Source organism: Mobula hypostoma, chromosome 15 (genome assembly GCF_963921235.1).
Source record: "Mobula hypostoma chromosome 15, sMobHyp1.1, whole genome shotgun sequence".
In the NCBI taxonomy this organism is placed as follows: domain Eukaryota; kingdom Metazoa; phylum Chordata; class Chondrichthyes; order Myliobatiformes; family Myliobatidae; genus Mobula; species Mobula hypostoma.
The window spans coordinates 61,909,044-62,053,222 of NC_086111.1; the positions used below are offsets into that span (position 1 = coordinate 61,909,044).

A 144,179-nucleotide genomic window follows, 5' to 3' on the forward strand; every position below is an offset into this window, starting at 1 on the left:
GCGATTTGGTGGATCTACTCTCCCAGTCCAGGTGTCACAGCTCCAAGTGCTCCTATCACCACCAGGATTGCTCTGACTTTAACCCTCCATGTCCTTTCTATCTATTCTTTCAACCCCTGATATATTCCATTAATTATTCCAAACATAGAATTAACGGAAAAAATATATATATTTACTTACTGTAATTCACTGCTTTTTTCTCTCTATTATCTTGTCCTGCATTGTACAGCTGCCACAAAGTTAACAAATATCACAACATATGCCGATAATATTAAACCTGATTCTGATCAGAAACTGGGTTAACCAGGGGAATTTAACATTTAGTCTTGGACTGTTTCAGAACTTCGCTGGCTATTGTTTTCCCAGATATCCACATTTTTTAAGACCAGGATAAATTTTATTTGGATGCAAAAGATCATAAACTTACAAACTTACAATCCATCACAGGTAATGGCTTACTACACGTGTTTGCTTGACTTTGAGCTGTCTGGTCCTCACTATACTGGTAAAAGCAGCTTTATCAAAATCCCTGCTAACATTTTTTATTTTGGCTATGCGTTACAGTTTATACAATAAACTTTATGCAAGTTTCCTATGGAATTCTCTGCCACAGGAAACAGTTGAGGCCAGTTCATTGGCTATATTTAAGAGGGAGTTAGATATGGCCCTTGTGTCTAAAGGGATCGGGGGGTATGGAGGGAAGGCTGGTACAGGGTTCTGAGTTGGATAATCAGCCATGATCATACTGAATGGCGGTGCAGGCTCGAAGGGCTGAATGGCCTACTCCTACACCTATTTTCTATGTTTCTATGTTTCAATCCTTAGGGTATAATCTGAAGTGTTTATCACAAAGAAAGTAGTAGATTGGTTATTTTAAATAGAACTTCTCTTCTCCACTAACTCAAACTGTTCCTGATAGATGGCTAATCAATGGTGAACATCACACACAAAATGCTGGAGGAACTCAGCAAGTCAAGCAGCATCTATGGAGGAGAATAAATGGTCATTGTTTCAGGCTGAGGCACTTCATCATGACAAACATTCTGATAAAGGGTCTTGGCCTGAAATGTCGACTGCTTATTCCTTTCCATAGGTGTTGCCTGACCTGCTGAGTTCCTCCAGCATTTTGCTCTGGATGATAAACTCTTGTGTTTATCATCAGTGGTGATGCTGCCAATTCATTCAGTGGATTGAGTTGTTGGAACTGGGGAATGTGCTCTTCTGAAATATTTCTGGTATTTATCAATGCTTGTCCCCACCCATGAGGAATAAAACTGAGCATGACAAATATTATTTACACTCACAGCACGCTGGAGGAACTCAGCAGGTCCGGCAGCATCAGTCAGAAACGATGAGTCAACGTTTCGGGCCGGAACCCTTCGTCAGGACTGAAGAAAGAAGGAGGGGGAAGGATTTGAAGAATGCTTGTAGGTTCAGTTGAAAAACCAGTAATTTTAAAGACAAAGGTGTGGGGGAGGGGAAGCAGGGACGTCATAGGCAGGTAAACTATGGGTGGTAGAAGAAGGAGGTGGAACCATGAGGGAGGTGATAGGCAGCTGGAGGAGGGGGCAGAGTGAAATAGGGATAGAGGAAGGGAGGTAAAGGAAATTACCAGAAGTTGGAGAATTCTATGTACATACCAAGGGGCTGGAGACTACCTAGACGGTATATGAGGTGTTGCTCCTCCAACCTGAGTTTAGCCTCATCATGGCAGTAGAGGAGGCCATGTATGGACATATCTGAATGGGAATGGGAAGCAGAGATGAAGTGGGTGGCTACCGGGAGATCCTGTCTGTTGTGGCGGACGGAGTGGAGGTGCTTGACAAAGCGGTCCCCCAATCTGCGTCGGGTTTCACCGATGTAGAGGAGGCCGCACCGGGAGCACCGGATACAATAGATGGCCCCAACAGACACTATCTCTATTTCACTCTGCTCCCTCCCCCAGCTGCCTATCACCTCCCTCATGGTTCCACCTCCTTCTACTACCCATTGTTTTCCTGCCTATGACATCCCTGCTTCCCCTCCCCCACACCTTTGTCTTTCAAATTACTGGTTTTTCAACTGAACCTACAAGCATTCTTCAAATCCTTCCCCCTCCTTCTTTCTTCAGTCCTAACGAAGGGTTCCGGCCCGAAACATCGACTCATCATTTCCACTGATGCTGCCCAACCTGCTGAGTTCCTCCAGCGTGCTGTGAGTGTTGCTTTGATCCCAGCATCTGCAGATTATTTTGTGTTTTAAATATTATTCACATTTGGTAGGACATAGGGGATTAATTTAGGTCCATCCGCAGCATACAACAGTGGATTTTTCTCAATACTACTCCTAATGCTTACGGGTGGACAGCATAAACTTCCCTCTAGTGGGAGGTGTCATTGAAAGGTCGCTGGATGATTTGTGTGGAAAAGTAGCTGCGGCTGGAGTTAGATGCTGAAGTGTGTTCTTCCAGTCAGGTGATGGGAGCTTTGCATCTGAAAGATACTGATAGATACATTCAGACGAAAAGGTGGAAATTAAGACCTGTAAGGTATGGATATATTTCTTTTAAAGCATTGACTCCCCTTAGCACTTCTTATGGACTGAGAGCACATTGATCTGTTGTTTGTGCATCATTGATCTGTGCTCTCTCTCTCTCTCTCTCACACTGCAATGTGAATACACCAGTTAAAGCCATCTCCGTCTGCATGCTTTTATTTAATTGATATGTAGCTATGCAGACACAATAACTTGGCAATGAGTAAGAACCTAAGAGTCAGTGAATATCAGCAACGGCACCGACATTTACAGGATGACAGAATTCGGAGGAAAAGACAGAGAGAGGAAAGGGTTAATCAGTATGGAGTTGGCCATCACAGTTCTAACTAAGGGATGCGCAAGTAACTGCATAGTACACAGTAAAAGATGCACAACTAGCAAAGTTAAAGTGAAAGTAACATGATGATAGTCTTAATCGGAAAGACTGATGAATTTGATAGTGTTAATAGGGTCTGAGAATCTTATAACAAGACAGTTGAACTGTATTGTAATCTGAACAACATGGATAAGGAACAGAAAGCCTCCACACTAATTAGCTTAATGAAACATTCAGTCTCTAACACAATGTAGCAATTCCTAAAAAGCCAGTAAGCAATATATTCAACAAAATTGTTACAATTTTATAAAACCACTGCTAATAGCTGAAAGATTTGGATTTAACAAAAAGTCCCAGTCAAAGGATGAAAGCATTTCTGAATGTACTGCAGAACTGCTCAAACTTTCCCAATACTGTGTCTTTAGAGATGGACTTTCTGATGCAGTAAGGGATAGGCTTGTATGCGGCATGCATAGTCAAAGCACGCAAAAGAGGCTACTGTCAGAAAGACATCTAACCTTAGAACCTGTGTTGACCATTGCAATATCATTAAAGACACCAGAAAAGAATGCAGCAGAACTACAGAAAAAGAACTTAGAATATGAAAAGCACAAAATACCCCTGAATGATGCAAAAAGCCAAAAATCTTACCAATGTGGCAAATCCTCCCATGATGCAAATGACTGTTGGTTCAAAGTAAATGTTTGCAGAAGGTGCCACAGACAAGGTCACATAGAGAGAGTGCAAGTCCGGCATAAAGCACAACCAAAGAGAAAAACCACACAGAGTGAAAAGTTTCAAACACAAAACTAAGCAAATACATAAAGTGATCGAATGTGAAACTGAATCGGACCACACAGAGTCTGACAAAGGTGAGCTGTCATGCCCAGAAATGCATAGCATTGCTGAAGCAGATTGTAGAATCATATGGAGTACAATAGATGTGTCTGGTGTAAACCTGAAAATGGAGCTGGATACAGTGTCAGCTCAGAAGCTGACTACAACAGACTGTTTTCTAGGCTACCATTAGAAAAGACCTCAGTGATTCTAAAGACCTACACAGGTGAAAAAAATGTATCGCAAAGGCCAACTGAAAGTGAATGTGACTTACGGAGGCCAAACACAGCAGTTAGAGCTTTATGTTTTGAAAAGTGAAGGGTCAGCACATTGCAGATGTGAATGGTTGAGTAAAGTCCAACTAGACTGCCACACAATCAAAGCTCTCAATGTGGCACCAACAGGCTACTGCAGCCCCAACGGTAGCACTAACCAAAGACTGTCACAGTTGCTTAATGCTAATGAGAAGGTGTTTGAGAAGGGTTTGTAAACTCAAAGGGATAAAGGCCAGAATTGAACTGCATGAAGCAGTAACACCAAGATTCCATAAAGTGCATCCAGTGCCTTACGCACTACGTCCTAAAGTGGATGATGAACTGCAGAACTTAGAGGCATCTGGCATCCTCTCCAAGTTTGAGTGGAGTGATTGGTCCACACCCATTGTCCCGGTGATCAAGAAAGGGAAGGCTGGAGCCGTTTGCATGTGTGGGGATTTCAAAGTGAGCATCAACCCGGTGCTGAATACTGTGTAGCATCCCCTGCCATGAATGGAAGACATATTTGCATCTTTGGCAGGCGGGGAGAGGTTTTCAAAGATCGACTTGTCACAAGCCTATCTGCAAATGGAAATTGAGGAGTCAAGCAGGAAGTTCCTCACAATCAACACTCAAAAGGGACTGTTCCAATAAAATCATCTCATCTTTGGCGTCACATCAGCTCTTGCAAATTGACAAAGAGTAATGGACCAAGTGCTGCAAGATATCCCAGGAACACAATGGTACCTTGATGACATCATCGTGACTGGCAGGAATGATGAAGAGCACCTCCAGAACCTTGGTAAAGTTCTTACCAGGCTGAGTGAGTATGGTTTGCACACAAAGAGAGAGAAATGTGAGTTTTTCAAGAATGAGATCTCATCTTGTGGACACGTTATTGACAAGCAGGGCTTATATAAGTCACAAGACTGAAGCAGTGCTGCACGCACCCAAACGAGAAAATATCACAACTCAGGTTATACTTGGGCCCTGGTGAACTACTATCACTGGTTTCTCCCTCACATTGCCACAGTGCTACGCCCATTGGGCGCACTCTTACAGACAGGAGTGGAGTGGGAATGGTCAGAAAGATGTGAAAGAGCATTCAAGGAGACGAATAAACTCATAACCTCAGATGAACTGCTCACCCATTATGACCCATTATGAACGCATGTTTATTTGAATATGGTTTGTTAAAGGGAAATTGAATGTTTTGTTACATATATCATTTTATGTTACATTAATCTAAAAGGGGAGGAATTGTAATGTTTGGAACTATTTCTTTTGGAACAATCACTCCCCTGAGCACTAATCATGAACTGATAATTACCTTTGCACATTGATCTGTTCTCTCTCTTTCTCTCTCTCCCTCAATATTTATTAAAGCAATAAATGCAATAAATGATGAGAACATGAGATAATGAGATAAAGAGCCTTAAAGTGAGATCATTGCCTGTGGGAATAGCTCAATTGCTGGGCAGGTAAGTGTAGTTATTCCCTTTTGTTCAAGAGCCCATCCCTTATGTATTTATTTATTTATTATTATTATTTTTCCCTGTTTCTTCTCTCTCTCTTTTTTCTCTCTCTGTCCCTCTCACTGTAACTCCTTGCTTGCTCTCCATCTTCTGGGCTCCCCTCCCCCTTTCTTTCTCCCTTGGCCTCCCGTCCCATGATCGTCTCCCTTCCCAGCCTGGTATCCCTTTTGCCAATCACCTGTCCAGCTCTTAGCTTCATCCCTCCCCCTCCTGTCTTCTCCTATCATTTCGGATCTCACCCTCCCCATCCCACTTTCAAATCTCTTACTACCTCTTCCTTCAGTTAGTCCTGACGAAGGGTCTCAGCCCGAAACGTCAACTGTACCTCTTCCTACAGATGCTGCCTGGCCTGCTGCATCCACCAGTATTTTTTGTGTGTGTTGCTTGAATCTGCAGATATCCTTGTATTTGAGGGGTAGTAACTGTTCTTGAACCTAGCAGTGTGAGTCCTGAGTCCTGAGTCTCTTGTACCTTCTACCTGATAGCAGCAGTGAAAGAAGAGCATAGCCTGGGTGGTGGGGATCTCTGATGATGGATGCTGCTTTCCTATGACAGCGTTTCATGTCGATGTACTCAATAGCTGGGAATCTGTTTCCTAGGGTTGAAATGTCTAATACCAGATGGCATGCATTGAAGTTGAGAGAGAGTAGGTTCAAGGGAAGTATGAGGGATAAGTTCTTTACTCAGAGAGTGGTGGATGCCTGGGATGTGCTGCCTGGTATGGTGACAGAGGCAGATACATTAGAGGTTTTTAAGAGACGTTTGGATAGGCACATGGATGTAAGGAAGATGGAGGGATATGGACATGGTGTAGGTAGGAGGGATTAGTGTTTGGGTGTTTTTGATTTACTTTTTAGTTGGGTCAGCACAAGACTGTGGGCCGAATGGCCTGTACTTGCGTTGTACTCCTCTATGCTCTATGTTCTATGCTATATGTCAAGATCTTGGAACTACATGCTCAGCAATACTGCTGGAACCAAAGCTGTTAAGAAGGCAGTGCGCCATTACCATCTTAGTATTAATAATGAGTGACATTTACTGTTGGCCTTGCTGGTGATGCCACACCGTACCGACTGATATATATATTTTTTAAACGCATCTATCCATTAAAGGTCTGTGCCTCAGTTTAAAGTTCTGGCAAAGCATCCTGAGTTCTGGTAATTTGCTGCCTGTGGTGTGAGAGTAGTCCATACCCTGCTCCAATACCACAACAATCACCTGAGACATCTTCTATTTCATCAGAGGTCCACGATGGAATGCGTTTTCCCCCTCATGATGTACGAGTTTCCAGAGAACATGGGAAAGAAGCACAGCAGAAGTAATCGTCATGCTGGTGGTCACCTTTGTGTGTATCCACATCAGGCTGTGCACAAACATCAGACGCGGAAGTTCTAGCTGCTCTGTAGAGTGCTGCAGAGGATAGAAACACAGAAAACCTACAGCACAATACAGGCCCTTTGGCCCACGATGCTGTGCCGAACATGTACTTATTTCAGAAATTACCTAGGGTAACCCAGAGCCCTCCATTTTTCTAAGCTTCATGTACTTGTACTAAGCTTCATCCGCCACCTCCACTGTCGCCAGCAGCCTATTTCACACCCTCACCCACCACCCTCTGTGTAAAAAACTTACCCCTGATATCTCCTCTGCACCTACTTCCAATCACCTTAAAACTGTGCCCTCTCGTGTTAGCCATTTCAGCCCTGGGAAAAAGCCTCTGACTATCCACACGATCAATGCCTCTCATTATCTTATACACCTCTATCAGGTCACCTCTCATCCTCCGTCGCTCCAAGGAGAAAAGGCCAAGTTCACTCAACCTATTCTCATAGAACATGCTCCCTAATCCAGGCAACATCCTTGTAAAACTTCCCTGCACCCTTTCTATAGTTTCCACGTCCTTCCTGTAGTGAGGTAACCAGAGCTGAGCACAGTACTCCAAGTGGGGTCTGACCAGGGTCCTATAAAGCTGTAATATTACTTCTCTGCTCTTAAACTCAATCCCACTGTTGATGAAGGCCAATGCAGCATATTCCTTCTTAACCGTAGTCAACCTGTGCAGCAGCTTTGAGTATCTTATGGACTCAGACCCCAAGATCCCTCTGGTCCTCCACACTGCCAAGAGTCTTACCATTAATACTATATTCTGCCATCTTATTTGATCTACCAAAATGACCCACCTCACATTTATCTGGGTTGAACTCCATCTGCCACTTCTCAGCCAAGTTTTGCATCCTATCGATGTCCCCCTGTCACCCCTGACAACCCTCCACACTATCCACAACACCCCCAACCTTTGTGACATCTGTACCTGGCCTTCTCACTTCGCAGTGTTACATTCCGTTGCACCTTGCCAATTTCTACAGGGAATCCCCTATGACTGTTGACGCATCAGACGGCAATTAGCTCTAAACATCCTCCAGGCTCTGCAGGAGAAGGAGCTAATGAGATGCTTCCCCAAGAAAATTGTTGGGGTCACCAAGTACCTGAACTCACGAGCAAGCAACAAGACCCTGTGTGGTTGACGGCGAGAGGGGCCCTCCCCAGTAGATCTTCCATGTGCAGTTGGAGCCTCGGTCCTACCATGTGTCACCCTTGAGACGGCTCTGGTGAAAACTATTGCCCACCTCCTAAGAAACTGTACAATTCCCAAGTGATATAGTGGACCTTGCTAAGCTTTGACTCAGGCAGCTGTGAGGCACGGGACTCTCAGATCTCTCGGCTCTTCTCAGGGATCATCATCTTGGTGAAAGGACACATACTGAGACGACCATCATCTGCTGCTGGAAGATCATCATCTCAGTGAAAGAGGCATCTTGGTCTGCCTGAAGCCTAGTAGTCTTGCTGCGTAAAGTGATGTTGTCAACAGTTTTGCTGTCAACTGGCATGGCCCAAGGTACGGGAGAACCAGCTCATTACAATCACAACATATGTTCTGTGAGAAAGGATTATGATCTAAAACCCTTCCAGTGCTGAACGAGGAAGGACTGGGCCCAGTGTAACAGGCTCTCACATGCTTCATGAGTGAATGGCTTAATGAGGAAACATTAAATGGCAATAAGTTATAAGAGAATGTATGGAAATGGGGGTACAATAAATGCAAAGAAAGAGATGTCTCAAGTATATACATTATATATAAAGCATACATTTGGGAAAAATATTAAATACATTTTATGTAATTCTGTTCATTATCAATGGTTCAATGGTTTCCTTTAAATTCAGAGAATGTATACAGTATACAGACTGAAATTCTTATTCTTCGCAGACATCCACAAAATAGAAGAAAAACCTAGAAGACTGAATGAAAGAACACCCCGAAAGCAGCCCTCCCCCTCCCATGCACAAGCACCGCTCCCCCTCCCATGTGCAAGCACCCCTCCCCCTCCCACGCACAAGACCCCTCCCCCTCCCACGCACAAGCACCCCTCCCCCTCCCACGCACAAGCAGCAGAAAAGCATCAACCCTCCCCCAACTTGTTCCAGCAGAAAGCATCAGCCCCCCTGCTCCACCACCACCCACCACGCAAGCAGTAGAAAAGCCCCCAAAGAGTCGATGATCTGGAGTCCGTCAGAAACCACTGTCCATCCCAACAGTTCGACATCCCACAGGCTCTCTCTCGCTCGCTCTCTCTCTCTCACTAACGAGGGAGAGAGGGCTATCACTCCTTCCACAGCCAGAAAGGAGGCCAACCGCTCTCTGTTTCGAGCTCCCCCGGACTCGAGAATCGGCAGCAAACTCTCCCTCACCATCGAGAGAGAAGAAGAGAGAGATCACTTGAGTGCAGAGGCCTCCGACAGACTGTTTCGACGTTCCAATCTCCCGCGACACTTCGGTCAGCAATGCCGGTGAGGAAGCAGGTCGTCCACGGGGTATAACTAAGGATATCTGCTGCACATGAATAAAAAGTCAATTAACCATTAGGCACTTTAATTAAACATTAACCAAGTGTGTTTTCTTTAAATCTAGTCAAAGACTTTTATTCCTTTTGAACTAGTCTCTGTGTTGTCAAGCTACTGAGAGCTGGCCATTGAATAGAGGGTTTTAGAACTGTGTGCTGGATTATGAGAGTGGGATTGGTTATTGAGGAGTTTATGGCATTACAAAGTAGAAAATTAATCTTCCATCTGTGAATTTTAGGGAAAAAAGCAATACCTCATCATTGGACCCTTTTTAAAAAAGCTGTCACTAGTCTCTGAGACTTACTATTGCTAAGAGCTTTGTGCATTGCACCCGCCTTTAAGCACTGATTAGTTATGCTTTCACAGAAACATTAGCTTGTTTGAAGATCCCTTAAAAACCCAGCATAAAATTGTTTGGAAATTCAGTTGGCCCCGAACAGAAGCACCTCCCAAATATTAATGGTTAACCCATAGTTGGTATGTGCTGATAAGATACCTTTGACATCAAGTCAGCAAGTGGATCTGTTGTCCAAAGTCAGTGTGGTATCACAGGCTACAAAGCTACAGGAACAGGAGATGGGATGTTATGGTGAAATTGCATAAGACATTGGTGAGGCCTAATTTGCAGTATTGAGTACAGTTTTGGTCACCTACCTACTCAAACGATGTAAGTAAGGTTGAAAGCGAGCAGAGAAAATTTATAAGGATGGTGACTGGAAGACCTGAGTTATAAGGAAAGATGGAGTAGGTCAGGACTATTCCTTGAAACATTGGAGAATGAGGGGAGATTTGATAGAGGTATAAAAAATTATGAGGGGCATAGATAGGGTAAATGCAAGCATCCACTGCGGTTGGATTGGCCTACAACTAGAGGTCATGGGTTATAGGTAAAAGGTGAAAAGTTTAAGAGGATGTCATGGTCCCTTCTCGCAAACCCCACCTCGCTACTTACCACAGGAATTGGGCCTCAATCACCTCATTTAATTTCCAATCATTCCCAGGTTCCACTAACTATACACACCTGCTTCCCATCAGAAACTGCAGGTTAAAGACCCCTGTGATCACAACAAGGAGCTGCTGGGATTTAGAATGTATGTCTAGTGCACATTCTGGAGCAGAGGGTGGCGGTAATGCACCATTAAGCTGGATGCTAACTGCTGTAAAACAAGATACAGACAGACAGACAGCCAGCTGCCAGTTTGTTTGGTTGATTTGTGTATCAGTAACCTTGTTCCATGGTTCTTAGGATTATCAGTTCTAAGTCTAGCATTGTTCCTGAATTTGCTACTAAAGCCAAGACTCCTGGTAAAGACTCTTGGACACCAATTCTGCGCTTGCTATGACTGTAACGCCTCCTGACTCAGCCTCTGCGCCTGCGTTCAGCACTTGGATTTGTTTCACTGCCGTGTCCTTGCTACAGAGGAAGGTGAGGGGGAACCTCTTCACTCGATGGGCCATGGAAGTGTGGAGTGAGCTGCCAGCACAAGTGGTGCATGTGAGCTCGATTTCAACACTTATGAGAATTTTGGATAGGTACGTGGATGGTGAGGGTGTGGAGGACTATGGTGTTGGTACAGATCAATGGAAGCAGGCAGTTTAAGTGGTTTGGCATGGACTAGAAGGTTCAAAAGGCCTACTTCTGTGCTGTATGACTCTAGGTAGAAAGACCTGCAAAGCATTCAGGGATGAGTGATAAGTGACAGGCAAAATTTGTTTGTGTGCTGTATTGATCTACGTTCTAAACTACCAGGCACTGACTATCAGCAACAAGAGATGGCCTAAATCAGGCTTTATAAGGCATAGGTCAGACTACACTTGGGAGGACTATAAGCAGCTTTGGGCATCATATGTAAGAATCGGAGTAGATCCTGGAGAGGTTCATGAGAATGATTTGGGAATGAAAGGATTAATGATGAGGTGCACATGGTGGCTCTGGGCCTGTACTCGCTTTAGTTTGGAAGAATGGGGGAAGGTTGAATTTAAACCTACCAAATATTGGAAGGGCTAGATAAGAAAGATATGGAGATGATGTTTCCTATAGTGAGGGTGTCTAAGACCAGAGGGCACAAGCTCAGAATGGAAGGACATGAGCAGAGATGAGGAGGATTTTCTTCAGCCAGAGGATGGTAAAACTGTGGAATTCATTGCCACAGATGGCTGTGCAGATCAAGTCATTGGGAATATTTAGATCAGAAGTTGATAGGTTCCTGATTAGTAAGGTTAAGGGGAGAAGGCCAGAGAATGGATTGAGAGGGAAATTCACCAGCCAGCTTTGAATAGTGGAGCAGACTTGATGAGCCAAAAGGGCTAATTCTGCTCCCATGTCTTGCGGTCTGATGACTTGCCCTCCCTATGCCATTACTCAACTGAAATTCCTCACCACCAGGAACTCAGCTGGAGCTTTATTGGCCTCAAGAACTAGTCGGAGATGAGACATCCTGTGGTGATTGATGTGTCACTGACACCTGTCCACTATGCCCAGGGCATAAGTCCAAAACATGATTAAATACAGTATATCCCTCTGTCCTAGAGAAGTGCAACTTCAAAAGCTCTCAGGAAGTTTGAAACCATCTAGACCAGAAGTTCTCAACCAGTGGTCCATGGACTCCTTGTTCTGTGGTATTGGTCCATGGCATAAAAAAGGCTGTCAACTCCTGATCTAGACAGAGCAAGCTGACAGACTAACACGCCATCGAACATGCTCAACACTTCTAATGCACAATGCCCTACGGTTACTTCTACCTCCATCTCCCTGGATCATTCCAACATCTCCCAAACCCGTGAACTCTTCCACCCTGCAAATTCACCTCCTAATTGCCCAGGCGTTCCAATCTCCTCCTAAATATCCCTGCACACTCAAATTCACAGCATTGACACATGGAACCTCCTAGCCAAGGGGAGTACATTCACCACAGGACTATAGCTGCTTACATCAAGAGCAGTCAGGGATTGATGGTAAGGATGTCCTTCCCACTGGTGCTTAGATCCCTGAAAACGAAAGAAAAGCAACAGAGAGGAGGAGGGAGATTTCCTTCGTGGGGTGGGGTGGGGTGTGATGGGTTGGGAACAGGGTGTGGCAGATAAACTTCCAGGGCGATGGTGCCACAAAACACTGTGGGATATAAGATCATGTTTAGAACTGCACAGGTACATGTGCATCGCTAGCCAGAGAAGAACTGTGCTGAGGTATTGCGATTGCCCATCAGATGCAGCTGCAACGAGCAGGAGCTGCAGGTCGCCACACAGAGGAGATGCGGCCAAGGCAAAAAGCATCAGGCAGCTGACTGGACGTTGCATACAGGGTCACTCGAGTGGTTAGGTAATTAGTAATATGAATCAAAATGGAGAAGCTCGAAAAGATGGCACCAATGGCTTTTGTGCACCAAGGCGACCTCTTCCAGTTCATCTGTGAAACAGCTTATTCTTCTTTTCTCATGTCTTCCTTTTCTTTTCAGGGAGGTTGGGGTCCTGTCAGAGTCCATCCATAATCTACAACTGCAGCTCAAACTAGAGTTCTCCACGAGTGGTGGGTTCTCAGACTTGCCATGCTTCCCTTTTCCCCTCCCCCTCCCTCTCTTCCTCCCCCTCTTGATGAACTCGAGATCAAAGTCCCTTTGGAGGCTTGCGAGATGGGGGAGGGGGTCGGTGCTTCTGCTGGTGCAAGTGGGGGGAGTATCAATGTTTCTGTTGCTGGTTGAGCGTGGGACGGAGAAGAAGGGCTTTGGAATTCTGATGTTTCTGTCATTCATTCTTTGGTTTTTTTTTTCCTGTTTCACGGATGTCTGAGGAGTAAGAATTTCAGGTTGTATCCTGTATACATTCGCTGATGTAAAATTGAACTATTTGAAAATTCATTATTTCAATCAATCGCACAATCCGAAGTGCTTCTGGGGTGACCAGTCGGAGATGCATCATTGTCTCCTGCAACGCTGTCACCCACTGGACTTCACCTCTGTCTTTATCCTCCCCCTCCCCCTCCCCCAAACATTCCTGTATCTAGAATGTTCAGCCAGATTTGCACAATTGACCTTATCATTAGCAACAAATACCTCATAGAAACACCTACTAAATGTAACTCTCTTGGACCGTATCGATTACTGGGGATTCAGTATGAACTCAGAAATGGGGAATTATATTATGGACATTGAGAAATAAAACCACTAAAAATTTTGCTGGTGAATCCACAGCACAGATATTTATGCTAGTTTTACAAGCCTGGGAAATTGCCTTTGCTCCATAACGCAATTCCCCTGTTACATTAAATCCTCATATTCCAGTCACTTTTCACATACTAGGAGCTGAACAGTGAAGGCAGCTCAAATCTTAAGTAAAACAGTTCTCCGGAATGGGTTTCTTTTTTAATTTGTCTCTGCTTCGGGGCCTTCAGTCGGACAGCTATGGAATCTGTCAGTAACCCACTTTTGTGAGGGCATTTGCAAGAAGAGATAAAGTATGTTGGGTCATTATGGTACTCTCAGAGCTTCCATTACTGCCATTGCTGTTGGTTACAGTTCCAACTGTGAATTTGTGTCTCAGATATGCAAACGCTACTGTAGGTTGTAAAGTTACTTGACTAGCACAAACCTCTAGATTACTGGGTTAATTGACATCACTCTAGACCTGGTCCAATTGCCTGTACTGTTTTTGAGAAAGTGTCAACTGCGGCAATCGTACATCTGGTGCTTTCGCAGCAGCATGATTGGCAATTAGCTTCCGATTTTTATCAAATTCTTGATATTACAGGTGTTGGCATTTCAATCATTGTAGTGGTCTGACAAGATTCATAATGAATACACATGATTGCGGTGAATGAACCCGCTTTGTACGCTGGCTTTGTAACCACAGGTGTTCACACTCGAGCAGCGTCTGGTGCTCTTGCTTTTGGAAGGCTTTCGGCACAGACTAGTTCCTTAAGGAAAGGAATATTTCAGCTGTTAATGAAGTTCAACGTCCGTCCCTTTCCCTCATTGCCAATAACCAGGTGCTCTAAGTAAGTGTGCCCGATCAGATGTGTGTGAACTGGCTGAATCTTTCACTATTGAGAAACAGTGTTTGCTGGGGGTGGGGGGAGATGAGGCAAAGGCTGTCACCATGACAGTGGGCATTCTCGGCCATTGGATTTGAACAGCGGGCGTTGCATTGTGGGATTTGTCTGCCATTTCCACCCGCACAATCCAAAGCCTGGATGGGCGGGGTGCTGCAGTGGGCAACCCGGCAGGCTGGTCACCCACAGAGGGTTAACTTTTGCCCATTGCGCCCACTTACCCCGGCTAGAGGTCGTCAGATAAGGACAGAGCTCCCCCTGTTGGCCAGGGTGCAGAATGTGACTTTGTGCAGTGCCCACTGATCTAGGGCGGATGCTTAAATCCTGAAAACCCTGATTAGATTAGATTAGATTATGAAGACATGCAGTCTTTTATTGTCATTTAGTAATGCATGCATTAAGAAATGATACAATATTCCTCCGGTGTGATATCACAGAGACACAGGACAGACCAAGACTGAAAAACTAACAAAACCACATAATTATAACACATAGTTACAACAGTGCAACAATACCATAACTTGATGAAGAACATGGCACAGTAAAAAAAGTTCAAAGTTTCTCAAAAGTCCCACTTCTCACGCAGATGGGAGAAGGAAGAAAAAGTACTACACATGTCCCTACACCTCCTCTCTTGCCACCATTCAGGGCCCCAAACAGTCCTTCCAAGTGAGGCAACACTTCACTTGTGAGTCTGTTGGGGTCATCTGTTGCATCCGGTGCTCCCAGTGCGGCCTCCTCTACATCGGTGAAACCTGACGCAGATTGGGGGACCGCTTTGTCAAGCACCTCCACTCCATCCGCCAAAAGAGACAGGACCTCCCAGTAGCCACCCACTTCAACTCTGCTTTCCATTCCCATTCAGATATGCCCATACATGGCCTCCTCTACTGCCATGATGAGGCTAAACTCAGGTTGGAGGAGCAACACCTCATATACTGTCTAGGTAGTCTCCACCCCTTGGTATGAACATAGAATTCTCCAACTTCCGGTAATTCCCTCCCCCTCCTTTCCTCTATCCCAGTTTCACCCTGCCCCCTCCCCCAGCTGCCTATCACCCCCCTCATGGTTCTGCCTCCTTCTACAACCCATTGTGTTTTCCCCTATTCCTTCTTCACCTTTCCTGCCTATCCCCTCCCTGCTTCCCCTCCCCCACCCCTTTATCTTTCCCCTTACTGGTTTTTCACCTGGAACCAACCAGCCTTCTCCTTCCCAGCCTCCCCCCACCTTCTTTATAGGGCCTCTGCCCCTTTGCCCTACAGTCCTGACGAAGGGTTCCGGCCCGAAACGTTGACTGATCATCTCCATGGATGCTGCCCGACCTGCTGAGTTCCTCCAGCGTGTTGTGAGTGTTGCTTTGACCCCAGCATCTGCAGAGTATTTTGGGATTACGGACCCCTTGGTCGATGGTAGGAGTCCATAGAAACATAGAAAATAGGTGCAGGAGTAGGCCATTTGGCCCTTCGAGCCTGCACCGCCATTTATTATGATCATGGCTGATCATCCAACTCAGAACCCTGCCCCAGCCTTCCCTCCGTACCCCCTGATCCCCGTAGCCACAAGGGCCATATCTAACTCCCTCTTAAATATAGCCAATGAACTGGCCTCAACTGTTTCCTGTGGCAGAGAATTCCACAGATTCACCACTCTCTGTGTGAAGAAGTTTTTCCTAATCTCGGTCCTAAAAGGCCTCCCCCTTATCCTCAAACTGTGACCCCTCATTCTGGACTCCCCCAACATTGGGAACAATCTTCCTGCATCTAGCCTGTCCAATCCCCTTAGGATTTTATACGTTTCAATCAGATCCCCCCTCAATCTTCTAAATTCCAACGCGTACAAGCCCAGTTCATCCAGTCTTTCTTCATATGAAAGTCCTGCCATCCCAGGAATCAATCTGGTGAATCAACCTTCTTTGTACTCCCTCTATGGCAAGGATGTCTTTCCTCAGATTAGGGGAACCAAAACTGCACACAATACTCCAGGTGTGGTCTCACCAAGGCCTTGTACAACTGCAATAGTACGTCCCTGCTCCTGTACTCGAATCCTCTCGCTATAAATACCAGCATACCATTCGCCTTTTTCACCGCCTGCTGTACCTGCATGCCCACTTTCAATGACTGGTGTATAATGACACCCAGGTCTCGTTGCACCTCCCCTTTTCCTAATTGGCCACCATTCAGATAATAATCTGTTTTCCTATTTTTGCCACCAAAGTGGATAACTTCACATTTATCCACATTAAATTGCATCTGCCATGAATTTGCCCACTCACTCAACCTATCCAAGTCACTCTGCATCCTCTTAGCATCCTCCTCACAGCTAACACTGCCACCCAGCTTCGTGTCATCCGCAAACTTGGAGATGCTGCATTTAATTCCCTCATCCAAGTCATTAATATATATTGTAAACAACTGGGGTCCCAGCACTGAGCCTTGCGGTACCCCACTAGTCACCGCCTGCCATTCTGAAAAGGTCCTGTTTATTCCCACTTTTTGCTTCCTGTCTGCCAACCAATTCTCTATCCACATCAATACCTTACCCCCAATACTGTGTGCTTTAAGTTTGCACACTAATCTCCTGTGTGGGACCTTGTCAAAAGCCTTTTGAAAATTCAAATATACCACATCCACTGGTTCTCCCCTATCCACTCTACTAGTTAGATCCTCAAAAAATTCTATGAGATTTGTCAGACATGATTTTCCTTTCACAAATCCATGCTGACTTTGTCCGATGATTTCACCGCTTTCCAAATGTGCTGTTATCACATCTTTGATAACTGACTCCAGCAGTTTCCCCACCACCGACGTTAGGCTAACCAGTCTATAATTCCCCGGTTTCTCTCTCCCTCCTTTTTTAAAAAGTGGGGTTACATTAGCCACCCTCCAATCCTCAGGAACTAGTCCAGAATCTAAAGAGTTTTGAAAAATTATCACTAATGCATCCACTATTTCTTAGGCTACTTCCTTAAGCACTCTGGGATGCAGACCATCTGTCCCTGGGGATTTATCTGCCTTTAATCCTTTCAATTTACCTCACACCACTTCCCTACTAACATGTATTTCGCTCAGTTCCTCCATGTCACTGGACCCTCTGTCCCTTACTATTTCCATGCCATTGAAAAAGTAGGGAGCCCTGTCCCAGAGCATCACAATATCCACAACCATCAGCCTCCTGAGCTGGCCTGCATAACCTCACTCACAACTCTGGGAGCTGATTCCACAACCTGCCCGCTCATTTTCAAGGACTGTGCAACTCATCTTCTCAGGTTTTACTTGCGCGGTTTATTTACACACTGATCGCTCGTCAGTGTTCTTTCCTGAAGTTTTTCATAAATTCTATTATATTTCTTTATTTTCCTGTAAATTCCTGCAAGAAAATGAATCTCAAGGTGGTTTCTGATGGAATATATGTACTCTGATAATAAATGGACTTTGTCATTGACACTTTCTCAGACCCGTCGAAAACACACGACATTGGAAAATCTGCACAGACCCATGGACAAATGGAGCCTGTTTTTTATCCCTTTTGCCAATCACCTGACCAGCTTTTGGCTCCATCCCTCCCCCTCCCCCTCCCACTTTCAAATCTCTTACTAGCTCTTCCTTCAGTTAGTCCTGACGAAGGGTCTCGGCCCGAAACGTCGACTGTACCTCTTCCTAGAGATGCTGCCTGGCCTGCTGCGTTCACCAGCAACTTTTGTGTGTGTTGCGACAAATGGAGCCTGTTACGGGAACTGTAGATAACATCTCTCCTTGGTGAGCAGAGAGCATCGGGGACCTCTCTGGGGCAGGGGTACACAGTAAGGTGTGATCTGGATCAGTGACAGTCACCTCCATTGATCTGGAAGGCAGAGTCCTGTTGATGGAATGTTCAGGTGTAGCACAAAGTTGTGACTTTACCCACAGAGGGAAATATCGTCCCTATATCCGCAGAGAGGAATATTTAAAAAGGAAGACAGCTGGTTCAATGGTTAAATTTAATATCAGAGAATATATGCAGTATACAACCTGAAATTCTTACTCTTCTCAGACATCCATAAAACAGGAAAAAAACAAAGAATGGATGGCAGAAATGTCAGAACTCCAAAGCCATTAGTCACTGACTTCAGGAAGGGAAGCAGTGCAAGTTCTCCTGTCTACATCAATACTGTTGAGGTTGAAAGCTTCAGGTTCCTAGGACTGAACCTGTTCTGGTCTAACCACGTAGATGCCACAACCAAAAAAAAGCTCACCTGCACCTCTACTTCCTCAGGAGGCTGAGGAAACTTGGCACGTTTCCATCGACCTTCACTAATTTTTGTCAATGAACCATAGAAAACATCCTATCTGGATGCAGGACAGCTTGGTATGGCAAAGGCTCTGCCCATGAGTAGACATGGAGAGGATGTTCCCTATGGTGGAGGAATCTATAACCAGAGGTTACAGCCTCAGAATAGAGGGACGTCCCTTTAGAACGGAGACGAGGAGGAACCTCTTTAGCCAGTGAGTGCTGCATCTGTGGAATTCGCTGTACAGGCTGCCAAGGAGGCCAAGTCATTGGCTATGTTTAAATTGGAGGTTGATAGATTCTTGATTAGTCAGGGTACGAAGGGATTCGGGGAGAAAGCAAGAGATTGCGGCTGAGAGGGAAATAGCTCAGCCCTGGTGAAATGGCGGAGCAGACGTGGTGGGTCAAATAGCCTAATTCTGTTCCTGTATACCTTATTGTCTTGTGACTTTACGAAACTGCAGAGAGTTATGGATGCAGCTCATACATCACAGAAACCAGCCATGGACTCTGTCTACACTCCTCACTGTCGCAGTAAAGCAGCCAGCATAATCAAAGACCCCATCCACCCCGACATTCTCTCTTCCACTGGGCAAGTGACGTATGCACAAACACATATAATCAGACTTCTCTGGCCAAATTTGCAGTCTGGTGAGACTCTTAGTAAATAGTCACTTGAAGGTACACCCCCCAAAAATTGTTAAATTTCCAGGGGCAGATCTATACCAGAACAATTTCTAAGCAAATATCCCTTGATCAGAAATTATTTCCCTTTTCAACCATGGGCGAACAGCAGGGGTTCCCATCTTTATTTTATGCCAAGGACCCCTACCATTAACCGAGGGGATCCCCTGGTGTACAGTAACAGCTTCAGCGATATTGGTGTCAGGTTTTGGATAAAAGTGGGAATGAGGGGCTTTTTTGTTTACAAGCAGAGAGTGGTTATGATATGGCACTCACTACCTGTAAATGGGGTGGAAATGGAGATAATCTGGGATTTTGAAGTAAAATTGAATATGCACAAGGGTACATAATTTGTAAAGTAATGTGGAGATGAACGAGGCAGCTAATTGTTGACGTTCTGACAGAGGCTCTGTGCCAGGACCAGCCTCATTAACCCTGGCACCAGCCATCTCCATCCACGATGGGCTACACCACTCTCCCCGTGCTGTTTTGGGCTTCCCCTGGGGTGGGAGATCCTGTCACCAAACTGGAGTGGACCCCACCTCTGCCCCACAGAATCAGTCTTGGTACCTGATCCCTGGAGAATGGGGTTATTGAAAATATTTCAATGGAAGCAAAATGTTAATGTGAACTCACCAAAAAGTTTACACCGGAATGCTAACCCTTCCTAACCTGGTTGGCCAAGGGGGAGAAGATGGCGGCACGACGGCAGCACGCGCGGCCACTTCGGTGGTGATGTCTGTTATCTGTCAAGTAGGGGACCGTGCACAATTCTGATTTGATGGAGACAGACGTGAGAGTACAGAGGAACATCTGGAAAACTTCTGAAATGCCCGCTTCGCTGCCGCTGCTACTGTGTGGTAACCGGAATCTCCGGAGCTGAAGGCCCGAATCTTCGGCTTTGCTTGTTTCAGCAGCTGGGGTGAGGTCGAAGGCGCTCGGCAGAGGATGGCGCTCGGGAGGCTGTATCGGAGAGGCTGGTCAGAAGCTTGGAGTTTTCAGACGGATGGACTCAGTGTCGGCTGTGGTCGGCTGCTTCCAAGGTATCGGCAAGTTGACGGTGCCTGGAGGTTTATGGCAGGGAGTTTCTCCCTTTTGCCGTCTGTTATCGGGGACTTGGGAGTCGATCGACTCGGGACTTTGAGACTTTTTTTTTACTGTGTCTATGGTCTGTTCTTTATTAAATTATGGTACTGCTTTGCACTGCTGTAACTATATATTTAGTTATGTGGTTTTGTCAGTGTTAGTCTTTGGTCTGTCTTGTTTTCTGTGGTATCACTCTGGAGAAACATTGTATCATTTCTTAATGCATGTATGCGTATCTCAATGACAATAAAAGAGAACTGAGTGTTCTCACAATCTAAAAAAATTTGGGTTTCTGTCCCTATTAACACAACCTGCACTGTCTCCTTCCCTTCATTCCACTGTCCACTGTCCTCTTCCATCAGATTCCATCTTCTTCAGCTCTCTCGCCTCTGTTTCTCACGTTATTCTTACTTCCTCCCCTCCCTCTCCTACCTGCCTTCCCCCTCACCTGGATTCACCTGCCTTCTCGTTCTCCTCCCTTCCCTCTACACCACCCCCCCCCCCACCCACCCCCCATACACACACACTTTTATTCTGGCTTCTGCCCTTTTCCTTTCCAGCGCTGATGAAGGGTCTCAGCCCAAACTGTCGACTGTTTATTCTTCTGCTGTAGAAGCTGCCTGACCTGTTGAGTTCCTCCAGCATTTTGGATGTGTTGCTCCACCGCAGGGCTTCAGCAGATGATACAAAGTCTGCTTTCTTAAACAGAAGTTTGTACCAGGTTAACTGTGCTCGTTACCCCCCTTCATTAGGGTCGTCAGGGAGACTTGCATCTCCAGATTTCAGTCTGTTCTCTGTGCCCCGATAACTAAGATCTCGAGGTTTCTCTCTGCTGCGCTGAGGAACTTCACCACATTTCCTCAATCCTGGTTGCACTGAGGGTCCGCAATCTCATGGCAGAGATTGGTGGCGTGGTAATTACCTTTCCGGCAGCGTTGCGTTGAGTGAGTTGCACCGAGAACGGGAAAATAAATTAAACTGCAGTTTACAAATGGAATTAACTGAGGCAAAATTTGGGAATAAAAGAAATCAAAACATGTAAAATTTAGCACATGCGATGCGTAGCGCATTAGTGGATTTTGTCAACAACCGGATTGCTGGAAGGCATGAATTAAATATGGAGCGCGGCTGCCATCTGCTGACAGAGAAGTGAAATGACATGACAGGAAAATCAACTTCCAGATAAAATATCAAGGTTTTCCTCCAAATAATTACGTACTGGCATATTAAGATGATAATCTGATGAAAAATCATTGGCTTGAAGGTTCCCTCTGCTGACTGACCTGTAGCAATGAGAAATATTCTCTGCCCCCAGTGTACAGTTGTTCCGGGTTGGCTATCTCCGCTACCGCTGAGGATGCGGATCAGAGATATTTATAACCCACCTGATCAGTCAGACCCAGGGACTGTGGGGCTCAGGAACTTCAGTGGGTAAACGTGAACAAACATACACAGAATGCGGGGCGGGTGGCTGGGGGAATCTGATGGAGCAGTAGGTGTGTTACTGATGATTCGTGCTCCTCCCTCACCTGCACTCAGGACCCCCAAACGGTCCTTCCAGGTGAGGCAACGCTTCACCTGCGAGTCTGCTGGGGTCGCCTATTGTGTCCAGTGCTCCCGATGTGCCCTGCTCTACATTGGTGAGACCTGTCGGAAATGGGGGAACTGCTTCATCGAGCACTTTTGCACCATCCACCACAAGCGGGACTTATTGCTGGGCAAACATTTCAATCTCCATTCCCATTCCCAGTTCCATTCTAACGTGTCGATCCATGGCCTTCTTCTGTGCCAAGACGCGGCTAGCCTCAGGGTGGAGGAGCAACACCTTGTATTCCATCTGGATACCTTCCATGAATATTGACTTTTCCTTCCCCCCTCCCAACTCGGACCTTTCACTTTTTCTCACCCGCCTATTACTTCCCTCTGGGTCACCCCATCCATCCTGTTCTCCTCTTGTCCACTCTCTGCTTCTATCAGATTCCTTCTTCTCCAGCCCTTGACCTTTCCCACCCATCTGACCTCACCTGCCCCCTTCCAGCTAGCCTCCTTCCCTTCCCCTCACCTTTTAATTCAAGCATCTTCCACCTTCCTTCTCAGACCCAGTGAAGGGTCTTGACCTGAAACGTCGACTGTTTACTCTTTTCCATAGATGTTGCCTGACCTGCTGAGTTCCTCCAGCATTTTGTGTGTGTGTGTGTGTGTGTGTGTCGGTCGCTTTGGATTTCCAGCGCCTGCCGATTTTCATTGTCATACTTTATTGATCCCGAGGGAAATTGGTTTTCGTTACAGTTGCACCTTAAATAATTAAATAGTAATTTATCCTGTTTATTGCTACTGATCTAGTTTGCAGGGATGCATTTGGGATTTTGTGTGGAAAGACTTGGACTCTGGCAGTCAATCAAATCACAGTCACCAAGTGCAGAATTCTGCTGGGTTGACCCGAGGATGCCTGTCAAGTTACGGAATGAATCCCAGCCATGTCTTTTGACAGTGTCGTTTCCCAGCGAGTGCATGATGTCACTCAGTCAACTGTAGTCAGCTCTCACTAATTGCACAATGCAATTGTTTCTTCTTCAGCCTGAACAATAGCTTCTTGTATCTTACTACCATCAATGAGTCATTGCTACCAACAGGGAGGAGGTACAGGAGCCTGAAGACCCACACTCAATGTTTCAGGAGCAGTTTCCTCCCCTCTGCCATCAGATTTCTGAACGGTCCATGAACTGATAAACACTACCTCAGTGTTCCTCTTTTGCAAGACCTATTCATTGTAAATGTAACCGGGCGACCTTCAGATCTTATTCAGCATCGTTAAAAGTGTACTTAGGCAGCCATCCGGGTAATGCTAGAATAGTTATCTGTGCCTTTAAGGGAGATGGTGATGTCATTACACACGCGCAGGGTAGTGGGGAGACCATTTTGCTTTCTGCTGAAGACATGGTAAGGTGTTGGAATTGGGTTCTTCCCTCCCGAGGCTGGGCATGGTGAGGAAAGATTTCCACGAGTGAAGAAATCGACGCTGGATTGCGTGGCTTATACAAAGTTCCTCACCATCCAAGTAGGATTGCCACTACCGTATTTGTACCTTATTAGTTCTGGTATTTTTTATACTGCATACGCAATTCTGTCCATACACAAGGGTGTGAGTTGGAAGTTAAACTGAGATTGTAATGGCAAGAACTGGTTGTAAATTCGTTCATTTTGTTTCGTGACCCTCTTCTGGCACTTACGCATCGAAAACCGATAAAGGAATTAAAACCCAAAAAAGTCTTTGTTGTCCTGAGCGTGTACTTTTCCCCAGGCTACATAAATTCTAATTTTTTTTGTATTGTTCTATACTGTTGCCACAAACAACAAATTTCATGTTATATGTCAGTGATAACAAAACCTGTTTCTCATTCTTAGTTGCGGAAACGAACAGTCGACGTTTCGGGCCGAGACCCTTCGTCCGGACGGATCTGGCATTGGTTCGTTTCCACGGATGCTGCTGAGTTCCTCCAGCGTTTTGTGTGTGTCGCTTTGACCCCAGCGAATGCAGGATATTTTGTGTTTCTGATTCTTACCTAAGCTCTGAACAGCAAGTTATTTTGCGACAGCTGAGGGTGTGCAAAATACATGAAAGGTTTTGTTAGCGTTTAGCTGAAACATGAGATGCAGGTAGTTCATCACTGTAAATATTTCAGCACTTCATTTGCTTTTCTTAATGGTACTATGGAGACCCCGGTTAGCAGAACAGCAACAGATGGTCAACCCCTTCAACCTGGTCCGCTGTGGGGTGGCACAACGCTTTACGGTAACGGCGATCAGTATCAGATACATCTGCGCGTTAATGCAAATATCTAATCAGCCAATCATGTGGCAGCAACTCAATGCATAAAAGCATGCAGACACGGTCAAGAGGTTCAGATGCTGTTCAGACCAAACATCAGAATGGGGGGGGGAATGCAATCTAAGTGACTTTGACTGTGGAATGATTGTTGGTGCCAGACAGGGTGGTTTGAGTATCTCAGAAACTGCTGATCTCCTGGAATTTTCACACACTTCAGTCCCTCGAGTTTACAGAGAATGGCGTGAAATACAAAAAGAAAACATCCACTGAGTGGCAATTCTATGGGTGAAAATGCTTTTTTAATGAGAGAAGTCAGAGGAGAACGGCCCGGACTAATTCGAACTGACAGGAAAGTGACAGTAACCACACGTTACAACAGTGGTGTACAGAAGAGCATCTCTGACATCTAACTTTGAAGTAGATGGCCTACTGCAGTAGAAGATCACAAACCTATACTCAGTGGTCACTTTATTAGGTAGAGGAGGTACCTGATAAAGTGGTCATTGAGTACAAAACACAGAAAGATACAGTACAATACCTGAACACAATGCCAGATTAAAATAACACACTTCAGCCTGTACATGATCCATATCCCACAATTCCCTGCACATTCATGTGTCTATGTCATAACCTTTTAAACACCACTTTAATATCTCCATCCATCACCACTCCTGGAAGCCCATTCCAGGCAGCCACCCCTCTGTGTAAAACCTGCCCTGCACATCTCCCTCAACCTTTCCCCTTCTCACACTATCCTTCAGTACTTGACATTCCTACCCTCCGGTAAAGATTCTGACTCGCAACCCTGTCCATGTTTTTTATCGTTTCAGATTCAGGTTTATTTATCACAAATGCACGTTAACATGCAGTCAATATCACAAGTGACCTGACTTGGTCCAACCAAGCAGAGTTCACTGCCAGGAAGGCCCACCAGCGCCTTTACTTCCTGAGAAAACTAAAGAAATTTGGCCTGTCCCCTAAAACCCTCACTAATTTTTATAGATGCACCGTAGAAAGCATTCTTCTAGGGTGCATCACAACCTGGTATGGAAGTTGTCCTGTCCAAGACCGAAAGAAGCTGCAGAAGATCGTGAACATGGCACAGCACATCACACAAACCAATCTTCCGTCCGTGGACTCACTTTACACCGCACGCTGTCAGAGCAGTGCTGCCAGGATAATTAAGGACACGACCCACCCAGCCAACACACTTTTCGTCCCTCTTCCCTCTGGGAGAAGGCTCAGGAGCTTGAAGACTCGTACGGCCAGATTTGGGAACAGCTTCTTTCCAACTGTGATAAGACCGCTGAACGGATCCTGACTCGGATCTGGGCCGTACCCTCTAAATATCCGGATCTGCCTCTCAGTTTTTTTGCACTACCTTACTTTCCATTTTTCTATTTTCTATTTAGGATTTATAATTTAAATTTTTTATATTTACTCATTTTATACTATTTTTGATATGCTTAATATTTAATATTTGTAATCCAGGGAGTGGGAAGCGCAGAGTCAAATATCACTGTGATGATTGTACGTTCTAGTATCAATTGTTTGGCGACTATAAAGTATAAAATGAAACGCTGTATAAAGCTAATTTTATAAACTTCTACAAGGAATAGCCTCAGTCTCCAACGCTCCAGGGAAGGCCCAAGTTTATCCGAATACTCCTTATTGCTCACACCCTCTAATCCAGGCAGCATCACCTCTCCTGAGCCTCCACCTGCTTCTGGTAATGTGGTGACCAGAAGTGAACATAAAATTCCAAGCGTTGCTGAGCCAAAATTTGACACAGCTGAGGCTTTATAACTCTAACACTGAATGTCATGATGAATAAAGCAAAATATTGCCCTCCCCTCCCCTCTTCTATTCCCCATTCTGACCGCTCACCTCTTCTCACCTGCCTAACACTTCCCCCTAGGTCCCCTCCTCCTTCCCTTTCTCCTATGAACCGCTCTCCTCTCCTATCAGATTCCTTCCTCTCCAGCCCTTTACCTTTCCCACCCACCTGGCTTCACCCGCCACCTTCTAGCTATTCAACCTACCACCCCACCCCCCACCTTTTTATTCCGGTGTTTTACCCCTCCCTTTCCAGTCCTGAAGAAGGTTCTAAACCCGAAACACTGACTGTTTATTCATTTCTGTGGATGCTGTCCAGCCTGCTGAGTTCCTCCAGCGTTTTGTGTGTGTTGCTCTGGATTTCCAGCATCTGCAGAATCTCTCCTGTTTAAGCACACCATATGCCTTCTCGTCCACCCTAACAACTTGAGGGGCCGCTTTCAGAGAATTATGGACTTGGAACCCAAGGACTCTCTGTACATTAATGCTGTTAAGGGTCCTGCCATTAATACTATACATTTTTAGCATTTTTGGCACATTTTTAAATAGAGGTATTCCAGTTATTTGTCTGAAATTGTTTACAGGGAATCTATAATCCCCAATATTACCACGTCACATCCTCCTTGCTGGCCCTTCGAGCCGCTCTGCCCACCAATCCCGCAATTTCATCCTAGCCTAATCTCATGACAATTTACAATGACCAATTAATTTACCAACCGGTACACCTTTCAACTGTGGGAGGAAATTGGAGCACCCGGAGGAAACCTACGCGGTCACGGGGAGAAGGTACGAATCCTTCACAAGCAGTAGTGGGATTCCTCCAGCGTTTTGTGTGTGTTGCTTTCAACGTTTCTTAGCAGCAGGAGTAAATGATCATAGACATTTTTACAACAGAAGAGATCAATTAGTTCCTCATGTCCATGTCTTAAGGCAGTTTAAATGGGTCAGCACAGACTAGATGGGCTGAAGGGCCTGTTCCCATGCTGTACTTTTCTACTACTCTATAATTCTATAAAGGCTTTCATGCCCAGTGCAGAAGCATTGGTTCAGCCTAGATCTGACCAACAGCTATTTTTATTTAATTGGCTTGTTAACATGGAAAATATGACTGGAAAGTCTGTTTACTTTACTGTGCCTTTGTTTAATTGGAATCTAAAGGACATTTGCTTGATCTAACTGCAGTTATTGGGATATTTGTGTCTAAATGGATTCAAAACTAGGGTGTTTAATGTGTCCGTGACAGATTCCATGCCCTTGCCTGACACCTGTTGGAGCTACTGTGCTACTGCAGCTGCTCTGGTTTATGACACCTATGAGGTTTATGATCACCCGGTGTGAACTCGAGTCTGGACAAGAACTGTGAACTTCTGTATAATGCTAACCACTACCTAGCATTCCTGAATCAAACTTAAACCACCCCTGTGTTTAAATTGGGTGGCAGGGTGGAGGTACGTCTCTACCAAGGGAGGAGTAAGGTGTTCCTTCCCTACACTAGTCTGCAGGTCTGCCTTGGGCAAGGTGTAGTACCTGCTTAGCTCCCCGATCAGGATCACGTGAAGCCACGAAAGCAGGAGGTGGATGGTCGTATGAGCGGCTGGTACGTATCACAACTGCTGGTTATGTGACCACTGACACCAGGAAGACAATCTCTGAACATAGAACATAGAACAGTACAGCACAGTACAGGCCCTTCGGCCCACAATGTTGTGCCGAACCTTAAACCCTGCCTCCCATATAACCCCCCACCTTAAATTCCTCCATATACCTGTATAGTAGTCTCTTAAATTTCACTGAAGAGTATTGATAATGGCTGGGGTCACCCATCTTGTAAAGACACTGCCCAGAAGAAGGCAATGGCAAACCACTTCTGCAGAAAGATTTGCCAAGAACAGTTATGGTCATGGAGACCCCGATTGCCCACTTCGTATGACATGGCACATAATGATGATGTCATATGACACGGCACATAATGATGATGATGTGCTTAAATAAGGCAGAAAATGTTGGAAACACTCAGCAAGTCAGGGGTCAGGCAGTATCTAAGAAAAGAGAAACAGTTGACGTTTCATCAGGGCCCAATGAAGTGATCCTCCGCTTGAAGTCTGGGTCTTATTTCCACAGCTGCTGCCTGACCATAGAACGTGGAACAGTACAGCACAGGAACAGGTCATTTGGCCCACTATGTTGTGCTGAACCAGCTAAAAAGCAAATCAAAACACCCAAACACGAATCCCTCCTACCTACACATGTCCACATCCTTCAGTCTTCCTGACATCCATGTTCCTATCCAAACACCTCTTAAAAGCCTCCACTGTATTTACCTCTGTCACCATACCAGGCAGCGCATTCCAGGCATCCACAGCTCTCTGAGTAAAAAACTTACTCCTCACATCTCCCTTGAACCTACCCCCTCTCACCTTCAATGCATGCCCTCTGGTATTAGACATTTCAACCCTGGGAAACCGATACTCTCTGTCCACTCTATCTGTGCCTCTCATAATCTTGTAAATCTCTATTAGATCTCCCCTCAGCCTCTGACGCTCCAGAGAAAACAACCCAAGTTTATCCAACCTCTCATGATAGCACATGGTCTCTAAACCAGGCAGCTTCCTGGTAAACCTCTCCAAAGCCTCAACGTCCTTCCTGTAGTGAGGCCACCAGAACCGTACGCAATACTCCAAATGTGGCCTCCACCCCTGAATTTCCAAGTGACCAAAAAACTTCTGCCTTTACGCTGTAGTTCCAGTATCTAATTTTGATTTGTATTTAGTTCATGTACTGCATTGTTCTAGTCAGTGAGATTATGCTGATGATAAAAAAGCCTTCTCAAAAGACCTGGTATGAGGTGATGTTAGTGACCTTCGGTTTGATCAAGGTCTCTGCGCTGATCACAGATAAATCCTGAGGTGAGTCTGTAACGTACATAGTTTAGGAGCTGTACATCCTATCATAGCGTAGCAGCAAGCTTGACGCCATTGCTGGTCGGGGTGTTCTGGAGTTTGGAGCTCAATTCCGACGCCGTCCTGAAAGGATTCTCTGTGGAATGCATGTATTTTCCCCAGGGTGCTCTGGTTCCACTCACAGTCCAAAGACGTACTGGGTAGGTTAATTGGTGATTGTTATTTGTCCCATAATTAGGTTATAGTTAATCGGGTTTGGTGGGGGATGCTGGGGCAGCACGGCTCAAAAGGCCAGAAGGGCCTACTCCATGCTGTATCGCTAAATAAATAAAACATAAAATAAAAATAAATGGCAGCTCTGCATGTACAACAATAAAATGTCAATGGAAAAGATGGATTTTATAGAGCAAACCCAATGGGATTTGGGCAGTGGGGAGTTGATGTTCGGGATTTTGGGAGCCCAGGACAAGGAAACAATTTCCTGGGCTCCCAAAATGGAAGCTACTTTAATCTGGAAGACAGATTTTATGAAGGAATCCTAATAGAATTTGGGCAGTATGGAGGTTTGTGAAGCCTGTCCGAAAGCTGCCTAGGCTATCGAAGTATTGGAAATGAGAGCATAATCACGTTCCCGTTACATTCATTGACTTTCCTCTCACTATTCATATGCCTAGGATTAGGGAAGTCATCACTGGCCAAAGTGGGGACATCTCCCAATGCTCCCAAATGATAGGGCGTTACTGATCTCAGTACCTTGAGGCCCTCCGTTGGTCAGAGTTGACTATCGATGTCGCATCCCAGCTGTCTACATGATACACAAGCCAGGGCAGTGTGCTATGGAGAGCAGGCTCCCCCTCTCCACACATCTGATGAATCCAAGGCAGAGAACGATAAAGTTCAGCACCAGCGGCATCGCAGGAGTTGCCAGTCAACGTAGGGTTGCCTCAGGAACTCCAGCTTCAGATTTTACTTTGGGTTTACTCCCGAAGCCTTCCCCATGAGTGAGTATAGTGTCAAGGCAGCATAGGTTTAAGATCAAATGTTTCCTTCTAGATGAGCTGCCAACTACAGCTGACGAACCCCATCTGCCCAAAGCAACATGTCTTAAGGCATCAGTAACCTGCCTTTGCCCCTTCTCCTGTCAGTAGAAACGATTCTGCTGGGCTTAGTAGCTACTCTAAGCCACATCTGAAGGCCAGGAGATGGATTTGGTCATCAGAGGCTATTTGAGATACACGCCATTGGGAGCATTTAACAGGTAGCAGGAGCTTATCCCCACTACCTCCTCTGTCTATAACAACTTTAAGGAACCAACCTAGTATTATCCAGATTAAGAGGATAGAAAAGCGGATGGAGTTTGCTGGAAATCAACAAGAAATCTTCTTCTGAGGTTTTATGGTGGTTGGCAAACAGTTTTAAGGTGCGTTACTGCCACCTTCTGAACTGGAGTGTGGGTCAGGATATCTAAATCCTGTATATTAGTGGTCGCCAACCAGTTGATCATGATCAACCGGTCGATCTTTGAGACTTCCCCAGCAGATCCCAAAAAAAAATGAAAAGTAATTACACAAATACATTATGCCTGATAAACTTTTTGATGCAAAAGCAAATTTTAACCCTAGAGTGCATATCTGAGTCATTTTTAACCCACACTTAGCTGCTTTCCCTGGTTGTTATGTTTCTCTTTTTCCACTGCCCAGCGTTGTGCGTCACGTGTGACTATTGCCGCTGTCTGTCAAATTTCCATGGAGCGTGGGAGAGCTGAAAAAGTGTTTAAGATAAACGAACAAATGGGCAAAATGTCCAAAGGCAAAAGAAAACAACACGTGTGGGTAAAAATGACTCACTTAGGCATTCATGACTTAACTAGAAAATTTCTCAGTATAGCGCAGACCTCTGCCTAGGGGGCAGTTAACTGAGGAGTGATTGTTAAAATCTGTAATTCAGATAATGTAATTGCAAAATGCAGTCCTCATTGGCATAAAAATTTGATCAACTTTAATCGGTTTTGACTCTATTATGCTGCTATTTATATTACATCAGTTATGCAAAAGTTTGATCAGTTGTACTGCTCTTTCTTTCAAATTTTTTGCCTTTGATACCGTGAATTCATGCTTAGCATTTCGGATAGTGTGCTAGTAATTAGCATTAATTTTAGTTTTTACAGAAAAGTTAGTGCCTCTCTCTCTCTCTTGATTTAGCTATTGTATTTTTTTTCAGTATGGCTTGTGCTGCATCAAAGTGACCAATTAGATTAGATAAGAGTACAGACTGTCTCAAACATTAATATATGGCACTCGCTAGTGATATCCCGCAAGGTAGCTCGCTAACATGGCGGAGGCTCCACGAAAGAAGGCAAAAACGTACAAATTCCATCCAGGATGGGAACAGGAATTTCTACTTACCTTGGTGAAAGACAAGTGTGAGGAACGTTTGTCCGCTCTTGGACTGTATTCCTTGGAGTTTAGAAGAATGAGGGGAGATCTCATAGAAACATTTCAAATGTTGAAAGGCATGGACAGAGTGGATGTGGCAAAGTTGTTTCCCATGATGGGGGAGTCTAGTACGAGAGGGCATGACTTCAGGATTGAAGGGCGCCCTTTCAGAACAGAAATGCGAAAAAATTTTTTTAGTCAGAGGGTGGTGAATCTATGGAATTTGTTGCCACGGGCAGCAGTGGAGACCAAGTCATTGGGTGTATTTAAGGCAGAGATTGATAGGTATCTGAGTAGCCAGGGCATCAAAGGTTATGGTGAGAAGGCGGGGCAGTGGGACTAAATAGGATAAAATGGATCAGCTCATGATAAAATGGCGGAGCAGACTCGCTGGGCCAAATGGCCTACTTCTGCTCCTTTGTCTTATGGTCTTATGGTGTATGTATGATGTGCCACCAAACACAAGCACTGACTAAATGAGGGAATCTGGAGCGGCACCACAACACCCACCACCAGAAATTTAAAGACACCTACCCCCCAAAGAGCGCAATTTGTGCCAGGAAAGTTGAGGAGCTGAAATCAGGGTTGAAGGCCCAGCAATCGTTTTTCACAAAACATGCTGCTCAAAATAAGACTGCTATTGAAGCATCATTTCGTGCAAGTCACCTTTTGGCTAAACACAAGAAGCCTTTTACAGATGGTGATTTATTCAAGGAAGCAACGGCCATTACTGTGGAGACTGTTTTTAATGACTTTAAAAACAAAAATGACATCAAAACCGCAATACGTAATATACCTCTTGGCCCTGCAACCGAGACAAGGAGGGTGGAATCACTGTCGGAGGACGTGGGATTGACAAGTGTTAAAGGACTTGGCACTCTGTGAATACTTTTCACTACAGTTTGATGAATCCCTGGATGTAATGCAAACAGCTCAGCTTGTTGTATTTGTCAGAATGGCTTTCTAGGATTTACAACAAAGGAGGACTTCCTCACTCTTTCGCAATTAAAGGAGAGAACGAGAGGTGAGGATATTTACAATGAGTTTTAAAAATATGTCCATGAAAATGACATCCCCATTCATAAACTGGTGGCAATTACTACTGATGGGGCTCCAGCAATGCGCGGTGTGCGGGTTGGTTTTATAGCACTGTGCCGTAATGACCCTGATTTTCCCAGCTTCCTGGATTATCACTGTGTGATTCATCAGCAGGCCTTGGCTGGGAAGGTCGTGGACTTTTGTCATGTAATGACACTGGTGGTCAAACTGATAAACTTGATTCAAGCAAAAGCGCTTCAGCATCGCTTATTCAAGGAATTATTGGATGAGCTTGATGCCGCTGATGGAGACATAATTCTTCATGCTGATGTTCGGTGGTTGAGTCGCGGTAAAGTGCTACAAAGATTTCTTGACTTGCTACCTGAGATAAAGACTTTCCTGTCAACAAGAAACGAGGAGCACCAGGAGCTGTCAGATGATGCGTGGCTACTGGATTTAGCGTTTCTGACAGACCTAACGGCTAAATCAAATGCACTTAACAACGAGCTCATGGGAAAAGACTGACACCTGCCCCACATGATCAGCGCAGTAAATGCATTTAAGGCCAAGCTCAGTATTTGGACTTCAAATTTAAAGAAGGGGAGGCTGACACACTTTCCCAACTTGGAGAAAATATACAGGTCATCAAAGAAAAAAGTGCTTTTCACCCTGAGCAGTACTGTGCTTACCTAGACCAGTGGTTCCCAACCACTGGGCCGCAAAGCATGTGCTACCGGGCCGTGAGGAAACGATATGAGTCAGCTCTACCTTTCCTCATTCCCTGTCACGCACTGTTGAACTTGAACATATGGTTACCAACTGTCCTGTATTTATTGGGAAATCCCATATATTGGGCTAAATTGGTTTGTCCCATACGGGACCGCCCTTGTCCTGTATTTCCCCCGCTAAGGTTGAGCGTTCCTATGAAACATTTCATGCTGAAATAATGTGAATCAAAGAAGCAATTACCATTAATTTATTTGGGAAAGACTTTTGAGCATTTCCAGACCCAAAAAATAACCTACCAAATCATACCAAATAACACATAAAACCGAAAATAAATAACGCTAACATATAGTAAAAGCAGGAATAATATGATAAATACACAGCCTATATAAAGTAGAAATCATGTATGTACAGTATAGTCGGGAAGATGAAGGCAAAACTGATTTGTGGGGGAAAAATCGGCACGTACACGCATGCACACGTCACGTCACACAGGTGCCTGCGCAAGGCTTCATGGTCATAGTAGTTTTTCCTGGGGTAAGGTGTCCCGGGATTTGACTGCTACTTTTGTCCCTTACTTGGTAGTGAGAAAGTTGGCAGCCCTAACTGTAAAAGACATGTTGAGGTGCGATTAACCCTATTTGAACACCTCCCCCCTCCCTTCGGTTGGCTGGCCCCCAAGAATATTGTCAATACTAAACTGGTCCGTGGTGCAAAAAGGGTTGGGAACCCCTGACCAAGACAAACTGGCAACAGAGTTCAATCAGCGTTTTGGGGAGTTAAACGTCATGAAAAATATTGCTGCATTTATTTCAAACCCATTTCTGTTGATTGATATGGAACAGGTAGCAGCCAAATTCCAGCAAGTATTTGGTGTGCCAAGTGCTATTGAAATGGAAATAATTGATTTGCAAAATGACATTGAGCTTAAAGCAAGATCAAGGGACGGTGACTTTTGGGGGCTTGTCAGCAGGGAGAAGTTTCCTCATCTCACCACATGTGCACTAAAAGTTGGTGCCTACTTCGGGTCAACTTATCTGTGTGAAATTGCATTTTCACAGATGAAAACTATTAAATCTAAGTACAGGAGCTGTCTTACTGATAGACACCTCACAGACTATCTCAGACTGGCTGTCTTAGCTATGAGCCAAATTTCAGGGAACTAGCAGAAAGTATTCAGCCCCAGTCATCACAATGAGTGCAACAGTCAATTTTTATTCATTTATTTTTTGTGTTGAAATAAAATTAAATAATGAAACTTAGAATTAAAGGTATGAAGTATTGTAATATTCCTAAAGAAAGACAGCTATGGCCTGTTTGATATGCTAGTTACAGTGTTTTCTTGGTTGAATTAATTTGAAAGTTTGACAAAAGTATTTTGTGTAATTCAAATACAATTAGCCCAAATAAAAGGCCTCAAGTTGGAAGTACAATCTGAGCTGTTTTTTCTCTAAACAATTAGGTAGGTCGATTTTGTCTTTCTCTAAGGCCGAGGTAGGGGATCTTGGGCTTTAAAAGGTTGGCGACCGCTGCTATATATTTATATTTGTATCAAATTCTATTAAAACTAGACCCATATTCTTAAGGAACTGCACTAAATATTTAAAGCAATAATCCTGTGATCCTTTCAGCAAACAACACGACATCTGTTAGTTACAGTTATGAGAGGGAGCAGATCCTGATGATGGAAAATTGTTCCCCCTCCCCGGAGCTTCCTGTTTGAGTAGTGAATAATTGGAAGTCTCAAAGAGAGGATTCTCCCTTTTGTGCTTTTTGTAGCCAGGGTACCACCCAGTATTAAATCACCTGAGAAGTGGCTGGAGATTGGGCAGAGGTTCTAAATCCACATCTGAACTAGTACCTGAGAGTCAGGCAGACAACAGAAACTCATCCCTATAATGAAATACACACAGAGCCTGGCACGGTTACCTGAGAGAACAGTTCCTGTCTGCCACAACATAACAATAAATACAATACTGTATACTTCACACACTGGATACAAGCTGAGTCTCACTCAGCACTGGCAAAACCAAGAAACTAACTTGGGACTTCAGGAAGGGGAAGTTAGGAGAACACACCCTACTCCTCGTTGAAGGGTCAGCAGTGGAAAGTGTGAGTAGTTTCTTTGTTTTTGGCGTGTGCGTGCGTGTGTGTTTGTCTGTGCGTGCGTGTTCGTCTATGCGTGCATCCGTGTGCGATGTTGGCGGGACGATGTCTTTTTCATGCCTTTACAGGGCACGGAGCGAGAGAGAGAGAGACTGTGTGGGGTGCCTCTCCTCACACAGACATTTCTCAGTATTTTCCCTTTATTTTACGAGGTCGAGTTGCGATCTCGACACTCAACCCGGCACGGATGGAAAGTGTACTCGGGAGCGGCCTTGACTGGATTCGAACCCGGGAGCCTTCGTTCCAGAACCCGGGGCTGATATCATTGCGCCACCAGCCAGCCCAGGAAAGTGTGAGTAGTTTCAAGTTCTTGGAAGTCAGCGTCTCAGAGGATCTGTTCTGGGCCCAACACATTGACGTAACCATGAAGGGGGCAGGCCAGAGGCTCTTCTTCACTAGGAGTTTGAGGACATTTGGTACGTCACCAAAGACTCTTGCAAGTTTCTATAGATGTACTGTGGAGAGCATTCTTGACTGGTTACACCACTGACTGGTGTGGAGGCTCCAGCGCACAGGATCACAAGAGGATACGGAAGATCGTAGGCTCCTCCAGCTCCATCATGGGCACAACCCTCACCGACATTACGAACATCTCCAGGAGGTGGGGCATCAAGAAGGCAGCAGCCATCACTAAGGACCATCACTGTCCAGGATAGGCTTTTCTTCTCATTCATACCAGCAGGAAGGAGGTACATGATCCTGAAGACCCCACCAGGACTCAAGAACATTTCCCCCCCTCTGCCACCATATTTCTGAACAGTCTGTGCGTTCGTCTTCCTTCTTTTTCTGCATTATTTCTTTATTTTATAATTTGTAGCAATTTTACAACTTTGCAGTGTACAGCTGTCTCAAATTAACAAATTTTATGTCATGTAAAAAAATTTACCTGATTCTGATTCTGAATTAAACTGCATTAATAGACAATAGACAATAGGTGCAGGAGTAGGCCATTCAGCCCTTCGAGCCAGCACCGCCATTCACTGTGATCATGGCTGATCATCCACAATCAGTACCCTTTTCCTGCCTTGTCCCCATATCCCTTCGCTCCACTATCTTTAAGAGCTCTATCTAACTCTTTCTTGAAAGAATCCAGAGAACTGGCCTCCACTGCCTTCTGAGGCCGAGCATTCCACAGAACCACAACCCTCTGTGTGAAAAAGTTTTTCCTCAACTCCGTTCTAAATGGTCTACCCCTTATTCTTAAACTGTGGCCTCTGGTTCTGGACTCCCCCAACATCGGGAACGTTTCCTGCCTCTAGCATGTCCAATCCCTTAATAATCTTATACGTTTCAATCAGATCCCCTCTCATCCTTCTGAATTTCAGTGTATACAAGCCCAGTCACTCCAATCTTTCAACATATGACAGTCCCACCATCCTGGGAATTAACCTTGTGAACCTACGCTACACTCCCTCAATAGCTAGAATGTCTTTCCTCAAATTTGGAGACCAAAACTGCACACAGTACTCCAGGTGTGGTCTCACCAGCGCCCTGTACAACTGCAGAAGGACCTCTTTGCTCCTATACTCAACTCCCCTTGTTATGAAGGCCAACATGCCATTAGCTTTCTTCACTGCCTGCTGTACCTGCATGCTTACTTTCAGTGACTGATGATAAACTGCATTGCATCAGAGAGCTTCCCACCTTCCTGTCCTTTGAACACATCCACCTGCTGGCTGTTGCTCACTTGGAACAGAGCATGAGAACTTGAATTCCCCCAGCTCTGGCTCTGGCTCTCAAGCTTGTGAAAGATTATGAGCGGTGTAAGTAGGAAAAATGCCAGCATGGTTGCAGGAATAACAGAAAAATGTGCAGCACGGAGCACACCCTGGCTAATGTGTTTTGAATTTCATTGAGTCTGGGTAAGACTAGAGGTAGAGGTCATAGGTTAAGGGTGAAAGGTGAAATGTTTGGGAACATGAGGGGGAACTTCTTCACTCAGAGGGTGGTGGTGTTGTGGCTAATAACTGGAATCAGAACACAAGCACATTTACTGCTCAAACGTGCTTTATTTTACTTGCGCAGAAGGAGCACAGCATGGTCCCTTGTCACCCACACTGTTCTGAATTCTGAACAGAGAAGTTCCATTTTTATACAGAATTGGTTAGCAGTTACGGATATTACGAACAAGAGAAAATCTGCAGTTGCTGGAAATCCGAGCGACACACACAAAATGCTGGAGGAACTCAGCTGGCCAGGCAGCATCTATGGAAAAAAAACACAGTCAACGTTTCAGGCCGCAGTAGATTGAAGGTGGCAAAGGGCAGGTGTAATGGTACGTACATTGCAAGGCTTTCCTTAAGTTCAAAGTGAATTTTATTATCAAAGTACATATATGTCACCATATACAACCCTGAGGTTCATTTTCTTGTGGGCGGACTCAATAAATCTATAGAACAATAACCATAATAGAATCAATGAAAGACCACCAATTAGGGTGTTCCACCAGAGTGAAGAAGACAATAAACTGTGCAAATACAAAAGGAAGAAAAAATAATCATAAATAAATAAGCAATAAATATTGAGAACAAGAGGTGAAGAGCCCTTGAAAGTGATTCCATTGGTTGCAGGAACTTTTCAATGATGAGGCAAGTGGAGTTATCCCCTTTGGTTCAAGAGCCTGATGGCTGAGGGGTAGTAACTGTTCCCGAATCTGGTGGTCTGAGTCCTAAAGCTCCTGTACCTTCTTCCTGATGGCAGCAGCGAGAAGAGAGCATATCCTGGGTGGTGGCAGTCCCTGATGGTGGATGCTGCTTTCCGGCGACAGTGTTTTATGTAAATGCACTCAGTGGTTAGGAGGGCTTTACTCAAGATGGACTGAGCTGTGTCCACTAGTTTTTGTGGGATTTTGCATTCAAGGACATTGGTGTGATGCAGCCAGTCAAAATACTGTACACTACACACCTATAGAAGTTTGTCGAAGTTTTAGGTGTCATGCCGAATCTCTTCAGACTCCTAAGGAAGTAGAATGCTGCCGTGCTTTTTGTGTAATTGCACTTACGTGATGGGTCCAGGACTGGTCCTTCAAAGTAATAACACCCAGGAATTTAAAGTCCTCACCTCTGACTCTGATCCTCCAATGAAGATGGTTCATGGACCTCTGGCTTCCTTTTCCTGAAGTCTATAATTTGCTCCTTGGTCTTGATGACATTGAGTAAGAGGTTATGACACCACTCAGCTGATTTTTCAAGCTCTCTCCGATATGCTGATTCATCACCACCTTTGATTTGGCCTACGACAGTGATATCATTAGTACGATTGAATGCAGCTTGGAGCTGTGCATAGCCACACGGTCATACATGTAAAGCGAGTAGAGGAGGGAGCTGAGCACACGGCTTTGTGGTGCACCTGTGCTGATGGAGATCGTGGAGGAGGTGGTGTTGCCGATCTGAAATGACTAAGTTCTACAAGTGAGGAAATCCAGAATCCAATTGCATAAGGAGGTATTGAGGCCAAGGTCTTGCAGCTTCTTGATTAGTTTTAAAGGGATGATGGTATTGAATGCCGAGTTGTAGTCAATAAAGAGCATCCTGATGTATGCATCTTTCCTGTCCAGATGTTCCAGGGTTGAGTGAAGAGCCAATGAGGTGAGATCTGCTGTGATCCTGTTGCTCCGGTAGGCAAATTGGAGCAGATCTAAGTCGATACTCAGGCAGGAGTTGATATGTTTCATCACCAACCTCTCAAAACACTTCATCACTGTGGATTTAAGAGCTACTTGATTATAGTCATTGAGGCAAGTCCTTGGGCACCAGTATAGTTGAATACTGCTTCTGAGAGGTTAAAGATTTCAGTGAACATACCAGCCGGTTGATGAACACAGGTCTTTAGACTCAAGATCTTTCCAGGGATTCCAAACCAAGGAATAAATCCTTGTAATTAAAAATTAGCAACAGTTAAAGCATCATTTCTCTGAGTAGGTTAAGCATTTACCCATAGAGGTAATAAACACAATAACAAGTGCATAATCACAACCCATACCTTTAGTTAACTGCATAAAATCCACATTGAGATGCACAATAAACCTCCCATTAGACCTTAAGACCTTAAGATGTAGAAACAGAATTAGGTCATTTGGCCCATTGAGTCTGCTCCACCATTTCATTACAGCTGATCCAATTTTCCTCTCAGCCCCAATGCCCTGCTTTCTCCCCGTATCCCTTCCTGCCCTGACCAGTCGAGAATCTATCAATCTCCGCTTTACATATACTTAAAGACTTGGCCTCAACAGCTGCTTGTGGAAAGTGAATGCAGGGCCAAAGCCATCAAATGCTTTCCATATGACGAGCCGTTCAATCCTGGAATGATTTTTGTGAGCTTGCTTTGCACCCTCTCCTGTTTCAGCACATTCTTTCTCAGATAACGGGCCCAAAACTGCTCACAGTACTCCAAGTGAGGCCTCCCCCAGTGCTTTACAAAGCCTCAACCTTACACCTTTGCTTTTATATTCTAGTCCTCTTGAAATGAATGCTAACATTTCATTTGCCTTCCTCACCACAGATTCAACCTACAAATTAACCTTTGGGGAATAAGTCAATAAGACGTTAAAAGATAAGAGCAGAATTAGGCCATTTGGCCCATAAAGTCTACTCCGCCATTTCATCATGGCTGATCCTGGATCCCATTCAACCCCATACCCCTTCCCTCTCACCATATCCCTCGATACCTTAACCAATCGGGAATTTATCAACTTCTGCTTAGAATATACCCACGGACTTGGCCTCTAACGCAGTTTGTGGCTGAACATTCCACAGATTCACCACAGTTTGGCTAACAAAATTCCTTCTTTCTTCTATTCAGCCATGACTCAGTAATGCCTGCACTGTCATACACAATGGGAATCCTGCACAAGAACTCCAAGAGCCCTTCGCACCTCTATTTTTCGTATTTTCTCTCTATTTTGAAAGTAGTTAATCCTTTCATTTCTTCCTCCAAAGTGCATGACTCTGTATTCTATCTGCCATTTCTTTGCCCATTCTCCTAATCTGTGTAAGTCCTTCTGTAGCCTCTCTACTTCCTCAAAGCACCCTGCCACTGCACCTATCTTTGTGTCGTTTGCAACAAAGCCATCAATTTCATCATCCAAATCATTGACACATAACGTAAAAATAATCGGTCCCAACACAGACCCCTGCGGAGCACCACTAGTCACTGACAGCCAACCAGAAAAGTCTCTCTTTATTCCTACTCTTTGCCTCCTGCCAATCAGTCACAGCTTTATCCATACTAGAGTCTTTCCTGTAATACCATGAGACTGTGGCTTGTTAAGCAGCCTCTTGTCAAAGCCTTCTAAAAATCCAAGTACACAACATCCTACTTGTTAATTCTGCAAAGAATTCCAACAGATTTGTCAGGCAAGCCTCCAACCTGATGGCATGAACATTGATTTCTCAAACTTCTTCTAATGCCCCACCTCCCCTTCATACCCCATCCATTATTTATTTATTTATATACACACATTCTTTCCCCTTGCCCACCCTCTGGGCTTTTCCCCCCTCCCCCTTTTCGTTCTTCCTAGGTCTCCTGTCCCATGATCCTCTCATATCCCTTTTGCCAATCACCTGTCCAGCTCTTGGCTCCATCCCTCCCCCTCCTGCCTTCTCCTATCATTTCAGATCTCCCCCTCCCCCTCCCACTTTCAAATCTCTTACTAGTTCTTCCTTCAGTTAGTCCTGACGAAGGGTCTCAGCCCGAAACGTCGACTGTACCTCTTCCTGGAGATGCTGCCTGGCCTGCTGCGTTCACCAGCAACTTTGATGTCATCCTGCTGGGTTGAGCATCGAGCTAGAAACTCGGCCTCATAAAAAGCAGAAGAAAAATGCTAAAGTAATGGTAAGGTTGTCACCCGATGCACCACAAGGTGCGGAGAGGAATAACTAAAGAGCTGAGAACCCGACGTAGTTTCCATTGTTTTGTTCCGGCTATGGTTATAATATCCAACCATAGGTATATGCTCACGCCTGCAGTTACACTTTTCCATTGACAGAGAGCACTATGGTCTTTTACAGTGCTTCTAAGAAACTGTTTGGGCCAACTTCTGTCTGCCTTACCCTGGACCTGTGGAACTTCCGTTGTCTTAGTCCTGCTCGTAAACCCCTTCCCCCTTATCCATTATCCACACTAATGATGGCCGCATCCAGCTTGTCTTGAATTTAAAGAACTTTTCTGCCAATTTCCTTCCCTGCCCCAAATGTCCATTACAGACTTTTGGCATACATTAAACATTCAGTACAAAACCACAGATTCCCACAATTGCCTTGACAATGTCAGCTCATCTGAATTTCTCTAAGGGCTGCTCTTCTCTCAACCTTTAACCTTTTCCTTCATATTTATTCTGATGATGGCCGCTTCAATATCGGTTCTTCTGATATATGTAGAGGGGAATGGAGAATCAACATTTCGGCTTGAAATTCTGCTGTCTTGACCTGAAGCGTAAACAGTCTATTTCTCTCTAAAGATGCTGGCTGATCCTCTGAATTCCTGCAGCAGTTTGTTTTATTCTTTGCTCTGGGTTCCGACATCTGTAGTGTCTTGTGTCTTCTGATCTACAGTATTTGCCTAATTCCTTAAACGTGTCTACATCATAATTGACAAATCCCTTCGCTGTGTGCATTCCAATTCCTCCCATTTTCACCTGTTTTCCCATCCTGCCCAAGTTTTAGTTCGTGGTTACTATAGTGCATATGAGATAGCAAGCACATATAAATACAATCATGTAAAAAAATGTAGTCCAGGACCCTGAATGTTCTCACAGTCTGAAGTCAAACACAATATGGCTTGTCTTCTGCTGAGCCAACACTGGGGGGCAGCACTGACTCCAGCTGGGACACCACATGGACCACCCCCAGCGCTGCGACGCAGTGCACCTTCTCCAATACCACTGCAATTTGAGGCCTAATCTTCGCCACTGCAATTTGAGGCCTAGTTTTCATCATGATTGAGGCCAAGCAGGTCCCCCTGCCGTCCACCCCCGCTGAACGCCAATAAATCGGCGAATCGGACTTGCAGCATTCCACATTAACAATGTCCAACAGAACCCGGCGACCACAAGAACTGCCACTAAGGTGTCCGCTCACCGTTAAACTGTACACGGCCTTCACGTCTCTCTGACACAGACAACATCGCTATCCACAACAAGTCCAGCTCCTTCAGTTTCTTCGCCAATGATCAACTTGCAGACAGGGTTGACCTGCAGTACTTTAAGTTCTTAATGCCCCGACCCCTCGTAGACGCTGCTGCGAGTGAACGAGCCACCGTCCGCACTTTCTTACTAGCCTTCAAGCCTATGCACAAAACTGACATGAAAAATTCAGCAGACACTGGAAATCCAAGCAATACACTCAAAATGCTGGAGGAACTCAGCAGGGCAGGCAGCAACTATGGAAGAGAGTAAATAGTTCTTGTTTTGGGCTGAGACAGTCCTGATGAAAGGTCTCGGCCCAAAATGTCGACTGTTTACTCTTTTTCATAGATGCTGCCTGACCTGCTGAGTTCCTCTAACATTTTGCTTGCGTTGCTATGCACAGAACGTCCAGCATTGATACCAACCTCAAAATTTAGCCCATCCAGACGAAAGGTTTAAATACTACTTCTATAGTGTTTAATGGGTGTCCTGCTGGAGATACATCTCTACCAAAGGAGGTATAAGGGGCGCTCCTTCCCTCCACTAACCTGCCGAGTTCCAGCAGTATTTTGTGTGTGTTGCTTTGAATTTCCAACATCTGCAGACTTTCTCATGAGTACAAAGATGCTCCAGTTGATAGGTTAATTGGTTATTGTAAACCTAAAACTAGTGTTGGAGAATCAAAGGCATTTATAGGCAAATAAGGGGATATAGACTTCATCGAATCAGGTAGCGGAATGCGACAGCTGGGTTACTCTGAAAGCAGCACAGACAGTGAGAAAAATGGCCTCTTTCTATATTATAAGAAAGAAAACACGTAATAATAGATTGCACCCACCACTAAGACAATGGATACAAACGAGACATTGAAGCTTGGTTTGTTAACACTAGAATGGAACAACACACAAATCCATATGGCTTAATGAACCTGTGTAAGAGGGGTCAATTAGACCCAGTTTCCAGCTTTGTCCTCCTGCCCCGGCTTGTGATTTCTTCGAGTATTTATCCCACTCATTACTGGAAGTTACTAGCGAGACTGTAAGTGATGAATAGATACATCAGGATTCTTGGAAAAACTTTGGGTGTAATCACACAGGCCTGTGGTTTTCTAACTATTTCAAGTTGAAAGACCTATTTTGCAGTTATCACGCACCTCATCTCTCCTTCATTCTCACCATTTACATTTAACAACAAATTAATGTTTATGATTTTGAGATGCTGCACATAGTCATAGAATCATAGAGTAATAGAAACATAGAAAATAGGTGCAGGAGTAGGCCATTCGGCCCTTTGGGCCTGCACCGTCATTCAGTACGATCATGGCTGATCATCCAACTCAGAACCCTGCACCTGCCTTCTCTCCATACCCCCTGATCCCTTTAGCTACAAGGGCCATATCTAACTCCCTCTTAAATATAGCCAATGAACTGACCTCGACTGTTTCCTGTGGCAGAGAATTCCACAGATTCACCACTCTCTGTGTGAAGTTTTTCCTAATCTCGGTCCTAAAAGGCTTCCCCTTTATCCTCAAACTGTGACCCCTCGTTCTGGACTTCCCCAACATCGGGAACAATCTTCCTGCATCTAGCCTGTCCAATCCCTTTAGAATTTTATACGTTTCAATCAGATCACCCCTCAATCTTCTAAATTCCAGAGAGTATAAGCCTAGTCAATCCAGTCTTTCATCATATGAAAGTCTTGCCATCCCAGGAATCAATCTGGTGAACCTTCTTTGTACTCCCTCTATGGCAAGAATGTCTTTCCTCAGATTAGGGGACCAAAACTGCACACAATACTCCAGGTGTGGTCTCACCAAGGCCTTGTACAACTGCAGGAGTACCTCCCTGCTCCTGTACTCGAATCCTCTTGTTATGAATGCCAGTCACCATTCGCCTTTTTCACTGCCTGCTGTACCTGCATGCCCACTTTCAATGACTGGTGTACAATGACACCCAGGTCTCGTTGCACCTCCCCTTTTCCTAATCGGCCACCATTCAGATAATAATCTGTTTTCCTGTTCTTGCCACCAAAGTGGATAACCTCACATTTATCCACATTAAATTGCATCTGCCATGAATTTGCCCACTCACCTAACCTATCCAAGTCACCCTGCATCCTCTTAGCATCCTCCTCACAGCTAACAATGCCACCCAGCTTTGTGTCATCTGCAAACTTGGAGATGCTGCATTTAATTCCCTCATCTAAGTCATTAATATAAATTGTAAACAACTGGGGTCCCAGCACTGAGCCTTGCGGTACCCCACTCGTCACTGCCTGACTTTCTGAAAAGGTCCCATTTATTCCCACTCTTCGTTTCCTGTCTGCCAACCAGTTCTCTATCCACATCAATATCATACCCCCAATACCGTGTGCTTTAAGTTTAAGCAATATAGAATGGGAAAAGGCCCTTCCACCCATCCCATCCTGCCAACCAACATTCCCATGCAGTCTGGAAACTTCTCCTCCCACCTTTTTACTCTGACCTCTTCACTCTTCCATTCTAGGTCCTGAAGAAGGGTCTCGGCCCAAAATGTTGACTGCTTATTCATTTCCATAGATGCTGCCTGACCTGCTGAGTACCTCCAGCTTTTTGTGTGTGTTGCTGGGATCTATTTACACATGTTGGACCCATACCTCTCTAAACCTTTCCCCTCCTTGTACTGATCCAACTGCTTTTGAAATGATTGTACCTGAATCGTGGGTGGTGGGGTGGAGACACGTCTCTACCAAAGGAGGTGTAAGGCACTCCCTCCCTCTACCAGCTTGCAGGTCACCCTTGGGGCAAGGCGATGCACCTCTCTCTGGCTAGTTACTGAAAGATACTAGCAAGAATGTTAAAGTTATTTATAGATACGTCAGGAATCCAGAATTTCCTTAGGGTGTAATTCCACAGGCCTGTGATTTTTAAACTATTTCATGTCGAAGAACCTGCTTTGCAGTTGCCACGCACCTCATCTCTCCCTCTCCTTCGTTCTCCCCATTTACATTTAACAACAAGTTAATGATTCTCATATTAAACTGCTGCACGTAGTCACAGAAACATAGCGCAATATAGAATGGGAAAAGGCCCTTCAGCCCATCCCACCTGCTAACCAATATGCCCAGCTAGTCTAGAACCCCCTGCCCCCCACCTTTTTATTCTGGCATCTTCCCCCTTCCTTTCCAGTCAATAGACAATAGACAATAGGTGCAGGAGTAGGCCATTCAGCCCTTCGAGCCAGCACCACCATTCACTGTGATCATGGCTGATCATCCACAATCAGTATCCTTTTCCTGCCTTCTCCCCATATCCCTTGACTCTGCTATCTTTAAGAGCTCTAGCTAACTCTTTCTTGAAAGAACCAGAGAATTGGCCTCCACTGCCTTCTGAGGCAGAGCATTCCACAGAACCACAACCCTCTGTGTGAATAAGTTTTTCCTCAACTCTGTTCTAAATGGTCTACCCCTTATTCTTAAACTGTGGCTTCTGGTTCTGGACTCACCCAACATCGGGAACATGTTTCCTGCCTCTAGCGTGTCCAATCCCTTAAAAATCTTATTTGTTTCAATCAGATCCCCTCTCATCCTTCTAAATTCCAGTGTATACAACCCCAGTCGCTCCAATCTTTCAACATATGATAGTCCCACCATCCCGGGAATTAACCTCGTGAACCTACGCTGCATTCCCTCAATAGCTAGATTAAAATAGATTATGAAGACATGCAGTCCTCTTTTATTGTCATTTAGTAATGCATGCATTAAGAAACGATACAATATTCCTCCGGTGTGATATCACAGAAACATAGGACAGACCAAGACTGAAAAACTAACAAAAACCACATAATTATAACATATAGTTACAACAAAGCAACAATACCATAACTTGATGAAGAACAGGCCGTAAGCACGGTAAAAAAGTTCAAAGTCTCTCGAAAGTCCCACATCTCATGCAGACGGGAGAAGGAAGAAAACTCTCCCTGCCATGCCCAACCACAGTCCGACTCTGAGTCGTCCGAAAACTTCGAGCCTCCGATCAGCCCTCCGACACCGAGTACCGAGCATCACCTCTGCCGAACGCTTCGACCTCAGCCTCGGTCGCCAGCAGCAGGCAAAGCAGAGGATTTTGGGGTCTTCCCTCCGGAGATTCTCGATCGCACAGTAGCAGTGGCAGCGAACAGGGCATTTCAGAAATTTCTCCAGATGTTCCTCTGTGCCTTCTCACATCTGTCTCCATCAAATCAGAATTGTACACGGCATCCTACTTACAAATACGATATCATTTCACCGGAGAGCTGCACGCGCTGTGTCGCGTCGCCATCTTCTCCCGCTAGGATGTCCTTCCTCAAATTTGGAGACCAAAATTCTACACAATGCTTCAGGTGTGGTCTCAGCAGGGCCCTGTACAACTGCAGAAGGACCGCTTTGCTCCTCTTTTCCTCCTTCAGTCCTAAAGAAGGGTCTGTTTATTCATTTCCATAGATTCTGCCAGAGCTGCTGAGCTCCTCCAGCATTTTGTTTGCATTGCTACAACCTTTTTTTGCCTGTGTTGGACTCATACCCTTCTAAGACTTTCCTCTCCATGTTCCAATCCAACTGTCTTTTAAACTATTGTACCTGAATCATGGGTAGCGGGGTGGAGACATGTCTGTACCATACCACACACACATAATGATGATGATAGTATTTAAAATAACATTAATATAATACAAAAACAGAAAATGCTGGAAACATTCAGTGTTTCCAGCAGCATCTGTGGAAAAGAAGATCACAAACTAAATATGAAACCGTTCTCTTAGACTTTGAGCATCCAGATGAGTAAACACAGGACGAGGACTTTCAATTTGTCCCAACTGAACCACTTCTGTAGAAAAATTTGCCAAGAACAATCATGATCACGGAAAGCTCATGATCGCCCACATCATATGACGCAGCACAAAATGAACGAGCGAACATGTTAAGAATTAGTCACCAAGAGAAAAGCAAACAGTGGAAATAAATGGGTCATTTATGGCGTACTAGAGAGATCAAAGGTTCAAAGGTTCATTTATTCTCAAAGTATACAACTCTGAAATTCGTCTTCTCCAGATAGCCATGAAACCAAGAAAGAAAGGAAAGGCAGCACAATCATCAACCCCTAAATCCTCCTTTCCCACACTAAAAAAATGAACAAAAATGGAACAGGCACATCGACATCCCCCCCAAATCTCCCTCCCCCGCACACAATAAACAAATGAGAAAAGTGGGGTGAAAGACAAAGAATACAAAAAAAAGACTGACAAAAAGTCTACAGTCCAAGTACACATCCAAAATGCAGAAAACCTGAGCAACATTCTCCTTCTCTGTAGCAGAGCAATCTCACCAGTGATAAAAAAAAGGCATCTCTCCTCTCCATAGCAGAGCGATCCCCCAGTGATAAAAAAGGTAGTTTCCTCTTTCCATCGCAGAGCAATACCCCCAGTGATAAAAAGGCAGGCAGCCAGCATTTCCGTCTCCCTTTTTGCTTTAATCAGTGAACAATGGAAACTTTAATTGGCAAAATGGGGTCAAATATCAGCTCGCAGCATTCATACCACAAGGTTCCCACACGCTGCCTCGAACACCCGGAATCCCCTCGGAGGCTGCAGAGTGCTGAAACAGCAAACAATCTCCAAAACTGCAAATCATGGACTCCTACAGTTCCAGAATCACATTCACAACAACAAAAAAAGGCACAGAAGAGGGCAGAATTGAAATTCCGAACATTAAAACATTAGGGCGCCACAGTAGTGCAGCAGCTAGTGCGATGCTATTTCAGCTTGGGGGTTTCTAGAGTTGGGAGTTCAATTCAACTCTCTCTGTAATGAGAGTCTGTACATCCTTCCCGTGGTATGCGCAGATTTCCCCTGGGTGGTCCAATTTCTTCCCACAGTTGGTCATTGTAAATTGTCCCGTGGTTAGGTTAGGGTTAATTGGGCTTGTCTGGGGTTGCTGGGACAAAGGGACAAAAGGGCCTACGCTGCAATGTATCTCTAAAATAAAAAATAAAGTTTCCTAAGAACTGAATATCTCTGTAATAATGCATACTCCAACAAGTGCAAACAAGGCAAACATCAGTTAAAAATACATTTCAGGATAAGGCCAATCCCTTGGCTGCATAAAGTGACCAATAATATTGTAAAATGTAACCATTAAAAGCAGATGTGGACCATTTAAGTTCAAAGTTTGCTCAAAAGTTGTACCATTTTTCTCAGCTCAACTGGAAAAATCAATATTTGAAATGTGCTCATTCAATAGAACTCAGGTGCATTTCCATTGAATCACAGAAACCTACAGCAAAATACTGTTCTGGGGCTACCTTGTATGTGGAACTGACTTTAACAATCATGAAGTGCTTTAAGAGGCAGGTAATGGATTGTATTAAGTCCCACCTTCCAGTTACAGTGAACCTTTAAATAAATACTGGAGCTGCTGAATCTATCGATGGTTTTGTGAGAGTTCTGTACTTGTTGATAGTTCCACATTTCTCAGAATTAATGATCCCTGGACACAGTGTAACTGTTTGACAATGCCAATTAATCAGAAAGCGTTTCCTCTATTATGTTGTGTTACCACTGGAAATCTTTCAAGGTCCCAATGAATCTTGCCTAAGAATGAATTGGAACACCCTAATCCATCTCATGTTCTGCAGAAAGCTAGAATATGAATCAACCTGTCCAATATCCTGTTTAAAATAATCACAAGACCCAGGGATTTATAGCTACTGGAATCTATTAACAGGTCAACATGCCTTTACAGAATTTAACTTGCCTTATGAGTATCGAAACAATTAACAATTAAAATGCTAGATATGAGTTAGATATGTGCTAATTCTGGATCACACCTCACATTCCCGTCCCTTGGGATTCATGTGAATAAGCTAAACGCTTGCAGCTGTACTGCTTCCAATATCCTGAAGCTCTCCCTGGTGGGGCCTTTGAGACCGAGTGAGCGGTATGCAGGCAGTGACCAGCCAACAGCCTGTCGATCTCAGGGTGATGCCTTGGGACGGTCTCATGTCTTTCTGGGAGCTGATGCCACGGGAACAATTTCAGCTGCCCTCTAAATGAACTTCATGATTAAATATATTTGGAAACGTCTAAGATACAATTAAATGATTGAAAAAATTAAAAATGATTTTAGAAAAAAGCAAAAAGTAAAAAACATTTAACAACAGGTAAACCTTGCTAAATTAATTGAAAATTAAAATAAAAGTAACTCTTTAGCATACCTATTAAATGAAGATTGGTAACCCCATTCAAATGACAGAGTCAGGATTATGGATTCTATAAAGCAGAGTTACAGATAAGACGATAAGGCCATAACATACTGTAGGAGCAATATTAAGCCATTCAGTCCATCGAATCAGCTAAACATTCAGTCAGGCTGATTTATTTTTTCTCTTAACCCGTTCTTCTGCCTTCTCCCTGTACACATTGACACCCTGACTAATCACAAACTTATCAATCTCCGATTTAAATACACCCAATGACTTGGTCTCTACAGCTCTTTGTGGCAAAGAGTTCCACAGATTCAATGCACATTCAGATCCTCAGCCCAGTGCAGTCAGAGATTATCTCCTGATTTAGTGCTATTTCCAGCGGTAATGAGACAGCCTACAGGGAGAGGCTGACACCGTTGGCACAGTGGTGTCAGAATAACAACCGCTCCCTCAATGTCCAAAAAAACAAAAGAGCTGATTGTGAACTACAAGAGAAACGAAGATAGGCTCAGCCCGATTAACATCAATGCGTCTGGAGTTGAGTGGGAGAATACTTTCAAGGTCCTCAGTATACACGTCACTGATGATCTCAGCTGGACTGTACACACCGGCTTTATGGCAAAAAAAGCACAAAGTGTCTCTTCCTCCACAAGTGAATGAAGAAGTCCAGCATGAGCCCCCAAATCCTCAAGACCTTCTACAGGGGCACCATTGGGAGTATACCGACTGGCTGTATCACTACCTGGTACGGGAACTGCACCAACGTTGATCGCTGGGCACCGCAGAAAGTGGTACGGACAGCCCAGCTCATCTGTGGATGCGAACTTCCCTCCATTGTTATGCAGGGCAGTGTTATGATAATTGTGGGGGATTTTAACATGCGAGTAGATTGGAAAAATCAGGTCGGCACTGGATCTCAAGAGAGAGAATTTGTAGAATGTCTGCGAGATGGCTTTTTAGAACAGCTTGTTGTTGAGCCCACTAGGGGATCGGCTGTACTGGATTGGATATTGTGTAATGAACCGGAGGTGATTGGAGAGATTGAGGTGAAGGAACCCTTAGGAGGCAGTGATCATAACATGATTGAGTTCACTGTGAAATTAGAAAAAGAGAAGCCGAAATCTGATGTGTAGGTGTTTCAGTGGAGTAAAGGAAACTACAGTGGCATGAGAGAGGAACTGGCCAAAGTTGACTGGAAAGAGACACTGGCTGGAAAGACGGCAGAACAGCAGTGGCTGGAGTTTATGCGAAAAATGAGGAATGTGCAAGACAGGTATATTCCAAAACAGAAGAAATTTTCGAGTGGAAAAAGGATGCAACCGTGGTTGACAAGAGAAGTCAAAGCCAAAGTTAAAGCTAAGGAGAGGGCATACAAGGAAGCAAACATTAGTGGGAAGACAGAGGATTGGGAAGTCTTTAAAACCTTACAAAAGGAAACCAAGAAGGTCATTAAGAGAGAAAAGATTAACTATGAAAGGAAACTAGCAAATAATATCAAAGAGGATACTAAAAGCTTTTTCAAGTATATAAAGAGTAAAAGACAGGTGAGAGTAGATATAGGACCGATAGAAAATGATACTGGAGAAATTGTAATGGGAGATGAGGAGATGGCAGAGGAACTGAACAAGTATTTTGCATCAGTCTTCACTGAGGAAGACGGCAGGATACCGGACACTCAAGGGTGGCAGGGAAGAGAAGTGTGCGCAGTCACAATTACGACAGAGAAAGTACTCAGTAAGCTGAATAGGCTAAAGGTCGATAAATCTCCTGGACCAGATGGAATGCACCCTCATGTTCTGAAGGAAATAGCTGTGGAGATTGCGGAGGCATTAGCGATGATCTTTCAAAAGTCGATAGATTCTGGCATGGTTCCGGAAGACTGGAAGATTGCAAATGTGACTCCGCTATTTAAGAAGGGGGCAAGGAAGCAAAAAGGAAATTATAGACCTGTTAGCTTGACATCAGTGGTTGGGAAGTTGTTGGAGTCGATTGTCAAGGATGAGGTTACAGAGTACCTGGAGGCATATGACAAGATAGGCAGAACTCAGCATGGATTCCTTAAAGGAAAATCCTGCCTGACAAACCTATTACAATTTTTTGAGGAAATTACCAGTAGGCTAGACAAGGGAGATGCAGTGGATGTTGTATATTTGGATTTTCAGAAGGCCTTTGACAAGGTGCCACACATGAGGCTGCTTAACAAGATAAGAGCCCATGGAATTACAGGAAAGTTACATACGTGGATAGAGCGTTGGCTGATTGGCAGGAAACAGAGATTGGGAATAAAGGGATCCTATTCTGGTTGGCTGCCGGTTACCAGTGGTGTTCCACAGGGATCAGTGTTGGGGCCGCTTCTTTTTACATTGTACATCAATGATTTGGATTATGGAATAGATGGCTTTGTGGCTAAGTTTGCTGACGATATGAAGATAGGTGGAGGGGCTGGTAGTGCTGAGGAAACGGAGAGTCTGCAGAGAGACTTGGATAGATTGGAAGAATGGGCAGAGAAGTGGCAAATGAAGTACAATGTTGGAAAGTGTATGGTTATGCACTTTGGCAGAAAAAATAAATCGGCGGACTATTATTTAAATGGGGAAAGAATTCAAAGTTCTGAGATGCAACAGGACTTGGGAGTCCTCGTACAGGATTCCCTTAAAGTTAACCTCCAGGTTGAGTCAGTAGTGAAGAAGGCGAATGCAATGTTGGCATTCATTTCTAGAGGAATAGAGTATAGGAGCAGGAATGTGATGTTGAGGCTCTATAAGGCGCTGATGAGACCTCACTTGGAGTACTGTGGGCAGTTTTGGTCTCCTTATTTAAGAAAGGATGTGCTGACGTTGGAGAGGGTACAGAGAAGATTCACTAGAATGATTCCGGGAATGAGAGGGTTAACATATGAGGAACGTTTGTCTGCTCTTGGACTGTATTCCTTGGAGTTTAGAAGAATGAGGGGAGACCTCATAGAAACATTTCGAATGTTAAAAGGCATGGACAGAGTGGATGCGGCAAAGTTGTTTCCCATGATGGGGGAGTCTAGTACGAGAGGGCATGACTTCAGGATTGAAGGGCACCCTTTCAGAACAGAAATGCGAAAAAATTTTTTTAGTCAGAGGGTGGTGAATCTATGGATTTTGTTGCCTCGGGCAGCAGTGGAGGTTAAGTCATTGGGTGTATTTAAGGCAGAGATTGATCGGTATCTGAGTAGCCAGGGTATCAAAGGTTATGGTGAGAAGGCGGGGAAGTGGGACTAAATAGGATAAAATGGATCAGCTCATGATAAAATGGCGGAGCAGACTCCATGGGCTGAATGACCAGCTTCTGCTCCTTTGTCTTATGGTCTTATGGTCCATTAAGGACATTTATAGCAGCAGGTGTGCAAAGAAGGCCTGGAAGATCATCGGGGACACCAGTCACCCCAACTATAGTTCATTGGACCCTAATCATTAAAGGAGGACACTTAGAAGTAATGGCGAAATGCAGAGAACAGGTGTGATTGATGATTCCTAAAATAAAAGGTCGGAAATAAGAGGAAACACATAAGGAGCCAGGCCTTTCAGTGTGGAACAGAGGCACGGTAAGTTGGGTCATCACAGCAGAAAATACAAACCAGGCACTGTCAAGGTAAGATTGCCTTTAGCATGTTCTTCATACAGAGTGATCGACTGGTAGAATAAGCTTCAGGGTGCAGTAACCCTGGAAGCACTTAAAAAGGAATAGGACACCATCAAGGCGAATTAAAAAAGGCGGAATTAAAAAGGGCTAAATTCAATTAAATATTTGGCATGTAAAAAGATCATTCAAAGACTCCTTGCTAGTAGCAAGGGTATTACCTTGCAAAACTCTGAAGTGACTATCCAGTTTTTGCAAGTCATATGAGTGTCTGTACCTCCTCACACTGCCTATGATAACTGGAACTGCTTTCTTCACACATCCTGTTCGGTGAAATAACCAAGTGTTTTTCAACATCCTTACACTCTGCTTGAAGTAGCATGTGAAAATATGCCCTTACTTCATAGAAATCAATCCTCTAAAGCAGAATAACTGAATAACCTATATGGTATAAGATTCTTTTCTGTGTTATTCAGTAAACTGCGTAGAGGAAGCCACATTTACCACGTATCTGCTGATTCTAGAAATTACACCGGTCCCTCTTTGAAAAAGTCCCTCCTGTGTAAGTTCAGTCTTCAGCAGACCATTCATCTGCTCACTGTTGTAGCTTCATCCGGCTCTCGAAATTCAGTCAGAGTTGAAGGGTACCCAACACAGGTAACCCTCCTATATCTTGATATAACGTATACAGGGTCATCCATGTCTTTGACCATATTCAGCCATCAAAAAAATATTAAGACCATAAGATATAGGAGCAGAATTAGGCCATTCGGCCCATTGAGTCTGCTCCGCTATTTCATCATGTCTGATCCATCTGCCTTCTCAGCCCCAGCCTCCTGCCTTCTCCCCTATCCCTACTTGCCCCGACTAATCAAAAATCTAAACTTTTGCTTTAAATATACATACAGACTTGGCTCCAAAGCCGCCTGTGGCAACAAATTCCACAGATTCACCACTCCTAGCTGAAGAAATTCCTCCTCGTCTCCGCTCTGAAAGGACGCCTCTCCGTTCTAAGACCTGTGCCCCCTGGTCTTAGATTCCCCCGCCATAGGAAGCATCCTCTCCACATCCACTCTATTGAGACCTTTCAACACTCAATAGGTTTCAAGGAGGTTTGTAATGGTGTATATCCAGTCTAACTCGATTTGCTTGTTTTTGCCTCACGTCCCTTTCTTTAAGAGACATTTAACAACATCAGACTTAAAGTAAGCAATTAATCCAATATCAGTAAGACATTTAGCAGAACAGCATTCCGAACATCTGTCACACCCAGAGCATTAGATACAGTTTTGGTCTCTTTAGCTAAAAAATAATTCACCTGGCACACAGCAAAAGTATACTGCACTGGTTCCAGGAACAGCAGGCTTGCCCTGTAAGAAATGCTTGAGTTGACTTTGATTGCATTCTCCAGAGTATAAAATAGGGAAAGGGGATCTCATTGAACGATACAAAATTCTTATTGTACTTGAAAGGTTAAATATTCTGAATGCATGAAAGCTCTTTCTGCCCCCCCCCCCCCCCACCAGCTTGGGTGAGAACAGAATTAGAGGTCATAGGTTTAGAGAGAAAGCAGAAGATTTTAAGGGGAATCTGAGGGGAAATTACTCTCAACAATTCAGCCTCGGTTTTTGAAGCTCATCTTGCAACTGAAGTAACACCTTGAGCTGTATAGTTCTATGAGTCTAATACCTTTCATTCTAACATTGTGCTCCCTCAGCCTAGACTCCACAACCAGGGGAAACATCTTCCATGGACCTATTCATAGAACATGAAACAGTATAGCACAGCACAGGTGTTTTGGTCCTAAACCCTTCAACCTACTCCAAGGTAAGTCTGTTTCCACACAAGAAAAAGATGAAGAATTTTCTTTCATCCATGTGCCTTTCGAAGAGTAATAGAGTCCCACACACAGAAACAGGCCCTTCAGCCCATCTAGTCCATGGTAACCTGGCTGTCGCTCATCTGAGTGCCACTGGTACTATGTAACCCAGTACTACCTGTCACACGGTCGGGTGGTCAGTGACTAAACCGGCTCTCCCACCAGGCTTGCCTGGTGAGGAGGGTGGCTAGACAGCCTGCAGGACGAAAGACGAGACCTGTCAAAGGGCGGATGAACCCTCTTGTAGGGTCAATGGCCATCTAGCAAACACATGCCGTGAAGCACGGAAAGGGCATCCCTTGCATCGAAGCTTGGTCTGGCCGTTCACTGCAACAGAACTTCCCCCAGCCATCTTGGACCCCACCATGCTGTTGGATCCGGGTGGGGATGTCGAGAGGGTGGGTCTGGACCTGTGCAACCCCCTACTCACCTAAAATCTACTCACGCACACGCTGTTTCTTTCTGAGGAGTGGGGTACCACCCCACTAACTGACTGAAAGGAACCATCATCATCCTATGGGATGGATAGCCAGAGAGAGTCCCATGTACCTGCACTGGGCCTATAGCCCTCCATATCCCTTCAACCATGCATCTATGCAAACTTCTCTTAAAGATTACAAACAAACTCAAGCTACCACGTCCACTGGTTCAATCTATGAACCAGCCTCTGTGTGAAAAAGCTGTCCCTCATCTCCTTCTCACTTATGTGCTCTAGTTTTGACTCTCTTACCCTGGGGAAAAGAAGTGGCTGTTCATCTTATCTGAGCTCCTCATCACTTTACCTGAGGTAATGACAAATGTCTTCATTCAGACAGTGACAAATCTTTGGAAATCTCTATTCTGGGGTGCTGAGGAGCCTCAGCTGTTGAATTCATTCAAAATATCGAGATCAAATAGATTTCTGGATATTAAGGGAATTGAGGAGTGAGGTAAGTATTGCTGAGATATACATAAATTCATATTTTCTCACATTATATTTTATTCATTTTGGTAGAAAAAAAATAGAAAAGCAGATAATTTATGTGGTGAGAACCGAGGTTGTAAGATGAGCTTCAAAAATCAAGGCTGAATCATGAGAAAGATAGACAAAACCAATATTTAATATAAACACAAGAACATCTGCAGATGCTGGAAATCCAAAGCAACACACACAAAATGCTGGAGGAACTTAGCAGGTCAGGCAGCATCTATGGAATTGAATAAACAGTCGAACATAGAACATAGAATAGTACAGCACAGTACAGGCCCTTTGGCCCACAATGTTGTGCCGACCCTCAAACCCTGCCTCCCATATAAGCCCCCACCTTAAATTCCTCCATATACCTGTCTAGTAGTCTCTTAAACTTCACTAGTGTATCTGCCTTCACCACTGACTCAGGCAGTGCATTCCACGCACCAACCACTCTCTGAGTAAAAAACCTTCCTCTAATATCCCTCTTGAACTTCCCACCTCTTACCTTAAAGCCATGTCTTCTTTTATTGAGCAGTGGTGCCCTGGGGAAAAGGCACTGGTTATCCTCTCTATCTATTCCTCTTAATATCTTGTACACCTCTATCATGTCTCCTCTCATCCTCCTTCTCTCCAAAGAGTAAAGCCCTAGCACCCTTAATCTCTGATCATAATCCATACTCTCTAAACCAGGCAGCATCCTGGTAAATCTCCTCTGTACCCTTTCCAATGCTTCCACATCCTTCCTATAGTGAGGCGACCAGAAATAGACACAGTACTCCAAGTGTGGCCTAACCAGAGTTTTATAGAGCTACATCATTACCTCGCAACTCTTAAACTCTATCCCTCGATTTATGAAAGCTAATACCCCGTAAGCTTTCTTAACTACCCAATCTACCTGTGAGGCAACTTTCAGGGATATGTGGACATGTACCCCCAGATCCCTCTGCTCCTCCACACTACCAAGTATCCTGCCATTTATTTTGTATTCTGCCTTGGAGTTTGTCCTTCCAAAGTGTACCACCTCACACTTCTCCAAGTTGAACTCCATCTGCCACTTCTCAGCCCACTTCTCATCCTGTCAATGTCTCTCTGCAATCTTCGACAATCCTCTACACTATCTACAACACCACTAATCGTTGTGTCATCTGCAAACTTGCCAACCCACCCTTTTACCCCCACATCCAGGTCATTAATAAAAATCACAAAAAGTAGAGGTCCCAGAACCGATCCTTATGGGACACCACTAGTCACAATCCTCCAATCCGAATGTACTCCCTCCACCATGACCCTCTGCTTTCTGCAGGCAAGCCAATTCTGAATCCACCTGGCCAAACTTCCCTGCATCCCATGCCTTCTGACTTTCTGAATAAGCCTACCGTGTGGAACCTTGTCAAATGCCTTACTAAAATCCATGTAGATCACATCCACTGTACCACGCTCATCTATGTGCCTGGTCACCTCCTCAAAGAACTCTATCAGGCTTGTTAAACACGATCTGCCCTTCACAAAACCATGCTGACTGTCCCTGATCAGACCATGATTCACTAAATGCCCATGGATCCTATCTCTAAGAATCTTTTCCAAACAGCTTTCCCACCACAGACGTAAGGCTCGCTGGTCTATAATTACCCGGACTATCCCTACTACCTTTTTTGAACAAGGGGACAACATTCGCCTCCCTCCAATCCTCCGGTACCATTCCCATGGATAACGAGGACATAAAGATCCTAGCCAGAGGCTCAGCAATCTCCTCCCTCACCTCATGGAGCAGCCTGGGGAATATTCCGTCAGGCCCTGGGGACTCATCCGTCCTTATGTATTTTAACAACTCCAACACCTCCTCTCCCTTAATATCAACATGCTCCAGAACATCAACCTTACTCATATTGTCCTCACCGTCATCATGTTCCCTGTCATTGGTGAATACCAAAGTGAAGTATTCATTGAGGACCTCACTCACTTCCAAAGCCTCCAGGCATATCTTCCCACCCTTACCTCTAATCGGTCCTACCTTCACTCCTGTCATCCTTTTGTTCTTCACATAATTGAGGCCTTCTCATGCCCCCTTCTTGCTCTCCTCAGCCCTTTCTTAATCTCCTTTCTTGCTTCCCTATATTCCTCAATAGACCCAGTCAAAGTTTCGGACCGAGACCCTACTTCAGGACTGGAAAGGAAGGGGGAAGACATCAGAATAAAAACGTGAGGGGGGGAGGTGGAAGAGGGTAATATTTACTTTCAATTGTGATAATTTAAGGTCAGTGGGGATTTTTTAGTTTTGGTGCGAAAAACTGCTTAAATTACATAAGTACCATTTATAGATTAAAATATTTAAATCATGCCATTTTGTATGTCTGTGACATGTTTGACTGCAGTAAATGTTTTATTTTAACATACATTCTTTGGTATATTATAGTTCACTGTCCATTGAGAAGATTGGTTTGAAGTATAGGATTGTGTCGGCAGAGGGCAAACCACTGCAGTGAGTAAGAGAGATGTCAACGATTGCTGAAGCTGCTGAGAGGTGTCAATGGTGTCTGAGTGGGAGATTACAGACCCTACAGGAGACTGAGAGGGGAACAGAAATCTCAAGTGCAGCCAAAAGAGGCTAAGAGTTGGGGATATATTGAAGAATCCAGCCCATTGCAGTACAATATTGACGTGACACAGTCAGTAATTTCTCTAGTGATAAAATTTAGGTAGTGTCTTTAGGTGAATTTAAAAAATACCACTGCTCATGGGAGCAGCGTACCCCTGTGTATGAAACAGAAAGTTAATATTCAAAGTTGCATGCCATCTTGGACAATGTCTCCCATCCATTACATAACGTACTGGTTGGGCACAGGAGTACATTCAGCCAGAGACTCATTCCACCGAGATGCAACACTGAACGTCATAGGAAGTCATTCCTGCCTGTGGCCATCAAACTTTACAACTCCTCCCCTGGAGGGTCAGACATCCTGAGTCAATAGGCTGGTCCTGGACTTATTTCCATCTGGCATAATTTAGATACTATTATTTAATTATTTATGGTTTTATATTGCTATATTTATACTCTATTCTTGGTTGGTGCAAATGTAATGAAACCCAATTTCCCTCGGGATCAATAATGTATGTCTATCTATCTATAAAGAGCCAATATTATACTCCATTTGCCTTTGTTGCAAGAGAATTGACATCCCAAAGCAAGGAAATCTTACTGGAATTGTATGGAACTTTGGTGAACTCATGTAAAGGAGGGAATATTTGTTCTATGGGTGTTGCAACCCAATTTGTAACCTCAATTGGTTTCCTGAGCAAATTGCCAAGTGAAGGCAGTGCTGGTCTAGATTCAGAGAGGCTTCGAAGAATGAAATGTAAAAGGCCGAAGAAAGCTTGCAGGTTTGATCCTGAGTGGCTGTTTCGTCTAACCAGAGTGCTTAGACTAGGGTCTGCATCAGGATAAAGGATTGAACATTTAGGACTGAGACAAGAAGAAATCTTTTGACTAAGTGGGTTGAAGGACAACTTTTTACCAAATGACCAAGTCATTGAATTGTGTAGATATTTTGATATCTAAGCCATACGGGAGTTGGCCATTAAAACAGCAATGGTATTGGTGATCATCTATGAATATTGGATCGGGCTTGCTGAAGCGTGTGGCCTACGCCTGCTCCTGGTTCACCTGTTCGTATGGCTCTCAGCAATATGCCCTAAACCCAATTATCATCAACTGCCTCATGTAACAATCTCTTATTAAATGGCCTGAAGTAGTGATGTTTATGGAAAATTGCAGTTAGAGTTGCAACTCCTCTGCCAAGAGGAGATTTCACCCCTGCAATTTGCAAGGCATAACAGCCTCTTTGATTCTGCTAGGTGCTGCCTGAATCTTCCTGAGCATCCACTCTGGTGGGATCTCCTTGGGAGGCCATCTTGATCATTCAGGTCAAGAAACATCACTCTGGCGGAAATGAGTTGAGAAGGCAACCTCCATCTACCTGCAGAGGTAAAAGAGAAGCCAGATCTAAGTACCAGCTGACATTATCCACATGGTCTGTTGTAGTTGCCTGAAAGTATCAAGTATTACAGAGATCAGCAGCGGGTTCCATTATCATAAATAAACCAAGTGCACCGTATTTTGTCCTTCTTAGTCCTTCCAGTAAACAGCTGAGAGGAAACCACAATTAATCTTGCTTCAAGATTTAATAGTTTCACATCAGCCATTAAATGCTTGCAAAGAGTACGTTTTAGCCACTTACAAACTTTACCTGGCTTTGAACTGCTACAGATTTTTCTGCAGATAGTTAGTTTCATTCTCGGAAAGATGCCTTAATAGTTTCCATTCATGCCTACCCTTCATTCACTTACCCTCCTGGACTCAAGAGAGAAGGAAATGGTTTGTTCTAGATTCACCTAAAGTCTCTTACTAAATTGTATCATTGTGGAAATTGCTGATTGTGCGGTGCCAGTACTGTATAGCAATGGGTTGGATTCCCCGACTCTCAGTATCTCTGGCCTTCCTCTTGGCTGTCCTCGGGATCTCTGTCCCCCTTCACAGTCACCCCTAGGATCTCCGAGCCCTCAAGACCAACCTCATCCATGGGTAGTTTCTCAACCTCCTACACCAACACAAGCACATCAGAACTTCCCTTCCCAGAAATCATGCATTGAGGAATGACCCTACACATCTGAATTCGTATACAAAACATCCCTAGTATTACAAAGCAGCACACACAAAATGCTGGAAAAATTCAGCAGGTCATGCAGCATCTATGGAAAAGAGTAAAGAGTCAATGTTTTGGCCGAAACCCTTCATCGGGACTGGAAAGGAAGCGGAAAAGTCAGAGTAAGAAGGTGGGGGGGAGGGGAGGAAGAGGTACAAGGGGGCAGGTGATGGGTGAGACCGGGAGAGGGGGAAGGGATGAAGTGAAGAGCTGGGAAGTCGATTAGTGAAAGAGATGAAGGGCTGGAGGAGGGGAAATCTGAAAGGAGAGGATAGAAGACCATGAAGAAAGGGAAAGGGGAAGAGCACCAGAGGAAGGTGAGGGGCAGAGAAGAAGATAGGGTGATAGAGGGAAACAGGAATTTAGAAAGGTGAGGAAGAGGGCAATTACTGGAAGTTCGAGAAATTGATGTTCATGTCATCAAATTGGAGGATACCCAGACGGAATATAAAGTGTTACCCTTCCAACCTGAGTGTGGCATCATCGCAGCAGTAGAGAAGGCCGTGGACTGAGATGTTGGAATGGGGACGAGAAGTAGAATTGAAATGGGTGGCCACTATTACAGAATACCAAGTATTACAAAATCAATTTTTCTGGACTCTGGTCCAGGGGTTCGTTAGGAAATGAATACATGACATGTGATCTGAACAGTTCCACAAAAGTTAAAACACATCAGTCAATAAATGATTCTGGACTCAAAGCCTTTTGGCTTTGCCTGTGTTTCTATTTTCAATTCCAAATTATGTACTGGTTGCCCCATTATTCACTAAAAGGGGGAATTAAGAGGTAACTGAAACGGTCCATTTCCCAATATGATATTCAATTCTCTGATCATCAACAGAATTGTAGTGCTTCCATGAACAGGTCTGCTGGGTAGGTGGAGCTGGCTGGGGTTGGAGGGGTAATGGTCAGGTCTGTAAACAGTCAGGAAAGTTGGTGCGGGCGTACACATGGAGAGAACCTTCAAGAAGCTAGGAGTACTGGTGCATTGCTTTTCTCCCACTATGCTTTAACTATTATATGATCCAATACTTAAAAGAATTGGCTGAAGATCCATGGGCATTGTGAGGAAAAAGGTCATCAGCTGCAATGCACTGCCTTAAAGTCTGATGATGCAGGTTTAGAAGAGAACTTGATAAATATGTAAAGGTAAAATATCTGAGGGAGGAGCAGAAAACGTGAGGAAATAGGACCAACTGGATTACTGGACACACAGAACAGATTTGATGGACTGAATGCCCACCTTCCATGGGTGATCCTTCTGATTCCATAACTCTATAACTGTTGGTGAATTTTAACCAAGGAACAAACACATTGGGTCAGGTTGTCACTTGCTTTTGCAGATGCACCGACCTTTCCCCGAGCACAGCTCTTGATGATACCGAGTCTTCATCTCTGCAGCCATACTGTGAGGCCTCAGGCAGGCCTTGGATGTGGCCTGTGTCCCAGCTGATGACAACCTTATCGCGCTGTCAGGTTTCTAAATATTTCTTAAACTCAAGAGATTATTTAGATGCTGGAAATCTTGAGCAACACACACAAAATACTGGATGAACTTAGAAGGTCTATGGAGGGGAATAAGCAGGTCTCAATGAAGAGTCTTGGCCCAAAATGTCAACAATTTATTCCCCTCCAGTGACGCTGAGTTCATCTAGCACTTTGTGTGGGTTTCGAAGTATCTCTTTTGATCAGAAACACTTAGAAACAGTCAGAATGCATTTATGCACTGTATACAAAACAAATTACCACTGGGAAGGAAAAAGCATTCAAATAATTTATTTTGAAATACATTGAACTTACGTAAGTTCATTGCAAATGAAAACAAGTGAAATAGAAAACCACAGTATTAGCCCTTTGGTGGGATTGCTGTCTGTACTCTGGTCATGGCTGTTGTGAACTCTTCATTATGTTTAGAGATTGCATCTCATCCCAGTGATGAGCCAAGTACACTGGTGACCTGATATGCAGTGTCTGTCTTCCAGCATATTCCCATATTTCCTAATAAAGAAGGCCATTTGGCCCATCACGCCCATTCTGCCTCTGAGACCAGTCCCACTTATTTCCCTGTGCCTCTCTTCTCGCACATGCTTATTAACTCCCATTCAACGCCATCATTAACACCCACCCCAGATTTTCTACCACCCACTTACACAAGAAATCATTTCCTGTTGACAAATCATCTACCAATCAGCATACCTTTGCAATGCGGAAGGGAACCAGAATGCCCGGGGGAAATCTGCATGTTTACAGGAAGGACATGCAAACTCCACATAGACAGCAGAGGCTAGGCTTGTGAGTAACAATTTCTTTAATTGATGGTTTCATATTTCTGTGCTGTAGTACACATGGGACTATCTAGAAGTTTCTGCTATACATTTCTCTGTGCAATTGCTTACTAGCCTTTATTGTGACCTGGCTGTAGAATATGTGTGCTCAGTCATTCCTTAATCTTTAACCATGCCCCTTGCAGAGTGTGTGGGATCAGACAGATGTGATATGAGGAGCTGGAAGAGTCTTGCTCTTTACAAAATGACTCTGAAGCTTTCTGCAAACTTTGCTCTAACCCAGAAAGTGGTTAGTCCCATGACATATTTCTTCAAAGAGCAACAGCCTTAAAGAAACAAACATTGTTCACAAACAAAATGTTACGAGAAATACACCAATTCCCTATTCTTTTAAAGAATGAAAACATAAACAGGCTTGACTTATTTATGAAATCCACAACTTTAAACATATCACTGATTTCCAGTCATCTCTGTGATCTTCGCGAGAGAACATTTCGGTGGATTTCCATTGATTCTGTTGTTTTTAGAGTCATAGAGACATAGAAAAGTACATCACAGAAACAGGTCCATCTAGTCCGTGCAGAACCATCTAAACTGCCTACTCCCATCGGCCTGCACCCGGACCATAGCCCATCATACCCCTCCCACCCATGTACCTATACAAACTCAGCTTAGACGTTGGAATCAAAATCACATCCACTATATGCGCTGGCAGCTCGTTCCACACTCTCACCACCCTCTGAGCGAAGAAGTTTCCCCTTGTGTTCCCCTCAAACATTCCACCTTTCACCCTTAACCCATGACCTACAGTTTATTTGTTCTACTGTGAATGCCTGCAAGAAAATGAATCTCAAGGTAGTATATAATGACATATACATATATACTTCGATAATAAATTTATTTTGAACTTTGAACTCTAGGGTGTTCAGAAAGTTTCAAAGCTTATCATATGAATGTTGCCACTTTTGCACTCCAACAATGGAAGTGGCTGTGGGTCGGATTTGCCATGGGAGCACTTTGAGGATGCTCCTTAGTGTGGTCATATCTTCCTGCAGGATAAACCGTACCCGCAGTACTGAGCAAAAATCTTGGGCACATGCATATAGCTAGGATGCCTAAGACTTTTGCACAGTACTGTATTAATTTTATGCATTGCACTGTATTGCCACAGTAAAAAAAAGTTATGACATATGTGAGTGATGATAATCCTGATTCTGATATGGGTCTCTGTTGTGTACTGAGTGTGGGAAGGGGGCAGCGAGAAGGCAATCATGGTTGGGAAAAGGGGAAGAGAGAGAGGAGGGCGTGGAAAGCACCAGAGAAACATTCTGTAATGACCAATAAACCTATTGTTTGAAATCAAATGGCCTTGCCTGATATTTCAGGGCCGGGTGTGCCTGTATCCACGCCGCCTCCCACCACCCCTAGCGGTCCTCCTCTGCCACCTGTCCCACACCCCTCCCACGGTGCTCCATCCTCACCATTCCCAACATCCTTTGCCCCTGTCCGATTCACAAATTCTTTGCGCTCTGTTTTGACAGATACAGTACTGTGCAGAAGTCTTAGGCACCCTAGCTACTGTAGTTCTTCAGAGAACAACAGCTTTAAAGTATGCTGTATATCAATGATTTAGATGATGAAATAGATGGCTTTGTTGCCAAGTCTGCAGATGATATGAAGATCGGTGGTGGGGCAGGTAGTGTTGAGGAAACAGGTAAGCTGCAGAAGGACAGATTAGGAAATGGGCAAGAAAGTGGCAAATGAAATACAATGTTGGAAGATGCATGGTCATGCACTTTGGTAGAAGAAATAAATGTGCGGACTATTTTCTAAATGGGAAGAAAATCTGAGATGCAGAGGGACTTGGGAGTCCTTGTGCAGAACATCCTAAAGGCTAACTTACAGATTGAGTCAGTGGTGAAGAAAGCACATGCAATGTTAACATTCATTTCAAGAGGTCTGGAATATCAGAGCAAGGATATTGATGCTGAGGCTTTATAAGGCACTGGCAAGGCCTCACCTTGAGTATTGTGAACAGTTTCAGGCTCCTCATCGAAGAAAAGATATATGCTGGTGTTGGAGAGGGTTCAGAGGAAGTTCACAAGAATGATTCCGGGAGAATGAAAGGGTTATCATATGAGGAACATTTAATGGCTCTGGGCCTGTACCCGCTGGAATTTAGAAGGATGCGGGGAGATCTCAAAGAAAACTTTTGAATATTGAAAGGCCTAGACAGGGTAGATGGGAATAGAGGGGCGTCCATTTAAAACAGAGATGCGGAGAAATTTCTTTAGCCAGAGGGTGGTGAATTTGTGGAATTTGTTGCTACAGGCAGCTGTGGGGGCCTGTGGTTGGTTGTATTTAAGATAGTTAGATAGATAGAAAGATAGATAGATTATTAATCTCAAAGGAAATTACAGTGTCACGCTAGCAGAACATGTGCACAGATAAAAATATCATAAGAGAAGCAGAAAGAATAAAAAATAAGTTACCACAAACAGTTTAACGGGGGGGGGGGTGTTCATCACATCCTCAGCTACAGGTTGACTCATTATAGAGCCTAATGGCTGAGGGTAAGACTGACCTCATATAGCGCTCTTTAAAGCAGCACTGTTCACTAGATTATGAAGACACGTAGTCCTCTTTTAGTGTCGTTTAGTAATGCATGCATTAAGAAATGATAGCAACACACATCAAAGTTGCTGGTGAACGCAGCAGGCCAGGCAGCATCTCTAGGAAGAGGTACAGTCGACGTTTCAGGCCGAGACCCTTTGTCAGGACTAACTGAAGGAAGAGTTAGTAAGAGATTTGAAAGTGGGAGGGGGAGGGGGAGATCCAAAATGATAGGAAAAGACAGGAGGGGGAGGGATGGAGCCAAGAGCTGGACAGGTGATTGGCAAAAGGGATATGAAAGGATCTTGGGACAGAAGGTCCGGGGAGAAAGACAAGCGGGGGCGGGGGGAAACCAGAGGATGGGCAAGGGGTATAGTCAGAGGGACAGAGGGAGAAAAAGGAGAGTGAGAGAAAGAATGTGTGTATAAAAATAAATAACAGATGGGGTTCGAGGGGGAGGTGGGGCATTAGCGGAAGTTAGAGAAGTCAATGTTCGTGCCATCAGGTTGGAGGCTACCCAGGCGGAATATAAGGTGTTGTTCCTTCAACCTGAGTGTGGCTTCATCTTCACAGTAGATGAGGCCGTGGAAAGACGTGTCAGAATGGGAATGGGATGTGGAATTAAAATGTGTGCCCACTGGGAGATCCTGCTTTCTCTGGCGGACAGAGCATAGGGATTCAGCAAAGCGGTCTCCCAGTCTGCGTCGGGTCTCGCCAATATATAGAAGGCCACATCGGGAGCACCGGACACAGTATATCACCCCAGCCGACTCACAGGTGAAGAGTCGCCTCACCTGGAAGGACTGTTTGGGGCCCTGAATGGTGGTAAGGGAGGAAGTGTAAGGGCATGTGTAGCACTTGTTCCACTTAATAAATGATACATTGTTTCCTCCGGTGTGATATCACAAAACACAGGTCAGACCAAGACTGAAAAAACTGACAAAACCACATAATTATAACAAACACTTACAACAGTGCAACAATACCATAACTTGATGAAGAAGTCCATGAGCACAGTAAGGTTCAAAGTTTCTCAAGTGCCCCACATCTCACGCAGACGGGAGAAGGAAGAAAAACTCTCCCTGCCATGCCGACCACAATCCGACTCTGAGTCATCCGAAAACTTCAAGCTCTGATCAGCTCTCCGATACCGAGTACTGAGCGCCATCTCTGTCCGAACGATTCGACCTCCTTCTCGGTCACCAAAAGCAGGAAAGACCGGGGATTTTGAGGCCTACCCTCCGAAAGATTCCCGACCACGCAGTAACGACAGCAGCGTACGAGCATTTCAGAAATTTCTCCAGATGTTCCTCTATGCTCTCACATCCATTCTCCATCAAATCAGAATTGTCCACGGCCCCTATTTAACAGATACGATATCATTTTTCACCGGAGTAAAAGTGCTCCTCTGTTCAGCCAAGGTGGCATGCATTGGGTGAGAAACATTGTCCAGAATTGCCAGGATTTTCCACAGGGTCGTTTGTTCTACCACAGCCTCCAGTGTGTCCAGTTTGACTCCTTTAACAGAGCCAGACTTTCTAATCAGTTTATTGAGCCTGTTGGCATCCTTGTTGATGCCATTGCCCCAGCACACCATGCACAAGAGATTGTACTGGTGAAAAACAGACTGGTAGAACATGTGAAGGAGAAGTCTGCATATTCGTGAGTGGGCCAGTGAAGGAGTGGAACTTTGAGGCTTTGACTCGAGAGGCTTCGACAAGAAGAGGCGGAGGACAAGCTAGCTCGCAGTTAGTTTTTACAATGTCTCCTGAGATGGTGATGTGCCTCTCATGTGAGATGTGGCAGTCTTGGGGGATCTCCCCTCTCCCGCAGAGTCACATCTGCCAGAAGTGCATACGGCTGGGCGATCTGGAAGATCGTGTAAGGAACCTGGAGCAGCAGCTGGATGACCTTCGACTCATAAGGGAGAATGAGGCAGTCATAGATGAGAGCTACAGGGAGGTAGTCACACTTAGGCTGTTGGAAGCAGGTCGTTGGGTGACAGTCAGAGGGGGGAAAGCAAAGGTGAGCAGACAGGTAGTGCAGAGCACCCCTGGAGCCATTCCCCTGAACAATAAATTTACCGTCCTGGATGCTGTTGGCGGGGACGACTGACCAGGTGTGAGCCACGGTGGCTGGGCCTCCGGCACTGAGTCCGACTCTGTGGTGCAGAAGGGTGGGACGGAGAAGAGGAGAGCTGTCGTCATTGGAGACTCTATAGTCAGGGGAGCAGACAGGAGATTTTGTGGATGTGAGAAGGACACCCGTATGTTTGTTGCCTCCCGGGTGCCAAGGTCCAGGATGTCTCTGACCAGGTGCATGACATCCTGGTACGAGAGGGAAAGCAACCAGAAGTCGTGATACATGTTGGGACCAACGACATAGGCAGGAAGAGGGATGAGGTCCTGAAGTGTGAGTTTCGGGAATTAGGCAGAAGGCTGAAGAACAGGACCTCAAGGGTGACGTTCTCAGGATTGCTGCCAGTGCTATGTGACAGAGATGGTAAGAATTGGAGGAGATGGCAGTTGAATGCATGGCTGAGGAGTTGGTGCAGGGAGCAGGGTTTTAGATTTTTAGATCACTGGGATCTCTTCTGGGGAAGGTGGGACCTATACAGATTGGATGGGTTGCACCTGAACTCGAGGGGGAGCAATATCCTTGCAGGTAGGTTTGCTAGCATGGTTCGGGAGGGTTTAAACTAATTTGCGAGGGGGATGGGACCCAGAGCGACGTTTCAGGCCGAGACCCTTCGTCAGGACTAACTGAAGGAAGAGTGAGTAAGGGATTTGAAAGTTGGAGGGGGAGGGGGAGATCCAAAATGATAGGAGAAGACAGGAGGGGGAGGGATAGAGCCAAGAGTGGAGGAAGGGAAGCCCCTTTCTTTAAAAAAGGAAGACATCTTCCCTTCCTCCACTATTAACTCTGCTCTTAAACGCATCTCCCCCATTTCACGCACATCTGCTCTCACTCCATCCTCCCACCACCACACTAGGAATAGGGTTCCCTTGGTCCTCACCTACCACCCCACCAGCTCCGGGTCCAACATATTACTCTCCGTAATTTCCGCCACCTCCAACGGGATCCCACCACTAAGCACATCTTTCCCTCCCCCTCCCTGCATTCCGCAGGGATCGTTCCCTACGCAACTCCCTTGTCCATTTGTCCCCCCCATCCCTCCCCACTGATCTCCCTCCTGGCACTTATCCGTGTAAGCGGAACAAGTGCTACACATGCCCTTACACTTCCTCCCTTACCACCATTCAGGGCCCCAAACAGTCCTTCCAGGTGAGGCAACACTTCACCTGTGAGTCGACTGGGGTGATATACTGCGTCCGGTGCTCCCGATGTGGCCTTTTATATATTGGCGAGACCCGACGCAGACTGGGAGACCGCTTTGCTGAACATCTACACTCTGTCCGCCAGAGAAAGCAGGATCTCCCAGTGGCCACACATTTTAATTCCACATCCCATTCCCATTCTGACATGTCTATCCACGGCCTCCTCTACTGTAAAGATGAAGCCACACTCAGGTTGGAGGAACAACACCTTATATTCCGTCTGGGTAGCCTCCAACCTGATGGCATGAACATCGACTTCTCTAACTTCCGCTAAGGCCCCACCTCCCCCTCGTACATCATCTGTTACTTATTTTTATGCACACATTCTTTCTCTCACTCTCCTTTTTCTCCCTCTGTCCCTCTGAATATACCTCTTGCCCATCCTCTGGGCCCCCCCCCCCACTGTCTTTCTTCCCGGACCTCCTGTCCCATGATCTTCTCGTATCCCCTTTTGCCTATCACCTGTCCAGCTCTTGGCTCTATCCCTCCCCCTCCTGTCTTTTCCTATCATTTTGGATCTCCCCCTCCCCCTCCAACTTCAAATCCCTTACTCACTCTTCCTTCAGTTAGTCCTGACGAAGGGTCTCGGCCTGAAACGTCGACTGCACCTCTTCCTACAGATGCTGCCTGGCCTGCTGCGTTCACCAGCAACTTTGATGGGTTGTTATCATGGGTGACTTTAACTTCCCTAATATTGATTGGCACCTGATTAGTTCCAAGGGTTTAGATGGGGCTGAGTTTGTTAAGAGTGTCCAGGATGGATTCCTGTCACAGTATGTGGACAGGCCGACCAGGGGGAATGCCATACTAGATCTAGTACTAGATAATGAACCGGGTCAGGTCACAGATCTCTCAGTGGGTGAGCATCTGGGGGACAGTGACCACCGCTCCCTGGCCTTTATAATTATGGAAAAGGATAGAATCAAAGAGGACAGGAAAATTTTTAATTGGGGAAAGGCAAATTATGAGGCTATAAGGCTAGAACTTGCGGGTGTGAATTGGGATGATGTTTTTGCAGGGAAATGTACTATGGACATGTGGTCGATGTTTAGAGATCTCTTGCGGGATGTAAGGGATAAATTTGTCCCGGTGAGGAAGATAAAGAATGGTAGGGTGAAGGAACCATGGGTGACAACTGAGGTGGAAAATCTAGTCAGGTGGAAGAAGGCAGCATACATGAGATTTAGGAAGCAAGGATCAGCTGGGTCTATTGAGGAATATAGGGAAGCAAGAAAGGAGCTTAAGAAGGGGCTGAGAAGAGCAAGAAGGGGGCATGAGAAGGCCTTGGCGAGTAGGGTAAAGGAAAACCCCAAGGCATTCTTCAATTATGTGAAGAAAAAAAGGATGACAGGAGTGAAGGTAGGACCGATTAGAGATAAAGGTGGAAAGATGTGCCTGGAGGCTGTGGAAGTGAGCGAGGTCCTCAATGAATACTTCTCTTCAGTATTCACCAATGAGAGGGAACTTGATGATGGTGAGGACAATATGAGTGAGGTTGATGTTCTGGAGCATGCTGATATTACGGGAGAGGAGGTGTTGGAGTTGTTAAAATACATTAGGACAGATAAGTCCCCGGGGCCTAACAGAATATTCCCCAGGCTGCTCCACGAGGCGAGAGAAGAGATTGCTGAGCCTTTGGCTAGGATCTTTATGTCCTCGTTGTCCACAGGAATGGTACCGGAGGATTGGAGGGAGGCGAATGTTGTTCCCTTGTTCGAAAAAGGTAGTAGGGATAGTCCGGGTAATTATAGACCAGTGAGCCTTACGTCTGTGGTGGGAAAGCTGTTGGAAAAGATTCTTAGAGATAGGATCTATAGGCATTTAGAGAATCATGGTCTGATCAGGGACAGTCAGCATGGCTTTGTGAAGGGCAGATCGTGTCTAACAAGCCTGATAGAGTTCTTTGAGGAGATGACCAGGCATATAGATGAGGGTAGTGCAGTGGATGTGATCTATATGGATTTTAGTAAGGCACTTGACAAAGTTCCACACGGTAGGCTTATTCAGAAAGTTAGAAGGCATGGGATCCAGGGAAGTTTGGCCAGGTGGATTCAGAATTGGCTTGCCTGCAGAAGGCAGAGGGTGGTGGTGGAGGGAGTACATTCAGATTGAAGGATTGTGACTAGTGGATCTGTTCTGGGACCTCTACTTTTCGTGATTTTTATTAACGAACTGGATGTGGGGGTAGAAGGGTGGGTTGGCAAGTTTGCAAATGACACAAAGGTTGGTGGTGTTGTAGATAGTGTAGAGGATTGTCAAAGATTGCAGAGAGACATTGATAGGATGCAGAAGTGAGCTGAGAAGTGGCAGATGGAGTTCAACCCGAAGAAGTGTGAGGTGGTACACTTTGGAAGGACAAACTCCAAGGCAGAGTACAAAGTAAATGGCAGGATACTTGGTAGTGTGGAGGAGCAGAGGGATCTCGGGGTACATGTCCACAGATCCCTGAAAGTTGCCTCAGGTGGATAGGGTAGTTAAGAAAGCTTATGGGGTGTTAGCTTTCATAAGTCGAGGGATAGAGTTTAAGAGTCGCGATGTAATGATGCAGCTCTATAAAACTCTGGTTAGGCCACACTTGGAGTATTGTGTCCATTTCTGGTCACCTCACTATAGGAAGGATGTGGAAGCATTGGAAAGGGTACAGAGGAGATTTACCAGGATGCTGCCTGGTTTAGAAAGTATGCATTATGATCAGAGATTAAAGGAGCTAGGGCTTTACTCTTTGGAGAGAAGGAGGATGAGAGGAGACATGATAGAGGTGTACAAGATAATAAGAGGAATAGATAGAGTGGATAGCCAGCGCCTCTTCCTCAGGGCACCACTGCTCAATACAAGAGGACATGGCTTTAAGGTAAGGGGTGGGAAGTTCAAGGGGGATATTAGAGGAAGGTTTTTCACTCAGAGAGTGGTTGATGCGTGGAATGCACTGCCTGAGTCAGTGGTGGAGGCAGATACACTAATGAAGTTTAAGAGACTACTAGACAGGTATATGGAGGAATCTAAGGTGGGGGCTTATATGGGAGGCAGGGTTTGAGGGTCAGCACAACATTGTGGGCCAAAGGGCCTGTACTGTGCTGTACTATTCTATGTTCTATTCCAAAGGACCTCCATCTCCTCAGAAAGTAGAGGCGACTGGCCCTTCATGTATATAACCCCTGTGTTGGTGCTTCACGCAAGTCTATCATCCAGGTGCACCCTTAGGTACTTGTAGGTCCTCATCACATCCATGTCCTCACCATCAATGGTAATAGGCAGCAATGTAGGCTTAGTCTTTCTGAGGTTCATCACCATCCCCTTTGTCTGACTAATGTTGAGCTGCAGATGATTTAGCTTGCATCAATTGACAAAGTCCCCCTCTAGGCCCCTGTATTTATTCTCCTGTCCTCTCTTTAGACACCAATATATTTCTGAGTCATCAGAGAATTTCTGCAGGTAACATGACTCAATGTTATATCTAAAATCTGAGGTATACAGGGTAAACAGGAAGGGAGCCTGTGCAACCCAGTGCTGCTTATAGCCATGTCTGACACACAGCTCTGAAACTGTACAAGTTGTGATCTGCCTGTCAGGTATACCATTATGCAGGATATAATGGAAGTGCCAATTTACATTTAATGGAGCCTTCCCTAGGCAATGAGGGCTGTATGGTATTAAAGGCACTTGAGAAATCAAAAGGCATGATCCTCACAGAGCTGCCCTGCTTATCCAAATGGGGGTAGGCTCTGTTCAGCAGGTAGATGACAGCATCGTCAACTCCAATGTGCTCTTGGTAGGCAAACTGCAGGGGATCGAGGGCTGATCTGACCAAAGGTCAGAGGTAAGCCAGGACCAGCCTCTCTAGGGTCTAAGTGATGTGTGAGGTCAGGGCCACTGGACAGTAGTCATTCAAGACTATTGGTTGACCCTCCTTCGGCACTGGATTCACACATGACTTTTTCCACACTGTCAGGACCCTTTCCAGGCTGAGACTCAGATTGAAAATGCGCCGGAGAGCTCCACACAGCTGCTCAGCACGCTCCTTCTGGATCCTGGGGTTCACACCATCCGGCCCCGATGCTTTGCCGTGTCTAAGTTTCCCAAGAGCCCTTCTCACCTGCTCAGTACTAGTGAAGGTGAGTCCGTGATAACTGGGGAGTTTGTAGAAAGTGGGGGCTCGAGGAGGTGAAGATTGGGACAATAGCCATTGGTATGTGGAGACATGGATGGTAGGTGCAAGAAAAAAAAATGGATGTAGACAGTGGTAGCCTGTGTTTAATTGGAGGAGGGAGTAGGGAAGAGGGGAGGCGTTGGTGCCGAGGGAGCATTGGATGCCTCTGCAACTGGACTAGTGTGCTGAGGGGTGTGTGAACAGGAGGAACGGGAACAGGAACAGGAGGATGTGTCAAACCTATTGAGGAATTGATGTAACTCATTAGCCCATTCATGCCTGCATTCCAAGGCTCCACAGCTAGGGTGATTTATTAAGGTAGAGACTGATAGGTTCTTAATTGTACATGGCACCAAAGTTATGTGGAGAAAGCTGGGGAGTGGGGATGAGGAGGGGGGGAAGGGGGTCAGCCATGATAGAACAGCAGAGCATTCTCAATGGGCCAAATGACATAATTCTGCACTTATGTCTTATGGTCTAATAGTGACAATCATTGTTCACAACCAATATTACATCAGATACACCAATTCCCTATTCTTTTAAAGAACGAAAACATAAGGAGGTTTGTCATATTTATAAATTCCACAACTTTAAACATATCACTGATTTCCAGTCATCGCTGTGATCTTCACAAGGGAACATTTTGATGGATCTTCTTTGATTCTATTGTATTTCTTTGTTCTACAGTGAATGCCTGCGAAAAATGAATCTCAAGGTAGTATATAGTGACATATAGTATAGTGATATAATGATATAGTATATATATACCTTGATAATAAATTTACTTTGAACTGTGAACTTTAAGGTGTTGAGAAAAATTCCAAGGCCCACCGCACAAAGGTTGCCACTTATGCATTCCATAGATGGGAGGAGTGGGTGTGGGTAGGATTCGTTGAGGGAGCTCTTTGAGGATGGCCCTCGGTGTGGTTATAGCTTGCTACAGGATAAGCCTTTGCCTATTCCCCCACATATCAGAAGTCCTGTGACGAGAGTCCTTGATGAGAATGGCTTAGACCCAAGTGTTGAAGTATCCGGAGGCTGGGATCAAGACGTGGCTTCAAACTGGATCGAGAATCTGAGCACAGACCAAACAGTAGATGAAATCATGAGTAGACTTGCGTTTGAGCACCGAATCTCAGTTCAGCTGCTCCTCAAACGTTCAATCCTTGGCGCCCAAAAATTAGCCGGATTTTCCTGAATCTTTAAAGAGGCTGCACCAGCTATCCATACTCCAGGGAGTCAGAACATCTAAACCTCAGAAGTTGGCGTGGATGGATGCATCTCGTAACAGGACCCCCTTCCCTATGGCTGACTCCTGGCTGTTCAGAGAGAAGATCATGGTAGTCATGGATGAGAGCCGGATCCCAGGAGTCTCTTTCAGTCACCCAGTGCCTCTCCTCTAGTCCAAGTCCTTCCCAGTCCATGAGATATTGCCAAACACCTCAAACGGTATGTGAGTCCAAAATTCTTCTCAAGGTGAAGACCTGTTTCCCATCAACAAACCTGGGTGGCAGCGGGGCTGATGGTGGTGGGGTTAACAGGCTGGTGTTCACAGGCTATAACTTGGGAATGTGGAAAATGGGATTGATCTTGAGGGTCTTGGGGAGCTGCAAGGTGTAAGCCACCAGATTTATTTTCCTGAGAATCCAGAGTGGTCCAAAGAACTTGGGCGCCAATTTCCTAGACTCCACTCAGAGAGACAGGTCCAAAGTCAACAGCAAGACCTGTTGCTCACACTGCAAAATTGGTCCCTGTTCTTCTCTTAAGGTTAGCCTTTGCTTCAGCCTTCCAGGCAGAAGCTAACAAAACCTCCCTTGCCCTAATCCATCTTTCTTTGCAGTGTCAGACGAGATCTTCAGCAACAGGAACCCCAACCTTTGCCTCCTGCTCAGAGAAGAGCTGTGAAGAATACCCAGATTGGCATTTGAAAGGAGACATCACATGCACAGAATGCTGTAAAGTGGGCGACCTCTGCCCATGTCAAATGGTCACCCCACTTGTTCAGTCTTTCAGAAGTCAGGTGTCTTAGGGTACATCCCATCTCTTGGTTCACCCAGTCCGTCTGGCCGTAAGACTGCAGGTGAAAGCCAAAGGAAAGACTCGCTGTTGCCCCAGTCAGTTTGCAAAATGCCCTCTAGAAAAGTGATGCAAATTGTGGGCTGCGATCTGACACAATATCCACCGGAAAACTGTGAATCCTGGAGACAATCTCGGCCATCTCCACCACAGGTGGAAGTCTGACCAAGGTGATGAATTTGCAAGCCTTCGAAAAAAAACTCACAGTTAGCATGATAGCCATCTTCCCCAAGGAGGGAGGAAGATCTGTGACAAAGTCCATGGAAATGTGAGCCCATGGTCCTTCTGGAACAGGCAGGGGGTGAAGGAGCCCTTGAGGTTGGGTCCGGGGCTCCTTGTTCCAGGCATACACCTTGCATACCAGCACATATTGACAGACCTCCCTCACCATTCCAGGCCACCAGTATCTTGTCTTAATGAAATTGCGGGTCCTGGCGATCCCTGAGTGAGATGTCAATCTCATTGCATGTCCCCATTGAAGGATCTGAGACGGTATGGAACTAGGAATGAACAGCCAACCAGGAGGGCCGAACTAAGTAATCTCCCCTTGCACCTGGGTCCTGCAAACAAGTATGTTGATCACCCAATGAATAGGCGCTATCACCTTGGCTTAGGGCAAAATGGTGGTAGGCTGCTCTCCTCATTTGAGTTTGTCGAACTGATGGGACAAGGCATTTAGCTTCTGGTTCTTAGGCCCAGGTTGATAGGTCAGGATGAAACTAAAATGGTTAAAGAAAAGAGACCCTTAGCCTGCCTGGAATTCAGTCTCTTGGCCTCCTAAAAATAAGCCAGGTTGTTGCAGTCTGTACGTATGATGAAAGGGTTCTTAGTCCCCTCGAACTAGTGACACCGTTCCTCCAGAGCCAACTTGACCGTAAGCAGCTCTTGATTCCCAAAGTCGTAATTCACCTCTGCCGGGGATGGTCACCTAGAAAAGAATGCACACGGATGCAGTTTATTGTCTGAAGGCATCCTTTGAGACAACACCAAACTCACTCCAACATCCGAGGCATCCACTTCCACAATGGAGGGGAGGTCTGGGTTAGGTGTAAACAAAATGGGAGTTGTTGTGAACTACTGTTTGAGCTCTACGAAAGCAGCCTCTTCCTCAGTAGTCCAAACAAAAGGGCCTGTGGATCTCTTGGTTTGCGCCACCACTGAGCTAAAGCTTCTGATAAACTTTCAATAAAAGTTTGCAAATCCCAGGAACGGTTGGACCTGCTTCACAGTGGATGGTTGTGGCCAGTCTCCAACTGCCTCCACCTTACTAGAGTCCATCTTGAGATTGCCATTAGAGATGATGAAGCCCAAAAAAGGAATTGTGGTTACGTGAAATTCAGACTTCTTCAGCTTGATGTAAAGTCCATGAACAAGAAGCCTGATTAGGATATCTCTGACGTGAGCAACATGATCCTCCAGGGACTTTGAGAAAGTTAGGATGTTATCCAAGTAGACAGTGTACTTATGGAGAGCATCTCAGAGCACATTGTTTATAAAGGTCTGGAAAACTGTTGGCACATTCACAAGGCCGAAGGGCATGACCAGATACTCATACTGCCCTGTCGGTGCGCTGAATGCTGTCTTCCGCTCGTCACCCTTCTCTATGCGGACCAGGTTGTATGCACTCCACGTCCAGCTTCGAGAATAGCCTTGCCCCTTGGAGAATCTCGAGAGCACTGTTCATGAGTGAAAGAGGGTAATGATTCTTGACCATTATGCAAATCAGCCCTCTATAATCAATAAAAGGCCACAGGCTCCCATCCTTCTTCTGTATGAAGAAGCTAGCACTGGCAGGGAAGGTGGAGGGGTGAATGAATTCCAGGATAAGAGCCTCCTTAATATAATCCTCCACAGAGCTTCTATCCATGCCTGAGAGAGCATACAATTGATCCTGTGGAGGACACGTACCAAGCAGTAGATCTATAGCACAGTCATAGAGTCAAGGCCTTTCCCTTACTGAAGACCTCTTCCAAATCCTTGTAGACAGGCTTGGTTGCTGTAATTACCCCTGAACCTTCCTCTGAGGATGACTTCTGAGACGCCATCAGTAGCGAGGGAGTCTCCCCACAGGTCCACAAGAGTCTTTAATGAAAACAGAAGACAAATCACAGAACACATCCTCATCCGTCTCCTCAGACATCAGTAGCGAAGTGGGACAAATGGTCCTTGAGCTCCTGGGACTAGGTTCCAAGGAGCTCCATTTTGGAGCTTTCCCCTTAGATGGGACCTGGTAACTGGAGCCCTTTGCCTTCACTGCTAGAATTCCATACTGCTTGGGCACCTCCTTGGTTTGCTCCTGAACTGGAGATCTCATTCCATTGCACCCCTGACTGGGTCAGGGGTCAGGTCTCTAATGGGCCTTTTGGCTGGAGCCGGGTTGTCTTCCCTTGAAGGTAGGAATGGGTTTCCTGAAGGCTCCAGTTTACCCTGAGGAGAAGTCTGTCCCCTCGTTGGCTGCTGGTCTCCAGAGAGCCTGGGCATCGGAACACCAAGCCGAAAACAAAGGCTGGACCAAGCAGTAATTCTCCCCTCCCTCCAGTTCACAGATGGGTTATGCTCAAACAGCCAAGGATCAGGGGTGTGAGTGGAGAGTCAATAATGTAGAAACTCATGCCTTCCACATGATCCCCTGCGACACCACAATCTGTTGCCGAATCTGCCCAGAACCTGGTGGGTGCCCGTCCAAGACAGTTGCGGGCAAGGACTGACTCAACTCACGCAATGGTACGTCGAACTGACAGGTGGTTCCCCTAACCAGAAAATTACCCAATACCCCAGAGTCCACAAAAGCCTTCACCTGCCTCAGGGTCTTACCCAAGGTAAACTCAGCTTTCAGCACAAAACCAGAATCTGTGGGGTTGGGCACAGTGGCTGCTACCGTTACAGTCCTCCCGATGTTAGACATTTCCAGCAGTTCCCCAGGTGGCTGCAGCTTCGGACATTCGGCCCGCAGGTGACCTGCTTTCCCGCAGTAAAAGTAGCAACCTTGACTCCGGTGCCACAACCTCTCATCGGCGGGGAGCCTCAACACTCCAAGAGTTAGAGTGTCTAAATCTCGGAAGCTGGCGTTGATGGGTTTGTGTTTCAAGACACCACAGGCTCAGCGGGCTAGCCTTCTACAACAGTGCAGGAAATGATCTTAAAGTAAGTCAAATAAGTAAAATAAAGCACAATACAGGATCTGCCTGTATTCTGACCATTCGATTCTAGAAGAAATATACACACAAGCTCAGGTGTTTCTTTCAGAAAGACTGCCATTGTCATTTTAACTCAGGGGTGGCAAATATTTCTCACTCAGCGAAGTCGTCATGTGGTGTAGGTTTCCTTCCTCAAAAACCTCAGATCCTCCTTAAAAACCTCAGACCACCTCACCATCAGATTCTACTGGGAACAAGAGAAAATCTGCAGGTTCTGGAAATCTGAGCAATGCACACAAAATGCTGGAAGAGCTCAGCAGGCCAGGTAGCAGCTATGGAAAAAAAATGCAGTCGACGTTTTGGGCCAAAACGCTTTGGCAGGACTGGAAGTGACTCAAATTCACACACTCATGCCTGCTTCCAATAGAAAATTTCAAGCAGTGAGGAAACAGTAATCCAAAGAACTGTGTGGCTCAGCATGTCAGTAGCAGGTCTGTATAATGCTCGTTGAGATTGTAGTTAGTGCTACTGTGACACCTTCCTACCAGATCTGCAGACTCAATCTCATTAGCTCTCCACTCAGCTTTGGAGTACCTGGACAACAGCAATACTAGAATGATTCCGGGAATGAGAGGGTTAACACATGAGGAACGTTTGTCCGCTCTTGGTCTGTATTCCTTGGAGTTTAGAAGAATGAGGGGAGACCTCATAGAAACATTTTGAATGTTGAAAGGCATGGACAGAGTGGATGTGGCAAAGTTGTTTCCCATGATGGGGGAGTCTAGTACCAGAGGGCATGACTTAAGAATTGAAGGGCACCCATTCAGAACAGAAATGCGAAGAAATTTTTTTAGTCAGAGGATGGTGAATCTACGGAATTTGTTGCCATGGGCAGCAATGGAGGCCAAGTCATTGGGTGTATTTAAGGCAGAGATTGATAGCCAGGGCATCAAAGGTTATGGTGAGAAGGCGGGGGAGTGGGACTAAATGGGAGAATGGATCAGCTCATGATAAAATGGCGGAGCAGACTCGATGGGCCGAATGGCTGACTTCTGCTCCTTTGTCTTATGGTCTTATGGTCTTATGGTCTAAGTTCACACACTCATGCTACTTCTAATAGAAAATCTCAAGCAGTGAGGAAACAGTAATCCAAAGAACTGTGTGGCTCAGCATGTCAGTAGCAGGTCTGTATAATGCTCGTTGAGATTGTAGTTAGTGCCACTATGACACCTACCTACCAGGTCTGCAGACTCAATCTCAATGGCTCTCCACTCAGCTTTGGAGTACCTGGACAACAGCAATACCAACATCAGGCTGTTGGTTATCTATTACAGTGTGGCATTCCATATCAGCTCCCTCAGTACTAACCAAATTGCTTCAAATCCTGAGCCTCTACACCTGGATCCTTGACTTCCTCATCAGAGACTACAGTCAGTGCGAATTGGTAATAATATCTCCTCCTCACTGACAACCAACATCAGCACATCTCAGGGATGCCTTCTAAGCCCATTTCTCTGCTCCCACTACACTCATAACTGTGTGGGTTGGCACAGCTCAAACGTCACCTATAAATCTAATGATTACACCACTGTTGTTTGTGGAATTTCACATAGTGGCAAGGGGGCATAAGGAAGTGGGATGAGTATGCATTATGTTCAGAGATTAAGGGAGCTAGGGCTTTACTCTCTGGAGAGAAGGAGGATGAGGGGAGACATGATAGAGGTGTACAAGATATTAAGAGGAATAGATAGAGTAGACAGTCAGCGCCCCTTTCCCAGGGCACCACTGCTCAATACAAGAGGACATGGTTTTAAGGTAAGGGGTGGGAAGTTCAAGGGGGATATTAGAGGAAGGTTTTTTACTCAGAGAGTGGTTGGTGTGTGGAATGCACTGCCTGAGTCAGTGGTGGAGGCAGATACACTAGTGAAGTTTAAGAGACTACTAGACAGGTATATGGAGGAATTTAAGGTGGGGGGTTATATGGGAGGCAAGGTTTAGGGGTCTGCACAACATTGTGGGCCGAAGGGCCTGTACTGTGCTGTGCTGTTCTATGTTCTACGTTCTATGTTCTATGAATCAGCTGGTTGAGTGCTGTCGCAACAACAACCTTGCACTCTCAACGCCAGCAAGACCAAGGAATTGATTGTGGACTTTCAGGATGTCAACATCTCGGAGGAGCAATCCTGGGCTCATCACTATGATGTAGTTATGAAGAAGACAAGCCAGTGGCTATGCTTCATTCGGAGTTTGAGGAGATCTGGCGTGTCACCACAGACTCTAGCAAACTTCTACAGATGGACTGTGGAGAGCATTCTGACTGGTTGCATCAGTATCTGGTATGGAGGCTTCAATCCACAGGATCAGAAAAGGCTGCAGGGGGCTGTAGTCTCAGCCAGCTCCATCATGAGCTCAACCCTCCCCACCATGGAGGGTATCTTCAAAAAGCAGCGTCTCGAGAAGGCGGCATCCTTGGTTCCGGCCCGAAACGTTGACTAATATTTCCACGGATGCTGCCCGACCTGCTGAGTTCCTCCAGCGTGTTGTGAGTGTTGCTTTGACCCCAGAATCTGCAGAGTACTTTGTGTTATCCTTTATTAAGGACTCTCATAATTTTGGACATGTCTTCTGATTGCTAATACCCGGGAGAAGGTACAAGGGCCTAAAGACACGCAATCAGCATCTTAGTTACGGCTTCCTCCTCTCTTCCCCTCTTGCACCCATGGACAAACTTCACTATTTTTCTTTTGTACTAATTACTTATTTTATTTTTTATTGTAACTTATAGTCACATTTATGTCTTGTAGTAATTTTGTTATGTTTTGCATAGTACTGAACATAGAACTAAACTTCAAGACGTATGACCAGGCTGTCCCTGATGTTCAAGCTCAAACTAATCCCTGGAGATCTGGCCTGGTCCAGAACCTGGGATCAAGCAGACCTTGAAGTCCTGAACATGGGGTGTCTCTTGGGTACAGTACTTGATTCTAGCCTTTAGTGGGTCTCAGAAAACTGGGTCTGGCATTAGGTGGGTACTGAGGACAGGAGCCCGGTCTCATGTGAGTATCTGGTACCTGGATGTGTCCTGAGGATAGAACTGTGCCCCTGAGTGCATGTCAGGGACTCAAGACTGCTGCTGGGTAGATCCTGACCACCTGAGCTTGGGATCAGTTCATCTCAAGAATATGGTCCTGACATTGGGTAGGATCAGGGTTTTCCCTTGAGTCCCGGAGCATCCTGAACTCATCCAAACTTAAAGGCTCAGGCCACTGAGCTCACAAGGCAAAGTTCATGCCCGCCATTTTGTCTTCTCCTGCCGTCACTGTGAGCTTCGACTGCTGACCACTGGGATGGTAAGGAACAGGCAAACCATCTTTCTGCACTTACATGAGGTCCCGGTGAGAGAGCTGTGGAACACAAGTTACAGAAGCCAGTCCAATTCACTGATGACAATATGAAGAAATGATTGTGTGCTCTGGTACCAGCAAAGCTTCTGGGAACTAAAGGCAACACAGCTGCAGTGCTGAAGGCATCGGTTCCAGACAGTTAACACCTCTAGTGAACCTGTTCCAGAAACGTTTTAGAGGGGTCTGGTGATACCACATCTGAAATATCATATTCAGGTCCAGGTCTCCCTGCTGAAGGAAGGATATCATTTGATAGAAGAGATGCACCAGAGATTGATTCTTGGGAAAAAGAATTGTCGTATGAGGTGATGAATGGTGGTCCTAGATTGTCTAAAGGTAAGAGTAATGAGGGGTGACCTCATTGAAACAAAGTTCTACAATATTTTATACCCCTTTATATTAAGAGAATGGGTGGTGGGGAGGATATACGTCTCTACAAAGGAGGTGTAAGGCACATCTCTACCAAAGGAGGTGCAGGTCACCCTTGGGCAAGGTGTAGCACCTGCTTAGACCCCCCAATCAGGGTCACGTGAAGCCATGGGAGCAGGTGGTGGATGCTCGAATGAGCAGTTGGTGCAAATCACAGGTCCTGGTTGCGTGACCACTGACGCCAAGCAGACAATCTCTGAAGAGTATTGATAGAGGCTGGGGTAGAAGGAGGCAATGGCAATCTACTTCTGTAAATAAATTTTCCAAGAACAATCATGGCCAAAGACCACGATCGCCCGCGTCACATGACATGGCACATATAGAAGATGATGATATTAGGAGTCAGGGGATAAGGAGTTGGTGGAAGAAAATGATATGAGGTAATAGATCAACCAAGCTTGTTTTGCTGTTGTTCTTTTGTCACTTGCAGTGTTCTGTTTTGTCATCCTCTGTGTTGTCCAGCTGTGCATCATGGGAGTGCTATATTGGCACTGGAATGTTTGGCGACACTTGTGGGCCGCCCCCAACACATCCTTGGGTGAGTTGGTTGCTAACACAAATGACACATTTCGCTGTATGTTTCAATGTACATGGTAAATAAGTCAACCTGAAGCTAGGAAAATTGGCAGCTCTTAATTATGCCATACAGGTTAGCTATCAGTTCACAGGGATCCTTGCACAACCAGGGGCACTAGCACCCAATATCAATAAAAGATTTTTATAGGCGGTTGATAGCCATGGTGTGCATTAATAAGGGTGGTGAATGAAACTCACTGGAATTTAGAAGAATGAGGGAGCAAACCCATTGAAACCTATCAAATGTTGAAAGGCATAGATAGAGAGGATGTTTCCTATAGTTGGGGATTCTAGGGCCAAAGGTCACAGCCTCAGAAAATAGGGACGTCCATTTAGAACAGAGATGAGAAGGAGTTTCTTTAGCCAGAGGGTGGTGAGTCTTTGTGGACGCCAAGTCAGTGAGTGTACTTAAGGCGGGAGTTGATAGGTTCTTGATTAGTCATGGTGTGAAAGGTTAGGGGGAGAAGGTAAGAGAATGGGGTTGAAAGGAAAAATAGATCAGCCATGAAGAAATGGTGGAGCAGTCTTGATGGACTGAATGGCCTAATTCTGCTCCTATCTCTTATGATCTTATGTCTGTAGCCCAGCTTCAGGTATCAAGAAAGCAGAACCAACAAGAAACAACTCGATCTGTGTAATGCATAAATAACATTCTTATAGTAGAATGTGTCACAAAATGGTCCCACAAGACAGTTAATGAACAATCTGTTTAACAGTTCAAAGACCAGTTATGGTGAGTTTTATGAGACAGAGGGGTTTAATGGAGGGACACTGGAGCTCAGAGCTCAAAACCAGAGAAAGGGCAGAACAAGAAGAACAAAGCTGAATATGAGATTTCCAGATAGCTAAGATTTCTCACAGTTTCTGGCCTTGCAAGTCATTGAACAATAGTTCTCGTTTCATGTTACAGCTCAGCTTTGAAATTCGTGGAAATGAGAAAAAGCATGTCCTTGTTAGTGCCTGCAGATGTCAGGCTGACTCCCATAACCTTTTGCCTCAATCACACATGTTGATAATTTTTGAAAGTCATTGCGTGTGAGCAATTCTGCTTGGCAGAAAGCCACTCTAAACATTCCAGATGAAACAAAGTGACTACTGATAAAATCGAAGAGCAGGCATGCAACTCCAGTGAACGACATGAAATCTTTGAAACACATAAAAGTTAGTTTGATTTCATACTGAAGACCCAGTGTTTCTAGCTTCCTGCGATAGAGGAAAAGAAAGTATTCAAAACCTTGAAACGGGATCAAATAGAGTTGTTTCCTAATGCACAATTCATTTACCTGGGTCAGATTACATTTGCAATATTTTTGGGTGTAACTGTGTCACTCAGGAAATTGACCTCCACCTACAAAGATCCCTTTTCCATGAAGTCTTCCAAGAGAGCACATCCTTCATGTGCAGAGTCACAGAGTCATAGAAAAGTACAGCTCTGAAACAGGCCCTTCAGCCCATCTAGTCTGTGCCAAATCATTTAAACTGCCTACTCCCATCAGCCTGCACCCGGACCATAGTCCTCCACACCCCTCCCAACTATATACCTATCCAAACTTCTCTGAAACATTGAAATCGAGCTTGCATCCACCACTTGTGCTGGCAGCTCAGTCCACACTCTCAGTACCCTCTGAGTGAAGAAGTTTCCCTTCATGTTCCCCTTCATGACCTCTAATTGTAGTCCCACCCAACCTTGCACTCACTCTATCTATACCCCTCATAATTTTGTATACCTCTATCAAATCTCCCTCAATCTTCTACATTCCAAGGTATAAATTCCTAACCTACTCCATGTTTCCTTATAACTCACATCCTGCAAGGTTTTTCTGTTAAGAAATGCTTTTATAGATTCACATTCTCCAAGTCTGTTGATGCCCAATTTTAGTTTTGCCAGGATCATTCAGTTCCAAACCAAAGAGCTGAAGTCCAGTGGTGAAGCTTCCAGTGAGAGATGAAAATGAACAAACTTAACATAAACACAGCATTTAAACAAATTCAGCTCTGCTAACACTGAAATCATTTGGCGTCACAGGAGAACGAGTGAGGCCAGATATAGAGTGTTGTGTGCAGTCTACCATCATGGTAGTATAGTGGTTAAAGCAACACTATTACAGTTGGATTTCAGAGCTTAATCTGTACGTCCTCCATGTGGATTTTGTGGGTTGTCTCCGGGTGCTGTGGTTTCCTCCCACAGTCGAGATGCATACCAGTTAGTAGGTCTTCACTGGGGAAGACACTGGCAGAATGCCAGAAAGGTGAGAGCGCCTGGGGGCAGAAGTGAGTGTTGTTGCTATTACTAAGAAGAAGAATCCTGGGAATCTGAACAAGTCTGAAGGCAGATAGTCACCTAGACCAGATGGAGTTCACCCCAGGGTTCTGAAAGAGGTAGCTGAGAAGATTGTGGAGGCATTAGTAATTATCTTTCAAGAATCACTAAATTCTGGAATGATTCCTGAGGAGTGGAAAATTGCCAATGTCACTCCACTCTTTAAGAAGGGAGAGAGGGAGATGGAAAGAAATTATAAGCCAGTTAACCTGACTTCAGTGGTTGGGAAGGTGTTGGAGTCTATCATTAAGGATGAGATTTCAGGGTACTTGGAGGCACACAATAAAATAGGCCAAATTCAGCATGGGAAATGAGAAATCTAACAAATCTCTTGGAATCCTTTGAGGAAATAAACAGGCAAGATAGACAAAGGAGGTTTGGTGGATGTTGTATATTTGGATTTTCAAAAAGCCTTTGACAAGATTCCACACATGAGGTTGTTTAACAAATTAAGAGCCCATAGTATTACGAGAAAGGTTTCAGAATGGATAGAAGATTGGATAACTGCCAGGAGGCAAAGTGATTGGCTGCCAGTGACTAGTAGTGTGCTGCAGGGGTTGGTGTTGGGACCAGTCCTTTTCATGTTGTTTATTAATGATTTGGATGAAGGAATTGATAGCTTTGTGGCCATATTCGCAAACAATACAAAGATAAGTGGAAGGGCAGGTTATGTTGAGGAAGCAGGGTGACTAGGACAGATTGGGGGAATGGGCAAAGAAGTGGCAGGTGCAATATAATGTAAGGAATTACATGGTCATGCACTTTCGCAGAAACAATAGAGGTGTGTACTGTTTTGTAAATGAGGAGAAAATTCAAAAATCAGAGGTGCAGAGGGACTTAGAATTCCTTGTGCAGGATTCCCTAAAAGTTAACTTGTAGAGTTAGTGGTATGGAAGGCAAATGCAATGTTAGCATTTATTTTGAGAGCACTTGAATATAGAAAGGAAGGATATAATACTGAGGCATTATAAGGTATTAGTCAGACCTCACTTGAATGACTGTGAGCAGTTTGGGCCCCTTATCTAAGAAAGGATATGCTGGCATTGGAGAGACTCCGGGGAGGTTCATGAGAATTATCCCTGGAATGAAAGGGTTAACATGAGGAGTATTCAAAGGCTTCAGGCCTGTACACACTGGAGCTTAGAAGACTGAGGGGGGATCTCACTGAAACCTACTGAATATTGGAAGGCCTAGATAGTGTGGATGTGGAGAGGATGTTTCCGATAGGGCACATCCTCAGAATTGAGGGACGTCCAGTTAGAACAGAGATGAGGAACAATTTCTTTAGCCAGAGTGTGGTGAATCTGTGGAATTCTTTGCCACTGACGGCTGTGTTGGCCAAGTCATTGGGTGTATTTAAAGTAGAGGCTGATATGCTCTTAATTAGTAAGAGCATCAAAAGTTATGGGGAGAAGAGTAATGTTGAGAAGGATGATGGAATGCTGGAAAAAACTTGAAGGGCCGAATGGCTTAATTCTACTCCTGGGTCTTATGGGTGAGTCTGGCCCTAACAGCTCTATGAAACTTAGCACCACCCAGAAAACATAGTTTGTTTGATTGGTACTGCAACTATCCTCCCTAAGTTTTCATTCCCTCCACTTCCACTACATAGTGGCCACAGTGTATACCATCTACAAAATGCACTGGAGTTCTTCATTCAGGGTATACCTACAGCATTTCCCAAACCTCTGGTGTCCACCTCCAAAATGGACAAGGGCAGTAGGTGCCTGAGAACACCACCAAGTGCAGGTTCCCCTCCACGTGACTATCATTGTATAGAAGAGTGAGATAAGTGCATTGAGGACACTCACTGTATAAAATGGATAAATAGATAGATACCGTTTGTAGATAAACATACTTTATTGATCCCGAGGGAAATTGGGTTTTGTTACAGTTGCACCAACCAAGAATAGAGTATAAATATAGCAATATAAAACCATAAATAATTAAATAATAATATGTAAATTATGCCAGATGGAAATAAGTCCAGGACCAGCCTATTGGCTCAGGGTGTCTGACCCTCCAAGGGAGGAGTTGTAAAGTTTGATGGCCACAGGCAGGAATGACTTCCTATGACGCTCAGTGTTGCATCTCGGCGGAATGAGTCTCTGGCTGAATGTACTCCTGTGCCCAACCAGTACAATATGTAGTGGATGGGAGACATTGTCCAAGATGGCATGCAACTTAGACAGCATCCTCTTTTCAGACACCACCGACAGAGAGTCCAGTTCCTTCCCCACAACATCACTGGCCTTACAAATGAGTTTGTTGATTCTGTTGGTGTCTGCTACCCTCAGCCTGCTGCCCCAGCACACAACAGCAAACATGATAGCACTGGCCACCACAGACTCGTAGAACATCCTCAGCATCGTCCGACAGATGTTAAAGGACCTCAGTCTCCTCAGGAAATAGAGACGGCTCTGACCCTTCTTGTAGACAGCCTCAGTGTTCTTTGACCAGTCCAGTTTATTGTCAATTCGTATCCCCAGGTATTTGTAATCCTCCACCATGTTCACACTGACCCCCTGGATGGAAACAGGGGTCACCGGTACCTTAGCTCTCCTCAGGTCTACCACCAGCTCCTTAGTCTTTTTCACATTAAGCTGCAGATAATTCTGCTCACACCCTGTGACAAAGTTTCCTACCGTAGCCCTGTACTCAGCCTCATCTCCCTTGCTGATGCATCCAACTATGGCAAAAATGGATAAAGGATTCCATGAGCTGTTAAATTCAGATTTTAACCTAATACATTTTGTACTTAATTATTTACTGCCCATTATGCCACTGACATTTAAGGCAAAAATGAAGGTCCTTCATCTCCTTCTGTCCTTGGATACTCAGTTGTAGAAGGATTCTTCATTGCTGTTTCCATAACAGCTTTGTTTTACCAGTAAGGATCGTTAGCCCTGAGTTGAACCCCCAAACCTTGAGGATCAGTGGACCACGCTTAGTCTGGCCTCTACCCTTGGACCTGACAGGAGCCAAAGCACAGGGTCCTGACTCCAGCCAACATAGCTCTCCAGGTCAGTGAGGCATGCTAGCCTCCAAACCATAACAAGGTCGTGGTCCTCTTGGAGGAATAAAATTTAAGGAGTGCCCAAATGGGTTGTGTTTGTTGAATTTACATGCATTAGGCAAAAAATTGGCATAGCATGGCATTGTTTTCATAGCACTACACAATTCAAAGTTGATTTTGCCCAGATAGCATCGAAGCTCAACTCGGTGTGAAATTGCTTGCTCTCGTGCCAATGCTCCTCATATTCCCTCAGCCTCAGTTGTGCAGCAAATGACATTGTTCGCTAGGCAACACAGGTCTCAACCCATTGACCTCAGTGGAGCTGAAAGCGCCAGAGAACAATAATGGTCTCAAGATCCCTTTTGCTGTTGTTGCTTTACTCAAGATGTAAGGGGATACTCTGCCAGCGAGTACCTATTTCTACGGGTGTAGGGGGAATATAAATAACATTACTTTTATTTACACTGCCTCTCTGCTTGTCTGTCTCTATCCCTCTTTCATTCTCTCTCTCTCTCTCTCTCTCTCTCTCTCTCTCACATACACGCACACACACACGTTCTCGAAGTTCACTGACAACATCTCATGTTAATGTCACTTAACGGTCATTTAATGCAGAGCAGTGTTGCATGATGGGATTGACCCTTCTATTATTAGACTCCTGTTAGCAGTGAGAGTTGTGCCATCATTAGATTAAAGCCTTGCATTGCTGGCACTAAACAGTGGCATTCGACATCTGTTGGCAACTTAAACGGATTCTGAATGTCTGGTTTTATTATTGGCGGAGTTTTCAGAGGCCATTTACAGCTGATTGGTCAGTATCGGAAAATGAGCCCTTTCGAATGCCTTTTCCTAGTGTGGTAAGGATGTAAGGAGGGCTGTATTTAATGGTGACATTGAAGATTAAACAGCAAAGTCATCAGAACTGAAGTATAATGTAATACTGTATACCAATATAGCATGGCTCTTGATGCAAGTGTAACTTGTTTAATGCTTATCGCTTACTTACTTACTACCTGTTATGCCACTGGTGGTTAGGGCAGCAATGAAAGTGCTCCATGTCTGGCAGTGTTCACATCATGTCAGGAGCTTCCCCTCTGTTTTCACTACTGTCAGTCATGCAGGTCCCGGGTGGAGACTCAGGAATACCGTCGCACTCAGATGTAGAAGGATTCTTCGTTGCTGCTTCCGTAACAATTTTGTTTTACCAGTCTGGGTTGTTAGTCCTTATCTGAACCCCCGAACTAGAGGCCCAGTGGAAAACTCTTAGTCTGGCATCTACTCTTTGACCTGTTTGGCATGGGTGACTGTACCAAGAGCCAAAGCATAAAGCCCTGGCTCCAGCCAGCATAGCTCTCCGGGTCATTGAGGCAAGTTCCTAAACCCAACGACAAGATTTTGGTTCTCTTAGATGTTAATGCTCCTTCCAATAATAAAAGTCCATTTCCTGAAATTTTGAGTTTGAAAATATAGTATTGCTGTTTTGTCCTTATTTGAGGGAAAAGGTACTAAAGCATTAATAATGAGTCACAGACTCACAGCACTATACAGCATAGAAACAGGCCCTTCAGTCCAACTCATCCGTGCTGACCAATATGTCAATTTAATCTAGTCACACTTGCTGAGGGAAGTATTTAGGAGGGCCTTAAAGGATCGAAGCTGCAGAAATTATAGGATTTAGATACTGAATTCCAGAGCTGGGGGCCTAAGTGCCTGAAGGTATGAATACCATACCATCATAAGATATAGGAACAGAAATGGGCCATTTTTCTCATCGAGTCTGCTCCACCATTTCACCATAGGTGATCCATTTTCCCTCTCAGCCCCAATCTTCTGCCTTTTCCCCGTATCCCTTCATGCCCTGACAAATCAAGAATCTATCAACCCCTGCCTTAAATGTACCTAATGACTCGGCCTCCACAGCTACCTACGGCAATGAATTTCACAGATTCGCCACTCTTTGTCTAAAGAAGTTCCTCCTCAGTGTTGTACTGAAAGGACACCTCTCTATTCTGAGGTGGTATCCTCTGGTCTTAGACTCCCCCCCACCATAAGAAACATCCTCTCCACATCCACTCTATCAAGGCCTTTCACAATTCGACAGGTTTCAATGAAGTCAGCCCTCATTCTTCTAAATTAAAGGGAGTAGAGGCCCAGAGCCACCAAACGCATCTCATAAGACAAGCCTTTCAATCCCAGAATCAATTTTGTGAACCTTCTTGGAATCTTCTCCAATGTCAGCACATCCTTTCTTAGATAAAGGGCCCAAAACTGCTCACAGAACTCCAAGTGAGGCCTCAACATTACGCCTTTGCTAATTGCTGAGTGAACAAGAAGTGAATGGCGGCGAGAATTAGAGAAGAATAGATCGCTGGGAGAGTTGTAAGACTGGAGGAGGTTACAGAGAAGTGGAGTGGTTAGGCATTGTAAGCGGAACAGAACAGAATAGGAATGGACCTTACTTAATGTCCCATGAATTAGTAAAAAAGCTAGGACAATTTTTATTCTCTTTTGCATGCACCAAGAGGTTATAGCTCATCTCCTTGTGAATTTAATGCAAGTCTTCAACATGCAGAGAAAGGTTGAACAACTTAGGTCTTCATTCTTTGGAGTGTAGAAGGTTGATAGAGGTATTTAAAATTATGAGGGGGATTGATAGAGTTGACGTGGATAGGCTTTTTCCATTGAGAGTGGGGGAGATTCAAACAAGAGGACATGAGTTGAGAGTTAAAGAGCAAAAGTTTAGGGGTAACATGAGGGGGAATTTCTTTACTCAGAGAGTGGTAGCTGTGTGGAACGAGCTTCCAGCAGAAGTGGTTGAGACAGGTTCGATGTTGTCATTTAAAGTTAAATTGGATAGATATATGGACAGGAAAGGAATGGAGGGTTATGGGCTGAGTGCAGGTCAGTGAGACTAGGTGAGAGTAAGAGTTCGGCACAGACTAGAAGGGCCGAGATGGCCTGTTTCCATGCTGTAATTGTTATATGGTTATATGCTTAAGTCTTCTACAAAATTAGGACCACAAATTTACATCTAGCTTAACCTGACCTGACAGTAGATAGTTTGCATTTATGAACCATGCACATGGCATCTCTCAGCATACAACAAATTAATCTGAGACAACATCTAGCTGTTGTGCAGAGAAATCCTGCTGCCATTTTGTGACCATCAAAACCCCACATTACCAACACACACAAAACGCTGGAGGAAATGGGCAGGCCAGGCCTCAGACATCGAAATGAACTAACAGTCAACGATTCAGGATAAGACCCCTCACCTCTAGTATGCAGGTTTAATAGAGGATTTAAACTAATTTGGCAGGGGGATGGGAACCAGAGTGATAGGGCTGAGGAAGGGGAAAACAGAAATAAATCAAAGATAGCATGCAACAGAGATGATAGGAAGGACAGGCAGGAGATGAGGCATAATCACAGCCAGTGGGATGATTTACAACAGAAAGCAACAAATACTGGACTGAAAGTGTTATAGCTGAATGCACGCAGCATAAGAATGATCTTGCAATTCAGCTACAGATTGGCAAGTATGACGTTACGGCCATCTCTGAAACTTGGCTAAAGGATGGCTGCCATTTGGAGCTGAACGTCCAAGGATATACGGTGTATCGGAAAGATAGGTTGGTAGGCAGAGGGGGTGGTGTGGCCCTGTGTATAAGAAATAATATTAAATCATTAGAAAGGGATGACGTGGGATCGGAAGGTGTAGAGTCTCTGTGGGTTGAGTTAAAAAATGGCAAGGGTAAGAGGACCCTAACGGCAGATGTATACAGGCCTCCAAAAAACAGCTGGGATGTGGATTACAAATTACAGCAGGAGATAGAAAAAGCATGTCAGAAGGGAAATGTCATGATAATTGTTGGGGATTTTAACATGAAAGTGGATTGGGAAAACCAGGCCAGTGCTGAACCTCAAGAGAGAGAATTTGTCTAAGGGATGGCTTTTTAGAACAGCTTGTTGTTGAGCCCACTAGGGGTCGGATGTGCTGAATTGGGTGTTATACAATGATCTAGAGGTGATAACAGATCTTAAGGTTAAGGAACCCTTAGGGAACAGTGATCACCAACAGTGATCGAGTTCATTTTGAACTTTGAGAAGGAGTAACTAAATCCCAATGTGTTGGTATTTCAGTGGAATAAAGGGAATTACAATGGCATGAGAGGGGAACTGGCCAAAGTTGACTGCAAGGGGGCACTATCAGGAAGGACAGCAGAGCAGCAATGTCTGGAGTTTCTGTGAAAAATGAGGGAAGACAAATATATTCCAAATAAGAAGAAATTTTTGAATGGAAGAAGGACGCTACTTTGGCTGACAAGTGAAGTCAGAGCCAAAGTAAAAGCAAAAGAGAGGGCTTACAAAGAAGCCAAAGCTGGTGGGACGATAGAGGATTGGGGAACTTTTAAAAACTTGCAGAAGGAAACTAAGAAGGTCATTATGAAAGGAAGCTGGCGACTAATATCAAAGAAGATACTAAAAGCTTTTTTAAGTATATAAAGGGTAAAAGAGAATTGAGGATAGATATAGGACCAATAGAAAATGATGCTGGAGATATTTTAATGAGAGATGCACAGATGACAGAGGAACTGAATGCATATTTTGCATCAGTCTTCACAGTGGAAGACAATATGGAAGACAATATGGAAGACAATAAGACAAGTGGAAGGCAGTATGCTGGACATTCAAGAGTGTCAGGGAAGTGAAGTATGTGCAGTGAAAATTACAACTGATAAGGTGCTCAGGAAGCTTAATGGTCTGAGGGTGGATAAATCTCCTGGACCTGATGAAATGCACCTTTGGGTTCTGAAGGAAGTAGCTGGAGAGATTGCGGAGGCATTAACAATGATCTTTCAAGAATCGATAGATTCTGGCATTGTACCAGGTGACTGGAAAATTGCAAATATTACTCCGCAATTTAAGAAGGATGGGAGGCAGCAGAAAGGAAACTATAGACCTGTTAGCCTGACATCAGTAGTTGGGAAGTTGTTGGAATTGATTGTTAGGGATAAGATTATGGAGTACCTGGAGGCACATGACAAGATAGGCCGAAGCCAGCATGGTTTCCTGAAAGGAAAATCCTGTCTGACTGCAACTTTTTGAGGAAATTACAAGCAGAATAGACAAAGGAGATGCAGTAGATGTGGAGTTCTTGGACCACAATTGGAGTACTGTGTGCAGTTTTGGGCTCCTTATTTTAGAAAGGATATACTGACATTGGAGAGGTCTCAGAGAAGATTCACGAGAATGATCCCAGGAATGAAAGCGTTACCATTTGAGGAACATCTGGCAGCTCTTGGGCTGTATTCCCTGGAGTTCAGGAGAATGAGGGGGGAATCTCAGAAGCATTCTGAATGTTAAAAGGCCTGAACAGATTAGATATGGCAAAGTTATTTCCCATGGTAGGGGAATCTAGGACAAGAAGGCATGACTTCAGGATTGAAGGACGTCTATTTAGAACAGAGATGTGGAGAAATTACTTTAGTCAGAGGGTGGTAAATCTGTGGAATTTGTTGCCATGTGCGGCTGTGGAGGCCAAGTCATTGGGTGTATTTAAGGCAGAGATAGATAGGTTCTTAATTAGCCAGGGCATCAAAGGATATGGGGAGAAGGCAGGGCAGTGGGATGACTGGGAAGACATGGATCAACCCATGATTGAATGGTGGAGCAGACTCGACGGGCTGAATGGTCTACTTATGCTCCTATATCCTATGGTCTTATCTTAGAAAGGAAGAGGGAAGAAGCCAGAATAAGAAGGTGGGAGGTGGGGAGGTGAACAAGCTTGAAGGTGATGGGTGAAGCCAGGTGGGTGGGGTAAGGGGGATGAAGTAAGAAGCTAGCAGGTGATAGGTGGAAAAGATAAAGGGCTGGAGAAGAAGGAATCTGATAGGAGAGGAGAGTGAACTATAGGAAAAAGGGAAGATGGAGGGGCATCGGGGAGAGGTAATAGGTATGTGAGGAGAAGAGAAGAGGTAAGAAGGGGCCAGAGAGGGAATTGAAGAAGGGGGAGGAGCAAGAGGGAAAAATTACTGGAAGTTGGAGAAGTCAATGTTCATGCAATCAAGTAGGAGGCTTGATGTGTGAGGTTTTACTCCTCCAGCCTGAGAGTGGCCTCATTGTGGCAGAAGAGAAGGCCATGGACCAACATGTTGGAATGAGAATGGGGATGGGAATTAAAATGGTTGGCCACCGGGAACTCCTGCTTTCTGCAGATGGAGCAAAGATACTCGACAAAGACCGCATGGGAGCACATGATAGATGGTTGTATAGCAGCTGGTGCATATCACGTCCTGACTAGGCAAACACTGACACTAGACAGACAATCTCTGAAGAGCATAGATAATGACTAGAGTCACCTGTCTTGTAAAGACATTGTCCAGAAGAAGGCAAAAGTAGACCACTTCTGTAGAAAAACTTGTCAAGAACAATCATGGTCAAGACCATGATCATCCATCATATGACACAGCAGACAATCAATGAATGAATGCTTTCTGCATACAACCTTGAAATTCCAATTATTGCAGATAGAGTGTGCACAGATATTGACAGTATAATGTTGCGTACAGGAGTGTGTTGAACAGATTATGCAATCAAACAGCTTACAGTCATTTAGCTGATTTGAAAATTCTTGTCAGTAGTATCAGTTTCAGTATCTATTTTTGTCCTGGAGACATATTACAAACATCATGTCAGCATTGGATATTCTCTTGGTTATAACATCATTGCTCTCTCATGCAAAGAGACCTTGTGCTCAGGAGTTTATCTTTGCTAATTAATGGTTAACCTTATTGTAGCATGACTGAATGAAAGGCATAGCTAAATTATTCTGTAGAACTCCTGTTATACTCCCTTACTTGTGCTCCACAGCCTTTGCAATTGAAACCCTCTGTTAGTCAGGGTCGACCACGGGTGTTCCATCCAGCTCTCTGTGTGATGTACAAGTCAGTACATGAGCCAGGACAGTATAATACGGAAAGCAGTTGTTCCCCATGTAGTGGGCTCTCCACACAGCAGATGCCAAATGACAGAGACTGATACAGTTTGGCACCAACAGCGTCGCAAGAGTTGCCAGTCAGCGTTGAACTCAACAAGTGATTGCCTTAGGGACTCCAGCACGAGATTTTTCCTCAAGGTTTGCTCCCAAAGTCTTCTCCGTGTGTGGGTATTGCCGCATGGCAGTGGTAGTTTGAGATCAGAGTTTTCCTTCTCCTTGATGAGCTGCCAACTACAGCTGATGAGCTCCATTGTCCCACAGTGACTGGTTTTAAGGCACCAGTAACCCTTCTTTTCCCCTTCTCCTGTCAATAGAAACGGGTTCACTGGGCTTAGAAGCTAAGCCACATGTGAAGGCAAGGAGCTGGAATTGCTTGTTAGAGGTTATTTGAGACACACAACATTGGAAGCACTTAACAGATAGTGGGAGCTTATCCCCTCTACCACCCCTGGCTATATCGGCCTTAAGGAACGTAATAGCCCTTTGTAACAAAGTTCAAGATATCATTTATTTCCAATTGCTTGTCAGACCTGAATGTTTACACCAATTCCAGTCTGTACTGGAACAGTTGTTCCAGTTTCTCTATTTTTCTATTGTTTCGGCTCAACTGCACCGTGTTCAATTAGGAGTGTCGACTAGATCATCTATCTCAGTTCTTCCCGAGTTCCCCATTGTCACCAAAGCCAGTCCTCAACCAGTTCAATTCCCTCCAGCTGACAGCAAGAGCACTGGGCCAGTAGACCAGAAGTCATCAATATCCTGGAGCTGTCACTGTGCCGAAACTCAAGTGACCACCCAAATGAATACTGTGGCTGAGTCGGTCAGAGTCCGAATAACCTGCAGTGAGTGATTCAACCTCTGATGCCCCAAGGCATTTTTATCGTCCGGAAGGCACAAGCCAAAGTGCAATAGAAGACTATTTGCCTTAATGACCTCTGGTTATTCAAACAAAAAGCAGAAAAATAGGAACATAGAAAAGCCTGCTCTCCAGGACTGTCTGAGCCAATCCGTTCCCGTACAGTTGCAACACCGGCATCAATTTTCAACGTAGATCATAGTCACAAAAAGTAAGTCAAATCCACTCCACCTAATCATTGTCCAATCTCTCCCCTCTAAATCATTTGCAAAGTGATGAAAGCTGTCATCAAGGGTGCTATCAAGTGGTGCTTACTTATTAATAACTTGCTCTTCTGTGACCAGTTTGGATTTTTCCAAAGCCACTCAACTCCAAACCTCATCACGGTCCTGATCCAAAAATACTGCAGAGCAGTTGGCTGAATTCCAAAGGAGTGGTGGGAGTGACTGCCACTGAGAGAATGGCAGTGTTTTATGGTGCGTGGCATCAGCAAGCCCTGGGCTAACTCAAGTCAATGATGGTGGTAATTGTTGAAGGTCAATCATTCCTACTCAGGATGTTACTGCAGTAGTTCCTCAGGGCAGAGTCCTAGATCAAACCATCTTTTGCTGCGTCCTTCCTTTTGAAGATGTCCAATTCCTGTTATAACTCATCAACAAATGAAGAAGTCCATACCTGCACAGATACAACATTCGGGCTTGGTATATGAGGTGGCAATTACCAGCGACTGATCAAGACTGCCAGACAATGACCAACAAGAGAGAGTCTAGACACCAAACATTGAAGATCAGTGACATGACCACCTCCTTCATCGTTAACTGGGGCCACCAGTATCCAGAACCTCAACTGAGCAGCCATATCAATATTGTGGCTGTAAGTAGGTCAGAGTCTGGGAAACCTACAATGAGTGACTCAACTGCTGATGGCCCAGAGCTTTTATTTTCAATCTTCCAGAAGTTACAAGTCACAAGTGTGATAGAACACTATTTGATTGGGCGAGCTTTAATTAATCAAAACAAAAACAGGAAAATGGAAACAGAAAAGCAGGGCAAGGTTAGGCACCTGGTCTTTCTCCTTACCTACTCATGGCTGATAATCCTCTTCACTATCCTGCCCTTGCCTTCTCCCCAATATTGTTTGTTATGCTTTCTAAATTCAGAACATTAGACTAATTCAAAGGAAGACACTGGAGTCTGAAATGTGGGTCTAACTTTGAGTTTACTTTAAGTGAGGCGCGTTCGTATCATGTGGTGGCATGATGACGTATGCAATTAAAGTATTTTTACATGCAAGCCATCATTAATTATTTAAATGAAAAGGAATGCTTAATCAACCAATAGATACGCAAGATTGCTCAAGTATTACCTAAATATTCAATACACAACATGCTTCGCTCTCCTTAGCATAACAAGACATACTTGCATTCTTCTTGAATATATTTCATGTTGAACATGGGGTGCACAGTGCCACAGCTGTTTGGTTGGTTAATTAGCTGCTTTGGATGGTATGGTATCATAGTACTTAGTGCAATGCTTCACAGCACCAGTGATTAGTGTTCAATTCCCACCATTGTCAAAGAGAGTTTGTACGGTCTGCCCGTGACCGCATGGATTTCCCATGGGTGCTCTGGTCTCCTCCCACGTTCCAAGGGCGTACGGGTTAGGGTCAGTGAGTTGTGGGCATGCAATGTTGGTGCCAGATGTATAGTGATACGTGTGGGCTGCCTCCTACATGTCCAGACATCCCACCCTGCAAAAACTCATTTCAGGGAGGTAGCACCATCAATTTGCGGGAGACTCCCGGAACTTCCGGGAGAGGTGGGATGTCTGCAATAGAGTAGCTCCTTAGCAGCTAGCCAGCTGGTTTAAATAATGTTAGCTATGCTAATGAATGAATGACACCTGTTAAACTCACCTCAACATGTCTTTTACAGTCTTAACCCACCATGGGCAATAGAAAAGTCACTGTTGCAAACAGTGCAGCGAGCAACACTGTCATTATTTTTGACCCCTATTAGGCAGGGGTACACTTTAGGGTAGTCTGGGGTGACGTACGTTTTATATTTTCTGTTTTTGGAACAAGGTCTGCCATGGCGCGCTCTCGCTCTCTCTCATGCTCGTGCTCTCTCTCTCTCTCTCACGTGGTCGCTCGCACGCTCTCTCGCTCTCTTGTTCACGCGCTCTCGCTCTCTCTCGCGCTCTCGCTTGCTTGCTCTTGCTCTCCCTCGCGCGCACTCTCTCTCTCGTGGTCACTCGCTCGCTCACTCTCAAAAAAATTGATTTCCATGATATTGTATATAATTTGCGGGCATCAGGGAGCCACTATTAATATGCGGGAGACTCCCGAAACTTCCGGGAGAGGTGAGATGTCTGCATGTCCTCGGACTGCATTAGTCGTTGATGCATAATGATGCAGTTCATTGCATGTTTCAATGCTTTGATGTACGTGTGACAATTAATTCTAAGCTTTAAATTGCCCCCTGTATGTAGCTGAGAACATGGAGAGAATAAAACACGGTTAATATTGGAATAGTGTAAATAGGTGTTTGTTGAGCAGTATTGACACAGGAGGCAAAAGGCCTGAACCCATGTGTGTGCCTCAACTGCCTTCTGTGTGACAGAATTTCACAAGTTCACCATGCTCTGGGTGAAGACATTTCTTCCAGTCTCAGTTCCAAATGACATATCTTTATCCTTGAGGCTGTGACCGCTGGTTCTGAACCTTTCAATGCTCGCCTATCCTCCCAGTATTTAGTCTATTAGTTCCTGTTAGAAACTTACAGATAGATGTGAGATCTCTTTTGAAATTTCCACACGTCATTGAATACAAGCCTAAACCTTCACTGTACCTCCTCCATAGCAAGATCGTCCTTCCTCAGATAAGGAGACCAAAACTACGGCGCGATGTCCCAGCCAGCTGCAGCAAGCTGTCCTTGTTCCTGTACGTAAATCATTGAGTAGTGAAGGTCAACATACGATTTGTTTTCTCAACTGCTTGCAGCACCTGTACTACAAGTTCATTTTGTTCTCAGGGTATTTAGTGATTATGTGGCTTCCGCTACATTATTGAGACTCGTTGTAAATTGAGATCTCTTCATCAAGCACCTCTGCACCATCTGCCACAAGCGAGACTTCCAGATGGCCAAGCATTTTAATTCCTGTTCCAATTCCCATTCTCCTTCTGACATGTTGATCCCTGGTCTCCTCTTGTGACAAGATGAGGACACCCTCAGGGTGGAGCAGCAACACCTTATATCATGATCATAATAAATGGCGGTGCAGGCTCGAAGGGCCGAATGGCCTACTCCTGCACCTATTTTCTATGTTTCTATGTTTCTATACCATCTGAGAAGCCTCCAACCTGATGGCATGAATATCAATTTTCACCTTCTGGTGAACAAAATTGTCCCCCCCTCGTCTATTCCCCACTCTGACCTTTTACTTCTTCTGACCTGCCAATCACTTCCCCATGGGTCCCCTGCCCCTTCCTTTTCTCCTATGGTCCACCCTTCTCTCCGCTCAAGCCCTTGACCTTCCCCACACACCTGGTTTCAAGTGTCATCTTCTAGCCAGCCTCTTTTCCTGCCCCCCAACCTTTTAATTCAGCCATATACACCCCCCCCCATTCCCCAGTACCGAAGAAGGGCCTCGGCCTGAAATGTCAACTGTTGCCTCTTTTCCATAGATGCTGCCTAACCTGCTGAGTTCCACCAGCATGTTGTGTGTGTGGTTAGGGATTATGATGCCCAGGTGCTGGAAAATTAATAAGTAAAACAAAATAAACAACATAACTTCACATTTCTATAATTACACTCTGCCTTCTTTCTGCCCAATTACTCGTGCATATCATTTTACGGTCTCCTCATAGCTCGACTACCTTTGTGTCATTTGATGTCCTGTGCAGCAGAGCATTCTAACTATCTGCATCACCGTCCGGTATAGGGGTGGGTTACTGCACGGGATTGAAATAAGCTGCAGAAATTTGTGAACTCAGTCAGTTCAATCATGAGCACTAACCTCCCCAGTATCTAGGACATTTTCAAACAGTGATGCCTGAAAAAGGCAGCATCCATCTATAAGGCCCTCCATCACCCAGGACATTCCTTGTTCTCATTGCTAACATCAGGAAGGAGATACAGGAGCCTGAAGACACACACTCAACAATTCCAGAACAGCTTCTTCCCTTCTGCCGTCCAATTTCTGAATGGACATTGAACCCATGGGCACTATCTCACTACTTTTTTATTTCTATTTTTAGCACTACCTTATTTAATATAACCATTTTATATATATATCAGAATCAGAATCAGGTTTATTATCACCAGCATGTGTCGTAAAATTTGTTAACTTAGAAGCAGCAGTTCAATGCAATACATAATATAGAAGATTAAAAATAATAACAATAAATAAATAAATTGCAGTGTACATATAAGAAGCTTATGAGAGGGAAAAGACCAAGTACTCTGAACTGGCAACTGAAGCTGCCCAGAATGGCTGGAAGACCAAGATTTTCCCTGTAAAAGTGGGATGCAGGGGATTCGTTGCTACATCTACGACCAGTCTATTGAAGAAGATAGGGGTGAGGGGTCACTCCCTCCAACAAGCAATCAAATCCTTGTCAAACGCAGCAGAAGAAAGCAGCAATTGGATTTGGATTAAAAGGAAAGACAACAACTGGGCTGCAAGATGAAGACAGGAGGGTATGGAACTGAGGGGGTGTATCTGGGACGCCAGGTAGCACCGTTGAGCCCTCTGGAGATGTCGTAGGCTTATCAACGAAACGTCAAAGAAGGAGGGTGCCCACCTGATGACCCCGATGATGTACCTACCCTCCCTCCTTGTCGCCACTCCAAACCCACTGCCAACATCAAGAGTGCCGACTTACCATAGGGATTGAAACATCAAGTCCTAGTAGCTCTACTATTGAGTAGATTAAAATCATGCAAAAAACAGAAATAATATATATTAAAAAAGTGAAGCAGTGTTTAAGGGTTCAATGTCCATTTAGGAATTGGGTGGCAGAGGGGAAGAAGCTGTTCCTGAATTGCTGAGTGCGTGCCTTCAGGTTTCTGTACCACCTACCTGATGTTAGCAATGAGAACAAGGAATGTTCTGGGTGCTGGAGGTCCTTAATAATGGATGCTGCCTTCCTGAGACACCACTCCTTGAAGATGTCTTGGGTACTTTGTAGGCTAGTACCCAAGATGGAGCCAACTAAATTTACAACCTTCTGCAGCTTATTTCAGTTTTGTGCAGTAGACCCTACCCCATACCAGAGAGTGATGCAGCCTGTCAGAATGCTCTCCATGGTACATCTACAGAAGTTTTTGTGCGGTTTTGTTGACATACCAAATCTCTTAAAACTCCTACTGAAGTATAGTCGCTGTCTTGCCTTCTTTATAACTGCATCGATATGTTGGGACCAGGTTAGACCCTCAGAGATCTTGACACTGAGAAACTTGAAACTGCTGTATTTGTATTTAATTCACAGTTATTATTATATATTGGAATGTACTGCTGCCACATAACAACAAATTTCACAACATGTGGCTGATTCTGATTTCACTTTGCATTACCAGCAGATTTCATTCTACATTCTTACTTAATTCATGAGCAGAATGTGTGATTTGCTCTGAGTATATTACTGACCTCTATTGAAGCAGCCTGCCAACCTGAAAAAGACATAATTCCTCTTCAGTCTACCTTAATGTTATCCCCTAGCAAGCAAGATTGCACTTTATGTAATGATTTTTTATGTGGTAGCCGTTCAAATGCCTTTGGAAATCCAGATACACCTCTTGGTCTGCCATCTTTATACTTGTGACATCCTCAAAAAAAATGCCTGCACATTTGGTCGAACACTATTCTTCATAAAACCACACCAGTTTTAAGTGGACATTGAATGCATTCATGTAGATCCCACTTGTGTCATGTTTTGAGATAACCTAATGCATGGAGATATCTTGGTATCCAGGATGCAGTGCATTTCTGGACAGCTTCCAATGGCGTGCACTCCACGTTTGGACATTCAGCTGCATATGTTCGTTACACAAGTGGTACAGGTCACTCAGGGTGGATAAAGCACTGCCCACACAATGAGCATGCCACAGCCAATAGCGCGGCCCTCTGACTGCGGTCTCCCTCAGGACACCAATCTCTCTGCTCTACCAGGAAATCCATCACGGTACCACTAGCCCTGATGCCCCTACTCAAACCTTAAGTTCCTGAATGGTTTCCCCCAACAACCACAATGGCAAACGCATGAACAAAAATCCTTGTAACCTATTCAGCATCCATGGTAGGTTCTGATGTGCATCGATAATTTGCCATTCTTGTAGATTCTGAAATTTCTTAGAAATCCTACATCAAGCTATTTAAATCTAACAAAAGTAGTTTGATTGAATAAAGAGAGGCTGGTTTTACACCGGGGTCCTTGGAAAAAAAGTGTATCTTGTTTTCACAAAGAGAATTGGCAGACTGACAGCTCTATGAATAATGGAAAGAAGGGTCAAAATTGTTCTCTTCCTCTCCCCTGCGCATAGTCCTCACATTTCACCCATTTGGTCTTTAGAGAATCAAGGTCCCACTGTGAATTAGTTGAAACAGATAGAACATAGAACAGTACAGCACAGTACAGCCAATGACATGGTGCCAACCCTTCAACTTACTCCAAGATTCATTTAACCCTTGCCTCCCACATAGCCCTTCATTTTCTTTCATGTATGTGCCTGTCTAAGAGTCTCTAAAGTTTCTTAATGTACCTGCCTCTACCACCACCCCTGACAGGGAGTTGCACTTGTTCTGCATTTAACATGCACTTCCCGCTCTCTGAGTAAGAAACTTTCCTCTGATATCCCTCCTTTCCTTTCACCTGATCAAATTAAATGTATGTCCTCTCATATTAACCATTGTTGCCTTGGGGAAAAAAGGTGCTGGCTGTCCACGTGGAAATGTTTATGTGAATCAAAATGTAACTTGCTAACAGTAAATGGTGGACGAATACTTAAACACAGATTCATTTTACCTTTCACAAACATGAGAAAATCTGCAGATGCTGGAGATCCAAAGCAACACACACCAGAATGCTGGAGGATCTCAGCAGACCGGGCAGCATCTTTGGAAAAGAGTGAACAGTCGACGTCTCAGGCCGGGACCCTTCATCGGGACTGGAAAGTAAGACGGTGGGGGGAGGGGAGGAAGAAGTGCAAGGTGGCGGGTGATAGGTGAAACTGGGAGAGGGGCAGGGGGTGAAGTAAAGAGCTGGGCAGTTGATTGGTGAAAGGGATCGTGGGCTGGAGGAGGAGGAATCTGATAGAAGAGGGTAGAAGGGAAGGGGGAGGAGCCTCCAGAGGGAGGTGATGGGCAGGTAAGGAGATCAAGTGAGAGAGGGAAACAGGAATGGGGAATGGTGAAAGGGGATGGGGTGCAATTACTAGAAGTTTGGGAAATCAGTGTTCATGCTATCAGGTTGGAGACTACCCAGATGGAATATAAGGTATTGCTCCTCCAACCGGAGAATGGCCTCATCGCGGCAGTAGAGGAAGGCATGGACTGACATGTCAGAGTGGGAATGGGGAGTGGAATTGAAATGGGTGGCCACTGGGAGATCCCACTTTTTCTGGCAGACGGAGCATAGGTGCTCAGTGAAGCGGTCTCCCAGACTACGTCAGGTCTCACGGGTTTGCAGGAGGCCACACCAGAAGCAGTGGATAGAGTAGATGACCCCAACAGACTCGCAGGTGAAGTGTCACCTCACCTGGAAGGACTGTTTGAGATTCTGAACGGTAGTGAGGGAGGAGGTGTAGGGGCAAGTATCAGTTGTTCCAAGGTTCAAACCTGACCTCAGGTGCTGACTATGTGGAGTTTGCATGCTCTCTTTGTAATCAAGTTTTTGTCTGGGAGTTCCAGTTTCAAAGTTCAAAGTTCAAGTACATTTATTATCAAAGTATGAATATATTATACAACCTTGAGATACATCTCCTTACAGGCAGCCATGAAACAAAGAAACCCAAGAGGACCCATAAAAAAAGAAAACCGTGGAACACCCAATATGCAGAAAAAAATTCATGCAAACAATAAATAAAAACAAATTGTGTTCTGAATTGAAGTCCACAGAGTCTGTCCACAGACCCTTTTCCCAAAAAAAAACGTGCAGAGGTCGGTATACAGGTCACTGTAAATTGTCCGTTTTGGAGGGAATTTAGGATTAATATAGGATTTATGTAAATGAGGGGGGTGGGGTCTCATGGTTGGCTCAGACTCTTAATTGAAAGGATTTTATTGCTCTATGACCCTTTGACCATAACGGTGACAGTATACATTGGATAAGGATCTTCTAAAATTTCCCAGATTCTGTAATAGTTGACAGGAGGTTGGTAAATACCGCTTGATATAAAATAATACAGAGAACTTCGAATTAGATGGCCTACAATACGTTGCCAGCAAACTCCTAGAATTTGTATTCTGGGAGTTAGACAAAGGTCTTGAGAAATCATCATATGATCAGCAAGAATTGCTGCCAAGCATGGTGTCTAGGGAGCGAGGCCACAGTGAGGGGTTCATGATTTGGTGACGGATGTGCCTTACTCATTATTGGAAGCTGCTCTGAATATCTATCTGCCTCTGTGTATTGCACCATCACTGGCCATTTCACAGCTGGAAACTACACCAACCCGTTCCGTGTGTGTTTAGAAATTCAAGAATGACTGAATCCTTAAGCGCTTTAAAAGCAGAATCCTACTTTTAACTCTCATTTCTTTACCAATAGCTTCCGGTGGTCTTTGGGAGCAAAATACCCTTTCCAGTAAATCTAAAGGTCCCTAACCACCCGAGACATGCCCTCTTCTCATTACTATCATCGGGGAGCAGGTACAGGAACCTGTAAACCCACACTCTATATTTCAGGAAGAGCTTTTTTATTTATATATTGAGGTACAGCAAGGAATAGGCCCTTCGAGCTGTGTTGCCTAACAATCCTAATTCTTAATTCCAGCCTAATCACGGGACAATTTACTATGGCCGATTAACCCACTAACTGGTACGTCATTGGACTGTGGGAGGAAACCCGAGCGTTCGGAGCAAACTCTCAAGGTCACGGGGAGGACATACAAATTCCGTACAGACAATGATGGGAACTGAACCTGGGTCACTGATGCAGTAGAGCACTGTGCTACCAAGCCGTCCTTCCGTCGTCAGATTTCCAAAAGGTCCGTGAATACCGCCTCATTATCCCTTGTTTTCGCGATTTATTTCGTAATTTGTCACTTTATGTCTTTGCACAGTACTGCTGGCAGAAAAAAAAACAACAAATTTCACGTTATATAAGACTGATTCGGATTCTCTTGCAAATGAAAGGTAAATGAGGACTAAGATTTTTTTTAAAAATTGTCTCCATTCACCAGTTTCTACTTGTGTCCCTGGCTAATGGACTAGCTACAACTAACAAATCTTCATCACATTCTCCCAGAAAGACCACTAATTTGGTTTGGACACACTTGGCGTTCTGGTTGCCCCATTCCAGAAAGGATGTGGAGGCTTTGGAAAGTATGCAGAAGAGGTTCACCAGAATGTTGCTTGGATGAAGAGGTGTTAACTACAAGGAGAGGTTTGACAAACTTAGATAGTTTTCTCTGGAGCAGTGGATTCTGAAGGCAGACCTGACAGAAGTTCATAACACTACGGGAGGCATAGATAGGGTTGACAGAGAGAATGTTTTACCCCAGAATAGAAATTCTAGTATTATAAGGTTCATTGAAACCCATCGAATGTTGAAAGGCCAAGATAGAGTGGATGTGGAGAGGATGTTTCCTATAGTGAAGGATTCTACAACCAGAGGACACAGCCTCAAAGTAGAGGGGCATCCATTTAGAACAGAGATGAAGAGGAATTTCTTTAGCCAGAGGGTGGTGCATCTGTGTAGTTCTTGTCATGGGCAGATGTGAAGGCCATGTCATTGGGTATATTTAAAGTGGGGGTTGATAGGCTCTTGATTCGTCTGCGCATCAAAGGTTTTGGGGAGAAGGCAGGAGAATGAGGTTGAGAGAAATTATAAATCAGCCATGAAGGAATGGAGAGTGACGTAGTTAATTCAGAAACAAAGGTTCTGAACTTAAAGAGGGGTAACTTTGAAGGTATGAGACATGAATTAGCTAAGATAGACTGGCAAATGACACTTCAAGGATTGACGGTGGATATGCAATGGCAGGCATTTAAAGGTTGCATGGATGAACTACAACAATTGTTCATCCCAGTTTGGCAAAAGAATAAATCAAGGAAGGTAGTGCACCCGTGGCTGACAAGAGAAATTAGGGATAGTATCAATTCCAAAGAAGTAGCATACAAATTAGCCAGAGAAAGTGGCTCACCTGAGGACTGGGAGAAATTCAGAGTTCAGCAGAGGAGGACAAAGGGCTTAATTAGGAAGGGGAAAAAAGATTATGAGAGAAAACTGGCAGAGAACATAAAAACGGACTGTAAAAGCTTTTATAGATATGTAAAAAGGAAAAGACTGATAAAGACAAATGTAGGTCCCCTGCAAACAGAAACAGGTGAATTGATTATGGGGAGCAAGGACATGGCAGACCAATTGAATAATTACTTTGGTTCTGTCTTCACTAAGGAGGACATAAATAATCTTCCAGAAATAGTAAGGGACAGAGGGTCCAGTGAGATGGAGGAACTGAGCGAAATACATGTTAGTAGGGAAGTGGTGTTAGGTAAATTGAAGGGATTGAAGGCAGATAAATCCCCAGGGCCAGATGGTCTGCATCCCAGAGTGCTTAAGGAAGTGGCCCAAGAAATAGTGGATGCATTAGTGATAATTTTTCAAAACTCGTTAGATTCTGGACTAGTTCCTGAGGATTGGAGGGTGGCTAATGTAACCCCACTTTTTAAAAAAGGAGGGAGAGAGAAACCGGGGAATTATAGGCCGGTTAGCCTAACGTCGGTGGTGGGGAAACTGCTGGAGTCAGTTATCAAGGATGTGATAACAGCACATTTGGAAAGCGGTGAAATGATCGGACAAAGTCAGCATGGATTTGTGAAAGGAAAATCATGTCTGACGAATCTCATAGAATTTTTTGAGGATGTAACTAGTAGAGTGGATAGGGGAGAACCAGTGGATGTGGTATATTTGGATTTTCAAAAGGCTTTTGACAAGGTCCCACACAGGAGATTAGTGTGCAAACTTAAAGCACATGGTATTGGGGGTAAGGTATTGGTGTGGGTGGAGAATTGGTTAGCAGACAGGAAGCAAAGAGTGGGAATAAACGGGACCTTTTCAGAATGGCAGGCGGTGACTAGTGGGGTACCGCAAGGCTCAGTGCTGGGACCCCAGTTGTTTACAATATATATTAATGACTTGGATGAGGGAATTAAATGCAGCATCTCCAAGTTTGCGGATGACACGAAGCTGGGTGGCAGTGTTAGCAGTGAGGAGGATGCTAAGAGGATGCAGGGTGACTTGGATAGGTTGGGTGAGTGGGCAAACTCATGGCAGATGCAATTTAATGTGGATAAATGTGAAGTTATCCACTTTGGTGGCAAAAATAGGAAAACAGATTATTATCTGAATGGTGGCCGATTAGGAAAAGGGGAGGTGCAACGAGACCTGGGTGTCATTATACACCAGTCATTGAAAGTGGGCATGCAGGTACAGCAGGCGGTGAAAAAGGCGAACGGTATGCTGGCATTTATAGCGAGAGGATTCGAGTACAGGAGCAGGGAGGTACTACTGCAGTTGTACAAGGCCTTGGTGAGACCACACCTGGAGTATTGTGTGCAGTTTTGGTCCCCTAATCTGAGGAAAGACATCCTTGCCATAGAGGGAGTACAAAGAAGGTTCACCAGATTGATTCCTGGGATGGCAGGTCTTTCATATGAAGAAAGACTGGATGAACTGGGCTTGTACTCGTTGGAATTTAGAAGATTGAGGGGGGATCTGATTGAAACGTATAAGATCCTAAAGGGATTGGACAGGCTAGATGCGGGAAGATTGTTCCCGATGTTGGGGAGGTCTAGAACGAGGGGTCACAGTTTGAGGATAGAGGGGAAGCCTTTTAGGACCGAGGTTAGGAAAAACTTCTTCACACAGAGAGTGGTGAATCTGTGGAATTCTCTGCCACAGCAAACTGTTGAGGCCAGTTCATTAGCTATGTTTAAAAGGAAGTTAGATATGGCCCTTGTGGCTACAGGGGTCACGGGGTATGGAGGGAAGGCTGGGTTCTGAGTTGGATGATCAGCCATGATCATAATAAATGGCGGTGCAGGCTCGAAGGGCCGAATGGCCTACTCCTGCACCTATTTTCTATGTTTCTATGTTTCTATGAATGGCAGCACAGACTTGATGGGCCGATTGGCCTAATTCTGCTCCTGTGTCTTGTGGTCTATTATCTTACAAGATATAGCTTTAAGTTGAAAGGAGGAAATTCTAAAGGAGATGTGGGGGCAAGTTTTCTACACAGAAAGTGTTAAACACCTCAGACTGTGGCTGCCAAGGGTGATGCACTGCAGGTGGTGGTAAATACAATAGACACATTTAAGAGGCTCTTAGATTGCCACAATAATGGGCAGAGTTTGGGGGAACATGGACATTTTGTAGGCAGAAGGGATTAGTTTACTGGGATTTTTAATTACTAGTTTGATTAGTTCAAAGATTCAAAAGTACACTTATCAAAGTATGTCTGCAGTATACAACCCTGAGATTTGTCTTCCCACAGACAGCCACGAAAACAAAGGAACACCATGGAACCCATTCAAAGAAAGAGTCAAACACCCAGTGCACAAATAAAGGACCAATTGAGCAAATGGCAGAAAACAAGTAAGTAACACACAGAATAACCACAGAGCCTGTGAAATGGTCTAGGAGTGTTCAGTTTAGTTCAGTTCAGTACAATTTAGCACTGTGCTGACCAGCTGGTGGCGCAGTGAGATCAGCGCCGGACTCCGGAGCAAAGGTTCCCGAGTTCGAATCCAGGTCGGGCCACCCCCGAGCACGCTTTCCATCCGTGCCGGGTTGAGTGTCGAGCTAGCCACTCCGCCTCGTAAAGAATACAAGGGTCGAGTCAGGAACGTTCATAACGTGAACCCGGTTAATCCTGACAGCACGCGCCAGACAAGAATGGCTGGATGTCTGGTACGACACGCTTAAAAAAAAAAGCACTGCGCTGTTCATTGGCTGCAGGCCGCAAAGCCAATCTGTATCAAGAGCACCCCAATCAAAATCATTAAAAAAAGCAGTGAAGAAAAGAGTAACCAGTCACTGCTGGTCGCATTGGTCACTGGCACAACATTGTGGGCTGAGGGGGCTGTTGCCAAACTTGCCTGTTCTCTGTTCTATATTTTGTGGCCTACGTTCAATGTTCTGTGAGTTTGGCCTGTGCGCTTTGAAATGTTTTGGAAGCTTTTGCCTGTTAATTAATCTTCAGGGAAGTCAGATTTCAGAATCATGGAAGGGAAGGGAATTAATAACAAAATCCCTTGTTAAATCATTACCTGCTACTGCACCTGGACTGCGGAAACTAGTTGAAAGAAAGAAACAAAAACTTTACTCCCTACCAGTAATAACATCCATAAATAACATTGGCACACTGGGATTTATAATGCTGGGAGTGACAAAACACCTCAGAATCTTGACCAGTAGTTCCCAACCTGAAGTTTATGGCCCTTGCTTAATGGTATTGGTCCATGGCATAAAAAAGGATCTAAACTGAAACTATTCCATCTGTCAACTGTGGACCTTGTTCAATTCTTGCAGTGCTGCAAATACTGCCTACGGTAAACATTGTACTTCTCAATACACTTTGTGGTGTACAAAGTTCAAAATAATCGCATGACCTCTTCGTAAGATGCAGAAGATCTCATTTCCTGTTGTGTAACAATGTTACCGACAATAAGCTAGAACTAAAAACAGCGTCAGACCTCACAACAGGATACGTGACCCCACCAGCAGAGGGGCAGGAAATACCATTAATCTTTCATGTTTATAAATATCTCTGATATTACACAGATTAGTTTTACCAGGGTTCATGCACCGTATGGGTTGGATCTGAGAATCAGGTCTGTTAGGTTTGTTACCGCTGATATATGTTGTGAAATTTGTCCGTTTTGTAGCAGCAGTCAAGAGCAAGATATAGAAAACTTACATAATAATAAAAAATAAGTATTGAAGAAGTGGAATAGTGAGTTCATGGACTGTTCAGAAATCTGCTGACAGAGGGGAAGAAGTTATTTCAACAAGGTTGGCTGTGGGTCTTCAGGCTCCTCTACCGCATCTCCAATGGTAATAAGGAGGAGAGGGCACTGTGAGGGTCCTCAGTCATGGATGCTGCCTTCTTGAGACACTGCCCTTTGGTGACTTTGATGTGCATTGATTGTGCCCGTGACGGCTGAGTCTGCAGTCCTCCGTAGCTTCTTCCATTCCTGTGCATTGGAGCCCCCATACCAGCTGGTGGTGAGACCAGCCAAGATTCAAGATGGTTTAACGTTATTTCCAGCTAAGGAGAACAAAATAATTGTTACTCCGGATCCGATGCAGCTCAAAAAGAAACACAATAAGATAAAGAACACAATAATAATAAAAAAAATATATAACTTCATAAGGGAGCTTATAGACATAGGTTGATTGTCTGTCCATAATGTAATGCTAGGCTCTGTTAGGCATGACTTGGTTCTACGCGGACAGAATCTCCCTATTGGAGGTGGAATCTGGGATTACATTAACAAAGGTTGGTGCACAGACTCATCTGTAGCTAGCAGTCACTGTTCTGAGGCAATTGGACATCTTACAATTAAATGCTGGCCACATTATCTGCTCATCACAACCGATCAGAATGCTCTCCACCACATATTTGTAGAAATTTGCTTGAGTCTTTGGTAACATACCAAATCTCCTTAAGCTCCTGTTGATGTCTAGCTGCTGACATGCCTACTTCATGATTACATCAATGTTTTGGGCCTAGGATAGGTCCTCTCAAACATTACCACTCAGGAGCTTGAAGCTGCTTACCTTTTCCACCTTTGGCACCAACCCACCCCCCCCCCCGCCCCCAAGGATGACAGGTTTGTGTTCTTACAACTTCCCCTTCCTGAAGTCCACAATCAGTTTTTCAGTCTTGCTGGCATTGAGTGCAAGGTTGCTACTGTGACATCACTCAACCAACTGCTCTGTCTCGATCCTGTACGCCTCCTCGTCACCGTCTGAGACTCTGACAACAACAGTGGTGCCACCTGCACAATTATAGATAGCATTTGAGCTGTGCTTAGTCATGAAAGTAGAGAGAGCAGAGTAGTCAGCTGAGTGGCTGTGACATGTATGAAATGATATTCAGTTATTTGTCCATCTCCAAGGCATTAGGGTCCTTCAAAGGAAAATCAAGATCAGAGAAAATGGAATGGGCAATGTTTTTGAATGCTTGCTGATAATAAATCAATGTTCTGATTCTGATGTCTGATGAATATATTTACATGGTTTGTTTCCTCCCCTTTATGTGACAGAATTATAAGGAAATGGCATTTTTTGAGAAACATTTTCCTATAAGTAGACCTTTATTTATTGTGGCACAACGCAGGAAAGGATATTTCCTCAGAGAAGAAAGGTTCTTGTAACTGCTGAAATAAAAGATGTAAATATTAGTCGAGGTTCTATAAGATGTAGTAACGGCTTCCCAGTGTGTTCTGAGAAAAAGATGTGTTATCACTCAGATTGGTTTTAAATTCCCGTCCCTCTTAACTTACTTTTGACAATCAGCTGAGTTGCAGATTTGCTCCAGCTGCATCTTCTCTGAGATCCCGGCCTCTGGCAAAAGCCGGAGCTGGGAGCAGAAGTGGAGCTGGGATAATAAGGGCTAGCCGCAGACATGGTGCTCTTTCCCAGGTTGTTGGTTAAAACATGTGAGAGGTCAACCCAGTGCATTCTGGGAAGAATGTTTAGCTTTCACCCAAATGAACAGACTGACATGTATACACTGCGTCTGCATAAGATGTCTGGAACATTTGGTATGATAACGTGCAAGCTGTACAGTAACAAACATAAACAGAATGAAAATCTAGGACATATTGTGTAAATTTTAAAAAACTACTTGGAGGAGGTTATCCAATTTACTGCTAATGAATAAAATGCCAAACATGCAACAGAAAACTGTATTTCCCCGAAGTCTAATCCTTAAGAGACGTGGGCAATAAACTGCATGCAAACACTCCTAGTGAAATCTAACATGCGGATTCTGAGAAGTTTTTGCTGGTAGGGGGTTGGATGTAACATGCCTTAATTTTATGTAAAAGCAACTGCTGTCTGAAGGGGATATCAGGTTTAATATCGCTAGCATTTGTCGTGAAATCTGTTAACTTAGTGGCAGTAGTAATACAGGATAATAAAGAAAAAAATAAATAAATCAGCCAATTACCGTATGTATATGTGTGTGTGTGTGTATCTATATGTATACACATATACATATGTATATTAAATAGTTAGATTACAAATAGTGCAAAAACAGAAAAAACAAGTGGGTTCAATGTCCATTTAGGAATCGGATGGCAGAGGGGAGGAAGTTGTTCCTGAATCGCTGAGTCTGTGCCTTCAGGCTTCTGTACCTCCTGCTTGATGTTAACAATGAGAAGAGGGCATCATCATCATCATCATTATGCGCTGTGCTATATGACATCATCATTATGCGCTGTGCCATATGATGTGGGCGATTATGGTCTCCATGAGCATGATAGTTCTTAGCAAATTTTTCTACAGAAGTGGGCAGTGTCTTTACAAGACAGATGCCCCCAGCCATTATCAATACTCCTCCAAGATTGCCTGTTTGGCATCAGTGGTCACATAACCAGGGCTTGTGGTTTGCACCAGCTGCTCATATGACCATCCACCGCCTGCTCCCTTGGCTTCATCCGACCTTGATCGGGGAGGAAGGGCTAAGCAGGTGCTATACCTTGCCCAGTGATGACCTGCAGGCTAGTAGAAGGAAGGACTACCTTACACCTCCTTTAGTAGTGACATAACTCCACCCCATCACTGACAAAGGAAATTTAACTCCCTAAAAATAACATTTGGCAAAGGAGCAGTGTGAAGGGAACAGCATCTTGGAAACCCAGAAATACACTTAGTGGCCACTTTATTAGGTACACCTGTACACCTACCAGTCGATGCAAATATCTATCAGCCAATCACGTATGGCGGCAAATGAATGCATGAAAGCATACGGACATGGTCAAGAGAATCTATTGTTTTTCAGACCAACATCAGAATGAGGAAGAAATGTGATCTAAGTGACTTTGACTGTGGAATGATGGTTGGTGCTTTGAGTATTTCAGAAACTGCTGATCTCCTGGGATTTTCATGCACAACAGTCTAGAGTTTTCAGAGAATGGTACAAAAACACAAAACATCCAGTGAGTGGCAGTTCTGTGGATTAAAACACCTTGTTAATGAGAGAGGTCGGAGGAAAATGGCCAGACTGGTTCAAACTGACAGGAAGGTGACCGTGACTCCCGAGGGCATCTCTGAAAGCACTACACGTTGAGATTTGAAATGAATGGGCTACAGTAGTAGAAGACTACGGACATACATTCAGTGGCCACTTTATTAGGTACAGAAGGAGTATGCCAAACATTGACATTAGTAACATCCAAGGACCAACCCTCCAAGGTAGTGACCCTCTGGAGCTTGAAGCTGCTCACACTTTCCTCCACGGACCCTTCAGTGAGGAGTGGTGTGTGTTCTCCCCATTTTCCCCTTCCTGAGGTCTACAATCAATTCCCTGGTCTTCCTGACACTGAGTACAAGGTTGCTGTTGCGATACCACTCAACCTACTGTATATCATTCCTGTTCACCTCCTCGTCTCCACCTGAGATTTTATCCACAACAGTAGTGTCATCTACAAAGTTGTACATTGATGGTACCTGGTGATTAGTACTGCACCTTTGATAGTATTGAACCATCGCTAGTATTGGTGTAAGAAGCTTAACCTATGTTTTGCTGTTGTCCAGCTGCTCCAAAGCAGAGTGGAGAGTCAGTGAGACAGTGCGTTGTGGCAGTAGGTGAATTACCGCAGGTCCAGGCCCTTGCTCAGGCAGGAGTTAGTTCAAGCCTTGACCAACCTCACTGCAGATGTGAGTGCGACCCAGGTGAGAGGCATTGAGGCAGCTGGCCCTGCTCTTCTTGAGTATCTGTATGATTGACGCCCTTTTGAAGCAGACGGGACCCTCCGACTGCAGCAGTGGGAGACTGAGGATGTCCTTGAATGTGCCAGCCAGTTGGACTGTATGGGTTTTCAGTACCCTGCCAAGTGCACTGCTGGAGCCTAATGTCACCCCCTTGAAGGATGGTCGGACATCCAGGAGTAAGGTCACAGGCTTGCTGGATGCTGAGGTATTTTCACAGATGTAGTTTTATTCTCCCTTTCAAAGACATTGATCTCACTGGGGAGTGAATCACACAGATATTTATGCTGCTAAGATTTGCCTTGTAGGAAGTAATAGCCTGCAAACCCTGCCACAACTCTTGTACATCTGATTGTGTCCCTAATTTCACATGGAATTGTCTTTCCACTCTCACAATGGCCTTCTGTACCTGGACTTCTTAGAAGATTCTAGATCACCAGCCTTGATCACCACAGACTGCGAATCTCCTGGTTCATCCTGGGCTTCTGGTTTGGGAAAGCGCAATATTTTTATTTATTGAGTGACAGCACAGAACAGGCCCTGCGGCCCTTTAAGACACACCATCCAGCAACCCTCTGATTTAACCCTAGCCAATGTACAAAGACCAATTAGCCTGCCAACCGATATGTCTTTGGACCAGGAGGAAACCCACACGGTCACAGGGAGAACGTACAAACTCCTCACGGGCAGCAGCGGGAATTGAACCCGGGTCACCAGTACCGTAAAGTGTTGTGCTAACCACTGCACTACCGTGCCGCCTCTCGAAGACACACACTCATCCACACAGGGGTGTTGACGGAAGTCGGTGACTTTAGATCTGAAGGTGAATCTCTGAATATGGTCCAGTCCACTGTTTCAAAGCAACCTGTAAAGCACTTCTTCACCTCCCTTGGTCATAACTTCATGGCCCACACTTCCTGGTCTCTGCCTATATGCCAGGAATAGAAGTACTGCCAGTTAATTGGACTTGCCAAAGTACAGGCACAGAGAATGGGGCGGGGCAAGGTGTGGAGAAACTTAATAACAAGGACAAGAACTTTTCATCATCAGGGCTTCTGCACTTCAAAACAATAATCTGTGGGTGAAACCTAGTGACTCATATCCTGCATTTCCAGTTCCCTCTGTGTTTAAGAATTATTTCTCAAAGGATGGCTTTCTTTTGAAAACGGAAGCAATAGCAATAATGAAACCCTCTTTGAATCTTCCCTATGCTGTTGTAAGGAGCTGTCTTTGGTGGGACATTATGGTGTTTTTTTTTGAGACCTTTCAGTTTTGACTGGCGTCTTTTCTAGTCAAGAGTCCCACTTCGTTCCTGATCACTTATTACACGTGCGTCAACATAAACAGTAAATTCCTAATATATGTAAATATATAGGCAAATACAGTTGATTCTGGATCCCTGATCCTTGAACAGACACGCACAATGCAGGAGGAACTCAGCATTTTAGGCAGCTTCTATGGAGGGGAGTACACTGTCGACATTTCAGGCCAAGACCCTTCACCAGGATTGGAATCATTATCCATTGATGTCTATTTCTTGCTAAAACACAACAATTTGTTAATGCCCCACACCACCTTGTCACAAACCCTCACTTAATACCTGATCGTTGTTTTCTCTGTAGGTTCTGTGCTGAGGTAGGAGGTGTGGCCACCGAAGAGCGCAAAAGCCATCACAGGAATGCCCACTGGCATCATTAGAGATGAAGGAGAGACAGATTAGCCCGCGTGAGAGTAACACAGTGGTGGGCCATTGCCACACGGCCCCAGAAGCTCAGGTTAAATCCTGACCTGATCTCCAGGGCTGTGTATGTGGAGTTGGTACCATTCACCCTGTGGTTTCCTCCGGGTGCTCCTGATTTCTCCCACATCCCCAAAGGCATGCAGGTCAATAGGCCGAAAAACAAAATATGCTGAAAATCTGAAACAAAAACAGAAAATTCCAGAAACTCTCGGGGCCCTGCACCTGAAATGCTAGCTGTTTCTCCTTCCACAGGTGCTTCCTGATCTACTGAGTATTTCAAGCAATTTTTATGTCTCCACAAGTTAGTTGGCCACTGTAACTTGCCCCTGCCGTGTGTGTATGGACGAGTGGTAGAATCTGTGTTGAGGGAAATCATCGTCATTGTGCGCCGTTTCGTATGACATAGGCCAGCGGTCCCCAACCACAGGGCCGCGGACCGGTACTGGCCCGCAAAGCATGTGCTACCAGGCTGCATGGAAATGATATGAGTCAGCTGCGCCTTTCCTCGTTCCCTGTCACGCACTGTTGAACTTGAACATAGGGTTGCCAACCGTCCCATATTTGCCGGGACATCCCATACATTGGGCTAAATTAGTTTGTCCCATATGGGACAACCCTTGTCCCGTATTTCCCCCAGTAAGGTAGAGCGTTCCTATGAAACCTTTCATGCCAAAATGGTGTAAAGCAAAGAAACAATTACCATTAATTTATATGGGAAAAATTTTTGAGTGTTCCCAGACCCAAAAAATAACCTACCAAATCATACCAAATAGCACATAAAACCTAAAGTAACACTAACATATGGTAAAAGCAGGAATGATATGATAAACACACAACCTATATAAAGTAGAAATAATGTATGTACAGTGTATTCAGGAAGATTAAGCCAAAACCGATATGTGGGGAAAAAATGGCACGTCACGCATGCGCACGTCCATATGCGCACGTCACGCATGCGCACACAGGTGCCCGCGCAAGGCTTCACGGTCATGGTAGTCTTTCTCGGGATTTGACTGCTACTTTTGTCCCTTATTTGGGAGTGAGAAAGTTGGCAACCCTAACTGTAAAAGACATGTTGAGGTGAGTTTAACCCTACTTGAACACACATCCCCCCACCGGTCAGCCAGTCCGCAAGAATATTGTCAATGTTAAACCAGTCTGCGGTGCAAAAAAGGTTGGGGACCCCTGACATAGGCAATCATGGTCCCATGGCCATGGTTGTTCTTGGGAAATTTTTCTGCAGAAGTGATTTGCTATTGCCTTCTTCTGAGCAGTGCCTTTACAAGACGGGTGACCCCAGCCATTAACAGAGATTGTCTGCCTGGCACCAGTGGTTGACCATGACAGAAAGAATTCAATTCAGGGAGTGTCACAAAGTCCACATTTCGCAGATGCCTGTAGGGCTGGATATGGGGAAAGTCATCAAGTCATAGAATCGCGGAGTCGTTCAACACAGAAATAGGATCTTTGGACCACCACATCCACGCTAACGTTATTTATCTACAAAAGTCCCATTTGCCCACTTCAGCATCTTAGTTTATCTATTTAAGTGTCTGTATAAATGTCTCTTAAGTGTAATGATTGTATCTGATTTCATCACTTCCTCTGGCAGTGCATTTCAGATATTAATCTCTCTATGATGAAAACGTTCCCCTCAGATGCCCTTCAAACCTTATTTTTCTTGTTCATGATATCCCAATGACAGGAAAGAAATTTTGGCTAAATTTTTCAGGTCACCCTTGGGCAAGGTGTAACATCTGCTTAGACTGCCCCCCCCCCCCATCCCGACGATCAGGGTGACATGAAGCCAAGGGAGCAGGTGGTGGATGGTCATATGAGCTGCTGGCACGCATCACAAGTCCTGGTTGTGTGACCACTGACGCCAGGCAGGCAATCTCTGAAGAGTATTGAGAATGACTGGGGTCACCCATCTTGTAACGGCACTGCCCAGAAGAAGGCAATGGCAAACTACTGTGTAAAAAAAATTTGCCAAGAACAATCATGGTCAAGGATAGAGAAAAGGATTAACGGCAGATGGGAGATCATGCGATCATGATCACCTATGTCATACAACATGGCAGATAATGATGATGTTGATAATCCTATCCATACCTCTCGTAATCTCGTATACTTTTATCTGTTCATGCCTCTCTCTCCTTCACTACAGGGAAAATAAGCCCAGTCAGTCCAGTCTCTCCCCATAGCTAAAGTGCTGCAGTTCACCCGAATGAACCTGCCCTGCACTCATTCCAGAGCAACCACTCTAGGTTACGGCAAAGAAGAAATTGAAAATGCCACAGAAGAGTTTGAATTGCAGAAATGCAGCTCAGCAAACCGACAGAGGTGAGTGAATAGGCCATGCATAATGTTAGAGCAGAGGCAATTCCAGAATGTCCCATCTTTAGCGTTTGGTCCTGCACACACCACAGTATCAGACCACACTGTTGATTATACTTCATTATCCCAATTCATCAGGTTCTGTCAAACTCTTCGTTCATTGGTTATTAACATACTTATACAAATCTTAAAAATATCTGCTGATGCTGAAAACCTGAGATTAAAAGCAGAAAGTGCTGGAAACACTCAGAAGGTCAGGCAGCATCTGTGGAGAGAAAAGCAGTTTATGATGAACGATCTGGCAAGCGGTCTTCAGCCTGAAAAGTTAACTACATTCTTCATTCCAAGAGGTTGCCTGACCTGCTGAGTATTTTTTCCCAGCATTCTGTTTTTCTTTCTCAATCTTCTTAAATCCATCTAAGCCTTAGTTGTTGCCTGTGGAATTTATTTTATAATGTTGTCCCTTAGGAAAAGTTCAGTCAGGTAGGATCCCATCCTGTCTTTCCCGAAGCCCAGATTGATTCCCCACTGGCAGAATACACTGCTGTGCAGAGGAGAGCAGGGCTTGCAAGAGCACAGCTAGTGTTAGCTCTAGTCATACATACAAACAGATACGTCTCCTTGTCAGTCACTGCGGTACCTGTAGCATTTATATCGTGGACAAAGAGAACCAAAGCACAGTCATGGGGTAGCTAGCATATCGCTTCACAGAGTCAGTGACCACAGATCGGAGTTCAATTCCCTCACCTGTCTGTAAGGAGTTTGTACCTTCTCCCCATGGTGGTGTGGGATTCCTCAAGGTGTTCCTTTTCCTTCTTCCAGCTAAGCTCTTTCCCCTCCCCCCACCTTTTTATTCTGGCACCTTCCCTCTGGTTTCAGAGTCTTGAAGGAGTGCCCCGGCCCGAAACTTCGGCTGTTTATTCGTTTCCATCGATGCTATCTGATCTGCTGGGTTCCTCCACCATTTTGTGCGTGTTGCTTTGGAATTCCAGCATTTGCTGACTTCCTTGTGTTTAAGATCGGCTGCTCCTGCTTCCTCCCACATTCCAAAGAAGTATGGTTAGGACGAGTGAGTTGGCACCTGAAACGCGGCGACGCTTACAGGCTGGGTGACACAACCCATGCTGATTTGATCTGACGCCAATGATGCACTTCACTGTTCACTCTGATGCTTCAATGCACACGTGACAAATAAAGCTAATCTCTCTCTCTGGTCAAAAGCAGAACGGTAGTGCAGCCAATGACACAGCGAGAAGCTGCAGGTACAGGTAGCAACCAAACAGTAGCTGAGGAAATGAGTCTGATCAGGAACCACACCTGATAGAGTTCTGTTCAATAGGGAGCAGCCACGGCAGATATTTACGAAGAATCTGGTGACGCATTTATCTTACTAGAGAAAGCAGTGACTTGTCAGAGAGCAAACACTTATGTCATCAGTAGAGCGCTAACAAAGGGATTGGGCGTCAGCTTTAAACAGTAAGGACGCAGTGGTGGGCAGCTGTGTGTTAAGCTGTGCAAGGCACTTGCAACTGTTCTCAAATCATCCATGACAATGTTTTAAAAGTGTATTTACCTAATGGTAAGAAAGAGAAAATCTGACATTCAGGCTTTTAATTCAAGTTCAGCAACACTCCGCCATTTTGTTTCTGGCTTTAGCTAAGGAGAAGGATAAATGGATTCTGCAGGTAACAGGCTGCCCAGGTACATTTTTCTGTCCCTCCAACCAGGTGCAAGTGAGCTAGGCTCTGAGTTTGTCCTTCCTGGCTGAGATTGAGGACTTAGGTGGGAGAGAAACAGAGAAGACCTGATCTCCAATCGAATCTAGTCCAGTCAAGCCTCCAAAGCATGAGATCACAAGAGGCTGCAAAGGGCCAAAGATTCAGTTGGCTCTATCATGGGCACAAACCCTTCCATCATGGGCAGAACCCTTCCCTCCACTGAGAATGTCTTCAAGAGACGATCCCTCAAGAAGGCAGTATCGTCATTAATGATCCTCAACATCTGGGGCATGCATTTTTCACTTACTACCATTGGGGAGGAGATTTAGCAGCTTGAAGACACACATTCACTGATTCAGAAACTGCTTCCTCACCTCTACTATCAAATTTCTGAAGGGTCCATGAACCCATGAACATGATATTGCTAAAACTCTTTTTAACTCTTCGTTTGTCTTGTAGCTTACAGGAATTTCTATGTCTTGCTCCGTACTGCTTCTGCAAGTCCACAACCATCATGGCATATGTCAGTGACAATAAACTTGATTCTGATTCTGACCACAGTTAAAGTTCAGAGGTGCCCATTGACCCCGACAGCCAACTCCTCCAAATAAGCCAAATGAGTTGCCTGGGACTGTACTCACTGGAATTCAGAAGAATGAGAGGAGATCTTATAGAAACATATAAAATTATCAGAGGGATAGATAAGATAGAGGCAGGAAAGTTGTTTCCATGGATAGCTGAGACTAAAACTAGGGGGCATAGCCTCAAGATTCAGGGGAATAGATTTAGGATGGAGATGAGGAGGAACTTTTTTTCCGAGAGAGTGGTGAATCTGTGGAATTCTCTACCCAATGAAGTAGTGGAGGCTACCTCAGTAAATATACTTGAGACAAGGTTGATTAGACTTTTGCATAGTAGGGGAATTAAGGGTTATGGGGAAAAGGCAAGTAGGTAGAGATGAGTCCATGGTCAGATCAGCCATGATCTTATTGAATGGTGGAGCTCGCTCACTGGGCCAGATGACCTACTCCTGCTCCTCTTTCTTATGTTCTTATGATGGGGATCAGACAGATATCCCCGGCTTGTGCCACAGGTACAGAGGGTCATGATCCATGTCCTAATGAAAGTTGCCCATTTAGTACCCTAACCCTGTTGACATTGAAATGAGTGGGGCAAATGAGAGCAATTCATTGCCAGCACTGTTATCACCACACCCTAACAAAACATTGGTGTTGTTTTGACATCAGATTATTAGTTTCATTATTTCCGAAATGTTGCCATTATATTGAACAGCAAAAAACTTCAAACTCCAGAACTACTGAGACGTCCTCCTTCTTCAAAGAAAGAGGCTTCCCTTCCTCCACCATCAATGCTTCCCTCACCCGCATCTCTTCCATTTCATACACGTCAACCCTCTCCCCATCCTCCTGCCATCACACTAGGGATAAGATCCCTCTTGTCCTCACTTATCACCCACTAGCCTCCGAGTCCAGGCATAATTGTCCTTCCAGTTGAGGAGACACTTCACCTGTGAGTCTGTTCGAGTCACTGTATCCAGTGCTCCCAATGTGGCCTTCTTCTTCAGTGAGATCCGAAACAGAGTGGGAGAATGCTTCATCAAACACCTACACTCCATCCACCAGGAAAACCAAGATCTCCTGGTAGCCACCAATTTCAATTCTACTTTCCGTTTGTTCCCATTGCAACATGTCAGTCCGTGGCCTCCTCTTCTGCTGGGGATGAGACTATACTCAGCTTGGAGGGGCAACACCTCATATTTCATCTGGGTAGCATCCAACCTGATGGCATGAACATCAGTTTCTCTAACTTCCCCCACTCTCCTTCACCATTCTGGGAGGGAGAGAGGGAGGAGAAGATGGCGGTGCGACGTAGTGTGCGCGGCCGTTCCAAATGAATATCGATATGTGTAACTAGGAGTGCTGTGCACAATCTGGATGTGATGGGGACAGCTGTGAGAAGCGCAGAGGAACATCTGGAGTAACTTCTGAAATGCCTGCTTCGCTGCCACTGCTACTGTGCGATCGAGAATCTCCGGAGACGAAGGCCCCAAATCCTCGGCTTTGCGTAACACCTGTTGCCGGGGCCGGGGTTGAAACACTCGACAGAGATGGTGCTCGGTGCTCGGTGTCGAATAGGTGGTCGGAGGCTTGGAGTTTTTCGGACGGACTCGGAGTCGGACTGTGGTCAGTTGCTTCCGGGATGCTGGATCGGCAAGTTGGCAGCTCTGGAGGTTTACCGTCTGCGTGAGATGATGGGACTTTTGAGAAACTCTGAGACTTTTACTGTGCCATGGTCTGTTCTTAACAAATTACGGTATTGCTTTGCACTGTTGTAACTATATGTTATAATTATGTGGGTTTCATTAGTTTTTAAGTCGGTTTGTCATGTGTTTTTGTGTTATCATCCTGGGAAAAAATTTATTAATCCTGCATGCATTAATAAATGACAATAAAAGGGGACTGCATGTCCTCATAATCATAATCAGTCCCTATTCCTGCTTCCCTCTCTCACCTTATCACCTTACTTGCCCATCATTTCCCTCTGGTGCTCCTCCCTCTTCCCTTTCTTCCATGGTCTTTTGTTCTCTCCTACCAGTTACCCCCTTCTCCAGCCCTTTATCTCTTTCACCAATCAACTTCCCAGCTCTTTACTTCACCCTTCCCCCTCTCTCGGTTTCACCTTTTACCAACCACTTTGTACTTCTTCCTCTGCCCCCTTACCTCCTTACTGTGACTTCTGCTCTCTTTCCAGTCCTGATGAAGGGTCTCAGCCCAAAACATTGACTGTTTACTCTCTTCTACAGATACCACCTGACCTGCTGAGTTCCTCCAGCATTTAAATTTGAATTTGAATTTATTTAAATCTTACATCCATCCCACAACGTGAGGGAGTAAAAATCTTAGTGTTATGACTCCGTTGCAATGTACAGACAAGTGAATTTATCAGTCTGATGACTTGAAGCTCTCTTGTAGCCTGTTGGTTCTGGCTTTAATGCTGTCGTAGCGTTTGCCAGACAGAAGCAGCTGAAACAGTTTGTGGTTGGGGTGACTGGTGTCCCTGATGATCTTCCTGGCCTTCTTTACGCACTCGCTGCTGTAAATGTCCTCAGTGGAGGGAAGTTCACGTCCACAGATACGCTGACCTGTCCATACAATTCTCTGCAGTGCCTGGCGATCAAGGTTGGTGTAGTTCCCATACCAGGTGGTGATTCAGCAGTCAGTATGCTCTCAATGCTGCCCCTGTAGAAGGTCTTGAGGATTTGGGGTCTCTGGCCGAACTTCTTCATTTGCCTGAGGTGGAAGAGACGCTGTTGTGCTTTTTTTTTTGCCACACAGCCGGTGTGTACGGTCCAGGTGAGATCTTCGGTGATGTTGCTTTGGATTTTCAGCATCTGCAGATTATAAGACCATAAGACTTTAAGACATAGGTGCAGAATTAGGCTATTTGGCCCATCGAGTCTGCTCTGCCTTTCAATGATGGCTAATCCTTTCTTCCCATTTCAGCCCCGCTCCCCAGCCTTCTCCCAGGAACCTTTGATGTCATGTCCATCAAGAACCTGTCAAGCTCTGCCTTAAATACATCCAAAGACCTGGCCTCCACAGCTGCCTGTGGTAATAAATTCCACAAATTCACCAGCCTCTGGCTAAAGGAATTTTTCCACATCTCTGTTTTAAATTGACACCCCTCTATACTGAGGCTATGCCCTTTTGTCCTTGACTCCCCCACCATGGGAAACATCCTTTCCACAGCTACTCTGTCTAGGCTTTTCAACATTCAAAAGGTATCAAGAAGATTCCCCTTCATCCTTCTAAATTCCATTGAGTAATGACCCAGAGACATCAAATATTCCTCAGATGATAACCCTTTCATTCCTGGAATCATCCTTATGAACCTCCTCTGAACCCTCACCAATGCCAGCATATCTTTTCTTAGATGAGGAACCCAAATCTGTTCACAATACTCAAGGTGAGGCCTCACCAGTGCCTTATAAAGCCACAGCATCACATCCTTGCTCTTATACTCTAGACCTCTTGAAATCAATGCTAACATTGCATTTGCCTTCCTCACCATTGACTCTACCTCCAAGTTAACCTTTAGGGTGTTCTGCACAAGGACTCCTAAGTCCCTTTGCATCTCATATTTTTGGATTTTTTTCTTGTTTAGAAAATAGTCTATACATTTATTTCTACTACCAAGGTGTATGACCATGCATTTCCCAACATTGTACAAACGTTTCTGTTTCATTTGCCATTCTCTTGCCCGTTCTTCTAATCTGTCTAAGTCCTTCTGCTGCAGCCTACCTGTTTCCTCAACACTACCCGTTCTTCCATCAATCTTTGTATCATTTGCAAACCTGGCAACAAAGCCATCTATTCCATCATATAAATCACTGATATACAGCATAAAAAGAAGTGGTCCCAACACCGACCCCTGCGGAACACCACTAGTCACTGGCAGCCAACCAGAAAAGGATCCTTTTATCCCCACTCACTGCATTCTACTGATCAGACAATGCTCTAACCATGCCAGTAACTTTCCTGTAATGCCATGGCTGTTAACTTGATAAGCAGCCTCATGTGTCGCACCTTGTCTAAGGCCTTCTGAAAGTCCAAGTATACAACATCTACTGCAACCTCTTTATCTATCCTATGTGTAATCTCCTCAAAAAATTTCTACAGGTTTGTCAGGCAAGATTTTCCCTGAAGGAAACCATGCTGACTTTGTCCTATCTTGTCCTGTGTCACCAAGTACTCCATAATCTCATCCCTAACAATTGACTCCAATATCTTCCCAACCACTGAAGTCAGGCTGGCTGGTCTAGAATTTCCTTACTGCTGCCTTCCTCCTTTCTTAAAGTGTGGAGTGACATTTTCAATTTTCCAGTCCTCTAGCACTCATGCCAGAGTCCAATGATTTTTGAACGAACATTACTAATGCTTCCACGACCTCTACCACTACCTCTTTCAGAAAGCTAGGGTGCAGTTTATCTGGCTTATGTACCCTTAGGTCTTTCAGCTTTTTGATCTCCTTCTCCCATGTAATGGTAACTGCACTCAGTTCACTTCCTTTAAACCCTTCAACATCTGGTACACTGCAAGTGTCTTCCACAAGGAAGGAAGACTGATGCAAAATACTTATTTAGTTATCTGCCATCTCCTTGGCCCCCGTTATTATTTTTCTGGCCTTATTTTCTAGCGGTCCTATATCCACTCTCATCCCTATTTCATTTTTTACATACTCGAGAAAGCTTTTACTCTCCACTTTGATATTGTTTGCTTGCTTGCTTTCATATTTCATCTTTTCTCTCCTAATGATTCTTTTAGTTGTTCTCTGTAGGTTTTTAAATGCTTCCCAATCCCCTGTCTTCTCACTAATTTCTGCTTTGTCGTATGCCCTCTCTTTTGCTTTCACGTTAGCTTTGACTTCCCTTGTCAGCCAGTTGTACTATATTGCTATTCGAGTATTCCTTTGTTTTTGGAATACATCTATCCTGCATCTTCCTTATTTTTTCTAGACACTCACACCTTTGCTGTTCTGCTGTCATCCCTGCGAGCATCTCCTTCCAATTTACTTTGGCTAACTCCTCTCTCATACCACTGTAATGTCTTTTAATCCACTGAAACACTTCTACATCAGACTTTGCTTTCTCCCCATCAAATTTCAAGAACTCAATCATATCAGAAACAAGAGAAAATCTGCAGATGCTGGAAATTCAAGCAACACACACAAAATGCTGGAGGAACTCAGAAAGTTAGGCAGCATCTACGGAAAAGAGTAAACAGTCGACGTTTCAGGCCGAGACCCTTCATCAGAATTTCTTCAAAACATTTCAGGCCAATGCCTTTCATTTCATGAAATGTCATTACCCTCAGGTCAAAGGACTTGAGCATTCAGTTTCCTCTCCCCCCCACAGATATCTCTTGTTGTAATGTGAGCATTATTAAAAGTAAGTTAATATTAATTAGAATAGTGGAGGGGGTGTTCTACTTCCGTTCTTTTACTTCTGGTGTGCTTTGTATATAGCGTTCCTGCCATGCCGTACGGGTTGTGAAAGTCCCTGTATATACATAAAGGTTTTGACGTTCGAGATAAAGTTGTTTATGACATTGTCGAGTGTGCTTTTTTCAAGGTAGAAGTTATCACATTTCTCACCCGTTGAGTTCCTCACATTTTTAATTTTATTTTCACTCTTCTTCCTGAAACACCTTTGTATTTTCAAAAGCCCGTTTCTCCTGTCTCTCATTAATTTACATCTTTCAGGGTAGTCTTTTAATTCCATGTCGCAGTTGTCAGGAACATGCTCCTGCCTCATTTTATGATGATGAAACACAGGCCTTTCTCTTCCTTGTTAAATATAATTGATTGATCTTCGGTTGACAAATCCTTGGCAGAAAGTGCACAGCCAGGGGCGTTCCAAACTCATTTCTCTCCTGCTTCACCATTACATCAAAGTCTGTTTCATTCAGAGGTTCCCAACCTTTTTTATGCCATGGTCCCCTCATATTAACCAAGGGGTCTATGGGCCCCAGGTTGGGAATCTTCATTCCAATTACTTATACACACCCCCTCATGTAGGCCTTTATATATACTTTATACTTTATTGCTGCCAAACAATTGATACTAGAACATACAATCATCACAGCGATATTTGATTCTGTGCTTCACGCTCCCTGGAATACAAATCGATGGTAAATATTAAAAATTTTAATTACAAATCATAAATAGAAAATAGAAAAGGGAAAGTAAGGTAGTGCAAAAAAACCGAGAGGCAGGTCAGGATATTTGGAGGGTACGGCCCAGATCCGGGTCAGGATCCATTCAGTGGTCTTATCACAGTTGGAAAGAAGCTGTTCCCAAATCTGGCCGTACGAGTCTTCAAGCTCCTGAGCCTTCTCCCGGAGGGAAGAGGGACGAAAAGTGTGTTGGCTGGGTGGGTCGTGTCCTTGATTATCCTGGCAGCACTGCTCCGACAGCGTGCGGTGTAAAGTGAGTCCAAGGACGGAAGATTGGTTTGTGTGACGTGCTTCGCCGTGTTCACGATCTTCTGCAGCTTCTTCCGGTCTTGGACAGGACAGCTCCCATACCAGGTTGTGATGCACCCTAGAAGAATGCTTTCTACGGTGCTTATCTAGGGCTTCGGAAATATTATCTTACCTATTATGACTTTTTAATTAAATAGAATTGTATTTTACTTTCTTTAAGCCGCCAAACTATTTTCATACACGGACCTATCATTAACAACAAACGTCTTTATAAAAACAGGTGTTGGCCTCGGGTGTTTTTCCAACAGTTAAGTCAAAGTCAAAGTCAAGTTGATTCTCATACACAGATGTACACATATGCACAGGGCAATAAAAAATACTTACTGCAGCAGCATGACGAGCACGCTGCACCAGACAAACAGCATTCACAAGAAAAACATAAACTGTTCATAAATCAGACACAATTTACTTTTGTTCTGTGTGTCCATCATCTAACAACCAGTTCCAGCTCCTGGCTTCGTGTGTGGCTTAGCTACTAAGCCCAGCGGACCGTTTCTACTGACAGGAGACGGGGGCAAAGAAGGGCTATTAGTGCCTTAAAACCAGTTGCTTTGGGCAGGTGAGGCTCGTCAGCCATGGTTGGGAGTTCATCCAGAAGAAGGAGAACTCTGACCTCAAACCACCACTTGCGTGCTACACCCATTAATGGGAAAAGATGTGGGAGTAAACCCCGAGAGAAAGATCCGGAGTGAGGGTCCCTAAAGCAGGCCTGTGTTGAGATTAACGCTGACTGACAACTCCTGCGACACTGTTGGTGCCAAACTGTATCAGTCTCTGCCTTTCCTTTGGGTTCATCAAATGTGTGGAAAGGTGGGGGGGGGGGGCTTACTACATGGGCAAGAGCTTGCTCTCTATATCATACCGCCCAGCAAATCCACCCCACCCTGCGCAAAAAAAGAACGCCGACACGGCTATCAAACTCCAAACTCCTTCCCCCGTACAAAACGTAACAAGAGCATTGACCAACCCAAAGCACACTCCCCACACAAAAAAACTAACAAAACACAACTGGAACATTGACCCCAAAACCCCTTGATCCCTTCACAAAAAAACTCAATGAGAAAGAGCGAGCAGAAACACAGAATAAGAGAAAACAAGAATCCATAGTCCATTGTCCAAATCCATAAATGCAGAACCCCAGTAATATCCTCCAGCATCGTCAAAAGAGAGAGATGCCACTTGAACGCAGAAGCCTATCCTCAGGGCACCGCGAACCACCACACAGTCAGTTCTTTCATCACGTCAGTAGCTTCCTCTTGGTTTTCACTACCTTCAATCATGCAAGTCCTGAGCAGAGACTCAGAAATCTAGTCACACTAAGATGATGAAGGATTTTCAGAAGGCCTTTGACAAGGTGCCACACATGAGGCTACTTAACAAGATAAGAGCCCATGGAATTACAGGAAAGTTACATACGTGGATAGAGCGTTGGCTGATTGACAGGAAACAGAGAGTGGGAATAAAGGGATCCTATTCTGGTTAGCTGCCGGTTACCAGTGGTGTTCCACAGGGATCAGTGTTGGGGCCGCTTCTTTTTACATTGTACATCAACGATTTAGATTATGGAATAGATGGCTTTGTGGCTAAGTTTGCTGACGACACGAAGATAGGTGGAGGGGCCGGTAGTGCTGAGGAAACGGAGAGTCTGCAGAGAGACTTGGATAGATTGGAAGAATGGACAGAGAAGTGGCAAATGAAGTACAATGTTGGAAAGTGTATGGTTATGCACTTTGGCAGAAAAAATAAACGGGCAGACTATTATTTAAATGGGGAAAGAATTCAAAGTTCTGAGATGCAACAGGACTTGGGAGGCCTCGTACAGGATACCCTTAAAGTTAACCTCCAGGTTGAGTCAGTAGTGAAGAAGGCAAATACAATGTTGACATTCATTTCTAGACGAATAGAGTATAGGAGCAGGGATGTGATGTTGAGGCTGTGTAAGGCACTGGTAAGACCTCACTTGGAGTACTGTGTGCAGTTTTGGTCTCCTTATTTAAGAAAGGATGTGCTGACATTGGAGAGGGTACAGAGAAGATTTACTAGAATGATTCCGAGAATGAGAGGGTTAACATATGAGGCACGTTTGTCCGCTCTTGGACTGTATTCCTTGGAGTTTAGAAGAATGAGGGGAGACCTCATAGAAACACTTCGAATGTTAAAAGGCATGGACAGGTTGGATGTGGCAAGGTTGTTTCCCATGATGGGGGAGTCTAGTACGAGAGGGCGTGACTTAAGGATTGAAGGGCGCCCATTCAGAACAGAAATGCGAAGAAATTTTTTTAGCCAGAGGGTGGTGAATCTATGGAATTTGTTGCTACGGGCAGCAGTGGAGGCCAAGTCATTGGGTGTATTTAAGGCAGAGATTGATACGTATCTGAGTAGCCAGGGCATCAAAGGTTATGGTGAGAAGGTGGGGGAGTGGGACTAAATAGGAGAATGGATCAGCTCATCATAAAATGGCGGAGCAGACTCGATGGGCCGAATGGCCTACTTCTGCTCCTTTGTCTTATGGTCTTATGATTCATCATTCTTGTTTCCATAACAATTTTGTTTTACAGTCAGCATTGATAGCCCTGAGCTGAGCCCCCAAACCTGGATGACCAGTGGACCACTCTTAGTCTGGCCTCTACCCTTTGACCTGCTTGGCATGGGTGACCCTACCAAGAGCCAAAGCATAAACCCCTGACTCCACCGAACATAGCTCTCTGAGTCATTGAGGCACACAAGCCTCCAAACCCTACAACAAGGTTGTGGTCCTCTTGGAGGTGGTATCCAGGATCATTCAATTCAACAATTAAGGCACACTGGTTTTTATTTGCCATGCTCGGATGGGAAACATGTTATCGATGGTACATGGAAGAGCATGCTTTGGAGCATCGTACACTTGCCCTTGCTGATGTAGGCTTGTTGGCTACAATCGTTGACTCTGCTTTTCTCTCTATGGCTAATGCCTGACCTGCTGCTAACTGATGAACCTTGGTTATTTGCTCCCATTTAATTAATAGAATGGAAGCTCATGCAGGCTCCCTAGCCTGAAAAATATCTGATTTATGTGGAGGAACAAACAGTTGATATCTTGGGCCAAGACCCTTCATCAGGACTGGAAAGGAATGGGGGAAACAGACAGAATAAGAAGTTGGGGGATTGGGAAGTGGAAGGTGGTGGGTCAAACCAGGTAAGGAGGAAGGTGTGTGGGTGGGGGAGGGGTGATGAAGTGAGAAAATGGGAACTGATAGATGGACGAGGCAAAAGCTGAAGAAGGAGGAATCTGACAGGAGAGGCCAGTGGACCATGGAAGAAAGGGAAGGAGAATGGGCATTGGTAGGATGAATGTTCAGAAACATTTTAGGGATGATGGATAAATGGAGGATTATGTATGAATGAAAAGTTCAATTGATCTTAGAGTAGGTTAAAAGGTTGGCACAACATTATGGGCCTTAAGGGCCTGTACTGTGCTGTTCAAAGTCCTAAATTCTATGATTGATACATCCCACTCCCCCGGCCAGTTCAGACACCTACCGCCACCATCACAACTGATCCACACAAACAAGTGGCACACACTCGGTCCAAAAGATGCAGAAAAATTTCACTCATGAAAGGGCCAGCAGGTTTTCATGATAGACCGTCCTATGAGTTAGCAATCTCTTTGCCATGCTCTCTTCAGGTCATCATTATTGACAGCTCTTATTTCTGAGAATCTGAGAGATCTTCAAAGTGTTAAGTACAGATAACGAGCTCTTGGAACAGTTAGTGTTGAGCTGGATGCCATTAATGCCCAGAAATAGCTGAGAAATCTCTGTTGACATCTACCTCCCATCAGTTGCAAAGTCTGGAGTGTGATGGAATTCACTTCATTTGCCTGGATAGGTGCAGCATCAATCTGGACTAGAATAATCAGGAAGTCGCCAGTCAGTCACACTAAGCTGCTCTTTCCCCATATCTGTAATTATTTTTTTGTTCCGTACGTTCCCAGCACGTAAGGGCAATTATGGAGAAAGCACCACAGCACGTCTACTTCCTTAGGAGTTTGCCAAGATTCAGCAAGACATCTAAAACTTAGACAAAATATCTATAGATGAGTAGTGAATATATAGACTGGCTGTGTCGTAGCCTGATATGGAAACTCCAATGCCCTTGAATGGAAAATTCTACAAAATGAAGCAGGTAAGGCCCTCCCCCACCATTGAGAACATCTACACGAAATCAGCTTCAATCATCAGGGACCTCTGCCACCCAGGTCATGCTCGCTTCTAGCTGCTGCCATTGGGAAGAAGATATAGGAGCCTCAGAATTTACAGCACCTGGTACAGGAACAGACATTACCCTTCAGTCATCAGGCTCTTGAAGCAAAGGGGATAACCTCACTCAACTTCACTTGCCCCGTCATTGAAATGTTCCCGGAACCAATGGACTCACTTTCAAGGTCTCCTCAACTCATGTTCTCAATATTTATCGTTTATTTATTTATTATTTATTATAATTTTTTTTCTTTTTGTATTTGCACAGATGTTGCCTTTTGTACACCAGTGGAATCCCCAAGTTGGTGCGGTCTTTCATTGATTCTATTATCGTTATTATTCTATTATGGATTTATTTGAGTGTGCCCGCAAGAAAATGAATCTCTTGTGGGCGGTATATGGTATCATATATGTACTTTGGGTAATTAATTTACTTTGAATTTTGAACTTTGAAGGTATCGAATTCCCTTTTGAGGCCTACCATTGTATCTGTTCCTATCGTTAAATAATCAGCATCAGCTGCCTGAAGCACTCAGAAACTTCCGCAGATGTACTGTGGAGAGCGTTCTGACAGGCTGCATCACTGTCAAGTATGGGGAGGGGAGGACTACTGCAAAAGATTGAAAGAAGCTTCAGGAAGTTGTAAAATGTGTCAGCTCCATCATGGGTACTAACCTTAGTAGTACCCAAGACATCTTCAAGGAGCAGTGCCTCAGAAAGGCAGCATAAGGACCCCATTGCCCAGGACATGCCCTCTTCTCATTGTTACTATCAGGAAGGAGATAAAGAAGCCTGAAGCCACACTCAGTGATTCAGGAACAGCTTCTCCCCCTCTGTCATCCGATTTCTGAACGGGCATTGAACTCATGCACACTACCTCACTACTTTTTCATTATTTCTTTTTCTGCACAATTAGTTTTAATTTAACTGCTTAGTATACATATAAGTACTTACTGTAGTTTATTTATTTACTTTTCTCTATATTTATCATGTTTTGCACTGTCCTAGGGTCGCAAAGTTAACAAATTTCACGCCATATGCCAGTGATATTAAACCTGATTCTGGTTCTGATAAATTGACTCCAACTGCTCTTTAGAAACATTATACCATCAAGGGCAAATAAATTTGCCTGAGTGGCTCCCATTCATCACCAAGTGTGTTTATTTGCTCCACCACTGTCCGCCCTGTATTTCATCTATAAAATGCTTCCTGGTTAACCTTCCAGATACCAGACGTTCAATAAACTTCAATCAATACTTGATAGCAATGTAGACCTAGGTTTAATGAATAAATAGACAGCCTCGAACATCTTGCCATGGAGAAACAAGTTGTGCTCCCCAGCTGACAGGATTTAGGAGCCTAAACTCCTCTCAGTTCCCCTCAACCAGGGCAGGGAAATCATCCAGTCATCCACGTAGATGTAAGGGCATATCAGGATCGGGATTGCTTGCGATATATTTGCTGTTAAGTTGTTTTCCAAGGACTGAAACTCACTCAGGAAGTGAACCAGGTACAACTGGTACAGTAGATCTATGAGACTTCAAACCCATAACGTCAGGTGAAGCGCGTAACAACAGATAGGGAAAATCTATTGCTTAGTCATTTGGTTCATTCTTGCAAAAGAGTCTTAGAGTAGAACTATAGTTGACATAACCATCATTTTGTCCTTTCTTGCATCATTCACTGTCACTTTATGAAAACATGAACACACGTGATTTTCTCTTTGTGCCAATACCTCATTACAGTTACATTACAGAGGTGTGAAGCAATATCTTCTGAAGCAATATTTCTTTCAGTAATATTTCCTTATGGGGAATTACAATTGTGTGTACATCTGGATCTTGCGTTATCTTGGTCAAAGTTCAGGGTAACAATTCTTTCTCAGCAATGCCATTGCAGACAGATCAATGAATCATCAATCTCAGCTGTTGCTCATGCAACCTTGCTGCCTACCAGTTGACTGCCATCTCCATCTAAGTAACCCTGGTCATATTTCAAAAACACAAGAGATTCTGCAGTTGCTGGAAATCCAGAGCAACACACACAAAATGATGGAGTAACTCAGCAGGTCGGGCAGCAACCATGGAGAGGAATAATGAAAGGTTGTGATGATGGGTCTTGGCTCAAAACGCCGACTGTTGATTCCCTTCCATAGATGCTGCCTGACCTGCTGAGTTCCTCCAGTGCTTTGTGTGTGTTGGTCCTATTTCAAAACCAGCTCATTGTCTGTAAACTTGTGAAAGGCCCTTGGATATCCTAAGTAAGTGATAAAATGAAGGATGTACATTGCCTCTTTCCTTTGCAATATTCACTAGCTAACTAGATCTTGTGAATAACTGCACAATCGTGTATGATTTTTGCAGTGGCTGATGAGCTCCAGCAAGCTTCCTTGGTGGAATTAACTAAATGATATGATTAACCTTTGCTTCTTTGGATTATATTGGATACAGCTACTTGCTGTATTCCTGCCTGAGTTAATGGGTGCAGCCTTCAGAACCTTTAATTGTTTCTCCTGCTTCCATGGCTGCCCAGGAAATGCAAGAAATTTTCTCTCTCTCTCTCTCTCCTCTCACACACACACACACACACACACACACACACACACACACACACACACACACACACACACACACATACACACACACACACACACACACACACACACTCTTCTTCTCTCTGTGCTTTTTGGGAGACCTCGGGTTATAGAGTCACCAGAACAGGTTTCTTCCATGGGATGCAGTCCCCTTCCCAATAACAGCTAGTCCCACTTGATGCTCACCCCTCTCTTCTCTTACTGCTGTCTCTGCACTCTGTTTTACCAAAGCCTGCTCACTCCTTCACAGGGAGGGGAAGTCATGTGCCAAACCTGGGGGATACCGCTCTCAAGTGTTATTTGATCCACTTCTGGTGGTGTTTCAGAGCTCAGCGGATTCAGAGATTGTTATTTATTTATTGAGATACAGCACGGAATAGGCCCTTCCGGCCCTTTGAGCCATGCCACCCAGCAACCCCTGATTTAATCCCGGCCTAATCTCAGGACAATTTACAATGAGTGATTAACCTACCAACAGGTGCGTCTTTGGACTGTGGGAGGAAACTGGAGCACCCGGAGGAAACCCATGCTGTCATACGAACCCCTTATGAGTAGTGGCAGGAACTGAACCCAGGCCGCCTGTACTGCAAAGCGTTGTGCTAACCATTACGTTACCGTGGAGAGGATCTACCGCTGAAGAACATGACTGAAATGCATTCTCCTCCACTTCCCTTCTTTTCCCACTCAGCAATTCAGGAGAAAAATTCCTCCCAAGTGATGCAAGGGGGTTTTGATTATGAATGCATCTGATCTTTCCTATCTGTTGTCCTCCTTCACCTTTGCTCTCCAACCACCCTCAGGTTACCTTCCTATTTAATCATGCACAATTAGCTCCTACTGAGCAACAATAATTGCACAGGACACAATTAACTGGAGTAATAAACATGAGTAAACTACTCAAGCAGCCACATGAGGAAAAATTGATGTGGTATGTAGTCATTTCATTTGCAAAACAAGCCCATTATTCAACTCTCTAAATGCGGCTTCATGATTACTTTGTTAAGCCATCTATGAATTGTGTTGTAAACTAGATATCTGCATACATACTCACTGGATTATCACCGAGTAATGCCTCTGCTCTATCTCGTCACACGCATTGAAATCGGATCTTAACCAAAACCAGGCGCAAGTTCAACATGAGCCCGTGCACTGGCGCTGGCCAAGGTTCCACAAACAGCAAGGAGCAATCTCAACAGAAAATAAAACCATAAGACCATGAGATATAGGAGCAGGAGTAGGCCCTTCAGCCCATCGAATCTGCTCAGCCATTCAATCATGGGCTGATCCAATTCTTCCAGTCATCCCCACTCCCCTGCCTTCACTCCATAACCTTTGATGCCCTGGCTAATCAAGAACCTATCTGTGTGTGTGTGTGTGTGTGTGTGTGTGTGTGTGTGTGTGTGTGAGTGTGTGTGTGTGTGTGTGTGTGTGTGGCCTCTGTCGGTCGTGGTCGACCATGAGTACTGTGCCTCTGGTAGTCACTGGAGTGAAGCTGGAGTGACCTTTCCAGGGTGCAAGCCAGGGCAGAGTTGATATGGAGATCTGTCTGTTGCCCATGCAGTGGGACGCCCCTCTCCGTGCTGATGACAGGTCCAAAGGAATGACAAAAGTCGGTATGGATTGGTGCCAGCAGCATCGCAGGAGTTGCCGTGCCGGTGCTGGGTCCAGCAGTCAGCCGCCTTCGGGACTCCGACTCCGGATTTTTCCTCAGGGTGTACTCCCAAAGCCCTTCCCGTGAGCAGGTATAGCCGCAAGGCAGCGGAGGTTTGAAATCGGAGTATTCCCTCTCCTAGATGAGCTACCAGCCATGGTTAACGAGCCCCATCCGCCCGGAGCAACTGGTTTTAAAGTGCCAGTGCCCGCCTTTGCCCCTTCTCCTGTCAGTGAGAACAGCTCCGCCGGGCATACGTATGCCATACGTGAGGCCAGGAGTTGGACTTGGTTGTCAGAGGCTGTTTGAGACGCACGCCATGAAGAGCATTTGTTTAGCAGTGGGAGCTCGTCCCCACTACCACCCTTCGGCTATAACTATCTTTGAAGCCAGAATCTATCTACCTCTGCCTTAAATACACCCAATGATTTGGCCTCCACAGCCACTCACGGCAACAAATTCCACAGATTTATCACCCTCTGACTAAAGTAATTTCTCCGTATCTCAGTTCTAAATGGACATCCTCCAATCCTGAAGTCATGCCCTCTTGTCCTAGGATCACCTACCGTGGGAAATAACTTTGCCATATCTATTCTGTTCAGGCCTTTTAACATTCGGAATATTTCTACGAGATCCCCCCTCATTCTCCTGAACTCCAGGGAATTCAGCCCAAGAGCTGCCAGACATTCCTCATACACTAACGCTTTCATTCCTGGAATCATTCTTGTTAATCTTCTCTGAACCCTCTCCAGTCTCAGTATCTCCTTTCTAAAATAAGGAGACCAAAACTGCACACAATATTCCAAGTGTGGTCTCACAAGTGCCCGATAACTTCACTGCCGAGTTAAGGGCTATTCTTCTTCTTCTTTATCTTGCTAAGCAGCTTCATGTGCGGCACCTTGTCAAAAGCCTTCTGAAAATCCAAGTACACCACATCTACTGCATCTCCTTTGTCTACCCTGCTTGTAATTTCCTCAAAGGATTGCAGTAGGCTTGTCAGGCAGGGTTTTCCTTTCAGGAAACCATGCTGGCTTTGGCCTATTTTGTCATGTACCTCCAGGTACTCTGTAATCTCATCCCTAACCATCGATTCCAACAACTTCCCAACCACTGATGTCAGGCTAACAGGTCTATAGTTTCCTTTCTGTTGACTCCTACCTTTCTTAAATAGCAGAGTAACATTTGCAATTTTCCAGTCATGAAGTTATGCTTCATGAAGAAAATGCTGAAGTTATTATCAGTGGATATTACTTACTGCCCAATATGCTGCTGGCATTTAGGGCAGCGATGAAGGTCCTCCAACTCTGATGGTGTTAGACCATAAGACCATAAGGCATAGGAGCAAGATTAGGCCATTCAACCCATCGACTCTGCTTCACCATTTCATCATCCCATTCAATCCCACACAATATATCACGCCCTCTCATATTCCTGATATACCAATCAGTAGTCTACCAACTTCCACTTTAAATATACCCAGGGACTTGGCCTCCACTACAGTCTGTGGCAGAATATTCTACAGATTCACCTCTCTTTGGTTAAGATAGTTTTGAGGCTGTGCCCTCAAGTTCTGGATACCCCCACCAGAGGAAATATCCTCTCCACATCCACCTTATCCAGTCCTTTCAACATTCAGTAGGTTTCAATGAGATCCCCACACATTCTTCTAAATTCCAGTGAGTACAGACCCAAAGCTGCCAAACACTCCTCATTTGTTCAGAGCTTTTTTCATCACATCAGTAGCTCCTTCTTGGTTTTTGCTGCTGTCAGACATGCAAGTCCCAGGTGGAGACTCAGGAATACTGTCGAACTCAGATGTTGGAGGATTCTTCATTGTTGTTTCCATAACAGTTTTGTTTTGCCAGTCAGGGTTGTTAGCCCTGAGTTGAACCCCTGCTCCAGGAGGACCAGTGGACCACTCTTAGTCTAATCTCTACCCTTTGACCTGTTTGGCATGGGTGACCCTACCAAGAGCCAAAGCATAAAGCCCTGACTCCAGCCAACGTAGCTCTCCGGGTCATTGAGGCACGCAAACCTTCAAAATCTATGAAAAGGTTGTGGTCTTTTTGAAATTGGACACCTCGCATAAATCCCACTCCAAAATAAATATGTGGATGAAGCAGTTGTGATGTATTTGATGGACAAAGCTAATGATGGTTCCACCACAATTAGGAAACACAATCAGGTATGGCCCTATGTTTGGCATGGGTGACCCTACCAAGAGCAAACACATAAAGCCCAGACACCATACAACATAGCTGTCTTGGTCACTGAGGCACGCAAGCCTCCAAAACCTACCACTTGGTTGTGGTCCACTTGGGAGGATCAGCCAATATGTTGGAGGTGTAATGGCTAAGTTGCTAGACTACTGGCCTAGACAAGCAAACTAGAGACCTGAAGTCAGATTCCACCATTCCAGCACTGAAAATTAAATGTTGTTAATGATCTAGAATATGGGTTTTAAAAAAAATCATTTTTTGTATAATGATGACTGTAAAGACTTCAGTTTTGTTGGAAAACCTCATTTGGTTCACTGACATCTTTCAGAGGGGAAATCTGCCGGCTTTGCCTGGTCTGGCCTACATGTGATTCAAGAATCAAGATTATTTATCACATGTACGTCAAAACAGACAGTGGAAAAATCATTTGCATTAACAACCTAGGATGTGCTGGGTGCAGCCCTCAAATGTTGTCACACATCATAGCACGCCCACAATGCTTGACAGAACATAACAAGCAACAAAGCGGCGACAGCAAAGCAAGTACCATTTCCCCCCGCCATCCACGCATCTACACCGTCCTTTAACCCCAGGGCTGGACTGCAGCCTCCAGCAGACCGGACTTGCAGACATAGAGCTTTGACCTCCCCAGTGGACTTGCAGAGAGATTGCAGACTTGGCTTTGTAGTTGAATTTGGAAAGCCATCAGTTCAAGGATGGTCAATAAATGCTGGCGTTACTAGCAAAACCCAGATCTGAGGGGAAAAAAAATACTTTATAAACGCAGCACGAAGTATAGACAGCACCCATAGAGGGGAGGTTGGTTTCCATGATGCGCTGAGCTGTGTCTCAACTCTGCAGTTTCTTGTGGTCACAGGCAGAGCTGTTTCCATACCAAGCCGCGATGCATCCAGATAGGAGAAATATGCAGATGCTGGAAATCCAAAGCAACACACACAAAATGTTGGAGGGTCTCGGCTGGGCAGGCAGCATCTATGAAAAAGAGTAAACAGTCGATGTTTTAGGCCAAGTGCCTATGTCAGGACTCATGATGAAGGGTCTTGTCCCGAAGTATCAACTGTTCATTCTTTTCCATAGATGCTGCCTGGCCTGCTGACTCCAGCTTTTTGTATATGTTTCTGTGCATTCAGACAGGATGTTTACTGTGGTGTATCAACAAAATTAGAAATATGTTGGGTGGATTTTTAAGATAATTTATTTCCTTCTTGACAAAGCCTTACCCAGCAACTGCTGCATGCAAAGCTACTAGGAAGGATGAAAACAGCACCTGAAATATGAGTTTTTTAAATTTGAAGTCTTTTCTGGCCTCACTGCAATTGAGTCCCAAAAACTATTCTTTTCTGGGATACAAAACTATACCCTGAATTGGAGGTGAATCCTAGTTAGACTACAGTTCAACAGAAGTCTGATTATTAATTACAGAAGTCTGATTGTCTTCTCCCCCTTGGATGGAGATGGAGGAAATAATCAAGACATTTGTTGTCGTCATGCTTCTTGTCAACATACCATCATACGTATGAAGCACTTCCATCAAAGTATCTCCAGCTGACTAGAAAATCAGGTTTTTATTGAAATTAGATACCTCACATAAATCCCACTCCAAAATACATATGTGGACAAAACAGCTGTGATGCACTTGATAGACAAAGCTAATGATGGTTCCACCACAACTAAGAAACATAATCAGGTGCCGCCTTCTCTTTCAACACTAACCCAATCCCTGACAGTTGTCTCAGCTGAAGGAATCCTTATACTATTGGCTCCCTCCATTGCTGCTTTCCTAGTAATTCATTTGTTATAAAGCACTGTCAGAGAATGCAACCTCACAGAAGAAACTACGTAAAGCAGATCTTCTATCTAAATAGGAACAAATTCAGGCTCCAACAAACCTGAATATTCAGTTCCAAAGTAGTAGAAATACGTCTCCAGTAATCTCTATATCGTTGTAATGTGAAACATCAGTATAATAGTTAAGAATTTCTTTGGTGTTACACAAAAGTTCTAATGTTTCACTGAAGCACAGTTGGGCACAATACCCTTAAAGATCATTATCTGGTAGTCTTTCTTTCTCTTCCAATTCAGAGAGGCTTGGAAATTGGACACAGTCACGATGGCCAATGTTGCACTTACTGTAAATAGGGATAACATAGACAGGAATGTGGAGACAACTGATTTGACTTTGAAAAAAAAAATCACATCTTTTCCTTGCAACTGAAGACTGATTTCAGTAAACTTTGAGAATAATTCTGACAAATAAGCAATGATATGCCTAATGTTCTTGAATTAATCACTGAATGAAGCATTTGAGTCTTCAAAGAAGTTTATCACAGTTACAGGAAGCACATAAAAGCATCTCAGGTAGTTTGTTTTTGAGAGTCATTTGACTTCTGTGTGCAACACCAAACACTCAATACAAAGCACTTGAAATAGTCAAGAATTGAGAGCATGGGGCTTGATTTTATTTACTGCTGTGATAATGGTGTTTGATGATTTGTGCAGCATTTAGCTTGGAGGTTTTTGTGTGAAAAGATGCTGCCTGTGTATTACGCAGTGAATGGTAAATGTGTCAGGTGCAGCTTTTTTCAAGGAAATAGTAACCCCACGATGGTGTCCTGTCATTGATGCTGTCCCATCTATTGCACAAACAAGAATGTTGGTGAGCAGACTGTCTTTCTCTTTGAAAAACGATGAAACAACCCAAAATATTCACTCCCCCTTTGTATCTGTTTATAGTCACCTTGCAAATAACAACACTCGAACCCAGCTTTCATCTTTTATGAAGCAAATGTAACCTTTGTCTGATCTCTATCACTTCAAACGCTGACGGAGCCTGGACAGTTTCATTGCCTCACTTGAAAAATGTTTTTCACACAACAGACACATTGGCTGCTCTTTGCTGATTGGTGCAGGTATAAATCCATATTTCTATACTGTCTTCACTTTTTTTTTGTTTGATCTGCTTCTGCCATTTTCGTTTATGGATTAATAACCACAATCAATCACCTATTATTTAAGTACAATTTCAAGCACTGCAATCAATAAAGAGTAAAGTTATGACATCATCGTAGCTCAGACAAAATGTGACTTTGCCTGAAGGTACATAAAGTGGGACAGAGATATCTTAGTTCGGCTGTGGGCTGGAGAAATCTGGTCAAGACCATTTGAAAGGGCAGATTCTGGATTTTACCCCATCAAATGCCATATGCTAATTCACAAGAATTGTATCACTGCATGATCAGGGTATGAGAATCGTACTAGCTAACACTGTACTGCAGTAGTGAACAGCAATAATGCATGGGCTGGGCCCGGAAATAACATGACTTCTTCAGTCCAGATTTCTCATGAAAAGCCAAATGCAGAAGTGTCACATTGTTTTTCAACAACTATAATGCACTTCAAGCAAATTCTAAGAGAACGGTGGGTTAGCAAGTGATGAAAGGATTATGTGATCATTGTAATCAATTATGAGACACTAAGTAACTCAGATCTTAATTTAAACCTGTAATCCCTCAGTTGCCCTCCCTGTTATCGAGCAACCCCATACCCGATGACACTTTTATCTTTATTGCCCCCTTAGAAACTCCCACTGCCCCAGGGTCAATATTACCCACTTTGGGAACCCCTGATTTAGACCTATATGGATGACACCTTACACTGATTAAACTCCTAAGTCTAGGTTCTCCAGACTCTCTAGAATGAAGAAAGTAACGTGTTGTAGCAACGTGCTACACACAGAGCTAGAAATAATGACATGCAGTCTGTAAGTTGCACTCGAGACTAGTTTATTCCAACTTCGCGGCACTGGCATTTACGCTGTTCCGTTCCCGCCCTCTCCGGGTGGAAATCACATCAGAGGTGCATTACAAAATCTCCTCCTGCGCGCGGGCTTTCTCCCCTTGCTGGTGAAGAAGAAGGCCCAGCGCCATTTTGGGGCTGGCTTCTCTGCCGACGCGCACGCCATTTTGTGAGCCGGTTCGCCTGCGTAGAAAGTGGGTTGCCATATAACTCCACCCCCCAGAACCGGCGATACACCCCCCAATGTCCACAGTCTGGATCATTCTCTGTTTGGGCATCTGCCTCTGCGCCGCAGTGTCTAAACCTCGACCAGCTGCGCCAAGTCCACATGGGTCGGTTTGAGTCGGTCCACCGTGAAATCATCCTCTTTCCCCCCAATGTCCAGAACGTACGTGGACCCATTGTTCCTGATCACCTTGAACGGCCCCTCATACGGCCGCTGTAGCCCTGCCCGGTGTGCACCCCTTTGTACAAATACAAACTTACAGTTCTGCTGGTCTTTCGGTACGCAGGTCGGGATCTGTCTGTGCTGTGAAGTCGGTACAGGGCCAGATTGCCGAGCCTTTCACGTAGTCTGTCCAGGACTGCTGTGGGTTCTTCCTCTTGCCCCCTTGGGGCTGGTATGAACTCTCCTGGGATGACCAGGGGTGCGCCGTACACCAGCTCGGCCGACGAGGTGTGCAGATCCTCTTTGGGCGCCGTGCGGATTCCAAGCAGGGCCCAGGGAAGCTCGTCCACCCAGTTAGGCCCCTCCAGGCGGGCCATGAGAGCCGACTTCAGGTGACGGTGGAAGCGCTCCACTAGTCTGTTCGACTGTGGGTGGTAGGCAGTTGTGTGGTGTAGCTGTGTTCCCAACAGGCTGGCACAGCCGCCCACAGGCTGGAGGTGAACTGGGCGCCCCTGTCGGAGGTAATGTGGGCCGGTACCCCAAAGCGTGCTACCCAGGTTGCGATCAGTGCTCGGGCGCAGGATTCGGAGGTGGTGTCGCTGAGCGGGACTGCCTCTGGCCATCTGGTGAACCGGTCTATCATAGTTAGGAGGTACCACGCTCCTCGTGACACTGGCAGGGGCCCCACGATATCCACATGGATGTGGTCGAACCTCCGGCGGGTGGGTTCGAACCGCTGCGGCGGAGCCTTGGTGTGCCGCTGCACCTTGGCCGTTTGGCACTGCATGCACGTTTTGGCCCATTCACTGACCTGCTTACGAAGTCCGTGCCATGTGAACTTGCTGGAGACCATCCGGACGGTTGTCCTGATAGATGGGTGTGCCAAGCTGTGTATGGAGTTGAAAACTCGCAGCCACCAGGCTGCCAGGACGATGGGGCGAGGTTGGCTGGTAGCCACGTCACACAGGAGGGTCCTCTCACCTGGGCCTACGAGGAAGTCCTGCAGCTGCAAACCCGAGACTGCGGTCCTGTAGCTGGGCATCTCATCGTCTGCCTGCTGCACCTCTGCCAGTGCAGCGTAGTCCACCCCCTGGGACAGGGCCTGGATAGCTGATCTGGAGAGTGTGTCCGCCATGACGTCCTTTCCCGAGACATGCTGGATGTCCGTCGTGTACTCGGAGATGTAGGACAGATGTCGCTACTGGCGGGCAGACCAGGGATCGGACACCTTTGTGAATGAGAAGGTCAACGGTTTGTGGTCCGTGAACACGGTGAACGGCCTGCCTTCTAAGCAGTACCTGAAATGCCGGATTGCCAGATATAGTTCCAACAGCTCCCGGTCGAAGGCACTGTACTTGAGTTGGGGTGGCCGTAGGTGCCCGCTGAAGAACGCCAGGGGTTGCCAGCGCCCTCGATGAGTTGCTCCAGCACCCCACCAACTGCTGTGTTGGATGCGTCCACTGTGAGGGCAGTTGGAACATCCGTTCTGGGGTGCACCAGCATTGCAGCGTCTGCCAAGGCTTCCTTGGCTTTAACGAAAGTGGTCACGGCCTCTTCGTCCCAGGTAATGTCCTCGCCTTTACCCGACATCAGGGTGAACAAAGGGCGCATGATACGGGCTGCTGAGGGGAGGAAGCGGTGGTAGAAGTTCACCATACCAACGAACTCCTGCAGGCCTTTGACTGTGTTGGGCCGGGCGAAGTGGCGGATCGCGTCTACCTTAGCGGGCAGAGGTGTTGCCCCGTCTTTGGTAATCCTGTGGCCCAGGAAGTCAATGGTGTCGAGCCCAAACTGGCATTTGGCTGGGTTGATCGTGAGGCCAAAATTGCTCAGGCGGGAGTAGAGCTGGCGGAGGTGGGACAGATGCTCCTGACAACTATTGCTGGTTATGAGGCTGTCGTCCAAATAGATGAACGCAAAGTCCAGGTCATGTCCCATCGCGTCCATTGGCCACTGGAACATCTGTGCGGCATTCTTCAGGCCGAACAGCATTTGGAGGAATTCGAACAGGACGAACAAGGGTGATGAGTGCTGTTCTGGGGATGTCTTCAGGGTGTACTGGGATTTGATATTATCCCCGGACGAGGTCTACTTTGGAAAAGATGCTTGCCCCGTGCAGGTTTGCTGCAAAGTCCTGTATGTGCGGCACGGGATAGCAGTCTGGAGTTGTAGCCTCGTTCAGCCCGCGG

General features: G+C 44.8%; 2 long non-coding RNA genes across 2 annotated transcripts; one reads left to right on the forward strand and one right to left on the reverse strand.

The window, feature by feature from the left end:
* Positions 1 to 58,573: 58,573 nt before the first annotated feature.
* LOC134357113 (uncharacterized) lies at positions 58,574 to 105,409 on the forward strand. Its single transcript, XR_010020512.1, has 3 exons — positions 58,574 to 58,645; positions 105,055 to 105,268; positions 105,344 to 105,409. It is a non-coding gene; the product is annotated as an uncharacterized LOC134357113 (long non-coding RNA).
* On the reverse strand, positions 105,198 to 111,876 carry LOC134357114 (uncharacterized). The gene is made up of 3 exons (XR_010020513.1): positions 111,795 to 111,876; positions 110,204 to 110,554; positions 105,198 to 105,348 (listed from the first exon to the last, which is right to left on the reverse strand). It is a non-coding gene; the product is annotated as an uncharacterized LOC134357114 (long non-coding RNA).
* Positions 111,877 to 144,179: the final 32,303 nt, after the last annotated feature.